The 127526-nt window shown below is 47.7% G+C and overlaps 5 protein-coding genes across 13 annotated transcripts; 2 read left to right on the top strand and 3 right to left on the bottom strand.

Moving 5' to 3' along the window:
* The first annotated feature begins 11991 nt into the window (after positions 1-11991).
* HMGCL (3-hydroxy-3-methylglutaryl-CoA lyase) lies at positions 11992-37211 on the top strand. 3 transcript variants are annotated; one of them, XM_030805871.1, is made up of 10 exons: positions 12059-12130; positions 12765-12824; positions 17238-17321; positions 20615-20722; positions 21423-21518; positions 24176-24324; positions 27696-27759; positions 30467-30655; positions 34275-34400; positions 36524-37211. In XM_030805871.1, exons 3-10 carry the CDS (start codon positions 17253-17255, stop codon positions 36623-36625), a joined length of 903 nt encoding a protein of 300 aa, XP_030661731.1. In that variant the 5' UTR covers positions 12059-12130; positions 12765-12824; positions 17238-17252; the 3' UTR covers positions 36626-37211. The 3 variants fall into 3 exon arrangements, with proteins under 3 accessions (XP_030661732.1, XP_030661730.1, XP_030661731.1); XM_030805872.1 differs by lacking the exon at positions 12765-12824 and having other exon boundaries at positions 11992-12130; positions 30575-30655; XM_030805870.1 differs by lacking the exon at positions 12765-12824 and having other exon boundaries at positions 11992-12130.
* A 776-nt stretch (positions 37212-37987) lies between these two features.
* GALE (UDP-galactose-4-epimerase) lies at positions 37988-43803 on the top strand. 6 transcript variants are annotated; one of them, XM_030805867.1, is made up of 12 exons: positions 37992-38700; positions 39983-40048; positions 40401-40526; positions 40683-40798; positions 41190-41303; positions 41549-41725; positions 42267-42380; positions 42469-42535; positions 42629-42714; positions 42825-42902; positions 43138-43252; positions 43396-43803. In XM_030805867.1, the coding sequence occupies exons 3-12, from the start codon at positions 40406-40408 to the stop codon at positions 43452-43454; spliced, it is 1047 nt and encodes a 348-aa protein (XP_030661727.1). In that variant the 5' UTR covers positions 37992-38700; positions 39983-40048; positions 40401-40405; the 3' UTR covers positions 43455-43803. The 6 variants fall into 6 exon arrangements, with proteins under 6 accessions (XP_030661723.1, XP_030661726.1, XP_030661729.1 ...); XM_030805868.1 differs by lacking the exon at positions 37992-38700 and adding an exon at positions 38840-39025; XM_030805863.1 differs by having other exon boundaries at positions 37988-38700; positions 42629-42902.
* A 60-nt stretch (positions 43804-43863) lies between these two features.
* LYPLA2 (lysophospholipase 2) lies at positions 43864-48249 on the bottom strand. Of its 2 annotated transcripts, XM_030805874.1 has the most exons (10): positions 48147-48249; positions 46655-46758; positions 46367-46398; positions 46189-46254; positions 45653-45700; positions 45475-45545; positions 45268-45341; positions 45079-45180; positions 44804-44977; positions 43864-44722 (listed from the first exon to the last, which is right to left on the bottom strand). In XM_030805874.1, the coding sequence occupies exons 2-10, from the start codon at positions 46730-46732 to the stop codon at positions 44672-44674; spliced, it is 696 nt and encodes a 231-aa protein (XP_030661734.1). In that variant the 5' UTR covers positions 46733-46758; positions 48147-48249; the 3' UTR covers positions 43864-44671. The 2 variants fall into 2 exon arrangements, with proteins under 2 accessions (XP_030661734.1, XP_030661733.1); XM_030805873.1 differs by having other exon boundaries at positions 43864-44977; positions 48147-48245.
* Positions 48250-50828: 2579 nt separating this feature from the next.
* Positions 50829-61427, bottom strand: PITHD1 (PITH domain containing 1). Its single transcript, XM_003271601.2, has 6 exons — positions 61101-61427; positions 60329-60372; positions 59870-59947; positions 53263-53367; positions 52617-52725; positions 50829-51766 (listed from the first exon to the last, which is right to left on the bottom strand). Exons 1-6 carry the CDS (start codon positions 61296-61298, stop codon positions 51665-51667), a joined length of 636 nt encoding a protein of 211 aa, XP_003271649.1. The 5' UTR covers positions 61299-61427; the 3' UTR covers positions 50829-51664.
* Positions 61428-75873: 14446 nt separating this feature from the next.
* On the bottom strand, positions 75874-94948 carry ELOA (elongin A). Its single transcript, XM_030805719.1, has 11 exons — positions 94654-94948; positions 88531-88587; positions 87639-87745; positions 85878-87063; positions 85390-85501; positions 83641-83796; positions 83436-83533; positions 81870-82050; positions 81509-81620; positions 80769-80941; positions 75874-78409 (listed from the first exon to the last, which is right to left on the bottom strand). Exons 1-11 carry the CDS (start codon positions 94804-94806, stop codon positions 78348-78350), a joined length of 2397 nt encoding a protein of 798 aa, XP_030661579.1. The 5' UTR covers positions 94807-94948; the 3' UTR covers positions 75874-78347.
* Between the last annotated feature and the right edge of the window lie 32578 nt (positions 94949-127526).

Raw genomic sequence — 127526 nt, 5'->3', positions numbered from 1 at the left:
GTCCTGATTCTTAAACTTGAACTCCTGGCTTCAAGCCATCCTCCCACCTCCACCTTCCAAAGTGCTGGGATTATAGGTGTGAGCTACCATGCCTGACCCCAATTCTTAAGTTTTCCAGACTGTATCAGATGTTGCTACTAAATCTGTATCCAGTAAATCCATGTTGGAGGATCTTCCACAATGGAAATAATAAATTGAATGCCTTAAAAGATTTGACCTCAACTCAAATTCATTCTGTCTAAAGTCTAAAGTCATTCAGTGTCGAAATGACCAGGCAAGGTCAGGATGGATTGCAATGAAAAGTGGGTTGAACGCCTTACAAAGGCCCACAGTGTGTCTCAACTCTTCGGCTAGGGACCTTGGGAGGCCACTCACTCTCATTTGCCACAAAATCCTAGCGTGACAAACTATTTTTGCACTGTGCTTATCTTAGGAAACTCCGTCTCAAAAAAATCTTATTTTGCACTGTGCTTATCTTCCCAGGCGCCAGAACAGAAGGGAAAACTTGTACATAGTTGCAAATAACTTTACACTCCTCCATCCCTCTACTGCCACAGGATCTACTTTGAGGCACTAAGAAAAAAAAAAGGCAGCAGTTTGAAAAGTGCCCCTATCAGAACAACATGAATTCTGCTAAAATTGAAGCAAGAACAAACATCAACATTTTTTTTTTTTTTTTGAGGTGGTGTCTTCCTCTGTCATCCAGGCTTGAGGGCAGTGGCACAATCATGGCTCACTGCAAACTTCGCCTCCCAGGTTGAAGAGATCCTCCTGCCTCAGCCTCCCAAGTAGCTGGGATTACAGGCACCTGCCACCACGCGCAGCCAATTTTTCGTATTTTTAGTAGAGACGGGGTTTCACCATGTTGGCCAGGCTGGTCTCAAACTCCTGACCTCAGGAGATCCACCTGCCTTGGCCTCCCAAAGTGCTGAGATTACAGGCGTGAGCCACTGTGCCCGGCGTATAATTTCTATTACGATTTTTTTCTTTGACTCATGAGTTAGGGTTTTTTCCCCCATACTTTCCAAGCATAAGGTTATGTCTAACTTAATTGCTCTATTTCTAACTTGAGTTTTCCATCAGAATTGTGTAAACTGAACCAATTGAGATGTCTATTGTGTTGGTTATTGTTTGTGCTGTTAATTGTCGGTTCTCTTCAATTAAGGCACAAACAAGATGAATTTTTTCCTCAAAAATTGATGTGGATGACCTGCTGCTGTGGGCTTCATTTTCAATATAATCTCATCGCTTCTTAAAATGAGTTATCCAGTTGGGTATGGTGGCTCATGCCTGTAATCTCAGCACTTTGGGATGCCAAGGTGAGAGGATCATTTGAGCCCAGGAGTTCAAGACCAGCCTTGGCAACATAGTAAGACCCCCATCTCTACAAAAAATACAAAACAAAAAATTTAGCTGGGCGTGGTGGCATGTGCCTGTCATCCCAGCTACTCAGGAGGCTAAGGTGGGAGAATCGCTTGAACCCAAGGGCTCAAGCCTGCAGTGAGCTATGATTATGCCACTGCACTCCAGCCTGGGTGACAGAGAAAGACCCTGTCTCAAACACACACACACACACACACACACACACTTATCCACTTGTCATTAATTATGGTTAATTAATAGGATATGTATGTCACCAATTTTTTGAAATTTGCTTTATGGCCCAGAATATCATAAACGTTCATAAAAGTTGATACTGACTAAGTTCCACTAATGTGAAAAGTCTGCTATTGCTCTCACAGCGTTTGCAGAAAGGCAGATGTTGGATTTAAACATTATTATTCCCACTTGCAGAAGAGATGTCATCTGCTTTTAAGGAAAAGCTGTAAACAGGAATTTGCTGTTGTGCATTAGAAATGCAATCTGAGGCCAGGCGTGGTGGCTCACGCCTGTAATTTCAGCACTTTGGGAGGCCGAGGTGGGTGGATCACCTGAGGTCAGGAGTTTGAGACCAGCCTGACCAATATGGTGAAACCCCGTCTCTACCAAAAATACAAAAATTAGCCAGGTGTGGTGGTGGGCACCTGTAGTCCCCCCTATTCGGGAGGCTGAGACAGGAGAATTTCTTGAACCCGGGAGGTGGAGGTTGCAGTGAGCCAAGATCACACCACTGCACTCCTGCCTGGAGACAGAGCAAGACTCCGTCTCGTTAAAAAAAATTTTTTAAAGAAAAAAAAAGTCCTGGGAAAAAAACCTATACCATAAAATCTGAAGGTCTGAGAAAGGTGCACAGAATTGTGGTGAATCTTCTTTACTACTGCGGTCTCAGCACCTAGCACCAACTTGTGCCTTAATCACAGCAGCCATCTCTTTTAATAATTTGGAGAAAAAAGAAGAGGAAAGAGGGAATAGTGTTAGCATGTAGCAAATAAAGCATTCTCTAGAGTCAGATTTGGGTCTGAACTTACCCACCATACATGATCTTAGAAAAGTTATTTAATGTCTCTTAAGCCTCCGTTTCCTCATTTCTTAGATGGAAAGAGTAACATTTATGTTGCAGAGTTTGATTACTCATGAAAAGTTACTATGTATCACAACCAATATAGAAAAGATAATAAATGGTAGAGGCTTGTAAGCTTTGTAACTGAGGGTGGGTTACAATGCAAAAAAGGAAACATCTTGGTTAAAATAAGATTCCAACTAAGGGTGACCCTGAGCAAAATCTCTTACAGTTGCTAGTATTACTCTTTCAGTATTTACTTAATGCCACCAAATGTGCCTGGTACTGGAGACACCACATTTAACAACCAGTTAGTCTCTGCCCTTTAGTTTAGACATTTGCCTCAGAGCTTTGCTCGTAAGTTATTTACTTTTGCAGAATTTGCCAACAAGGGCTTTTAGGGGGGCAAACAGGAAGGAGAGAAGCCTCGTGTCTGTGACAATTAGGAGTAGTGGGGACTGGGGAGCTAGCAAGGGTATGCCTTGCCTAAGTATCTTTTTCTTGTGCAGTTTATTTTTTTTATTGTGTAAAATATATATAGCATAAAGTTTACCATTTTAACTCAGTGCCATTAAGTACATTCACATTGTTATACAACCATCTCCACTATACAGAACTCCTTCATATCCCAAACTAAAATTCTGTACCCATTAAACAATAACTCCCAATTTCTTTCCACTCCCAGCCCCTGATAACTGCTGTTCAACTTTCTTTCTCTATGAATTTGACTATTTTAAGTCCTCATTGTAATAGTTAGGATTCTCCAGAGAAACAAAACCAATAAAAGATTATATATAGGCCAGACCCAGTGGCTGACGCCTGTAATCCCAACACTTTTGGAGGCTGCTGGAGCACCTGAAGTCAGGAGTTCGAGACCAGCCTGGCCAACATGGTGAAACCCCGTCTCTATTTAAACAAATGCAAAAATTAGCCAGGCATGGTGTTGGGTGCCTGTAGTCCCAGCTACTCGGGAGGCTGAGGCAGGAGAATCGCTTGACCCGTGGAGGTTGCAGTGAGCCAAGATCACGCCACTGCACTCCAGCCTGGGCAACAAGAGCAAAACTCCATCTCAAAAAAAAAAAAAAAAAAAAGATATGTATATGTATGAAATATCATGATCTGCTGTCAGCAAGCTGGAGACCAAAAAAAGCCAGTGAGGTGTAGCTCCAGTGGAAGCCCAGGGGCATGAGAATGAGGGGAACCAATGGTGTAGTGTAAGTCCCAGTCTGAATGTAGGAGAGAGAGTTCTTCCGTCCACACCTTTTTGTTCTATTCAGGCCTTCGAAGAATTGGATGATGCCCCCCACATTGAGGGAGTAATCTGCTTTACTCCCTCTACTGATTCAAATGCTAACCTCATTCAGAAATGCCCCCACAGACACACCCGGAAATAATGTGTAGTCAAATATTTGGATACCCCGTGGCCTAGTCAAGTTGACACATAAAATTAACCATCACACCCACATAAGTGGAATTATGAAATTTTCCCTTTTGTGTCTGGCTTAGCAGAGTATTTTTAAGGTTTATCCATGTTGTAACATGTATCAGAGTTGTATATCTTTTTAAGAATGAGTAACTATTGTAGGTATACAATATAGCACATTTTGTTCATCCATTTATCTGTTAATGAACGTGTGGGTTCTGTACACCTTTTGGCCATCACAGATAACGTTACTATGAGAAACATTATTGCTCATTGTGTTAGACAGGGTTCTCCAGAGAAACAGAACCAACAGGATATATATATATATATATATACACACACACACACATACATACATATATAATAAGTATATTATATATAAATATATTATATAAAAATATATAATTATAAATAAAAATATATAATATATTTATTATATAATTTGTTATATAATTTATAAATATATATTATATATTAATATATTTAAAATTATATATATAAATTTATATATACATAAAAGCTACTCAGGAGGCTGAGGTGGGAGGGTCACCTGAGCCCAGGGAGGTGGAGGCTGCAGTGAGCTGTGATTGCACCACTGCACTCCAGCCTAGGTGACACAGTGAGACACAGTCTCAAAAAAAAAAAAAAAAAAATAGGCTGGGTGCAGTGGCTCACGCCTGTAATCCCAGCACTTTCGGAGGCCAAGGTGGACAGATCACTTGAGGTCAGCAGTTCGAGACCAGCCTGACCAACATGGTGAAACCCCATTTCTACTAAAAATATAAAAATTAGCCAGGTATTGTGGTGTATGCCTGTAATCCCAGCTTCTCGGGAGGCTGAAGCATGAAAATTGCTGGAAGCCAGGAGGTGGAGGTTGCAGCAAGCTGAGATTGCACCACTGCACTCCAGCCTGGGCGATAGAGTGAGACTCAGTCTGAAAAAAATAAATAAATAAATAAAACAAAAATAAAAACAAACATTACCATATGATCCAGGAATTCCACTTCTAGAAATATACTGAAAATAATTGAAAACAAGGAATTAAACAGATATTCACATACCAATAATGTTACCATGTTTGCTTATAAATATATATTCTTGTATACACAGAATATATATATTTATATTTAAATTGGTATAACAATACCAATAATGTTGCTATGTTGCTCATAAATATATATTCTTGTATATGCAGAATATAAATAAATATATATATTTATAAATAAATTTATATTATATACATTCTATATATAAATATATAAATAAATACATTTATATTCTGTATATACAAGAATATATATTTATGAGCAACATAGCAACACTATTGGTATATGTACATATGTTTAAGTCCCTGTTTTCAATTATTTTGGGTATATTCCTAGAAATGAAATTCCTGGATCATATGGTAATTTTTATTTTTATTTTTTATATTTTTCCAGACAGGGTCTCACTGTCACCTAGGCTGGAGTGCAGTGGTGCAATCACAGCTCACTGTTAGCCTCCACCTCCCCAGGCTCAGGTGATCCTCCCACCTCAGCCTCCTGAGTAGCTTGGACTACAGACGTGTGCCACCACACTGGGGTAATTTTTTTTTTTTTTTTTTGAGACGGAGTCTTGCTCTGTCGCCCAGGCTGGAGTGCAGTGGCGCGATCTCGGCTCACTGCAAGCTCCGCCTCCTGGGTTCACGCCATTCTCCTGCCTCAGCCTCCCGAGTAGCTGGGACTACAGGCGCCCGCCACCATGCCTGGCTAATTTTTTGTATTTTTTAGTAGAGACGGGGTTTCACCATGTTAGCCAGGATGGTCTCGATCTCCTGACCTCATGATCTGCCCTCCTCAGCCTCCCAAAGTGCTGGGATTACAGGCATGAGCCACCATGCCCGGCCCACACTGGGGTAATTTTTGTATTTTTTGTAGAGACGAGGTTTACTATGTTACCCAGGCTGGTCTTGAACTCCTAACCTGAAGCAATCCACCTACTTTGGCCTCCCAAAATGGTAGAATTACAGGTGTGAGCCCCTGCACCTGGCTGTTAATTCTATATTCAATTTTGTGAGGTATACTGTTTTTCACAGTGGTGGCACCATTTTACATTTTCTTTTTTTTCTTTTTTTTTTGTTGAGATGGAGTCTTGCTCTGTCACCCAAGCTGGAGTGCAGTGGTGCAATCTCGGCTCACTGCAAGCTCCACCTCCCGGGTTCACGCCATTCTCCTGCCTCAGCCTCTCTGAGTAGCTGGTACTACAGGCGCCCGCCACCACGCCCAGCTAATTTTTTTTTTGTATTTTTAGTAGAGATGGGATTTCACCGTGGTCTCGATCTCCTGACCTCGTGATCCGCCCGCCTCGGCCTCCCAAAGTGCTGGGATTACAAGCGTGAGCCACCGCGCCCGGCCCATTTTACATTTTCATCAGCAATGCACAAGTGTTCTAATTTCTCTACATCCTTGCTAACAGCTGTTATTTTTCAGGATTTTGTTTAGAAAAGTGTTATAGCCATTGTAGCTGCTATGAAGTGGTATCCCTTTCTAGCTTTGATTTACACTTCCTTAATGATTAGTAATGTTGAGCAGCTTATGTGCTTATCAGCCATTTGTATATCTTGTTTGGAGAAATCTCTGTGCAAGTCCTTGCCCATTTGGGGGTTGGTTTTTTGTTGTTGTTGAGCTTTAAGAGTTCTTTATATATTCTGGATATGAAGCCCTTATCAGAGACCTGATTTGTAAATATTTTCTCCCATTCTGTGGGTTGCCTTTTCACTCTGTGAGTAGTGTCCTTTGATGCACAAAACTTTTTAATTTTGATGAAGTCTCATTTATTAATTTTTTTCTTTTCTTTCTTTCTTTTTTTTGAGACAAAGTCTTGCTCTGTTGCCCAGACTGGAGTGCAGTGGCGTGACCTTGGCTCACTGCAACTTCCCCATCCACGCTCAAGAGATCCTCCCACTTTAGCCTCTGGAGTATCTGGGACCACAGGTGTGCATGCCACCATGCCCAGCTAATTTTTTTGCAGAGATGAGGTTTCATCATACTGCCCAGGCTGGTCTTAACTCGTGGGCTCAAGTGATCCTCTCACCTCAGCCTCCCAAAGTGCTGGGATTACAGGCATAAGCCACCAAGCCTGGCCAATTTTTATTCTTTTGTTGCCTGTGTTTTTGGTGTCATATCTAAGGAATTATTGCCAGATCCAATGCTATGAAGCTCTTTCCCCTACATATTTTTTCTTTAAAAAAATCAACTTTTATTTTAGATACAGGGGGTATCCGTGCAGGTTTGTTACATGGGTCTCTTGCATCCAGGTAGAGAGCACAGTACCCAATAGGTAGTTCTTGAAGCCATTCCCCCTCCCTCCCCCACTCCCAGTAGTCTGCAATGACTATTGTTCCCTTTTTTTTTTTTTTTTTTTTTGAGATGGAGTCTCTATCTGTCACCAGGCTGGAGTGCAGTGGCACGATCTTGGCTCACTGCAACCTCCATGTCCAGGGTTCAAGCGATTCTCCTGCCTCAGCCTCCTGAGTAGCTGGGACTACAAGCACGCATCACCACGCCCAGCTAATTTTTGTATTTTTAGTAGAGACAGGGTTTCACCATGTTGACCAGGATGGTCTCAATCTCTTGATGTCGTGATCCGCCCACCTCGGTTTCCCAAAATGCTGGGATTACAGGCATAAGCCACTGCGCCTGGCCTTGTTTTGTTTTTTGAGACAGAATCTAACTCTGTTGCCCAGGTTGGAGTACAGTGGCATGATCTCAGCTCACTGCAGCCTCCACCTCCTGGGTTCAAGCTATTCTCCTGCCTCAGCCACCCAATTAGCTGGGATTACAGGTGCCTGCTACCACACCCAGCTTATTTTTGTATTATTAGGAGAGATGGGGTTTCACCATGTTGGCCAGGCTGGTCTCAAACTCGTGAGCTGAAGTGATCCACCCATCTCAGCCTCCCAAAATGCTGGGGTTACATGTGTGAGCCACCACGCCTGGCCTATTGTTCCCACGTTTATGTCTATGTGTGCTCAATGTCTAGCTCCCACTTAGAAGTGAGAACATGTGGTATTTGGTTTTCTGTTCCTGAGTTAATTCACTTAGGATTATAGCCTCCAGCTGCATCCTCGTTGCTGCAAAGAACATGATTTCATTCTTTTTTATGGCTGTGCTTTCTCCCCTAAATTTTCTTCCAAGAGTCTTATAGTTTTTGTTCTTATGTTTAGGCCTTTTTCCCATTTCGAGTTAGGTTTTGTATATGGTATCAGGTAAGAGTCCAACTTTATTCTTTCACGTGTGGATATCCAGTTTTCCCAGCATAATTTGTTAAAAAAGGCTGTCTTTTCTCCATGGAATGATTATGGCACCTTTGTCAAAAATCATTTGACCATATAGACAAGAGTTTGTATCTGGGCTCTCTATTCTACTTCATTGGTCTATGTCTATCTTTATTTCAGTACCACACTCTTTTGTTTCCTAAGGTAAGGTTTGAAATCAGGAAGTTTGAGTCCTCCAACTGTCCTTTTTCAAGATTGTTTTGGCTATTCAAGGACCATCGAGATTCCACGTGAATTTTAGGATGAATTTTTGTATTTCTGCAAAAAAAATCCCTGGGAATTTAATAGGGAATGCTTTCAACCTATAGCTCATTTTGGATAGTTCTGACATTTTAACAATATTAAGTCTTCTTGGCTGGGTGCTGGGACTCACATCTTTAATCTCAACACTTTGGGACACCAAGACAAGAAAGATCACTTGAGCCCAGGAGTCCAAGACCAGCCTGGGCAATATGGCAAGACCATTGTCGGCACAAAAAATTTAAAACTTAACTGGTTGGGATGGTGCATGCACCAGTGGTCCCGGCTACTCAGGAGGCTGAGGTGGGAGGATGGCTTGAGCACAGGAGGTTGAGGCTACAGTGAGCTATGATTGCACTGTTACACTCCAGCCTGGGCAAGAGAATGAGTGAGACCCCAGCTAAAAAAAAAAAAAAAAAGAGGCTGGGTGTGGTGGCTCACGCCTGTAATCCCAGCATTTTGGGAGGTGGAGGACAGTGGATGACTTGAGGTCAGGAGTTTGAGACCAGCCTGGCCAACATGGTGAAACCCCATCTGTACTAATAATACAAAAATTAGCTGGGCGTAGTGGCAGGTGCCTGTAATCCCAGCTACTCGGGAGGTTGAGGCAGGAGAATCGCTTGAACCCGGGAGGCAGAGGTTGCAGTGAGTCGAGATTGCACCTCTGCACTACAGCCTGGGTGACAGAGCGAGACTCTGTCTCAAAAATAAATGAATAAATAAACAAACAATAAAATAAAAATAAATTAAAATTTTAAAAATTCAAAGCAAAAGCAAACAAACTAAAAAACAGTATTAAGTCTTCCAATTCATGAACATGGGATGTCCTACCACTATGTCTTCTTTAATTTTTTTCACCAATGGTTTATAATTTTCAGTGTACAAGTCTTGAAAGTCATATTTTAAATAATACCATGCCAGTACGTTTGGGCCGAGGGCAGCCCTCTAACACAGGTTTGTGAATTCTGTGAGTAATGCTTCAAGTGTCATGATAGAGAAAATTTCCAGTGCTGCTAAAGCCTAACAGAATATTTATCATGTCTTGTTTTTTCCCTAGATAAAATCTGAGCTCCTTAAAGTCAAGAAAAGTGCCTTCGCTGCCTTCTCTGAGAATACCAAAGACACACCAATTAACATCCAACCAGTAGCCCCTGTGACTATTTAAAAATGCAAATTTAATCAGATTTCCCTACTCTAAACAATTCAAAATCACTGCTGTTAAGACAGCTGGTATTAGTGTGTTCACCAAAGCCCTGTGAGACAGTTCCTGCCAAAATCTCCAACCTTAGTAGGAAGTCCCCTTCCTACTCCCTCTCCGCTCTCCAATCATTCCAGCCTTCTTTTCATCTTGCTAAAAAGATGTTTTCAAACATTTCCAAGTGCAGCCCACAGTAAGAAATTTATTTTACATTGCAACCTTGTTGATATATATAATGAACAAAAGTTTTGCAAAGCAGTACTTAGCTTTACTACTTTTATACATTGTATTCTAATATTTTTCTTATTTATTATTATTTATTTATTTTTTAGACGGAGACTCCTTCTGTCACCCAGGCTGACGTGCAGTGGCGTGATCTCAGCTCACTGCAACCTCTGCCTCCCAGGTTCAAGTGATTCTCCTGCCTCAGCCTCCTGAGTAGCTGCGATTACAGGCACGCACCACCATGCCTAGCTAATTTTTGTATTTTTAGTAGAGACAGGGTTTCACCATGTTGGTCAGGCTGGTCTCGAACTGACGTCAAGTGATCCGCCCACCTCAGCCTCCCAAAGTATTGGGATTACAGGCGTGAGTCACCACGCCTGGCTATTTTTCTTATTTATTGAATAGACTTGGGGTCTCACTTTATTGGCCAGAGTGGTCTTCAAGTTCTGACCTCAAGTGATCCTCCCGCCTCGACCTCCCAAAGTGCTGGGATTACCGGTGTAAGCCACCGCACCCAGCCTTTTCTCTTTTATTATTATTTTTATTATTTTAGATCACTCTTTTATTATTTTATAGAGCAATATTTTATATTTTGGGCCTGGCACAGTGGCTCACGCCTGTAATCCCAGCACTTTGGGAGGCCGAGGAGGGTGGATTGCTTCAGCCCAGGCCAACATGGTGAAATCCCCCATCTCTACTAAAAATACAAACATTATCTGGGCACAGTGATGGGCACTTGTAATCCCAGCTACTCCAGAGGCTGAGGCAGGAGAATCGCTTGAACCCCGGGGGCAGAGGTTGCAGTGAGCCGAGATCAAGCCGCTGCACTCCAGCCTGGGCAACACAGTGAGACTTCGTCTTAATAAATAAATAAATAAATAGAGATAGATAAAATTCTAGTTCTTTATTTTAAATAAAGTTTGTATCCACTAAATTGATACTGTGACCAGTTAGTGGGGTACAACATACAGCTTGAAAAACAGTTCACTGGCCGGGGGCCAGTGGCTTTTGCCTGTAATCCCAGCATTTTGGGAGGCCAAGGCGGGCGGATCACCTGAGGTCAGGAATTTGAGACCAACATGGTGAAACCTAGTTTCTACTAAAAACACTAAAATTAGCCAGGCGTGGTGGTGCACACCTGTAATCCCAGCTACTCGGGAGCCTGAGGCACGAGAATCTCGAACTCGGGAGGCGGAGGTTGCAGTGAGCCGAAATCGCCCCACTGCACTCCAACCTGGGTGACAGAGTGAGACTCCATCTCAAACAAACAAAACAAAACAAAACAAAACACCAACAAAACAAAAAAGAGAAAAACAGTGCTCTAAGCATTTTCTTTGCGTCAGGGCCATTGCGAATGCTACACCGTCTGGAAAGTTTTTCTTGTATCCTCTTCACCTGGATAGATTTTTTTATTCAGCCCTTCAGAAAGTACACCTAGATAAATCTTAATCATTTTTTTAAGGTATGAAATCTAAGGATACCCCCTCTCTGGAGCTGCCTGCCTGTGTTTGAATCCTGAAGATCGTGATGGCGTGAGTTAATCCGTGCTAAGAATTCGCAACAGTGAGTAGCAAATCGTAAAGCTGCTTCTTATAGTCAAGTTAGAAATGACACGACTGTTTGTGTAACTATTAATATGTGTCTCCTCACACCTCCCACACTCGAAACACAAGAAGCCACAGAATTTGGTTAATTTCTGTTTATGTTTTTGTTTTTTTGTTTTGTTTTTGAGAGGCTTTCACTGTGTCGCCCAGGCTGGAGTGCAGTGGCACGATCTCCGCTCCCTGCAACTTCGCCTCCCGGGTTCAAACAATTCTCCTGCCTTAGCCTCCCAAGTAGCTGGGATTACAGGTGCCCACCACCAGGCCCGGCTTTTTTTTTTTTTTTTTTTGTATTTTTTGTAGAGAACTGGGGGTTTCGCCATGTTAGCCAGGCTGGTCTGGAATTCCTGACCTCAGGTGATCTACCCGCCTCGGTCTCCCAAAGTGCTAGGAGTACATGGTGTCCAGGCTGATTCTGTTCATCTTTATATTCCTAGCGTCTCACTTGGCCTGGGATGGAAGAGGCGCTCGGAATCCAAACGGAGAGAGGCTGGGAGTGGAGCCAGCTTCGGAAGTCACGGCGGAGGGGCGGGGACAGGGGCGGGGGCGGGGGCGGGGCCTCGCCCACCAGACGTGCCGTCGGTCACGCGGGGCCCAGCTGGACTGCCGCGGGGGATTCTGGGCCAAGATGGCAGCAATGAGGAAGGCGCTTCTGCGGCGACTGGTGGGCTTGGCGTCCCTCCGGGCTGTAAGTGCCCCGAGCCGCCGAGGCGGCGGCCCTGCAGGCACTCTGACTGTCAGGGTCGGGGGCTTGGCCTTTGGTGGCTGCTCTCTTAGAGGCGAGGCCGGACAGCTCTCAGGCCAGAGTCGGGAGGGCGTTGGAGTCCTGGACCCTCCCTTATCCCCTCAAATCCTTTGAAGGGGTTGGGAAAACTGAGGTCCGGAGAGGTGGAATGACTTGTCTGGGTCATGGAAACCTGGGACGCCATCCTAGGCGTCCTGATTCCCCGCCCAGGGCCCTTTCCGATGACCCTGGCCTCTTTCTCCCTCTAATTGAACTTCAGACCTCTCCAACTCTTCATTAGTGAAAATTCCATTTCCTTCGTCTCCATTTCCAACTCTTGTTGCTTTTAGAGATGCTTGGGGAACTATCCCAGCCTACCGAGCGGGACTTGCGTTGATTGGAGCCAAGCTGTGATTCCCTTGGAATTGCACTTTGATCCTGTTCGATCCTGATGTTTTCCCCTCTCCCATTCTTAGCGCAGAAAAAGTGTGGGAGACGTAGCTGTATGGAGCAGAAAAAAGCTGAAGCTAGGGTGTCCCAATAGTTTTGCCACTTTATAGACTTAATGAGATAGTTATTTACTTTCTCTAAACCTCAGCTCTTTCATCTGTAAAACGGACAACATTCCCTTGGGGTTGTTTTGGAAATTAGAGAAAATGTAAGTAATACATTTGGCAGTGTTCTGGCTCCTAATAAGTGATGAGTCGGTGGTGGTATTTTTACCTTAGAGAGTTGAGAAGGAGTTATAGCTGTATAGAGGGAAAAATACACTCCTGGTACTGGGTCCCTCTCAGAAAGCCACATTAATATCCTTACTTGGCCTTTCACCTGCACCCCCTGCTCATGTGTAAAATGAAGATGGCAATTCCAACTTGGAAAGTTAAGAAAATTAAACGAAATAGTAGATATTAATAAGCTTTTAAGAGATATTTGGTGTAATGAGATGGCCCTCCATGGGGTTCCAAGCATAGGAACCAGTATTAGTATTAGAACCAGATATGGGTTCAAGTCCAAGCTCTGTCACTTTCTAACTGTGAATTTTGGGTAACCTTTCTGAGGCTTAATTTCTTCACCTACAGAGTTGGGATAATAATAGTCCCTGGCCTGTAGTTTAACACTGGGTTTAGTCAGTATTCGCTGTTGGTGTTGATGTAGGTACCTCAGGACACTGTGGCACAGTACTTGTGTGGTTAGGGGGACCCTCTCTGAGCGGAGCTTTACAGAGGAGGAACGGGATGTTAAACCAGGAGAAGAGAAGACTGTGGACCGAACAGTGGTAAAGAGGCAACAGTGGCCCAGAGGTTAGGAGCTTGCACTCTAGAGCCACACTGCCAGGTTTAGATACTGCCTCAGTGACTAGCTCCCCATGTCATCTCGGGAAGGTTACTTAATCTCTTTGGGCCTCAGATTTCTTTTCTTTTTTTTTTTTTTTTTTTTCCTGAGACGGTGTCTTGCTCTGTCATCTGTCACCCAGACTGGAGTGCAGTGGCGCAGTCTCAGCTCACTACAACCTCTGCCTCCCAGGTTCAAGCGATTCTTCTGCCTCAGCCTCCCAAGTGGGGCCTTAGATTTCTTACAGTAAAATGGGGATGATGATAGTTCCTACCTGATAAGATTGTTGAGAGGACAGTATGGGTTAATATATAAATGGCTCACCAGGCGTGGTGGCTCATGCCTGTAATCCTAGCACTTTGGGAGGCTGAGGTGGGTGGATCACTTGAAGTCGGAAGTTGGAGACCAGCCTGGCCAACCTGGTGAAACCCTGTCTCTACTAAAATACAAAAAATTAGCCAGGCGTGGTGGTGCGCACCTGTAGTCCTAGCTACTCGGGAGGCTGAGGCAGGGGAATCACTTGAACCTGGGAGGTGGAGGTTGCAGTGAGCCAAGATCGCACCACTGCTCTCCAGCCTGGAGACAGAATGAGACTCTATCTCAAATAAACAAATAAATATGTAAATGGCTCTTGTATGTGCCTGGCAAATATTAAGTGTTAAAAACTGTGAATTATGTGAAGAGCTGTTACGGGGAAGGAAGGAAGTGGAATTGAGTTTATAATGTTCTAATAAAAGCAACTTGGAAGCAGGTTTCAGAATCTTTTTTTTTTTTTTTTGAGATGAAGTCTTGCTCTTGTCCCCCAGGCTGGAGTACAATGGCACGATCTCGGCTCACTGCAACCTCCTCCTCCTGGGTTCAAGCAATTCTCCTGCCTCAGCCTCCTGAGTAGCTGGGATTACAGGCGCCTGCCGCCACGCCCAGCTAATCTTTTTTTTTTTTTTTTTTTTTTTTTTTTTTTTTTTTTTGAGACGGAGTCTTGCTCTTTCACCCAGGCTGGAGTGCAGTGGCGCAATCTTGGCTCACTGCAGGCTCCGCCCCCCGGGGTTCACGCCATTCTCCTGCCTCAGCCTCCTGCGTAGCTGGGACTACAGGTGCCCACCACCTTGCCCGGCTGATTTTTTGTATTTTTAGTAGAGACGGGGTTTCATCGTGTTAGCCAGGATGGTCTCGATCTCCTGACCTCGTGATCCGCCCACCTCGGCCTCCCAAAGTGCTGGGATTACAGGCGTGAGCCACCGCGCCCAGCCCTAATTTATGTATTTTTAGTGGAGACAGGGCTTCACCATGTTGGCTAGGCTGGTCTTGAACTGCTGACCTCCTCAGGTGATCCGCCCACCTCGGCCTCCCAAAGTGCTGGGATTACAGGCGTGAGCCACCACGCTCGGCCTGAAGCAGGTTTTAGATTATTTCAGCAACACTCAACTGTTATTTATCAAGCCCCTATTATGTCCCAGGGCCTTAGAAATACAGCATTGAATAAAACAAAGTCCCTGTCTCATGAAACTTATGTTCCAGTGAGATAGTTTTAGGGTGATATACTAGCAGAGGCTGAACATCCTTGTTGGAGGGAGATTCAAGTTGCAGGGACCTTCCAACTTAGCCTGTTGACTTCATGAAATCCAATGGCTCATTGCCTTAGTCTCTAAGAAGCCTTGTTGGCTAAAACGAGGCCAGTCAGGTGAGTTGTACATGTTCCAGCTGCTTCCTAGCAGGGAATTCCTGGGGGGCTTCAGGGGGTTGAGATCCTTAGCAGATCACACAGTGTGCCTCCCGCTTTGCCCTGTTGTAGTATATTTATCCAGATTAAATCTGTAAAACAAAGTTGATTTGAAAAGTTACAGTATCAAGACAGGTAGAGGAAAGAGGAAAAAAAGTATTGTGTTATTTGATAGGGAAGACTAAGATTTTGAGCTGACTTTATATAGAGGAGACTCAGGGCATTTTGTAAAAAATGTCTTCAGCTACTGGGGGTGTCACCTCCCCTTATTCCCATGCTTGTCATTACCCAGCCTATGACTGTAACAGAATAGAGCCCTCCTGCATCTCGTCCATACCCCGAAAAGTCCAGGACTGACTACTCCTCCCCATACTCAGTAATTGCTCTCTTCTGGGACAGCTATGTCCTTCATGGTTTATGTGTTATTTTAATAACTTTAAAGAGTGGCTACTTTGTATCAAACACAGTGCCAAACACTAGGGATGAAGTGGAGTTGAGACAGACAAGGTCCCTCAAAGAGCTTATGTTCTACTGGAACAGACATTGAGTAGGCACTCTTTATCGTGCTTTGAAGGAAATAATTATAGCTCTGCAATAGAAAATAATGGGGGTGGGAGGAATGGCAGCTTTGCAAAGGGTGGTCAGAGGAAGCCTCTCTGCAACTGAAAGATGAGAGAGAGATGTGAGAGAGTTTTTTTTTTTTTTTTTTTTTTTTTTTTGAGAGTTGTGGAGGAGTGAGGCCATGTAGTGCCAGTTTTAAAAAAAAAAAAGCCAGATGAGGAACCCTGGGGTAGAGGGAAGAGAAGGCAGGGAGCTTAGCAACCTGTTGGGTGGAGGTTGGGAGTGGACAGTAGGGGCAAGTGATGATTCCAGGAGGTCAGAGGAGCCAACTCATACAGCCTTCTCCTTTTCTTAATTGGAAAGCATCAAGTGACATATAGAGTCATTTAATTTTTTTTTTTGTGACGGGGTCTCGCTCTGTTGCCCAGGCTGGAGTGTAGTAGCACAGTCGTAGCTCACTGCAGCCTCAACCTTCTGGGCTCAAGCGATTCTCCCACCTCAGACTCTTGAGTAGCTGGGACTACAGGTCCATTCCACCGCGCCTGGCTAATTTTTCTATTTTTAGTAGAGACGGGGTTTCTTCATCATGTTGGCCAGGCTGGTCTCGAACCTCTGACCTCAAGTGATCTGCCTGCCTTGGCCTCCCAAAGTGCTGGGATTACAGGCATGAGCCACCGTGCCTGGCCTTTTTTTTTTTGAAATGGAGTCTTCCTCTGTCACCCAAGATGGAGTACAGTGGCACGATCTTGGCTCATTGCAACTTCCACCTCCCTGGTTCAAGCAATTCTCCTGCCTCAGCCTCTTGAGTAGCTGGAATTACGGGCGTGCACCACCACACCTGGCTATTTTTTGTGTATTTTTAGTAGAAACAGGGTTTCACCATGTTGGTCAGGCTGGTCTCAAACTCCTGACCTCAAGTAATCGCCCACCTCGGCCTCCCAAAGTACTGGGATTACAGGCATGAGCCACTGTCCCCAGCAATACCCGGCCTTTTTAAACTACTTACATACATACAGCAGCATACAGAGTCCTATAGGCCATGGTGAATAGGTGAAAGGGATCAATGAAGTTCTGGCTTATGCAGTAGGGTACATGCGATGCCTTTTACAGAGATGGAAAGGATGGAGTCAGACGGGCTTTAGGAGAAATTAGAGTTCTGTTTCAGGACTGCTAAATTGAAGAGATGCAAATAGAGCTGTCAGGTAGGCAGTGGAAAAGGAGTCTGGACTTCAGGCGAGAACCTCTACTGGAAGGATGAATCTCTTGCTTGTTCCTGTTACTCAGTGAAATTTTCTTTTTGTTCTTAATTCTAAAATAGACCAAATGTGAATTAAATGGTGAGAAATATTTCTTCTTGTCTCATTATTAGTGAAGATAGATCCATTCTTTCATATTGGTCTCCCTGGGAATTGTGGCAATCTCTTCCTCATACTTTTTGTTTCCTCTTTTAAACCAAAGGTCAGCACCTCATCTATGGGCACTTTACCAAAGCGGGTGAAAATTGTGGAAGTTGGTCCCCGAGATGGACTACAAAATGAAAAGGTAAAGTTGGAAATGAGCCAAAAAAAGTTTTTCAAGCATCTGCTTTGAGTACTATGTGTGATAGGTGCAATGGCAGTGGACAGAGCTATGCAAGATGTGATTCCTTTGCACAAGTTAGGGGAGAGTAGAGGAGGCCAAACAGGGACAGGTACCTGTGACAGTTAAATGGTCTAAAATGGTGGGGCAAGCTGGGTGGGTGGCTCATGCCTATCACCTCTAATTACTTGGGGGGCTGAGGTGGGAGGATGGCTTGAGCCCAGGAGTTTGAGACCAGTCTGGGCAATATAGCAAGACTCTGTCTTATTAAAAAATATATGTATATGCATAAATTGAATGGTGGTACAACAGATTTGGTGTCCCCAGGTCCACAGCCCAGTGGGGTAGGGTAGACCCAGCAATTCCATGTAAGGAGATTTATCTTACAGGATAAATTTATAATAAATTTATTATTTAAATTTAAATAAATTTTAATTTAAAAATAAATTAAATTTATAAATTTATAAATTTATTTAAAAATAAATTAAATTATTATTAAAATTAAATTTAAATTTAAATAAATAAATACTTACTGTAAGATTTATCTTACAGCAAGTCATGAAGGCCAAATGTAGAGATTTAGCCTTGGGGGTGTTCCTTACAAACCTGTTGGTAAGTGCAGAACAGTTGGAAACAACTTAAATATTTAGTATGAGGAAAGTTGGGTCAGATACATTATGGACTTTTTATAAAATGAAATATTATGAAGCCATTAATAACATAGGTGTATATAAAGTGACTCAAGCAGGTTATAAAATAGTGCATGTGGCTGGGCATGGTGGTGGCTCATGCCTGTAATCCCAGCACTTCAGGAGGCTGAGGCAGGTAGATCACTTGAAGCTGGGAGTGTGAGACCAGGCTGACCAATATAGTGAAACCCTATCTCTACTGAAAAAAAAAAAAAAAAAAAAAAAAATAGCTGGGTGTGGTGGCACACACCTGTAATCCTAAGGCTCAGGCATGATAATTTCTTGAACCTGGGAGGCAGAGGTTGTAGTGAGTTGAGATCGTGGCATTGTACTCCAGCCTGGGTGATAGAGCACAATTCTATCTCCAAACAAAAACAAATAGTGCATGTGCGTGCGCGTGCGTGTGTGTGTGTGTGTGTGTGTGTGTGTATGTGTGTGTTTTGGGAGATGGCATCTCACTCTGTCGCCCAGGCTGGAGTGCAATAGCGCAATCTCGGGTCACCTCAACCTCCACCTCCCCAGTTCAAGTGATTCTCCTGCCTCAGCCTCCTGAGTAGCTAGGATTACAGGCCCCCGCCAATATGCCCAGCTAATTTGTGCATTTTTAGTAGAGACGGGGTTTCACCAGGTTGGCCAGGCTGGTCTTGAACTCCTGGCCTCAGGTGATCCACCTGCCTCGGCCTCCCAAAGTGCTGGGATTACAGGCATGAGCCACTGCGCCCGGCCATGTATTTTTTAATCTTAAACTTTTATGTAAGAAAAAAGTTTATATACGTATGGGAGCATTTATCTAGACCAGGACCTAGGCCAGCACTTTCTGTGAAGACGGAAGTATTCTGGACCTGAGCTTTTCCGTGTGGCCACTACACCCATGTGGCCCTTGAGAATTTGAGATGTGACTAGTGTGGCCAAGGAATTGTATTTTTATTTTTATACAATTTTTATTAAATGTAAATAACCACATGTGACTAGTGACATATTGGGCTGCACAGATCTAGAAAGTTACACACCAGGATGTTAATAGTGTTATCACTGGGAGGTTAAGGGTAGTTTTCTTTTGTTTTTGGCATGTTTTTCTGAAAGAATCATATATTGATTATTTTTTCAATAAGAAAAGCTTTTTTCTTTTTCTTTTTTTTTTTTTTTTAGCACGTCCATCTTAGCTTTAATAGTGAGTGCTTGTTGGAAACAATAGTGTGTAAGTTCCCGAAGGGCAGAATCCTGTCTGTTCTGCTTCTGCTTATTGCTATATCCCCGGCACCTAGCACAATGCCTGCAACATGGAGGGCTTTCAAAAATTATTTGGCAGGCCGGGCATGGTGGCTCATGCCTGTAATACTGGCACTTTGGGAGGCTGAGGCAGGCAGATCACCTGAGGTCAGGAGTTTGAGACCGGCCTGGCCAGCATAGTGAAACCCCATCTCTACTAAAATAAATGAGCCGGGATGGTGGCATGCTCATGTAATCCCATCTACTCTGGAGGCTGAGGCAGGAGAATCGCTTGAACCCAGGAGGCAGAGGTTGCAGTGAGCTGAGATTGTGCCACTGCACTCCAGTCTGGGCAATAGAGTGAGACTCCATCTCAAAAAAAAAAAAAAAAAAATTGTGGAATAGATTAAGTTAGAGCAGTGGGAGAGAAATTGGAGAAGGCAGGCGAGGGGAGGACCTAGTGAGAAGGACCTGGAGTTTTTTTGTGTGTTCTTTTTGTTTGAGACAGGGTCTTGCTCTGTGTCACTTAGTGCAGTGGCACAATCATTGCTCACTGCAGCCTCGACTTCCCAGGCTCCAGTGATCCACCTCAGCCTCCTGAGTAGCTGGATCACAGACACGTGCCACCACGCCTGGCTAATTTTTGTATTTTTTGTAGAGAGGGGGTTTCACCATGTTGCCCAGGCTGGTCTCAAACTCCTAAGTTTAAACGATCTGCCTGCCTCAGCCTCCCAAAGTGCTGGGATTACAGGCGTGAGCCAATGTGTCCGCCTGGACCGGGAGTTCCTAGAATTTTTTGCCTAATCCTGTAAATATTAGGGAGCCATAGAAAGCTTTTGATGCAAGAGAATGGAAGATTGGAAGCTGCATTTTAGGATTCCTGTGTAGGATGAATTAGTGGCTTGAGACTGCGCCATGTTATATACAGGATAATGATGGTAGATTTGGAAAGAGGAATCCGTAGAATCTGTTGAGCTACTGGACATGGTGGGGAGGAAGATAAGCTATACGCTGAACACATGAGGCTGAAGTCCTATGCCAGTTGGGAGACAGAAGCGAGGAGTGTGTGATACTTTGGGGGCCCTATCCCATACTCCCCAGAGGGTTAGTCATCTCTGCCCTTTCAGGCCATCACACACTGCTCTCAGTTTGTTTATGATGGGATTATGAATTAACACACATTTACTTACGGGAAAGCCTGCATGGCAGAATAATGTTTCCATGTAAATAACTCCTTTTCAGGTGAGAAGCTGCATCCACTGCAAAAAATTATCTATAGTACTTGAACTAACAGGTACTGCATTCTGAGGCTGTTTTATTACTAACTTTGCTGCCTTGGTGTTTCTCTCTCCACTATAGAATATCGTATCTACTCCGGTGAAAATCAGGCTGATAGACATGCTTTCTGAAGCAGGACTCTCTGTTATAGAAGCCACCAGCTTTGTGTCTCCTAAGTGGGTTCCCCAGGTGAGCCCTAGCCCTCAGTGAGAGGCCTTTCTCCAGGGATGAAAAGTTTTGCATTTGCCTTTGAAGCAAGTACAGAACATAGGTTTCCAAGCCCCTGGCTTTGAGAGGTCTCAGGTGATTCATAACACTGTGTTGCAGCAAAAGAACCTGACCCAGGATTCAGGGCCTTGGGTTCAGTCTTGGCTGTGCTCTGACTTGCTCAGTGACATTGCTAAGGCCTTTCGCCTCCTCGATGTTAGAGAGAACCTCTTCTAGCCCTAAAGTCTAAAACCCTGTATGCCTGTCTGTGGTTTCTTTGTTTGTAAAAGAGGAAGACTGACAACTCCTGCTTCACAAAGATAGTTAAGTGGAGAAGAAACATCCTGTTACAGAGGAGTGTTTAACACAGAGCTGAGCTCAGTGCCTGGCCCAGAGTACATTCTCAATAAATGGCTGGTAGTAGTATTCCTGCTGTTTCTGCATATGTAAAGCTGGCAGTATGGGCCATATGGAGAAATTGGGATCTCACCCAGACCAAGGGCCCTTCTGAGCCATCAGCAGTCAAACAAACAGTAAAAGTATTGGAGAGACTCAGCTCTGCAGAAGGAATTACTCGCTAAGAGTTCTGGAGAACAGAGGTTTTGTGATGAAAAGGTTTTCTCTAACTGAACTCTCTGCCCGCTCTTGGTGATGACTTGGCAATGTCTCCCTTGGTTCCTAGATGGGTGACCACACTGAAGTCTTGAAGGGCATTCAGAAGTTTCCCGGCATCAACTACCCAGTCCTGACCCCAAATTTGAAAGGCTTCGAGGCAGCGGTAAGAGGATAGCTAGTTGGTGGGGGCTCCTGAAATGAGATTGATGGCACTGGTCCCTGCCTTGTCTTGGGGCCTCAGTCCCCTGTCCTGGGATGTCCATCTGAACAGCTTGTCTGTCAGCCAGACCCTGGGGCAAACCTGGCCCTGCCAATCACTGCTCTGTGATCCTGACAAGTTGACAAGCCTATAAAATAGGGCTAAATGACAGTACCTGAAGTTGTGAGCATTTCAGAAGATAGGATGCATGTACATTGCTTAGCAAGAGCCAGATAAAGGTAACTGCTTAATAAATGTCAGCTCTTTTGATTATCCACTTCTTTAGAGAAAGGTAACCAAACTCTCCACAAGAGTTTCAACAGTAGTTGCTGGCATCTGCCAACTTTCTTACAATTTTAGACAAGAACATCTTTGGAGATGTTGGTTCTGTATTTAGGCAAAAACCTTTTTTTGGCTGGGCACAGTGGCTAACACCTATAATCCCAGCACTTTGGGAGGTTGAGGCAGGAGAACAGCTTGAGGCCAGAAGCTTGAGATAGCCTGAACAACATAAGGAGACCTTGTCTCTACAAAAAAAAAAAAAAAAAAAATCAATTAGCTGGCTATGATGTCATACACCTGTAGTCCTAGCTACTCGGAAGACTGAGGCACAGGATGGCTTGAGACCAGGAGTTCGAGGCTGCAGTAAGCCATGATAATACTGCTGCACTCGCCGGGCGCGGTGGCTCACGCCTGTAATCCCAGCATTTTGGGAGGCTGAGGTGGGCGGATCACAAGGTCAGGAGATCGAGACCATCCTTGCTAACACGGTGAAACCCCGTCTCTACTAAAAATACGGAAAATTAGCCGGGCGTGGTGGCAGGCGCCTGTAGTCCCAGCTACTCGGGAGGCTGAGGCAGGAGAATGGCATGAACCCGGGAGGTGGAGCTTGCAGTGAGCAGAGATCAGGCCACTGCACTCCAGCCTGGGCAACAGAGCGAGACTCTGTCTCAAAAAAAAAAAAAAAAAATACTGCTGCACTCATCCAGCCTGGGTGACAGAGCAAGAAAAGAAAAAAGCTTTTTCTCAAGAGTGACTTCCAGGGTGGTGATGGCGGTGGTGGTGGTTTCCTTGGGGAAAGTCAAAGTTTTTTTGTTTTTTTTTTTTTTATTAAGAGAAATTACTGTGTTTGTTTCCTAGTGCTACTGTAAGAAAGTACTACAAGCCGGGCGCAGTGGCTCACGCCTGTAATCCCAGCACTTTGGGAGACCAAGGCGGGCGGATCATGAGGTCAGGAGATCGAGACCATCCTGGCTAACACGGTGAAACCCCATCTCTACTAAACATACAAAAAATTAGCCGGGCGTGATGGCAGGCGCCTGTAATCCTAGCTACTTGGGAGCCTGAGGCAGGAGAATCACTTGATCCCGGAAGGCAGAGGTTGCAGTGAGCCAAGATCATGCCACTGCATTCCAGCCTGGGCGACAGAGTGAGACTCCGTCTCAAAAAAAAAAAAAAGAAAAGAAAAAAAGAAAGCACTACAAATTGGGTGGCTTAAAAACAACGGAAATTTATTCTCTCACAGTTCTGGAGGCCAGAAGTCCCAAATCAAGGTGTCAGCAGGATTGGTTCCTTCTGAGGCCTCTGGGAGAATCTGTCCCATGCCTCTCTGCTGGGATCTGGTGGTGGCCAGCAGTCCTTGGCATTGCCTGGCTTGTAGATGCATCTCTCCAGTCTCTGCCTCCCTTTTCCCAGGGCCACGTTTTCTGTGTCTCTGTGTCTTCACATGGCCATCTTTTGTTTTTGTTTTTTTTAGACAGAGTCTTGCTCTGTCGCCCAGGCTGGAGTACAGTGGCATGATCTCGGCTCACTGCAAGCTCCGCCTCCCAGGTTCAAGTGATTCTCCCACCTCAGCCTCCCGAGTAGCTGGGACTACAGGCGTGTGCCACCACACCCAGCTAATTTTTTGTATTTTTAGTAGAGATGGGGTTTCACTGTGTTAGCCAGGATGGTCTCGATCTCCTGACCTCATGATCTGCCTGCCTCGGCCTCCCAAAGTGCTGAGATTACAGGCGTGAGCCACCACGCCCGGCTGGCCATATTTTTTTAAGGTCACCAGTCGTATGGGATTAGGGGCCTACCCTATTCCAGTATGGCTTCATCTTAACTAATGATATCTGCAATGACGCTGTTTCCAAATAAGGTCACATTCTGAGGTGCTGGGTTTTAATCCTTCAACATATCTTTTTAGGAGGACACAATTCAACCCATAACATTCACATAACATAAAATTTACCTTAAGATAAATTTTTTGCCATTCTCTGTCAGTATTCTTTAAAGAGAAAAGTGCTGTCCAGGCGTGATGGCTGACACCTGTAATCTCAGCACTTTAGGAGGCCGAGGCGGGTGGATCACAAGGTCAGGAGTTTGAAACCAGCCTGACCAACATGGTGAAACGCTGTCTCTACTAAAAATACAAAAATTAGCCGGACGTGGTGGTGGGCTCATATAATCCCAGCTACTCAGGAGGCTGAGGCAGGAGAATCGCTTGAACCCAGGAGGTGGAGGTTGCAGTGAGCCGAGATCGGGCCACTGCACTCCAGCCTGGGCGACAAAGCAAGACACCATCTCAAACAAAAAAAGAGAAAAGTGCTGAAAGGAATTCACCTGGATGTTGGCAGGTTGCTGCTGGAGCCAAGGAAGTAGCCATCTTTGGAGCTGCCTCAGAGCTCTTCACCAAGAAGAACATCAATTGTTCCATAGAGGAGAGTTTTCAGAGGTTTGACGCAATCCTGAAGGCAGCGCGGTCAGCCAATATTTCTGTGCGGGGGTGAGTCAGAGCACATTGGTATCCTTTCCTCTGTACCGTTCTGGAATGGGGCTAGGCTCTGACTCAAGTGGTCCTCCTGCCACAAACTTCTTATCCTGGGTGGGGGCAGCCCGAGCTCCACACCTAGACATCTTTTCCCAAATAAGTGTGGTCAGAAGAAATCCTAGCAAGTACCTTCTCTCAAACCTGAATTTTGGGTCAGTTTACCAGCTAGCCATGATAGCATGCACCTGTGGTCCTAGCAACTTGGGAGACTGAGGCAGAGGATGGCTTGAGACCGGGAGTTCGAGGCTGCAGTGAGCCACGATAGCACCACTGCTATCATGCTAAAGGAATCTAGCAGAACAGGACACTAATGGGTTTCTGGAGGTCAGTTGAGTCCTGGCTTTATCACTAGCTCTTCACACATCCCTGGAGAATTACCTAGGTTTCTATGTTTCCAACATCACGTCTCTAATATCAGTGGTTCCAGGCATTGTGTGTGTATTATCTATAATAATTGAAACCTCACAACAGCCCAGCAGGGAGTAGGTTATCCCCACTTTATAAATTACAAAACCAAGGCCCAGGAAGGGTGAATAGTCTACTGTAAGGTCACACTGCTGTGCAAATTGCAGCCAGAGGCCGGGCATGGTGGCTCACACCTGTAATCCCAGCACTTTGGGAGGACAAGGCAGGTGGATCACCTGAGGTCAAGAGTTCAAGACCAGCCTGGCCAACATGGTGAAACCCTGTCTCTACTAAAAATACAAAAATTAGCTGGGCGTGGTAGCGGATAGAAACCCTGTCTTTACTAAAAATACAAAAATTAGCTGTAATTCCAGCTACTTGGGAGGCTGAGGCAGGAGAATCACTTGAACCTGGGAGGTGGAGGTTGTTGTGAGCCGAGATCACACCACTGTACTCCAGCCTGGGTGACAGAGCAAAACTCTGTCTCAAAAAAAAAAAAAATTGTAGCCAGAATGATCGTTTAAAAGTGCACATCTGGGCTGAACATGGTGGCTCATGCCTATAATCCCAGCACTTTGGGAGGCCTAAGGCAGGCAGATCACCTGAGGTATGGAGTTCGAGACCAGCCTGGCCAACATGGGGAAACCCCATCTCTACTAAAAATACAAAAATTAGCTGGGCATGGTGGCACGCATCTGTAATCCCAGTTACTCAGGAGGCTGAGGCAAGAGAATCACTTGAACCCAGGAGGCAAAGGTTGCAGTGAGCCGAGATCACGCCACTGCACTCCAGCCTATGTGACAGAGCAAGACTGTCTCAAAAACAAATACCAAAAAAACCCCACAAAAGTGCACATCTGATCACATCCCTCCTGGTTAAAAAGCTTTCAGTGACTAATCAAGTGCAGACTTTTTAATGAGGTTTACAAACCCTGCATGATTTGGTCCCGGCTCTTTTCTGTAGCCCTGCTGTTCAAGTTCCCTTCTGGCCTCTGTTGCCTCTTCATGGTACACTCCAGCGCAACTGGAACTTCTTTCTGTTTGTCACATGCCTCCACTCTTGCCTCTGGGTCTTTGCACATGCTTTATGTAGACTCAGAACAACCTTCCTTGGGAGGCCAAGGTGGGCGGGTTGCCTCAGCCCAGGAGTTTGTGACCAGCTTGGGCCTGGGCAACATGGTGAAACCCCAGCTCTACAAAAAAAAAAAAAAAAAAGCCAGGTGTGGTTGCATGTGCCTGTAGTCCCAGCTACTCAGGAGGCTAAGGTGGGAAGATTACCTGAGCCTGGGAGGTCCAAGCTGAAGTGAGCCAAAATCATGCCACTGCACACTAGCATGAGTGAAAGAGTAAGACTCTGTCTCCAAAAAATAAAAAAGAACACTTCCTCCACATCATGCTTCTCGGGGATAACTCCTGCTCATCCTGACTCTTGCGGGAGTCAGTTCCTCTGAGAAGCTGCTCCAGTCCTTCAGGTGGAGTTAGCGCCCTTCTCTGGGACCCGGTAGTGTCGGGACATCCTCTAAATGTAGCACTTAGCAGCTTATTAAATTCCCTCCCTGCTCTACCCCACTAGACCGTGCACTCCATGAGGGCAAAGCCCACATCTCTCCCAGTCCCTGGGGTGCTCCACTCTCCCAGCTTGGGGCCTAGCACACAGTGGGCACTCAGTCACTGACGGGCAGGCGGACAAATGGGGAAGCAGGTGCTCCAGTAACATCGGCCCGACTCCCAGATCTGTGTCTTTCTAAGCATCTCTTACCTTTTTCTTGCTCAGCAATGGTTGGAGAGTAAGTGGGAGCATCGAAATGGAAAAGTACACCGAGATCTTTGAGTCTGAAATTATTTATCTGTTGAACATTTATTATGCCTCTTAATATGCAGAATTTGCTTGACTCTAAAGGGTTTTAAAGACAGCTCCAACAGGGCGGGTGGGAATAGAAGTCACCTACATCCCAAATCCACCCTCCTTACCATAGCCCTAAGACCCATGATCAGACCTGTGCCCACCTCGCTGACGTCCTCATCTCATACTTCCTTTCCCCTTGCTCTCTCTGCCTCAGCTATCCTTTGTTCTGTCTGGCTCTTCTGTCTCAGGGCTTTCCCCAGGTCTTCTCTCTGCCAGGAATGCTCTTCTCACAGACTCCCCCGGCTTCTCTCGGCTCCAACATCCTGTCCTCAGAGGGATCTTTCCTGGACCTTCACTACAGTTGGCCTCCTCCACTTGTTCCTGTCATTTCCCATCTTTCCTCTGTAGCACATCAGTTCTGAGATTTTCTCCATTACTTACTTGGTTGCTTTTTTATTGGCCATCTCCCTAACTTGAGATAAGCTCTGAGAGGGCAGGAACCTTATCAGTCTTGCCCACTGCCCTGTGCCAGTGCCTGGCACAGAGCAGGCAATTCAGTAAACATCAGGCAAATAAATGAATGAATGAATCCTCTAGCAACTCACTGGGGCAGCTCATCCCTTGGTCCTCAGGCCAGCCCAGCCTGTTGCTGACTCATATCCAACTCAGCTCTTGTTCTGAATTTGGTTTTACCCAGTCTTTGGTCTCCTTCTGGAGTACTGGCCCCAGCTCCCCTGGCACGTAGTTTTGCTCCGTCTCCCCACCGTACAACCCAGCTGCTTACTCTCCCTGCCCTCTCTGGCTCCTCCTCCGCTTATTGTAAATCCTTGGCTGCCTCTCCTGAGGCCTCTGCAACTTCTGCTTCCTCAACTGTAGGTCTGTTGTCCCCCAGTTCCCTGCCATTGCTCTCTACTGCCTCCTCCTGGCACTGAGTTGTACCATCCCTGCCCTTACTCCGCCCAGCTGCAGGTGTTGATTGCACACTGATCAGAAATGTGTGTTAAACAGCCCTGCCTTAGTTCTGCTAGCCAAAAAGCTCAGGACACTGACCTCATTCCTCCCCTGTCTTCCCACAGGTACGTCTCCTGTGCTCTTGGCTGCCCCTATGAAGGAAAGATCTCCCCAGCTAAAGTAGCTGAGGTGTGTGCATGTGTCAGGGTGGGGGGTTTGGTGAGGGTTGGCCACCTTGTCTGCCCCTGAGCACATAGGTTCCTCTCCCCACCCTTTCCTGCAGGTTTCTGACTTCATTCATTCACCCAGCTCCTTCATTAAGCTCCCTGCTGTGAGCACAGCCCTGCACTTGCTCCTTAGAGGCCCCCCTCCTAGCCGAACATGTAGTCCTTGAAGCCCCTGGCCTCTACCCAGCCTGAAAACCTCCGATTCAGTTTCCAGTCTGGTCATTTAGGTGATTCTCTGAGGAGGGGCTCCTTACCCAGGAATTCCCACAGTTCCTTGTAGTGATTGAAAGGCCACAACCCTGATGTCCTCTGAACAGTCACCAGGTCAACACTGAGAAGAACACAGCACGGGAATTGAGTTTGACCAGCCCAATAACTTATGTCATTTAGTCCTCAAAACCACTGTGCAAATTTGGTATTATTATTCCATTTTACAGTTGAGGAAACTGACACTAAATAACTTGCCACACAGGTTACAAATGGTGAAATCAGGTATCAAACCCCATTTTTTCTCTCTCCAAAGCCCACTTCTTCCCAGGGTACTTTGTGGCATCCAGATAGGTGGAATGGTAACAGTAGCAACTGTTTCTTGAGAGCAGCTGCCCTGCTCCAGGTCTTAGCCTCAGTTGCCACAATCGTTGCCATGTGACCAAAGGGTCATCACCATTTTTCAGAAGCAGAAATTGAAGCTCAGAAAAGTTAAGTTCCTTGCCAAGGCCCACAGCTAGTGAGCAGCAAAACTAGGACTTTAACGCAGCATCTCATGACTTCAAAGGCCTGCTCCTTCCCCTGCACCCTGCTGCCCCCTAAAGGCCAGCCACTGCTGCCCCACACTCTGTGCAGGGCCATTGGGGAAGTGACGTCACCATTTCATTTATTTAGCAGATCATTGGTGTCTTCTGGTCCCCTTTCCCTGCCACATCCCTCTGCACCTTGTCCAGCAGCCCCGTGTGTGCTCTTTGGGTGAGGCCATCTTTTTTTAAGTTCACCAGTCATATGGGATTAGCGGCCCACCCTATTCCAGTATGGCTTATTCCAGTTGGACCCATATTGGACCTATTCCAATATGGACCCATTTTGCAGTGTTTTTAGAGATGTGCAAATGGGCTTCTAAAAATTTAAATAGTGATGTACCTCTATTAAAAAATATAACTATTGGCCGGGCGTGGTGGCTCACACCTGTAATCCCAGCACTTTGGGAGGCTGAGATGGGCGGATCACGAGGTCAGGAGATCGAGACCTTCCTGGCTAACATGGTGAAACCCTGTCTCTATTAAAAATACAAAAAATTAGCCGGGCGTGGTGGCGGGCGCCTGTAGTCTCAGCTACTCGGGAGGCTGAGGCAGGAGAATGGCGTGAACCCGGGAGGCGGAGCTTGCAGTGAGCTGAGATTGCACCACCGCACTCCAGCCTGGGCAACAGAGGGAGACTCCATCTCAAAAAAAAAAAAAAACAAAAAAAAAAAAATATAGTCCCATATAATATATATATATATATATATATATTATATGGGACTATTGGCCGGGTACAGTGGCTCACGACCGTAATCCCAGCACTTTGGGAGCCCAAAGCGGGTGGATCACCTGAGGTCAGGAGTTCAAGATCAGCCTGGCCGACATAGTGAAACTCCGTCTCTACTAAAAATACAAAAAATTAGCGGGGCGTGGTGGTAGGTGCCTATAATCCCAGCTACCTGGGAGACTGAGACAGGAGAATCACTTGAACCCAGGAGGCAGAGGTTGCAGTGAGCCGAGATTGTGCCACTGCACTCCAGCCTGGGCGACAGAGTGAGACTCTGTCTCAAAAAATATATATATAAAATATATATATTATTATACATATATACACATTATATACAATATATAATATATAAAATATACATATATAATATGTAATTATATACATATATACATAATATTATGTATATAATTATACATAATATATACATTATATATAATGTATATATAATATATATACATAATTATATACATAATTATAATTATATACATAATATGTATTATATATTATTATATACATAATATATATTATATATTACATACATTTTATATATATATATATATACTATTAGCTGGGCATGGTGGTACACACCTGTGGTCCAAGCTACTTGGGAGGCTGAGGTGGGAGGATTGCTTGAGTCTGAGAGGCCAAGGTTGCAGTGAGCCGAGATCACACCACTGCACTCCAGCCTGAATGACAGAGTGAGACCCTGTCTCAAAAAAAAAAAAAAGAAAAAAATATAACTAGCATCTCAGACCCATGATTTCATGGATTTTATTGCTGAGGATAAAACAACATGGAAGGAATCGACTTCACTGATTCCAGCACCTGGGTCTGACAGTATGATGTGACGGTGGTAAGTGAAAGACTGAAGTCTGAGGGGCACAGGTAGGGAGGAAAGCACGGGGGTTGGAGCCTCAGGATTGTGGGCTGGCTCCAGCGGCTGGCTCTACCCCTTAAGCCTCAGCCTCCTGATCATAGATTGAGGAACATCATTCCCAGTTGGAGTGGTGAGGAGCATGTAAGCCAGTAAGAATTGAGTGCTTCATACACAGAAGTGTTCTGCCCAGGCAAAGGCCCCGTGCTTCTGAGTGCATGGATCCCCTGGCTGGTGGATTCCGTATCCTCCAAGTGCCTGCTTGCTTCCTTAGGTCACCAAGAAGTTGTACTCAATGGGCTGCTACGAGATCTCCCTGGGGGACACCATTGGTGTGGGCACCCCAGGGATCATGAAAGACATGCTGTCTGCTGTCATGCAGGAAGTGCCTCTGGCTGCCCTGGCTGTCCACTGCCATGACACCTATGGCCAAGCCCTGGCCAACACCTTGATGGCCCTGCAGGTAATCAAAAGCATATGCCCATTCTCTCACAGGTCACGGTGGGCAGGACAGCTTGTTATCATTTATTCTTTCAGCAAACATTTACTGATGCCAGTATGCCAGGTTCTGAGCTGGCAATAGTGGACACCGTCATGGTGACCCTGCCCAGATGTGAAGTGTACACGTCTGTGTTGGGGAGACAGTCAAGGGAGTTACATGGCAATCCTACTGCATTATGACAGATGCCGTGAAGGGAGGAAGCACAGGGCTCAGGAAGCCTAGAGGGGCCCCAGCTGAGGAGATCTAGGAGGATTTGCAAAAGAGGCCTCAGTGAAGCTTGAAGGACATAAAGTAAGCTGCTGTTGAGGGAAGAGGAAAGGTGACTGGGCAGAATTGCACCTCAGGACTGATGTGGGGTTCAGGGAGGACTCATACAATATACAGGGTTTTCAGTGTGCAGGTGTGTAGCAGAAGCAGGTGAAGAGACAGGAGGTAGAGAAGCCAGCAGAGGTCACTCAGAGGGAGAGGCTTTAATGCCGTTCCCCACAGATTGAGCTAAGACCTCAGATTTAGTTTCCCTTGAGGTTTGCTTCTTGTAGGCTGGTCCAGAATGGAGATCCATTGGCTGGCAGCCGGATAGAAGGAGCATTCTTAGTGTCTGACCACAGCTACCTTGCTGTAGCATTGGCCTAACCTTCCGTCTTTAGGATAGTGATGGCAGTCCCAGCCACTTTTTTTTCCTCTCAATTATCCCCTAGAGGTTCGTGTCTAAGCCAGGTGAGTCTGTTGCATTCTGGGCCGGTTTCCTCAGAGTTGTGGCTGTCAAGGTTAAGGTTTGTAGCTCTGTGGTCTCCTCATTTCTCAGCTTACTGTGACACCCTGCCCTGGCTCCTGGGCTTTCCTTCAGCTCATGCGTTTCCCAGCCAGGCAGGCAGGGAGAGTGACTTCCTCTCCTATGCCTTGCCAGGCAGGTAAAGGGGAATTCTGCACAGCTGAGGTGAGTCTGAGGCAAAACTTCATCCTGATCAGGCTGAGGATACTCCTGCTCCTCCGTGCTTCTCTGTTTCATGGCAGTGATATCTCAGAATCCCCTTTTTGAAAATTTATCAGGGAACAGGTTGAGCTGTGTGTTGTCTGGCAGTAGCTTCCTCTGACCTCCCTCTTCCATCAGTTATTTGGGAAATATGGATCGATGTGCCAGGTTAAGTGCTGACTTAGATAATAGTAACAGGACCCAATCCCTGCCCTCTGGGAGCTCATGTCATGCTGGGTGGGGAAGACGGATGGAAGATTATAGGTGTGTAAATAACGCATTGTACGACCATTTGTCCACTATTAAAACCTAACCTAACAGTGTTAGTGTGCTAGGCACTGTTCTCAGCATTAAGGATTCAGCTGTGACCAAAACAGAGTCTCTGACCTCACGAGGCTGACACTCTAGTACGATGAGACAGATAATAAATAAACAAACATACAGCAGGCCAGGTGTTCATAAACACTGTGGAGAAAAATGAAGCAGGTTAAGGCAGTGCCAGGCCTTTCTGTAGAGTGGCCTCACTCAGACGGTAGCATTTGAGAGAGACCTGAGAGAAGCGAGGGAGTGAGCCCTGCAGACCCCTAGCAGGCAGGGGGAGGGAAGGGAGCCCCACCCAGGAAAGCAGGCGCAAAGCCCCTGAGGGAGGAGTGTGCTTGCTGTGTTCAGGGATCATGAGGAGGCATGTGGCGGGAGCAGTGTGACTGAGGAGAGGGGGGCAGAGATGTCAGGGTTAGAGGAAGGCCAGACTGGGGGCCTTGTAGGACTTTGACTCTTTCGGACTGAGCTGGGAAGCTAACAGAGTGTCTTGAGCAGGGGCGGGGAGGGAGATGATCTGAAATGTTCCCTTTGAGAGGCTCCTCGGCCAGGCACGATGGCTCACACCCATAATCCCAGCACTTTGGGAGGCTGAGGCAGGTGGATCACTTGAGGTCAGGAGTTTGAGACCAGCCTGGCCAACATGGTGAAACCCTTTCTCAACTAAAAATATAAAAATTAGCTGGGCGTGGTGGCGTGAGCCTGTTATCCCAGCTATTTGCGAGGCTGAGGCATGAGAATCACTTGAGCCCGGGAGGTGGAGGTTGCAGTGATTTGCAGTGAGCTGAGATGGCGCCAGTTCACTCTAGCCTGGGCAACAGAGTGAGACTTCTTATCAAAAAAAAAAAAAATATAAGAGGCTCCTCTGGCTGCTGTGTAGAGAGTACACTGTAGAGAGACAGAAGAACCAATTTGGAGCCTACAGCAATCCAGGTGAGAGACATGGCAAGGAGGCCTGGAGGCAGAGGTGCGTGACCGGATCTCAGCAGTTCGTGTTCTGATCTGTGAAGCTCGAGACATCTATAGGCAGGTGTGTTAACCTGGGTGCAGTTAACTGGGAGTGAGTGGAGATAGAGAAGCTGTCTGAGGAGTGAGCAGTAAGGGCTCCAACCGAGATCAGGGAGGTGAGGAAGAGCCAGCAAAGACTGGACTGAGGCCTCGGGAGAGGCCAGAGCACTAGGAGGAAAACCAAGGGATGTGGAGCCCTGGAAGCCACATGGAGAAGGTGTCCAAGATGATGCGGCTAGTCAAGTGCAAAGATGAAGAAAGAGACTTGACCTTTGTACTTAGCTACATGGAGGCCAACAGTGGCCTTGACTAGAGCTGTTTCAGTGGAGGAGCTGTGGGGACGCAAACCTGTTTTGAATGGGTTCAAGTAAGAATGGTAGCTGTTAAATGGGAACAGCTCTTTTGAGGGACTTTGCTTTGAATCGGGGGAAAGAAATGGGAGGTTAGAGGGTTCCAAAAAGGTTTATAAAAGATGGGAGAGATTGCAGGCTGCGTGAGGATGACCCAGTGGAGGGGAGTAACAGGTTGCAGGAGAGAGGGAGAGACTTACCGGAGCACATCCTGAAGCAGGTGGGAATGGGCCTCACGCCAAGGTGGAGGGGTTGGCCATGGCTAGGAGCTCAGGGTCCATCTCGGGCAGCATGAGGGACGGCGGGTCTGTAGGCCCAGATGTAGGCAGGTGGGTAGATGTGACGGTGGGAGTCAATGGAGACGTCTCTCTTGATTGTATCTGTTTCCATAAAGCAGCAGATGAGAATGAGGATGGGGAAGGGGGTGATAGCGGTTTAAGAAGAGAGGAGAAAGTGAACTAGCCATTTGGGAGAGTGGGAGGTGACTGACCTGGGAAGACGGGATGTGGCCCTCGTGTGGCAAGGCCCTGACTGAGTGACAGTAGCCTGGAGGTGGTGGTGGGTAAGTGGGGAGGGCGGGTAATAAATGAATCACAGTAAACAACAGGGGTCTGAAATCTCAACATTGGGAGGGGGTTAGGCTGGTGATCAGAAAAGGTCTCCCTGAGCAGGTGGCTTTCAGACTGGAACCTAAAGGGTGAGAGTCCACCATGAAAGGAAAGATACTGCTGGCAGAGGAAACAGTGTAACAGAAACTAAAAGGAGAAACACTGTCTCTTTCTGTGGGATTTTCGTGTCAACAGAATCATAAGCCAAAGCAAAGAATGACTCTAGAATTTCAGGCAACAGACCACTGGGAGGTTTGCAAGGCTCAGCTCTGTGGGCTCTTGTCCCGAGCAACAGCCATATTTCACCATCCTTATGTTTCCAGATGGGAGTGAGCGTCGTGGATTCTTCTGTGGCAGGACTTGGAGGCTGTCCCTACGCACAGGGGGCATCAGGAAACTTGGCCACGGAAGACCTGGTCTACATGCTAGAGGGCTTGGGCATTCACACGGTAAGCCCACCCACCCCCTGGTGGCGACAGCCCTGAACTGACCAGGGGGCCTGAAGCTGAGAACAAAAGCGGATGGGGGTATTTGGGGTTGTTAAGGTGCTGAGGAGTAAAAAGGGAAAGGGTTAGCCAGGCGTGGTGGCTCATGCCTATAATCTCAGCACTTTGGGAGGCTGAGGCAGGGGGGTCACTTGAGCCCAAGAGTTTGAGGCTGCAGTGAGCTATGATCCTGCCAGTGTACTTCCAGCCTGGGTGAAACAGCAAGACCCTGTCTCTTCAAAACGAAAGAGGGGAGGCCAGGCGCGGTGGCTCACGCTTGTAATCCCAGCACTTTGGGAGGCCGAGGCGGGCGGATCACGAGGTCAGGAGATCAAGACCACAGTGAAACCCCGTCTCTACTAAAAAAAAAAAAAATACAAAAAAATTAGCCGGGCGTGGTGGCAGGCGCCTGTAGTCCCAGCTACTCGGAGAGGCTGAGGCAGGAGAATGGCGTGAACCCGGGAGGCGGAGCTTGCAGTGAGCCTAGATTGCGCCACTGCACTCCAGCCTGGGCAACAGAGCGAGACTCCGTCTCAAAAAAAAAAAAAAGGGGAAGGGTGCCGGGGTTTATGGATATTTGATCTCATATTTTAATGTTTGTGAGAGTAGGGTTGAGTGAGGCCACATGCATGGGCACAAGAAGGCTGGAGTGTCAGGGTGACTTTGACAGTTCAGTCCTAAGAGACCCTGGGAAGGGTCAGGTTCATGACCTGAAATGAGTCAGTTCTGTCTTGGCTTTGTTTTGTTCTCTGTAAAATGAGGAGAGTAGCGTTAGACAGCTCACCAGGGATCCGCCAGAGTCCACCAGGGCCCTCAGTGGCGGGACGGAAGCAGAATAGCATCTGTGCTTAAAGATCAGATGGAACTGGGTTTAAAGCCTACTCCTGCCACTCACAGGCTATGAGACCTCAGACAAATTATTTCATCTCTCTCAACCTAAGAAATGGGAATAATAATGCCATCTATCTCATGGAGCCATTGTGAGGATTAAGTAAGAAAACGTATGTAGAGGGCCAGGCGCACACCTGTAATCCCAGCACTTTGGGAAGCCAAGGCGGGTGGATCACCTGAGGTCAAGGGTTCGAGACCAGCCTGGCCAATATGGTGAAACCCTGTCTCCACTAATAATAGAAAAATTGCTGGGCACGGTCGCTCATGCCTGTAATCCCAGCACTTTGGGAGGCCAGGGTGGGCAGATCACCTGAGGTCAGGAGTTCGAGACCAGCTTGGCCAACATGGTGAAACCCCGTCTCTACTAAAAATACAAAAATTAGCTGGGTGTGGTGGCGCGCACCTGTAATCCCAGCTACTCGGGAGGCTGAGGCAGAAGAATCGCTTGAACCCAGGAGTCAGAGGTTGCAGTGAGCTGAGATCATGCCACTGCACTCCAGCCTGGTGACAGAGCGAGACTCCCTCTCAAAAAAAAAAAAAAAAAAGAAAAGAAAAATTAGCTGGGTGTGGTGGCACACACCTGTACCCCAGCTACTTGGGAGGCTGAGGCAGGAGAATCACTTGAACCCGGGAGGCAGAGGTTGCAGTGAGCTGAGAGCGTGCCATTGCACTCCAGCCTGGGCGACAAGAGCAAACTCTGTCTCCAAAAAAAAAAAAGAAAGAAAACTTATGTAGAACGCTTATCACAGAGCTGAGCACAGAGTGCACTTCAGCAAATATGAGCTACTGTATGAACAGAGGGTTTCTGCCTGGCCCTTTCAGTTGGTGTTTTTATCCCTCCCTCTCTGCCTCACAATCCTCACTTGAATATCAGTTTTTTACCTCTGTGGGCCAGGCCCTGTGCTGGGCCCTGAAGAGGGAGTACTGAGCAAGACTGGTAAGATCTGATAAGATCTGTGCCCTGGTAGTGGCACTACAAACCATGATAGAAATTGGGCATCTTACATGAGGGGGGGTCAGAGGAATAACCCAGGTGTCAGACAGACAGGAGCTCACAGGCAGCTGGTGCCCCACTGTCAAGGAAAAAGCCTGTTTATCTTCACCTTTTCAGTATCAGTTGTCTGTCCATGCTGATGTTTTCCCTGGTGTTGAGGGCATACCATGACTTACCGCATCCTCTAACTTGTTTCTCAAAGGGTGTGAATCTCCAGAAGCTTCTGGAAGCTGGAAACTTTATCTGTCAAGCCCTGAACAGAAAAACTAGCTCCAAAGTGGCTCAGGCTACCTGTAAACTCTGAGCCCCTTGCCCACCTGAAGCCCTGGGGATGGTGTGGAAATAGGGGCACACACAGATGATTCATGGATGGGGACATGGAAATAAGAATAGGTTAAATGGTGCAGGTACCTCATAGCCAGCTCTACACAGAGGTCTCTCCTGGCAGAAAGCAGGCGAGGGGCAGGAGGAGCTGCTTGGCAGAAGGACCTCCTGCCCAGACCTGAGTAGGAGTAAGAGGCTTTGAGGGCTGAAGTCTCCCTTCGTTAGGGACCCTGGCCCAGGAGTTGAATGCCTGAGGACATGTGGGAACCCCATTCCCTACTTAGCATGATCCTTGAGTCTCCTCTCTGGATGGAATCCGTAGCTGGCCACTCGCCACCCTCTACACAGCTCCACCCTGCCATGGCCTTGGGGCCCTTGCTGTCTGACTTCTCAGGACACAGGTCATGGAGGTTCTTCCCAAGCTGGCAGAGGCCATTTGTGGAAAGTGGAGAGCTTCGTGGTGGCCATCTGCCAACTCCAGCATCTCTGGAAAATCTCCACGCTGAATGTGATTTTTGAAAACAGCTTATGTAATTAAAGGTTAATGGCACATCATAATTCCAGCATTCGGTTGTGCAGCTGTGTGTATACATGAGCGTGGGGGAGTAAGATACTTTACCATGTTGCACTCTGAGAGGAAAATGGAGACTATGAACTAGTTTATTAATCTTTGGATTTCCTCCCTGTTTCCGCACCTGAGCCCCAAATCCATAGTGACTGGAAATCAGTGGTTTTGGGCTTACTCAGGCTGCTTGCGGCAGTTGCTGGCCAGAACACCCGAGGGGGTTGTTTCTGAGCTTTGCCTCTGTGACTGGGGCTATTGCACAAGCTCCCCTGAGGGCACACTTGCTGCTTTGGGCCTCGGTGGCCCGACTTCTCCCTGGCGCTCCCAGGCCTGGGAGCGCTCACCTGTCGGTTCCCCGGGCTCTGCGGGCAGGCGCCGATTCCCGGCTGCAGGGACACCTGTGCGCTCCTGCATTTAGGGCTGCTTTGCTCTGGTTTCATCACACAGGATGTCACATTTTGTGCATATTATTCTCTAGTTCTACTACTTTTCATTGTAAACAAACAGAATCATTTTCTTTTTCTTTTTTTTTTTTTTTTTGAGATGGAGTCTTGCTCTGTAGCCCAGGCTGGAGTACAGTGGCACAATCTCGGCTCACTGCAAGCTCTGCCTCCTGGGTTCAGGCCATTCTCCTGCCTCAGCCTCCCGAGTAGCTGGGACTACAGGCGCCCGCCACCACGCCCGGCTCATTTTTTGTACTTTTGGTAGAAACGGGGTTTCACCGTGTTAGCCAGGATGGTCTCGATCTCCTGACCTCATGATCCGCCCGCCTCGGCCTCCCAAAGTGCTAGGATTACAGGCGTGAGCCACCGCGCCCAGCCCAGAATCATTTTCTAACCTGCCGTCGTGGCAGGCAGAGTGCAGACCGACCCTTCCCGGCAGGTGGGGGCCGCGGTGAGGGCTGAGAGCCAAGAGCGCTGGAACCGCTAGTGTGGCCTGACAGCTTCCTCCAGCTCTTTGGTTTATTTGCAAACTGGACTTCCAGCACCAGGCCCCCTGCGACCCCCTTCTGCCTTAGTCCCGTGGGATCGAGTAGTTCAAGATTTTGAATTCATGGTTTGGCAGACACCGGCAAATCTGAAAACCTGCGGGTCAGAGTGGGGCGGAGGCGTGGGCCCCCTACCCTCTGCCCCCTGCCCCCTCGGAAGCGCGGCCCTCTTCCAGAGGTTGGGACAAGCTGGCGCGGGGACCCGGGGCACCGGCAAGGACCCACCCGCTCCTGGGACCTGGCGCCGGCGGCGCTTCTCGCGGGGTGGCACCGCCCACTTCCGCCTTCCGCGGGCGCGCGCTGCGCAGTCTTCGTCACAGCGCGGAGGCCTTTTGTCCTCCCGCCGTTCCCGTAGTGGCCGTAACCCGAGTGACACGTTTCCTTGGGGGCGTGGAGGGGCGGGGTCGGGGTCGGTGTGGGCCGTCAGCACTTAAAGGGCCCGCCGGTCGGGCGCAGGAGGCGGTGCCTCTGGAACAAGCGTGGGGCGCGGGAACCGGAGCAGGTTCGGGAGGCAGAATGAAGGGCCGGGTGGGCTCGCGAGGGGCCGGGGCGTCCGCGGGGAGCGAGGGAGTTTCCGAGGGGCGGGTCGCGTTCCTGACAGCGTCCTTCCGGGGCAGGCCCGCCCCCTTTGTCCGAGTTCCCCGCTGCCTGGGCTGGGGCGGCCAGGGTTCATTCATTCCTGGCCTGGGGACTCCTAGCTTGGCCCCGCTCCGCGCTACAGCCCAAAGCCCAGCCTGAGACCCAGCCGCCTTCGAGTGCCCACGGCCTAGCTCTCCTTCCTTCCAGCAGACAGACTGGGAAAACCGAGGGGGCGACGGCTGAGCAAGGTCACTCCGCTGGTCGGGGGCGTAGCCGGCCTCAGACCAGCTTTCCTGCTTCCCAGGGCCTCTCTGCGACCACTTTCGGGGTCCGAGCCAGGCGCGAGGCGGGGGCGGGGGCGGGGGCGGCTTCGGCGCGGCGGGCAGAGTCCAGCGGGGAGTGGTGGGGGAAGGGCGAGCCGCCTGGGGAGGGGGCCGGGCTGCGAGCCTGGTGATCCAGATTCCAGCCCGCTGTCGCCAGCTGTGGGACCGAAGGGCAACTGTTTCACCTCTCTGACCCTAGTATCTGTATCTGTAAAGTGCCAGTGATAACACCTGTCTCACCGAGATGCTGGGGGAATTCAGGAAAATCATGCAAAAGTGCCTGGTACAGAGGCTGGCACGCAGAGGGCTCTTGGTCAAGTGGGTTGGAGCTGCGTGAGCCCAGAAGGGGATAGAGGCAGCGTGGAGGAAGGCGGCAGCGGGCCCGGTCGCTGGGAATGAAAGGCCTCAGTGTCTGGAGCTTCCTCCCCGTTCTACCCGCAGAGTTTGTTCTGGGTGGAGGTGCGCACCTGGCCAAGTCCACGTCTACACGGCCCACCCAGAGTGGCCTAAGTTGGGCGGGATTCCTAACTCCGAGCCAGGAGTGACCGGGCTGGCCCTGGTATGGGCAGAGGCTGAGCGGGGGTTGGGGTGGGGCCCCCTCCAGGACCAACCACGGTGTGGTTGCCCCTGAGCTGGCCTCAGCCTGCCTGGCAAAGGACCTCACCCTTGAGGCCATGTGATCTATTTCCTGCTTCCTCCCAGCTGACCCTTGAGGGAAAGGGGGTGGGGGCCGCCTAGAGCAGGAGGTATTAGTCACTGCGCCCAGGAGCCAGTTTACACCTAGCGAGGGCGGAGGCATTGGACAGGCCTGGGTCTCAGCAGACAGAACCCCTTCCTGGGACCCTGGAGTCCCAATCGTGCTGCCATTTTCCTTCTGCCCAGGACTCTCCTCAGTTACCTTGGAGAAAGAAGTGTGGATCCTCAGATTCCATCTTTTCCAACTCCAAGGCAAGTGGAACTAGAAAATAAGGTGCCTATGTGTCAGTCTCCCCAGCTCTGCTGTGGTGGGCCTTTAAGATCACCTCACTGAACCCTCACGCTGCCTCTTGAAGTTTATATAATTATTAGCTCCGTTTTACAGAGATAGAAACTGAGGCCAAGAGGCTAATTAATTTCCAAAGCCTAAGGCCAGAAAGTGATGGTATCCAGACTTGCCCCAGGGCTGACTTCTGAGCCAGCCTGGTACCTAGGGCACACTGCCGCCTCCTTCCAAAGTGAGCTTAGGGGGCAGGATTCCAGTGGGAAGGAAGCTCTGAGCAGGCAGCCTCAGCCACCTCTGAGACTCTGTATCCTGGGCCAGGTGCCATGGCAGAGAAGGTGCTGGTAACAGGTGGGGCTGGCTACATTGGCAGCCACACGGTGCTGGAGCTGCTGGAGGCCGGCTACTTGCCTGTGGTCATCGACAACTTCCATAATGCCTTCCGTGGTGAGCGGGGCAGTGGGGCTGGGGCTACTTGAGGGGATGGCAGAAGCAAAACCCTGGGTTCCACCTCCACCACCGGGCGGGGAATGTGTGTCTGGCTAGTCCCTGGGAACACAGCACCCCATGTCGTGATGATGTGGCCTACATGTACCCTACCAGGAGGGGGGTCCCTGCCTGAGAGCCTGCGGCGGGTCCAGGAGCTGACAGGCCGCTCTGTGGAGTTTGAGGAGATGGACATTTTGGACCAGGGAGCCCTACAGCGTCTCTTCAAAAAGGTGGGTGCAGGCTGGGCGTGGTGGCTCACGCCTGTAATTCCAGCACTTTGGAAGGCCAAGGTGAGGAGATCACTTGAGCCCAGGTGTTCAAGACCAGCCTGCTCAACACGGTGAAACCCCATCTCTACAGAAAAATACAAAAATTAGCTGGGCGTGGTAGCCCATACCTGTGGTCCCAGCTACTCGGGAGGCTGGCATGGGAGGATGGCTTGAGCCTGGGAGGTGGAGGTTGCGGTGAGCTGAGATGGCACCACTGTACTCCAGCCTGGATAACAGCGAGACTGTCAAAAAAAAAAAAAAAAAAAAAAAAGGTGGGTGCAGGCAGGCAGGCCGGGGGCATTGCCAAGGACTAAGACCAATAGAGCAACCTCTGGCCATGTCCCCCCTGCAGCACAGCTTTATGGCAGTCATCCACTTTGCGGGGCTCAAGGCCGTGGGCGAGTCGGTGCAGAAGCCTCTGGATTATTACAGAGTTAACCTGACCGGGACCATCCAGCTTCTGGAGGTGAGAGGCATGGGGCAGGGCACAGACACTAGGAGGGTGCCCAGCTGGGCCCCAGCCTGGCAGGCAGTGCTAAACACAGAGCCCAAGCTGTATCATCCTGGACTCATGTCTTTACCTCCCAGTCTCAGTCTCCCCATCTGTAAATGAGAGTGCTCATCACCTCAGCCCCATTCTCCTGTGCAGGAGTAACAGGGTGGGAGGAATGTGTGAGGCAGAGGCCACTGATGCCACCTCTCCATGGCCAGATCATGAAGTCCCACGGGGTGAAGAACCTGGTGTTCAGCAGCTCAGCCACTGTGTACGGGAACCCCCAGTACCTGCCCCTGGACGAGGCCCACCCCACGGGTGGTTGTACTAACCCTTATGGCAAGTCCAAGTTCTTCATCGAGGAAATGATCCGGGACCTGTGCCAGGCGGACAAGGTGAGGGCCCCCTTGACAGAGCCCTGGCTCCACTCATTGATGGACTCCTCAGGGCCCACCCTGAGCCCAAGGGTGGGATTCTGAACAGCCCCACTAAGGAGGAAGCTAAGGCTCAGGCAGTTGCAGTGGAGGGCCCCATCCCCTGCTTGTTTCTAAAGATAATAGGCAACTGGCCGGGCGCAGTGGCTCATGCCTGTAATCTCAGCACTTTGGGAGGCCCAGGTGGGCAGATCACCTGAGGTCAGGAGTTCGAGACCAGCCTGGACATGGTAAAACCCCCATCTCTACGAAAAATACAAACATTAGCCGGGCATGGCAGTGTGTGCCTGTGGTCCCAGCTATTCGGGAGGCTGAGGCACAAGAATTGCTTGAACCTGGAAGGCAGAGGTTGCAGCGAGCCAAATCAGGCCACTACACTCCTGCCTGGGCCATAGTGAGACTCCATCTCAAAAAAACAGAATAGGTATGGGGGAGGGCTCTGGGTTCAGCTGGGACACGCTGCCTGTGCCTCTGGCCTCACCACCTGACCCACATCCCACAGACTTGGAACGCAGTGCTGCTGCGCTATTTCAACCCCACAGGTGCCCATGCCTCTGGCTGCATCGGCGAGGATCCCCAGGGCATACCCAACAACCTCATGCCTTATGTCTCCCAGGTAAGGCAAAAGGGAAGGGGCAGAGTGGCCCTGGGGTTATAGCCGGTGCCTGGGATCTGGGATGAACTGACCTGATCTCCACCTCCAGGTGGCGATCGGGCGACGGGAGGCCCTGAATGTCTTTGGCAATGACTATGACACAGAGGATGGCACAGGTGAGCCTAGGACCAGGGGGACCCAGGAGTGGGAGCCAGGAGGGAGAGTCAGGGGGAACAGACTCCCCATCCAACACACTCCCTTCTCTGCAGGTGTCCGGGATTACATCCATGTCGTGGATCTGGCCAAGGGCCACATTGCAGCCTTAAGGAAGCTGAAAGAACAGTGTGGCTGCCGGGTAGGAAGAGAAGGGAGAAGTGAGGGAGGGGAGGGACCAGATTCAGGCAGAGAGGCCCAGAGGGGTGGTCAGTCCAGCCCCTTCCATAAACCCTGTTCTCCGTGGGGCAGATCTACAACCTGGGCACGGGCACAGGCTATTCAGTGCTGCAGATGGTCCAAGCTATGGAGAAGGCCTCTGGGAAGAAGGTAGGCCCCCCCAGCCCCACCCACCTCACCCCACCCAGCTCTCAGCAACAGAGCAGCTTTGGCCCTTCCCACTCACCTCTCCAGAGGGCACCTGGCACTGCCCAGTCTCCTCAGCCTGCCTAGCACCCGGTGCCTGGGGGCGAGCCGCTGCTCTGCACTTCCGCTTCTTAAAGACCTGGCCAGCAGCTGGGCCAGGGCTGGCTCAGCTAAGCTCCAACTACCTCCTGTCTTGCAGATCCCGTACAAGGTGGTGGCACGGCGGGAAGGTGATGTGGCAGCCTGTTACGCCAACCCCAGCCTGGCCCATGAGGAGCTGGGATGGACAGCAGCCTTAGGGCTGGACAGGATGTGTGAGTGCTGGCCTGACCCCTGCAGTTAGGGGCCAGGGAGGGGCTAAATCAGATCTGGGCATTCCCACCCAGGGCGGGCTGTGGGGTGGGGGAGGCTCTGCATTCCACCGTGGGCCCTGAGCGCACACCTCGCCGTGTTGCAGGTGAGGATCTCTGGCGCTGGCAGAAGCAGAATCCTTCAGGCTTTGGCGCGCAAGCCTGAGGACCCTCCCCTACCAAGGACCAGGAAAAGCAGCAGCTGCCTGCTCTCCAGCCTCTGGCAGGAACCCAGGGCCCTGGAGCTGCTGGGGCCAAGCCAAGGCCTCCCCTACCTCAAACCCCAGCTGGGCCCGCTCAGCCCACCAGCCATGAGGCCAAGGGCTCCACTGACCAGGAGGCCGAGGTCTCTAACTCTTATCTTCCACAGGGTCCAAGAGTTCATCAGGCCCACCAAAAGTGAGTGAGGGGCAAGGCTCTGGAACAAAACCTCCTCCTCCCAGGCACTCATTTATACTGCTCTGAAAGAGCTTTCCAAAGTATTTAAAAATAAAAACAAGTTTCCTTACACTGGGGCAGGTTCTCACAGATGGTCACTATCCACCCCTGGAATAGAATCAGCCAGGCCTGAGCGCTGAGGAAGCAATTTCTTTAATTTTATCGGAATCCAGGACACAACAAGAAAAACACCCAAAAACCACATGGAGACAGAAGACGAGACACAACTCCTCCCCCACCGCCTCCCTGCTCTAGAGTGGGGACAAAGTGGGGGTGAGACAGCTGGGAGGAGACCTGAACCTCAGTCCAGCCCTACAGGCTCCAGGCCTGCAGGGAAGGAGGGTTACAGGGAGGCAGGGCCCAGCCCCCCAGTGTGGGAAACAGCTGAGGGAAGGCCCCCCTCAAAAGGCTCCACCTCCTCACCAGCACTCCTGCCCAGGGACAGGGAGCCCACAGCAGCAAGGGGACCCCGGGGCCATGCCCACATTCATGACTGAGAAGCAGCTGAGTGGAGGCAGGAGACACACGATTATCTGGGCAGAATCAGTTGGGGCAGGGGCCTGGGAGGGCCCCATGGGCCAAACCCTGAGGTCACAGGAGGGGGCCCAAAGCGGGGCTAGTGAGTGAGGTCCTGAGTGAGTGGGTCAGCGGCTGGGCCCCTTTCTCCAGCTGCCTGTAGCCCCTCCAATACTGCTGCCAGGGGGGCCCGCCTCCAGGGAAATGGGGTAAGAAAGCAGCCTGCCCCTGCTGCAGACAGAGCCACGTGGCTGAGGCCAGGAAGGAAGGCCCGGCCAGGCCTTGCCACCTGCCCCCAGAGGCCTGTGGGAAAAGGACAGGTCAGGAAGGGTGGGGACAGGGGCTCGACCGGCTCAGATCCAAGATGGTGCCACGCTTGCTTGCTGAGTCCCCCATGAGCTGGGGTACTGCACTGGGGCCAGCGACTAGTTAGACAGGAGGCAGCAGCTTCTCAAGAAATTCCTTCACAGCTGCCATCTCCTGAGGGGATTAAGAGGGGATCACGAGAGGCTCCTTGCTGGAGGCAGAGAAGTGGGAGTGGGAAATGGTCCCCCCACTGACCTGAGGACAGGAGCTGTGCATGACACCCGGGTATGTCTTGAACTGGACTCTGGCAGGTGTGACAACAGACCGGAGCTTCTCAGCCGTCAGGGCCCCAAACCGTACGGGCACCATGGGGTCCAGCTCCCCATGGCACTGGAGGATGGCCAGGTCCTTGGCACTGCCATTAGCTGCCTGGGGGCCGGACAGGACTCAGGGCAAAGCTAGTGCTGCAGCAGTCCCCAAGCCACAAGGATGCAGACACAAAGGGCGGGGGGGTCAGTGGGGACATTCACCTGGGGGAAGGCCCGGTGCAGAGGCAGCCAGCAGCTCAACGCCACGATGCCAGCCAGAGGGTGGGGGCAGGTGAGGGCCGTGTAGAGGGACAGGGCCCCGCCCTGGAGGGAGGAGAGAGAGGGGTCATGAGGGCACAGCTCACTCACTGGCCACCCCTACCCCCTACCCCCACACCCCTCTCCCCTCACCTGTGAAAAGCCTCCCAGGACGATTCGATTGGCAGGGATCCCGTTCTTCATTTCATGCTCAATCAAGGCCTTGACTGGGGGGAGGGGGCGTGAGTGGGTGGGGGAAGCTGCCAAGGGGCCCAAGAAGGGAGCCAGGCTGAGGAACCGCCCAGCGCTTTCCTGGGGGGGCAGGGGAAGGAGGATGCGGAGGAGGGGCTGGGGTCTTACTGTTCTCTGCTGCCTTCTTGATGCCAGCCTCGTCCTCTGGGGCATCTGGACTCAGCCCCATCAGGTCAAACCTGGGGAGTAGAGGCACTGGCAGCTATAGAAAACCCCAGCCAGCCCCCTGTAGCTCCCTCAGCCCAAGTGTCCTCGTCCCCCTGCCCACCCCCATTCCCAAACTCACCAGGAGGGCATCACCATCTTCATGTTGAGGGTCACAGGGATCCTAGGCCTGGGGAAAGAGAGCCAGAGGGCCCACCATGCTCAGGAGGAATGAGGAGGCCAGAGCCCAGAGCCCGGAGTGCGGCCGCGCCACCCCTGGCGGCCCCTCCCAGCAGGCAGGGCCTGTGTTTAAGGTGTTGCCAGGCAACCTGCCACGTGGGACTGGAGGCTGTGGTTGGGGCAAAGCGCCAGCGATGGAGAAGCAGAGCCCAGCGCTTGGTGTGACGGGGTCCCAAGTAGTCGGTGAGTACTTGGGGAAGGGGCAAAGGGAGGTGTGGGTTCTAGGAGAGCTCAGGTCTAGGAGGCCCTAGGGCTGGGGGCTGGTGCTGGACCCCACTCCTGGGGGCTCCACAGGAGCTAAGGCTGAAAATGCCACTTCTGACTGCCCTGAGCCCAAGCCCCAGGATGCAACTGACAGGAGAGAACAGGCCTGGGATGACAGGACCACCCCCAGATGATCCCCAGCCTCAGCCCCTCCCTTGCTGGGGTGACACTCACGCATGGGGACAGATGTACTTGACGTGAGGGAGCCGGATGGTGGAGAGGGCGTCAGCCCAGCTGTGCCTGTAGGAGGGACGGGAGAAAAGGCTCCGATGTGGTAGGAAGAGAAGGCCTCTCCAGTCCGCTGCTGGGCCCAGGCCCCCTCCTTAAGGAGCACCCCTCCTCAGTGACTTACCCTGTGTCTCCAAGTCCATGTAAAAAAATAACCTGGAAAAGGATGGGAAATGAGACGGGAAAGTTCCCCCTGGGTCCTCCAACTTCTGCCCACCCCTCCCCCACCCCCACCCCCACCCCCAAGGACCTGGGGGAACCCAGGTAGCAGCCAAACACATTACTACCCAGAGCCTCCTGGCCTCAGGATACTCCCTGCTCATCACTGCCACCTCCATTTTCCCACACCCCCTCCAGCCGGTCCTCCAGCTGTTCCCACAGTGTCTGGCCATGGGTGAAAGGGGACCCTTACCGCGGCCGTTTCCCGCTCAGCTCCAGACACGGTGGCAGCATCGGTGAGCAGGGGCACAGACATGGTGTTACCACACATACACCACACGGCTCCACGGCGGGGGCCTGCACACATCGGGGCAGCGGTCAAGAGCGAAACCAGGCACAGGACACACTCCTGGCCCAAGAGGCCACCAGGCCATCAGCCCCACACAGCACCCAGGTTCTGTCCTGGGCACAAAGAATAGTCAAGCAAGAAGTCCCAGGGCACAGGAGAAGGAAGTCTGCCTCAGTTCCAGGGCTGAAAGGCAGAGACAGCCTCCCTAGTGGCCCAGAACGTGTGTCTCTGGTTCTGGCCCAACCACAGGACCTGAGCTTGCTGGAGACAGGCAGAGGCAGGGCACAGGGACTGTAGGGCAGGGGGCAGAGGGGAGGCAGCGGCACGCCTGCTTCATTCCCCCTCTAACTCCTCGGGGGTGAGTGCCTTCCCCCTCCTCTCCAATCATCCCTGGGTCCCTGCCTCCCCAACTCCCAGCCCTATGGGAAATGGAGAGAAAAATGCCAGGGAAAGGAGCTTCCATCCCCTACTCAGTGCCGCCTCCAACCCCCATCTCAACCTCCCCCCACCCAGCCCCCATCCAGCCTTCACAGCAGTTTCTGGCCCATCCATTCCCAGACCCCCAGGGGGCTGCCCATGTCCCCAGAAAGCGTAAGAACTCCATCCACCCCCAAACTGGTGCTCCACGCCCCTCTAAACGGAGCTACCTGCTGCTGCTGCCACTGACTGCAAACGAGCCCCGGCTTGACCACGCTCTGGGACTCCCGAACACACAAAAGAATGTCAGGCTGGCTGGCCCCTCCCCATCCTCGGCGTCCTCCAAACTCGCCGGAAGCTTCCACTACCTGCCTCCAAGTGCCTGCCCACCCCTCCCAACTGGCCTCACCTTCCATTTCTGACCCCTGAGGGCAGCTCCCCACAATGGGATTGTTAACCTGTGACCCGGGGTTCCTCTTCCCATGGGGAATGCACCTCCTGCCCTGAGCTGAGATTCCCTTCCTTCTCCACCGTGGGGACTTGCACCTCCTGCCCAGGCTCCCTCCTCGGAGGGGTGCCTTCCCCCTGACCTGTCTCTCTCCACACCTTGAGAACTTCCACCCTGACCCACGATCTCCCGCTCCCCACAATGAGAACTTCTGTTCTGATCAAGGGTCACCCTCCCCAGTGACAGGACTCCCACCTGCCCACAATAGGGCTTTGTACCTTTGACTCTGGGGAAGCCCCCGCCCCACAATGGGCTCTTCTACTTCCGACCCCGAAGTCTGTCTCATTATACCCAGACACCCCCTTGCCTAGCCCCGCTCCACTCCCGAAGTCCCCAAGACTGGACAGCGCCTTCGCACCTCACTCCCCACCCCCATTCCCCCCATCGCGGTTCCCCCTCCTCGCTCTCCGGGACCCTCCCGAGGCCGACCTCCCCCCACACGCCCATCCTCCGCAGCCGCCGGCTGGGTACCTCCACTCCCTGGGACTTCCGAGGCCGCTTGGGCGATTCTCCTCTTTCTCCCGCAGACACACACTCTTCCCCCTCGGCCGCCCCCGCCGGAACTTCCGTTCGAGTCCCGGGAACCCAGCCATCGCGCTGCCGGAAGTAGCCTGGCCGACAGTACGGAACCCGGAAGCGGGGACCCGGCTTCGCTGGATAGAAGCTGCCATGTTGGAGGCGGCGGAGATACTCCCTGTCATTCAGCCGCGCAGTCGCTGGGTTCTCACCCGCTCCCACCTTGTAGATTCGAGACAGGGCACCCAAGACTCCCACTTGCTACCACCACCCATGCGCCTCCTGGAGGAGGACTGACCGGAAGGAGAGGCATCCCTCACACTATTGTTTGCATAAACTTTATCACCTTGCCATCCTCATGGGACACACCTCTTAAGGCCTCGGGTGTCTGCCACTGGCTTTCATGCCCTATTCCAGGATCATGAATGGAATGACACACTCTGAACCAGAGACCTTACAGATCATCTAGTTCTCCAGCCTTAAAGATGGGGAAATTGAGTCTCAAGGAAAGCATGTAAACAGCAACCTTGGGGATTCCATTGAAATTCTGCCTCTCTGGATCTGCTTCCTGAGATATAAAATGGTAATAACCACCCTGCCTCCTTCACAGCTTTGTTGGTAGGCTTAAATGAGGTTGTGTGAACATGCTTTATACAGTAAAATCACAGCGTGAGGCGTTAATCACGCAAAAAAGGACCTAGGAAAAATACAAAGACCGTATCAGGAGAGCTGGACAGGCACTGGCGGTGTTAGCGCTGCCCTTCACAAGCAATGTCATGCAGACAGTGCACAAAACGCTGCCATCAAGCTGAAGTGGAAATAGGTATCAGGGACCACAGAAAAGTCAGAAGGGAGGCAAACTGAGTTGAAGGAGCATGTCCCTGAGAATGTGTGGGGATCTGCAAATAGGAAATGAGTCACACTTGCCCCTCAGCAGCTTAGGACTCACTCTCCCAGCTTAACCCATACTAGTGTTTTCTTTGAATAGAAAACAGTACAAAGTTGGAAGCTCAACAAAGCACTTTCCCCCAGGCCCAGAGGCAATTTGGTCCTAAGTACTCAACAGGTCAGGGAGCCTACAATACCAGGATTCAGGGCAGGAAACCTTTGGGCCTAGGGGACCACCGCAAGCCAAGGACCCAGGACTGAATGTCAAAAGAAAATGGAGGGTAATGTCCCCACTTATGGAAGAACGAACAGTTCCTCCTGCAACCTCGATCACCTGAGACACCATGACACTTACAACAAATTCTTCAGAGTGAAGCTTCAAATTCAGAGGCTCAGTCCCAGGAGCTGTGATTAATGCTTTAATTAGTGGACTTAGTGAAGGGCTAGTCTGCTCTTGGATTTTTAACTTTATTTTTCCCCCTACTCCAAATTTAAACATAGCCCTTCTTTTAACTCCAAAAAATGATCCAACTGAAATAAAGAGGCTGTGCCTGAGTGAATAGGACCCTTCATGCTTTTCAAGAACAGCATTTGCATTCTGGTTTATTTCAGGCTGCATTTTAGAAATTTTGAGGGCCAACAAGGTTTGGTGGTAGCAGACTTTTCCTAGGACAGGCTGGAGAAACAGTGGCTATATCCTCCAAACAACAGCATGGGCCAATCCCTCAGAGGAATTCTCCCAAAAGGATCAGATTCAACACTAATTCCCTTTATCACCTGTTCCTGTTTTCTGCAAAAGGGAGAGAAGACTGACCATATCAAATCCCCTTTTTAGATACTTACATTCTCTTCAATTGCTAAACTGACTTTCAAAATTTAAGTCCAAAGTCTTTGGTCCACCTGGAGACCACATGAGCTGCTCAATTACTTTCCTCACCCTCATTTCTTCTGATGAGCTCCAGAATCTGTTCTCCCTTATTTTTGTAAATGTCATTCTACAAATTACTTCCTTTTGTGCAAAATGAAATATCGGGTTTTTTGTTGTTGTTGTTTTGTGACAAGGTCTCACTCTGTTGCCTCAGGCTGGGGTGCAGTCGTGCAATCATGGCTTACTGTAGCCTCAACCTCCTGGGCTCCAGTGATCCTCCCACCTCAGCCTCCCAAGTGGCTGGGACTATAGGTGCACGCCACCATGCCCAGCTAATTTTTGTGAAATACAGGTTTTCAACCCCACCTTCTTCTTTACTATATATGGGTGTAGGAGTGTTTCTGGCCTACTGTACAAAATTAAGCTTGACCATTCCTGGAGAAATTGATCCAGTCTTGATTCAATCGTGGCACTTCCTATAATCTACCTAGTTTTTTCAAAGTAGGCTGGGCACGCTGGCTCACGCTTGTAATCCCAGCACTTTGGGAGGCCAAGGCAGGCGGATCACGAGGTCAGGAGATCGAGACCATGGTGAAACCCTGTCTCTACTAAAAATACAAAAAAAAAATTAGCCGGGCGTGGTGGCGGGCACCTGTAGTCCCAGCTACTCGGAGAGGCTGAGGCAAGAGAATGGCGTGAACCTAGGAGGCGGAGCTTGCAGTGAGCCGAGATTGCGCCACTGCACTCCAGCCTGGGCGACAGAGCAAGACTCCGTCTCAAAAAAAAAAAAAAAAAAAAATTTTTTTTCAAAGTTCAGTACAGTTCCCCATGAAATGAAAGTTGCATCGGTGCTGTCAAGAACTCAAAAGAAAATACAAACATTAAGTCTGGCAAGGATTTATTAGGAAGCTTATTAGTCACAGTGAATAAAAGCCATGAAAAGAAGAACTCAAATCTCCAAATTCTGACATTGGACTTACAACACTAGTCAGAAGCTAATAAACATTAAGGAAGTTCCAAGGGGAATCTTAACTAGTCTCAATCTTACCAACCAGATTACCCACACACACAGAAATGATCCCCACGCTCTCCCCAGACTGCTTAGCTAGGCAGTGGAAAAGACCTTCTCCCCAAGCTTAAGCTATCACGCATCAGCAGGAGACTCCTGCCCTTCTAGCTATAACCACAGGACACATGTGCGTGACAGACAACTCCAAGCTGGGCAACTTGACAAGAATGCTGAACAATGAGAGGGGAAAGGAGCAAGCAGGAACAAGTGTTTTAGTTGGAGACCCTCCTGATGGCTACTACTAACACAATCCTGAGGCATCAGAAAGTTTCCTATAGCCCACAAATAGTTTCCTTTAAAAAAAAAAACAAGTCACACAATCCTGCCACAAAGCAACATGACACTTGGAATCACATGGCCACATTAACTGGAAAAGCAAGCATTATCCATGACTGCCAGATGCCACCCAGCCCAAGACCCAATTTCTGCAGCGCCCTAGAGAACCACAATGGTCCCCTGGCACCTACACAACCCTCCCAGTGGTGTCGTATCTTCCGTAGGCCAGGTTTCTGCAGCAAGCCCCAAAGACAAAGCTTGGCAGAGGCTGTGGCAGCCAACTCTCTCTGGAGCCTCACCCCTTTGTCCTTCCCAACAGGTAGTCGTACATCTTCACTGACACAGCGCCTCTATGGGAGCCTTGGCCAGCCCTTAGGAAATAAAGTGCGTCTGTGGGGTAACCTGATGGACCCTATGGTCTGCTGGGTTGGCAGATGCTTCGTAATTGCAGATGGTCACCTCGTGTCGGCGAAGCTGCGAGAAATTTGAGGCTGGGTCAGCCAGCCATTAAAAGAACTGTCCTTTCCCACACCACACACATTGCAGTAGTCCTTATTCAGGTTCATTTCTAGGAGTCGCCATTTAATATCTCCTTATTTTAATACTTAGAAGTCATCATCTAATATCTCCCAATTTTGATACTTTTTAACTCCAGAAAGCTGCAAAGATCATTATCAACGATTCACCCTGTAACTCTGAAGATTCAGTCTCCCTACTATAATGGGGGTACCATGAGAACAGGAACTTGTCTATGGTATTATCTTATCCCTGGTTCATGAATAGAAAAGATCATAAAAAATACTCAGTGAAAGCATTTGAAAGTAAAAAACTGTGAATTAATATAAATGACAATTTCAGGCTGGGCAAGGTGGCTCACACACCTGTAATGCCAACACTTTGGGAGGCTGAGATGGGCAGATCACCTGAGGTCAGGAGTTCGAGACCAGCCTGGCCAACATGGCAAAACCCTGTCTCTACTAAAAATACGAAAAAATTAGCTGGGCGTGGGAGTGGGCACACCTGTAATCCCAGCTACTCGGGGGGCTGAGGCAGGAGAATCACTTGAACCTGGGAGGCGGAGGTCACAGTGAGCTGATATATATATATATATATATATTATATATATATAAAAATAAGTTTCAACCCCCTTAAAAATACCTGTAGTTTCTCAAATGAGACGAAAAGTTTATACTGATAAAACCAAGAAAAATAATAAACTGGGAGTAATTGTGACACTTGCTCTTTTCCCTTCCCTGGAAGCTCCCATCACCACAGTGTGCAGATATGTAGACATGAGGGGAAAACCTTTCCAATCCCATCTTACCTCAGTCCACTCTCCTCTCAGGCCAATATAAAAGACCTTTGTCGTATCTGCTCCGAAGTTTTTTGAAATATGAATTGAGAGATGATAGACATTTGAAAAACGAGAAATTCTAGAGAATGACAGGAATAGGGAAAGAAGGTATGAATTATAGGTCAATGAGTATCTCACCACCATGTAAAACAACAACAATTCAGCTCCAGCTTGTAAAAGCCAGGCAAAGTCAGAGTTCCTGAGTTCTTCCTTCTCCTTTGGACAGGCAATTAATTCAATGACCACTTACTGAGCACCTGCCAGATCCTGTCCAAGGCAGTAGGGATAAACACTGCTCCTGCCTTCAAGGAACAGGAATGAGAAATGCTGCATAACCCAGCAGGAATTCTAAAGCACATTTAGTGTTAACCTAAACTAATGGGAGACACATCTTTCCTAAAACCACCCTAGGAGTTCATTCAGATTTGCCAATTGCTTACAAGTTAATAAGTCTGTGGCTTGCACTGAATCTCTGCCAAAATTGACCAAGCCAAAGATCAAGTCTCCTCCACTGTTTTAACTCATTTCCAATGCTAAGAGAGCAGCAGAGTGGCCAAAAATAAATGGCAAGCCCTATAAGAAGCCACAGAGAATGGAAGACAGGCCCAGTGCTTACTTTGTAGCATACTCTAATTCTCCTGTAAGATCCCGGTTCAGACTAAAGGTCTGATCTGGCTCCCTTTCTGTATCATCAAAGGACATCTGTGGAATATTCTTGTACCTGAGAAAAGAAAGGAAAGAAAAGTCAAGAAATGTGCATTATCACGTTTCAGGTTTTCAAAATTTTCTACTGGCTGCTTAAATGGCTTTGGTTTTATCAATAGGAGACTGAATTTGGGGGTCAAATTTTAGAAATGACATTTTATACAAATATCTCCAAATATTTTTTTTTTTTGAGACAGAGTCTCACTGTGTCACCCAGGCTGGAATGCAGTGGTGCAATCTCAGCTCACTGCAACCTCCACCTCCTGGGTTCAAGTGACTCTCATGCCTCAGCCTCCTGAGTAGCTGGGACTACAGGTGTACGCCACCATGCCCGGCTAATTTTGGTACTTTTAATAAAGACAGGGTTTCACCATGTTGGCAATGCTGGTCTCTAACTCCCAACCTCAGGTGATCCGCCTACGTCGGTCTCCCAAAGTGCTGGAATTACAGGCATGAACCACCGCACCCAGCCTACAAATATCTTTAATCCAACAAAAAAAGAGCTGAGATCTGCAACATAACCCCATGGCATCTTTGAGTGGGTTAATATCACATGAGAAGCAATACACAAAGAGACGGCTCAAACTAGGTCACATGCAGCAAATGCACGGAGAAAATAAACAACTCAGCACATTCAGACCAAACTGAGGATGTTATTAAATAAAACAGCTTACTCATGGGAAAAATACATACTTTGGCAGAAACATATTACACACAGTTAAGAGATAAAAGATCAGGTAACCCAATGCTCAAGCATTTTTTTGTGTCCAAAAACTACACCATACACTCAGTCACCTTACAGTTCTTAAAACATTTATAACATGGGGATTTCCATTTTGAAAGAGCACAAAAGGCTACGATCTCACATCCAAACCGCTAGAGAGGGTGCAATGAGCCAAGATCATGCCACTGTACTCCAGCCTGGGTGACAGAGTGAGACTCTGTCTCAGAATAAATAAAAAGTAAACTGCTAGAGAAGAAAATGTTTTTCAAAGAGTAATCTAAAAAGCAGCTGTCTCTATAACCCCCAAATTCCCAAAGACTAAGCCACATGTCCTCACCAATTCCAGGGTGTTTTATTAACACACCCATACAGAAGAGAGGCCTCGATATTAGCTGGGGCAAAATGCATGTAATTTAAGAAAGCCACCCGGCGCGGTGGCTGACGCCTGTAATCCCAGCACTTTGGGAGGCCGAGGCAGGCGGATCACGAGGTCAGGAGATCAAGACCATCCTGGCTAACACGGTGAAACCCTGTCTCTACTAAAAATACAAATTAGCCGGGCGTGGTGGTGGGTGCCTGTAGTCTCAGCTACTCGGGAGGCTGAGGCAGGAGAATGGCATGAACCTGGGAGGCGGAACTTGGAGTGAGCCGATATCGTGCCACTGCACTCCAGCCTGGGTGACAGAGCAAGACTCCGTCTCAAAAAAAAAAAAAAAAAAGAAAGCAAATGTTTACTTCAAAGTGTTTCTAAGAATGATGCACCACAGAATAATAATAATAGAAAACATTTATGAGCAGCATAATGAGAAGCAGTATAGCGCTGTAGTTAAAATCTAGAGCTAGACTTTCTAGGATTCAAGCCTGGCTCTGTCACTTACCAGCTGAGTAAATTTGGGCACCTGATTTAACCTGTTTCCTCATCTGTAAAATGGGAATAATAATAGTACATATTCCACACAGTTGGTATGGAGATGAAATTGAATCGATTCTAAGTAATGCATATATTGAAAAAAATTTACTATGGAAAAGTTCAAACTTACACAAAAGCAGAGATTACATAATGAATCTCCACATACTTTTCACTCATCTTCAATGATCAACATTTTGTTGATTTTGCCTATCAGCCCAATTTTGTTTAAGCTCAATATTTTAAAGCAATCCCAGACACACCATTTCACCTATAAATATTCCAGTATGGGCCAGGTGCGGTGGCTCACGCCTGTAATCCCAGCACTTTGGGAGGCGGAGGCAGGCGGATCACTTGAGGTCAGGAGTTCGAGAGCTGCCTGGTCAACATGGCGAAACCCTGTCTCTACTAAAAATAAAAAAACATTAGCCAGGCCTGGGGGTGTGTGCCTGTAATCCCAGCTACTCAGGAGGCTGAGGCAAGAGAATCACTTGACCCCAGGAGGTGGAGGTTGCAGTGAGCCAAGATTGGGCCACTGCGCTCAAGCCTAGGCAACAGAGCAGAACGCCATCTTAAAAAATATATATATATATACACACAAACACACACACGTATATATACACATATATACGTGTGTGTATATATATGCATATATACATACATGTGCCTGTAATCCCAGCACTTCGGGAGGCTGAGGCGGGCGGATCACGAGGTCAGGAGATCGAGACTATCCTTGCTAACACAGTGAAACCCTCTCTCTACTAAAAAATACAAAAAATTAGCCAGGCATAGTGGCGGGCGCCTGTAGTCCCAGCTACTCAGGAGGCTTGAGGTGGGAGAATGGCGTGAACCCAGGAGGCGGAGCTTGCAGTGAGCCGAGATCGCGCCACTGCACTCCAGCCACTCTCCAGAGTAAGACTCTGTCTCAAAATAAAATAAAATAAAATACATATATGTAATACCGTTTTACAATAATTGACAGTATCAACAGATAACAAAATTTAACTTTTTTTTTTTTTTGAGATGGAGTCTCGCTGTCCCCAGGCTGGAATGCAGTCGCACAATCTTGGCTCACTGCAAGCTCCGCCTCCCGGGTTCACGCCATTCTCCTGCCTCAGCCTCCTGAGTAGCTGGGACTACAGGCGCCTGCCACCATGCCCGGCTAATTTTTTTTTTGTATTTTTAGTAGAGACGGGGTTTCACCGTGTTAGCCAGGATGATCTCATGATCTGCCCGCCTCGGCCTCCCAAAGTGCTGGGATTACAGGCGTGAGCCACCATGCCTGGCCTTACAGGTTTTTTTTTTTTTTTTTTAATTTTTTTTTGGCTGGGTGCAGTGGCTCACTCCTGTAATCTCAGCACACTGGGAGGCTGAGGTGGGCAGACTGCTTGATCCCAGGAGTTCAAGACCAGCCTGAGCAACACAGTAAAACCCCATCTCTGCAAAAATATACATAAATTAGCTGGGCGTGGTGGCACACGTCCGTATTCCCAGCTGCTTGGGAGGCTGCGGTGGGAGGGTTGCTTGAGCTGAGGAGGTCGAGGCTGCAGTGAGCTATGATCACACCACTGCATTCCAGCCTAGGTGACAAAGTGAGGCCCTATCTCAAAATATATAAATAAACAATTTTTTTTTAAGCCTTGCTTTGTTGCCCAGGCTGGTGTCCAGTATATGATCTTACGATCTTAATTCACCATAACCTTTAATTCCTAGGCTCAAGTGATCCTTTGGCCTTGGCCTCCCCAAAGTGCTAGGACTGAGGCATGAGCCACTGTGCCCAGCCCAGTGGTAATTCTTTTTTTTTTTCTTTTGAGACAGAGTCTTGCACTGTTGCACATGCTGGAGTGCAGTGGCATGATCTTGGCTCACTGCAACCTCCGCCTCCCAGGTTCAAGTGATTCTCCTGCCTCAGCCTCCCGAATAGCTGGGATTGCAGGCGCCTGCCACCATGACTGGCTCTTTTTTTTTTTTTTTTTTTTTTTTTGAGACAGAGTCTCGCTCTCTCACCCAGGCTGGAGTGCAGTGGCGCGATCTCGGCTCGCTGCAAGCTCCGCCTCCCGGGTTCACACCATTCTCCTGCCTCAGACTCTCCGAACAGCTGGGACTACAGGTGCCTGCCACCACGCCCGGCTAATTTTTTTGTACTTTTAGTACAGATGGGGTTTCACCATGGTCTTGATCTCCTGACCTTGTGATCAGCCCACCTCAGCCTCCCAAAGTGCTGGGATTACAAGCGTAAGCCACCGTGCCCGGCCGACTGGCTAATTTTTGTGTTTTTAGTAGAGACATGTTGGCCAGGCTGGTCTTGAACTCCTGACCTCAGGTGATCTGCCTGCCTCGGCCTCCCAAAGTGCTGGGATTATAGGTGTGAGCCACTGCGCCTGGCTGAATGGTAACTCTTTAGTAACACATAACACCTCATCTGTGTTCAAACTTCCCTGATTTAATACTCTCAATCTAATTTTTCTGGATGTGTCAATGGCATGTCATAGACAGCATTTTTTCTGTATTAATTGTATATAATGGTACATTTTACAATCAATGACATCTTACATTTGATAAAGTATAATATATGTAGTGTGCTTAGAACTGAGGGCTATGTATTTGTATCTGTTCACCCAAAATTGGACACTTACTGTGTTCCAGACCTAATCTAACCTCTTTACATGTTTTATCTCATTTAAACCTCTCCACAATCTTATGAGGTATGTATGCACTGTTACCATTCCCATGTTAGATAAGGTCTCAAAGTCATGAAGCTAGCAAATGGTACTGCCATTATTTGAACCCAGTTTACTCCAGATCCCACACTCTAAATCACAATGCAGCATGGATGCCTAATATTCTCAGGTCAGTCCATCATCTTCCAAGTAAATGAGTCTTCAAAAGCATCAAAGGTATTATTTCCTTAAAATGATTAAATACGGCCGGGTGCGGTGGCTCACGCTTGTAATCCCAGCACTTTGGGAGGCCGAGGCAGGCGGATCATGAGGTCAAGAGATCGAGACCACGGTGAAACCCCGTCTGTACTAAAAATACAAAAAATAAATAAATAAAAATAAAAATTAGCCGGGCGTGGTGGCGGGCTCCTGTAGTCCCAGCTACTCGGAGAGGCTGAGGCAGGAGAATGGCGTGAACCTGGGAGGCGGAGCTTGCAGTGAGCCGAAGACTGCGCCACTGCACTCCAGCCTGGGCGACAGAGCAAGACTCCATCTCAAAAAAAAAGATTAAATACATGGATTTGCTTTCAAATTCATGTTTCTAATACTCAACTATAATATATCTTAAATCTCTCCAAAGTCCTTTAATCAATTTTTCAGATGAATTTTTTTTTTTTTTGAGACAGAGAGTCTCACTCTGTTGCCCAGGCTGGAATGCAGTGGTGCAATCTTGGCTCACTGCAACCTGCACCTCCCCGGTTCAAGTGATTCTCATGCTTCAGCCTCTCGAGTAGCTAGGATTACAGGCCTGTGCCACCGCACCCAGCTAATTTTTGTATTTTTAGTAGATACAGGGTTTTGCCATGTTGACCAGGCTGATCTTGAACTCTTGGCCTCAAGTGATCCACCCGCCTTAGCCTCCCAAAGTGCTGGGATTTGAATTTTTTTTTTCTTTTTTTTTTTTTTTGAGATGGAGTCTTGCTCTGTCACCCAGACTGGAGTGCAGTGGCACGATCTTGGCTCACTGCAACCTCTGCCAACTGGGTTCAAGCAATTCTCCTGCCTCAGCCTCCCGAGTAGCTGGGATTACAGGCGTGTGCCACCACGCCTGGCTAATTTTTGTATTTTTAGTAGAGACGGGGTTTCAGCATCTTGGTCAGGCTGGTCTTGAACTCCTGACCTCGTGATTCACCAGTCTCGACCTCCCAAAGTGCTGGGATTACAGGTGTGAACCACCATGCTCAGCCTTTAGGATTTGAATTTTTTATTTATTTGTTTTTATTATTACTTTTGAGATGGGGTCTCATTCTGTCATCCAGGCTAGAGTGCAGTGGCGAGATCTCGGCTCACTGCAACCTCTGCCTCCCAGGTTCAAGCAATTCTCCTGCCTCACCCTCCCTAGTAGCTGGGATTACAGGCACGCACCACCAGGCCCGGATAATTTTTGTATTTTTAGTAGAGACGGGGTTTTACCAGGTTGGCCAGGCTGGTCTAGAACCTCAGGTGATCCGCCCGCCTCAGCCTCCCAAAGTGCTGGGATTACAAGTGTAAGCCACCGTGCCCAGCCTATATATCATCTTTTATTGGTTTTGTGAGATAAGCTACTGCACCTGGCCTGAATTTTTTAAATGTAAAGTTCTTCTTACATGTTTCTCCAGCACTCAGAAAGCAGTTTTCCCTTTCTTTTAGGAAGGCTGTTCTGGAATAAGGTAAGTTGTCAAAAAGGGTACTAGCTCTGGTGGCAAAGGTCCAGTGTTGCAAGAGGTATACACAACTTTGCTAACTAAATGCTACACAAACTCAGGTGGAGTAATTCCATGTCAACAAAACACATAAGATCATTACTGTATGAAATAGCAAGGAAAAATGTTGAAGCTAACCCCAAGAATAGAATCCATAAAGATCATGAGATCTGCAGCTAGTTATTAAGAAAACTGCAGAGTCATCAACAAGTGACATTTACACAATGCTCTCTGAATGAATCATGTCACAGTAAGCACTTTGAAATATGAGACAAGCTGTTGGGCCTAAAGATGCTTAATCTAAAAAAGTCATTAATTCAGGAAGAAATATATGTATTCCAGTGCAGAATGAGAACAGGACCAAGATATTTTAAAAGGGGAAATATTAAAGCCGGTAAGAAGAAAAATGATACCATTCTGGAATAAAATGTTACCAGAAAAAGAGAATTAGGAGCTCCTTGAGGGCCTAAGCCTTTGCCACTTACAGTCTCATCTCAGAGGGGTGTGAGTCATCATCCTCTCCCATTATAATGATGCCTTTGAGCTTGACATTGCCCGTAAATCTGCCAGAATGCAAAAGAGAAGGTTGTCAACCAGGGTTTGAATACCTGTTTAGTTGTGTGACCCTGGGCAAGGCCCTTCCCCTGTATGGGCTTCAGTTTACTCATCTGTCAACTTGTACTAGATAATTTCTAAGATCCTGTCTACCTCTAGCATTCTACAATTCTAAGAAATTTACTTCAATTTCTCAGTTATTGTTCTACAAATACATCTGTTTCCAGTCTGCACCAAGAAAGCGATGATGCTTTCCTCCTCAAACCCACCAAAGTAATTTATCCCATTTCTAGAAGCAAATGTGCGCTCTTGACACCAGTGAATGAATCCATCTGAGGCAACTGGGTACAGCCTATTTAGCCTGAGGTAGGCACCAAGGAGATACTTACGGAATATTAAACAGAAGCTCTTCATCTGCATCACTTTCAACAAACTGGAGGGGATGGGGAGGGGGGAGGAGAAAGCAACAAATATTTGCTGAGAGCCTACAATTTCAGGCATCTCCCACCCTGTTCTACAACTGGGGTGCAATGGGAATAGTCACTCTCCCTTGGTTTTCCAAGACTTATTAACTTGAAGCTAATCAGTCTTATCCAGTGTCCTAACAGAGCCACAGGGCATCCAACTGGAAGGTTCTTAACAAAAAGCCCATGAATGAATTTCCAGGGTCGAAGAGCCTTCTGAAGTGTGAACTGAAAGGCAGGTGTTTATGTGCATTTTTCTGAGGAGAAGGTCCATTGCTTTCAAATAGATAGCAAAGGCGCCTGCGACCCCACAATGCAAAGAACCTTTGCTCTATATGGGAAACACCTTTCATCTCCCTAAGCTCGTCTTCACCAGGTAATATGATGAGGCAGCCATTAGCACCAATGGTCCAACGGCCCTCACGGCCATCCTCTCTAACCCGCACAGCCCTGGAATAGAGCGTTAGGCTGTGTAGCTTGACAAAACTGTCCCCGTTCCCTCTCGGCCTCAGTTTCCCTATATGCAAAATGGGGACACTCAACGCTGCTCGCCTCCCAAAGAGCTGGCAGGAGACAGACACGGAAAAGCGCTTGGCAACCACGCTGTCGTTATTTTTAACATCAAAAATGAGTAGACCGACGGCCAGAGGCCCCACGCGCACCCTGCCCCGCCCGCCCCAAGCCCCAGGCGGCCCACCTTGGAGCGGTCGGTCCGCTCCTCCCACGGCTTGAAGACGCCGCGGCCGCTGCCCTCGCGGCTCTCGTTAAGGCACTGCAGCCGCTCCAGGTCGATGCGCAGGTACAGGCCATAGGCCAGGCCGCGCTGCTCGGGCGGCTCCTCCCGTTCGGCGGCGCAGCGGCAGCCGCCCCCGCCGTGGCTGTGACCGTGCGACATGACGACGGCGCCACCTGCGCGTCCTCTCGGCCCCACCGCTGCGCTCGCTCGGTTAGGCTCAGACCAGCTCCGCGCCGCCTAGCTCCGGCCACTAAGCGCGCCGCGCCTGCCGCGTCGTAAAAGGCGCCGCTGCGCGGCGCATGCGCGCGGGGAGAACGCGGGAGTGGGGTGGGGGGGGGCGGGTGGGGTCGAGCGGAACTGACGTAGGACGCGCGCCTCCCCAGGTGACAGAGTTCGTGTTGACTCCAGTCCTGACGCTGGATGCTGCTACTGTTCCAGCTTCCCAGGTGTGGAAACTGAAGGACCAAGAGATTAAACGGGTGTGCTGAGTAAACTCACAGGCTGGGATTCGAATTCTCCTCCCCCCACGAGGCTGGAGCCTGTGCTCTCTTCCTTGATCGCCACGTTTCTTTGCGAGCTGATGAAGGAAAGCGTGAGGAATGATAAGGCCCTGGAGACTGGAGAACGCGAGCTTATCGCTGTCTCACGTGCGCACGGCTTAGACGTTGAGAGCTCACAGGCCCACCTGCATAACCACTTTCTTGATAGCGGAGTTACAGCTTGAGAGCACGGGGCTTTGTGCATGGCCAGACCTAGAGACTAGTCCTGGGTCTGCTACTGGCCATTGTGACACCTTAAGTCATTTCCCCTATTCCGAGACTCCGTTTCCCCGTCTGTAAGGTGGAAAGAATAGTGTCTGTTTCATAGGATCACAGTGAGTATTAACTGAAATAATGCAATTAAAGAACTCAGCAGGCCGGGCGCGGTGGCTCACGCCTGTAATCCCAGCACTTTGGGAGGCCGAGGCGGGCGGATCACGAGGTCAAAAGATCGAGCCCATCCTAGCCAACGTGGTGAAACCCCGTCTCTACTAAAAATACAAAAATTAGCTAGGCGTGGTGGCGCGAGCCTGTAGTCCCAGCTACTCGGGAGGCTGAAGCAGGAGAATCGCTTGAACCAGGGAGGCAGAGGTTGCAGTGAGCCGAGATCGCGCCACTGCACTCCAGCCTGGGCGACAGCGAGACTCTATCTCAAAAAAAAAAAAAAAAAGAGTGAGAGAGCTAGGTGCTATTACCTACTGTTATCTCCAATTTGAAGATGAGGAAAACTGAGGCTGAAAGAGGTAAATTAACTTGCCCGAGACCAGGTAAAGTTAGGAGGTAACCAGGCTTTGAACACATCCTGTAGTGTTCTGGTAACACGTCAGTAGTTTCCTGGTTAGGGTGGGGAGGTTGAGGCGGGAGGTGCACGCAAAGTAAATATGCTGTATCAATTAGCTTATGCTGTGTAACAAATTACCCTAAAACTTTGATAGCTTTAAACAACAAACATTGATTAATTCGCATGATCCTGTGGATTAGCTTTTCTGGGCCAGTTCAGCTTGGGCTGGAAAGTTTGGGATGGTCTCACTCTCGTCTGCTTGATGCTGGCTGTTAGCTGGGATGATAGGACCACATGTCTCCAGCAGACAAGCCTAGCTAAATTACATGGTGATAATTGCAGAGTTCCCAGGAGCAAGAGAGGGCAAGACTCAATTGCACAAGCACCTTTTTTTTTTTTTTTGAGATGGAGTCTTGCTCTGTCACCCAGGCTGGAGTGCAATGGTGTGATCTCAGCTCACTGCAACCTCCGCCTCCCAGGTTCAAGCGATTCTCCTGCCTCAGCCTTCCGAGTAGCTGGGATTACAGGCACCTGCCACCATGCCTGGCTAATTTTTGTATTTTTAGTAGGGACGGGGTTTCACCATGTCGGGCAGGCTGATCTCGAACTCCTGACCTCAGGTGATCCGCCCACTTCGGCCTCCCAAAGTGCTAGGATTACAGGCATGAGCCACCGCGCCCTGCCAGCACAAGCACTTTTTAAGTCTTACATCTATAATCTTTCTATAATGACCCACCAGCCAAATCCAAATTCTAGAGTGGAGAGCTAGACTGTAGACTTCACCTCCTGATTGGAAGAACTACAAAATACTGTGGCTCCTCCCCTCCCAATAGGTCTGTATTAGTTGTCTTTTGTTGTGTAACAAATTATTCCCAAACTTAATGGCTTAAAACTGTAGCAGGACAAGCTGCAGACAAAACCTGTCAGATACCGGGTTAAAGAAGGAAGAGACTTTTTCGGCCAGGAGCGTCGGCAGAGTTGTGTCTCAAGAACCAAGCTCTCCAAAGAAAAAGTTCCTGGCCCTTTTAAGGGCTTACGACTCTAAGGGGGTCCACGTGAAAGGGTTGTGATAGATTGAGCAAGTGATTTATAGGTAACACATGTGGTTAGAGTGGGGGCGTTAATCTTTAACCTCAGGCCTGGTCAGTGGCATCAGTTGGTCTTGCCACTGACATTTCATTCCTGTTGTTTTTCAGCTTTTACTTCTTCCTTCTCTTCAGAGACAGTAAGAGAAATGGCCTCTCTCCTCAAAACAACAATTAACATTTATCATCTCACAGTTTCTGTGAGTTAGGAATTTGAGAGTGTCCTAGCTGGGTGGTTCTGGCTTGGGGTCTCTCATGAGCCTGAAATCATATGAAGGCTTGGCCAGGGCTGGAGAAGCCCCGGCTGGCAAGTTTGTGCAGGCTGTTGGCAGGAGGCCCCTGTTCCTTACCACATGGACCTCTCAATAGTACTGTTTGAGTGTCCTCATGATACAGCAGCTGGTTTTTAGCAGAGCAAGTGATCTAAGGGCAAGGTAGAAACCACCAATGTCTTTTATGACCTGGCCACAGAAGTCCCGTATTGTCAATGTTGCAGCATCCCATGGTTTCACAGGTCAGCCATATTCAGTGTGTGCGGGAGCTTCGTAAGAGTGCAGATACCAGGAGGTAGAAATCATTAGAGGCCACCTTAGTGGCTGGCTACCGTGCTGCTATACATGTTAAGTGGCACTGAAAATGGCTTTATTCTACTGTATTTAATTAGTAGTTTGGCTGTGGATAGAATTCTTTCATAATTGTGAAGATATTGCTCTGTTTTTTTTTCTGACTTTGATAAATACAATTCTGACTCCTGATTCTTTGTATGGGTTTTCCCCCCACCCCCACCCCATTTTCTGGAAGCTTTTAAGATCTCCTCTTGGTATTCTAGAATGTGATGATTTTTGTTGTGCTTTGGTCTCTTTTGTCATTCATTGTGCTGGATACCTGAGGGACCTTTTCAATTTAGAACCCCTAGAACAAAGTGTGAGCACACAGGTTAGGACCTCTGCATGCGTGGACACAAGGCCCTGCCAGGCAAACAGATTTAGAGATATGGAGAAAACGGGGCAGGGCTGGGGTCCTGTTCTCTGCCTCCCACCGCCTTCTAGTACAGAACTCTGAGAGGCCCAAAAATGTGAATGTGGTCTTCCAGGTCATGGTGAAGGTTTATTTATTGACATAGCAGAATAGATTGTCTTTAATAGTTCATTAGGGTCATTTATAACTTTTTAAGTATGCATTCAGCTGTATTCTTGCCCCTGTCCTGCAAATATTAGGTTTGGCCTGCTAGGCAAATTGCTTAACCTCTCCAGGTCTCAGATTTTTTTCTTTTTTCTTTTTCTTTTTATTTTTCTAGGCCTCAGATTTGTCTTACATAAAATGGGAATAATAAGAGTACCTATGTTGTGGAGTGTTATGACAGTAATGTGAAATAACACATGAAAGTGTTTGGTATAACATCTGGTCCACAGGGAAAGGCTGTTACTGTAGCCGCCCCCCTTCCCTGCCCCCAACTCTGTTTTGCTTTCTGTGGTTTCAGTTACATGCAGTCAACCACTGTCCAAAAATATTAAATGGAAATTTTCAGAAATAAACCATCTGCAAGTTTTAAATTGCATGCTGTCCTGAGTAGCGTGATGAAGTCTTGTGCTGTCCCGCTCTGTCCACCTGGGGAACCTGAATCGTCCCTTTGTCTAGTGCCTCCACGCTGTATACGCTCCCTGTTCGTTAGTCACTTACTAAGTAAGTGCCCTGTTCGTTATCGGATCGACTGCCGTGGTATTGCAATGCTTGTGTTCAAGTCATCCTTATTTGACTTAATAATGGCCCCAAAGTGCAAGAGTAGTGATGCTAGCAATTTGGATATGCCAAAGAGAAACCATAAAGTTCTTTCTTTAAGTGAAAAAGGTAAAAGTTATCATAAGGAAAGAAAAAATAAAGTATGCTGAGGTCGCTAAGGTCTGTAGTAAGAATGAATCTTCTATCTTTGAAGTTACGAAGAAGGAAGAAGAAATACCTGCTAGTTTTGCTGCCACACGTGAAACTGCAAAAGTTATGACCACAGTGCCTGATAACTGTATTACATCATATTGCTATAATTATCCTATTTTATTATTAGTTGTTAATCTCTTATCGTGCCTAATTTATAAATTAAATGTAATCATAGGTATGTATGTATAGAAAAAAACATCGTACTGTATATATAGGGTTCAGTACTATTCAGTCATCCCCTGAGGGTCTTGGAACATATCGCCCACAGATAAGGGGGGACTGCGGATAATCCCCAGTTTATGGTGGTTCGACTTATGACTTTGTGACTTTACAATGCTGCAAAAGTGATAAGAATTCACCATGCTCCTCGACAAGTGGACGAGCATCTACTCTGCTTTCACAGCGGCTATCACTATTGCCAGCAGCAAGACTGTCAGCTCAGCGCCCTCGTCTGGTTGGATGGGAAACTGCAGTTACTAAGGGAGCTGGGTTTGGAAGGAACTGGCCATGGTTGCAGGGTGGTTTAGCTGTGATTTGGAAGTAATGCCTTGTGCCTCTGCTTACTGTCTCCTCTCTTGCACTCCTATGTTGCAGGAATCTCTGAGGACAAATGGGAATTCTCACTGATTTCTAGGACTACCCTGGGGCAGGTAAGAAAAGCATCCAAGATTTTCCCATTACTCCATTTATAAACTTTTTTTTTTTTTTGAGATAGGGTCTCACTCTGCCACCCAGGCTGGAGTGTAGTGGCACAATCTTGGCTCACTGCAACCTCTGCCTCCTGGGCTCAACCAGTCCTCCCACTTCAGCCTCCTGAGTAGCTGGGACTACAGGTGCATGCCACCATGCCCAGGTAATTTTTGTATTTTTTGTAGAGATGGGGTTTCATCATATTGCCTAGGCTGGTCTCGAAATCCTGGACTCAAGTGATCTGCTGGCCTCAGCCTCCCAAACTGCTGGGACTACAGGCCTGAGCGACCACCCCTGGCTGTAAACATTTTCTTAGCTCAAGGATTGCTGAATTTGTATCCATTTTCTTCTCTCCTATCTCAATTGGGTTGGGTGAAATGATACTGTTAACTGTTTTCTGTTACTTTCGAATTCTTCTTTGTGGCCAACTGAGGGCATAGTAATACTGTAGCAGCTAACAACCATATGGGTCCCCAGGGCTTTACTAATGTTATTTTTTAGTCTTCCTAATTGCAGGTGTTTTATTATTAGCTGCATTTTATAGATGAGAAAACTGGGCACAGAGAGGCTGAGTTACTTGCTTAAGTTCATACAGGTGGTCAGTAGTAGAGCTAGGATTTGAACCTGGCGGTCAGCCTCCAGAGTTCATGTTATTTTTATTTATTTATTTTTTGAGACAAGGTCTTGCTCAGCCACCCAGACTAGAGTGCAGTGTCGTGATCTCAGCTCACTGCAGCCTTGACACCCCTGGGCTTAAGTGATCCTCCTGCCTCAGCCTCTTTAGTAGCTGGGACTACAGGCACACATCACCATGCCTGGCTAATTTTTATATATTTTGTAGAGACGGAGTTTTGCCATGTTGCCAAGGCTGGTCTCAAACTCCTGGGATCAAAGGATGCGCCCATGTTAGCGTCCCAAAATGCTGGGATTATAGGTGTGAGCTGCCGAGTCCATGTTCTTAACCACACTAAACCTCCTCCAAATATTATTTAATATTTATGATTTACGATGTGCCAGAGCTTAGGCTCTTCTCCACCATGCTTCACTTACCAGCTGTGTTACCTTGGACAAGTCATTTTCCTCAGAGCTTAGGTTATAACAACAACTGTGTACTAAACGCCCACTCTGTGATTGGCGCCTGGCCTAATCCATCATCACCATCATCCTGGCTGACATGTCCTGGCTCTTTCTGTGTGCTAGGCACTGTTCTAAGCATTTTAACACTGCAAGGTTGATTTATTTTCCCTTTTTTTTTTTGAGATGGAGCCTCGCTCTGTCCCCAGACTGGAGTGCAGTGGCACAATCTCAGCTCACTGCAACCTCCACCTCCTGGGTTCAGGTGATTCTTCTGCCTCAGCCTCCTGAGTAGCTGGGATTACAGGCGCACAGCACCATACCCGGCTAATTGTTGTGGTTTTTTTTTTTTTTTTTTTTTTTTTTGAGACGGAGTCTCACCCTGTGGCCTAGGCTGGAGTGCAGTGGCGTGATCTCAGCTCACTGCAAGCTCCGCCTCCTGGGTTCACGCCATTCTCCTGCCTCAGCCTCCCGAGTAGCTGGGACCACAGGCGCCCACCACCATGCCCGGGTAATTTTTTGTATTTTTAGTAGAGACGGGGTTTCACCATGTTAGCCAGGATGGTCTCGAAATCCTGACCTCGTGATCTGCCCGCCTCGGCCTCCCAAAGTGCTGGGATTACAGGCGTGAGCCACCGTGCCCGACCTTTTTTTTTTTTTTTTTTTTTTTTTGAGACAGAGTCTCACTCTGTCACCTAGGCTGGAGTGCAGTGGCATAATCTACCTCCCAGGTTCAAGCAATTCTCCTGCCTCATCCTCCTGAGTAGCTGGGATTACAGGCTCACACCAGCACGCCTGGCTAATTTTTGTATTTTTAATAAAGACAGGGTTTCACCATGATGGTCAGGCTGGTCTGGAACTCCTGACCTCGTGATCCGCCTTCCTTGGCCTCCCAAAGTGCTGGGATTACAGGCGTGAGCCACCGCATCCGGCCTAATTTTTGTATTTTTAGTAGAGACGGGGTTTCGCCATATTGGCCAGGCTGGTCTCAAGCTCCTGACCTTGTAATCCACCTGCCTGGGCCTCCCAAAGTGCTGGGATTACAGGTGTGAGCCACCACGCCCAGCCTATTTTCCTCATTTTTAGAGAAAGAAACTGAGTAAGAGATTAAGTGACATGCTCAAGGCCACATGGCTAGAAAGTGTGGAAGCCAAGTCTGATGTCTGACTCCACAGCCTGTACCCTTAACTGCCCTTCTTCTCCGAGCCTTGTGGATTACCTAGAGCCCAGGCTGTCATGATTACCTTTGGAGGTTGTGTTTTTTTTTTTTTTTGGACAGCATACATTTTTTTCTGGATTTTTATTTTTTTCCAATAAGTTTTGGGGGAACAGGTGGTGTTTGGTTACATGAATAAGTTTCTTTAGTGGTGATCTCTGAGGTTTTGGTACACCCAACCTTTGGAGTCTTTAATGCTATTAGCAAATATTCCCAATTCTCTGCATCCAGGAATATGGATGGATTGTGCTTCCTTGACCCCATGAATTAAGGTGCAGCCAATGCAATATGATGGCAATGATACATGTCACTTCTAGACATAACTTACAGTTATATCAATATTATAATTAACATATTTTTATTATTATAATTAATGTTAATAATATATTAATATTCTCCACTTGCCTCGAAAATCTTACAAGCATGGAGATGGCACCTCCCTTAGCCTGGGCCCCTGAGTGAGGATGACATAAAGCAGATCCCTGTCAGACCCACAGTGGACAGGTGGTGAGACCTCTGTTGTTACAAGCCACTGAGATTTGGGGGTTGTTGCTGCAACAGAACCGTGTCCAAGGCTTCTCAACCTTGGCTCTATTTACGTTTTCGGCCAGAAAATTCTTTGTTGGGGGAGGGGTGCTGTCTTGCGCGTTGTAGCATGGATAGCAGTATCCCTGGCCTCTGCCCACTAGGTGTCCATAGCTCCCCCACAACAGCGACAACCAAAATGTCTCCAGACGTTGCCAAGTGTCATACTGGGAACAGAGTCACCTCTAGTTGAGAACTACTGCTGAGCTTATTCCTTTTTTTCTTTTTTTTTTTTTTTTTTTGAGACAGGGTCTCACTTTGTCACCCAGGCTGGAGCTTTGTCACTCACTGCAACCTTTGCTTCCCAGGTTCAAGCGATTTTCCCACCTCAGCCTCCCAAGTAGCTGGGACTGCAGGCACACGTCACCACACCTGGCTAATTTTTGTCTATTTTGGTAGAGACGGGGTTTCACCATGTTGGCAGGCTGGTCTCAAACTCCTGACCTCAAGTGATCCACCTGCCTTGGCCTCCAAAGTTCTGAGATTACAGGCATGAGCCACCGCACCTGGCCAGCCGTTTTCTTTAAATCCAGAAGAGGTGGCAACACTGAGCCCTGTCTCCTACCTGGAAGCAATAAAGTGGAGCTGTGTGAATAGCTCCATTTTCTTTCTGTTCCCATCACAGCCTGCTGTCACATACCAAACCCCTGGTATTTGAGTTTGTGGCCCTAATAAGAAATTAGGTGGTCTTCCTTTTTAGTGGTTGTTAGAAGCTACAGTTTAAGGGACCTGAAAAAATTAGAGTGGGGCCCCAAAACAGAAAAGTCAAACTAACTGTCTGGGGAAGCAGGCACTAAGATTTCAGTTATCAGGAAGGACTTGTTGACCTCAAAATAGTTCTTAGCTTGTGACCCTAAAATTTGAATTCCCATCAGTAAAAAGCAAAACCTTTTTCTTTCATTCCACATTTAGAGGGAAAGAAGGAAGGACACTAAAATGTGGCTCCCCTTCTGTCATTGAATCCTTATAAGAATTCCTGCGGAGTGTCATAATTCCCATTTTACCAATGAGGAAACTGAGGTTCAGAGGTGTGGGAGTGGTGGAGGCAGGATTTGAACCTCGGTCTCATTCCGAAGGTCATGCATGCTTTTTCCACACTAGGCATTCCCAAACCAGGCCGCTCATTGAGTTCATTGGGGGAGGCCTACAAAAGAGTACCTGTTTCCAGATCCTACTTTTGATCTATTCAACCATATTTCTTCAGTAGGGCCCAGAAACCTGTACTTTAAAGAATTATTTGTGGCCGGGTGCCGTGGCTTACGCCTGTAATCCCAGCACTTTTGGAGGCCGAGGCGGGTGGATCACGAGGTCAGGAGATCGAGACCATCCTGGCTAACACGGTGAAACCCTGTCTCTACTAAAAATACAAAAAATTAGCCAAGCATGATGGCGGGCGCCTGTAGTCCCAGCTACTTGGGAGGCTGAGGTAGGAGAATGGCCTGAACCCAGGAGGCGGAGCTTGCAGTGAGTGGAGATCGCGCCACTACACTCCAGCCTGGGCGACAGAGCAAGACTTCGTCTCAAAAAAAAAAAGCTGGGCGCGGTGGCTCACGCCTGTAATCCCAGCACTTTGGGAGGCCGAGGCAGGCGGATCACGAGGTCAAGAGTGCGAGACCATCCTGGCCAACATGATGAAACCCCGTGTCTACCAAAAATACAGAAATTAGCTGGGCATGGTGGTACACACTCGTAGTCCCAGATTCTTGGGAGCCTGAGGCAGGAGAATTGCTTGAATCCAGGAGGTGGAGGTTGCAGTGAGCCAAGATCGTGTCACTGCACTCCAACCTGCCAATAGAGCAAGACTCCGTCTCAAAAAAAAAAAAAAAAAAAGAATTATTTGTGCAGTTATTTGATAACTGTCTCCCTACTAGATGAAAGCTTCGTGGGCAATGTTTTTTTTTTTTTTTTTTTGAAATGGAGTTTCGCTCTTGTTGTCCAGACGGGAGTGCAGTGGCGCAATCTCAGCTCACCGCAACCTCCACCTCCTGGGTTCAAGCAATTCTCCTGCCTCAGCCTACTAAGTAGCTGGGATTACAGGCATGCACCACCATGCCCGGCTAATTTTGTATTTTTAGTAGAGATGGAGTTTCTCCATGTTGGTCAGGCTGGTCTTGAACTCCCGGCCTCAGGTGATTCATCTGCCTTGACCTCCCAAAGTTGGGATTACAGGCATGAGCCACCATGCCCGGCCTTTTTTTCCTTTTTCTTTTTTGAGACAGGGTCTTGCTCTTTCACCCAGGCTGGTGCGCAGTGGGATGATCCTGGCTCACTGCAGCCTCAACCTCCCCGAGTTCAAGCAATCCTCCCAGGGGCCTCCTGAGTAGCTGGAACTACAGGTTCATGCCACCATGCCCAACTAATATTTTATTTTGTTTTGTTTTATTTTATTTTATTTCAAGATGGAGTTTCACTCTTGTTGCCCAGGCTGGAATGCAATGGCATGATCTTGGCTCACTGCAACCTCCACCTCCCAGGTTCAAGCTATTCTCCTGCTTCAGCCTCCTGAGTAGCTGGGATTACAGGCATGTGCCACCATGCCCGGCTAATTTTGTATTTTTAGTAGAGACAGGGTTTCTCCATGTTGGTCAGGCTGGTCTTGATCTCCTGACCTCAGGTGATCCGCCCGCCTCAGCCTCCCAAAGTGCTGGGATTACAGGCATGAGCCACCACACCTGGCCTAATATTTTATTTTTTTAGAGACGAGATCTCACTATGTTGCCCAGGCTAGTTTCGACCTCCTGGACTCAAGCAATCTCTCACTTCGGTCCCCCAAAGTGCTGGGATTACAGCTGTGAGCCACTGTCCCCAGCCTGCCATGTCTGACTTAGTGACACAGAGTGGGAGGCAATGCAAGTATTTGCTTAGTACTAAATCAACAAGCTTCCTAGTCCTGACCTAGGGACCTGCTGTGAAGAGCTATTCCACTGTGGCAAATTCTCTGGAGCAGTTCTCAAACTTCAGTGTACATTTTAAGAATTGCTTAGTGTCGGCCGGGTGTGGTAGCTCATGACTGTAATCCCAGCACGTTGGGAGGCAGAGGCAGGTGGATCATTTGAGGTCAGAAGTTCAAGACTAGCCTGGCCAACATGGTGAAACCCCGTCTCTACTAAAAATACAAAAACTAGCTGGGTCGTAGTGACGCATGCCTATGATCCCAGCTACTTGGGAGGCTGAGGCAGGAGAATTGCTTGAGCCTGGGAGGCAGAGGTTGCAGTGAGCTGAGATCACGCCACTGCACTCCAGTCTGGCAGTCTGGGGAACAGAGCAAGACTCCATCTCAAAAAAAAAAAAAAAAAAAAGTGCTTAGTGTCAGGCCAGGCACAATGGCTCATGCCTGTAATCCCAGCACTTCGGGAGGTCGAGGCAGGTGGATCTCACCTGATCTCACCTGAGGTCAGGAGTTCAAGACCAGCCTAGCCAACATGGTGAAACCCATCTCTACTAAAAATACAAAAGTTGGTGGTGCACACCTGTAGTCCCAGCTACTAGGGAGGCTGAAGCAGGAGAATCACATGAACCTGGGAGGCGGAGGTTGCAGTGAGCTGAGAGTGATCCAGCTACTGCATTCCAGCCTGGGTGACAGAGTGAGACTTCACCAAAAAAAAAAAAAAAATTGCTTAGTGTCTCAGTCAGTTCAGGCTGCTTTAACAACTTACCATAAACTGGCTTAGGCAACAAACATTTACTTCTCACAGTTCCAGAGGCTGGAAGTCCAAGATCAAGGTGCTGGCCAATTCTGTGTCTGGTGAGGGCCCTCTTCCTGGTTTGCAGACTGCCGTCTTCTCATTTCCTCACATGGTGGAGAACAAGGAGCAAGAGCAAACTCTCATTTCTCTTATGAGGGAGAATCCTATTCATGAAGCCTCTACCCATGTGACCTGATTACCTCCAAAGGCCCATCTAATACTGTCACATTGGGTCTTAGGATTTCAGCATAGGAATTTTGGGGGGACACAAACTTTTAGTCCATAACACTTGAGTTGCGTCTTTTTAAATGCATATTCTGAGGCCCCAACCCAAGACTCTGTGCTTGAGAAACAGATACAGTGATAGTAAAATTTTGATGGCTGGAACTTTCCTTAGTCTTTGAAAAGAGTTGAGACAATAGACATCATAGAGAAGTTCAGGGGGCTGGGTGAAGTGCCCCATGCCTGTAATCCCTGCACTTTGATGAGAGGCCAAGGTAGACTGATTGAGCTCGAGTTCGAGACCAGCCTGGGCAACACAGCAAAACTCCATCTCTTCCAAAAAAAAATACCAAAAAATTAGCTGGGAGTGGTGGTGCACATCTGTAGTCACAGCTACTTGGGAGGCTGAGGGGGGAGGAACACTTGAGCCTGGGAGGTTGAGGCTGCAGTGAGCCAAGATCCCACCACTGCACTCCAGCCTGGGTGACAGAGTGAGACGGTCTCAAAAAGAAAAAAGGAGTGAGAGAAAGAAGTCCAGGGGCCTCTGAAGACAAACTGTTTCACCATTTAGCAAATAACCAGAAAGAGATGAAAGTGGATGAGAAACCCTGTGATGGGGGCATCTGTCAAGTTGATAAGCCAGGTAGGCTTCTGCTGGGCATCAGTTACATGAAGCAGACAAAAGATATCATTCTTAGAAATGACTGTTGAACTTCAGGGTAAAGAATTTTTAGGCTGGGCACCGTGGCTCACACCTGTAATCCCAGCACTTTGGGAGGCCAAAGCGGGCAGATGGCTTGAGGTTGGGAGTTCGAGACCAGCCTGGCCAACATGGTGAAACCCTGTCTCTACTAAAAATATAAAAATTAGCTGGGCGTGGTGGCACGTCTGTAATCCCAGCTACTCGGGAGGCTGAGGCTGCAGTGAGCCGAGATCGTGCCACTGCACACCAGCCTGGGCAACAGAGCAAGACTCCGTCACAAAAAAAGAATTAAAAAAAAAAAAAAAGAAAGAAAAGAAACGACTGTGGCCTTGGCTCAGGCATCTTTTGTTTTGGAGGTCGGCTTTGCTTCAGAGGCCAAATTGGGTATGTGTGTCAGTGTATGAGATGGTAAATGTGACTGAGCGCATGTGTTTTGGAGTCAGGCCAATACATAGCACCACTGCTCACTGATTCTGTGACCTTAGGCAAGTTCTTCATCTCTCTGTGCTTCGGTTTTCTCATTTTCATTAAAACAATTTTTAAAAATTTATTTCTACAGACACTATGGTGACTTAAGTTCTCATTTTTATTTTTTAATCCCCTGGATTTACCAAGATTAAGTTGTCATTTTTAAACTGGGGCCATGACTGTTTACCTCACAGGATCATTGTGATAACAGAGGCAGTGTACACACGAAGGAATGGTGGCACCTAGTAGGTGCACAAGCAATAAAGTCAGTTACTCCTCCCCAACCGTAAGTGTCAGAGTCTATTACTCCATATCCTAAGGTCTAATACAGGTCCTGGCTCAGCAAATGTTTAATTAATCGATAAAGGACAGATTTGTGTTTGATGGAAGGTCCAATCCACTGGCTGTATGCAGGGTTGAAGCCAGATCTGTGGCTCCATTAGCAAGTGCTAAAGCTCCTGCAGCTCAGCCAGAGCCACCACAGCAGGTTCTCATTAAGTCCTTGCTGGCACGACTTTCCTGTACTCATGTTCCTTCTGTTCTCATTAGAACGCCCGTGTAAGCTGAGACCTACTGGTCCCTCACAGCCCGTGGAAACTGAAAGGCAGAGTGGCACAAACCTTGCAGTTAGAGAATCATGGTGTCAAATCCTTCCTTTTGCCACTCTATTAGCTACGCAACTTGGCCATGTTAATTTCACTCCTTCCCCCCCACCCCCCATTTGTTTTTTGCTTTTTTTTTTTTTTGGAGACAGGGTCTTGCTCTGTCGTCCATGCTGGAGTGCAGTGTCAATAATGGCTTATTGCAGCCTCAACCTCCTGGGCTCAAGCCATCCTCCCACCTCAGCCTCCTGAGTGGCTGGGACTAAAGGTGTGTGCCACCATACCCAGCTAGTTTTTTTTGTATCTTTTGTAGAGACAGAGTTTCGCCATGTTGCCAAGGGTGGTCTCGAACTCTTGAACTCCAGCAATCCACCCACCTTGGCCTCCCAAAGTGCTGGGATTACAGGTATGAGCCACAGTCCCTCCTAACCCCCTACCTGGTTTTGAGACAAAAAAAGAGATGGGGTTTTGCCATGTTGCCCAGGCTGGTCTTGCTCTGTAACCTAGACTGGAGTGCAGTGGCATAATCACAGCTCACTGTAGCCTCGACCTCCCGAGCTCAAGTGATCCTCCCACCTCATCCTCCCACGTGGCTGGGACTATAGGTGCACCATCACACCTGGCTAAATTTTAATCTTTTTCTAGAGACAGGGTCTCAATATGTTGCTCAGGCTGGTCTTAAACTCTTAGGCCCAAGCAATCCTCCTGCCTCCGCCCTTCAGAGTGTTGGGATTACAGGTATGAACCACCATGCCTGGCCCCATTTCACCCCTTTGAACCAGTTTCTAATTTTAAGATGGGGTTACCAGGGTTCCAAGTATAATAAGAGACAGTGCCTGTTCCCTGCAAATGCCGAGTTCCCTCCCTTTGCTCACAGAATTCTTTCCCCCTGAAATTCCTCTTTCCTCTTCCTACTGTGTTACCAACAGAAATTCGGCATCGTTTAAGGCCCAGCCCAAGGATGCTGATTAAGATCTCTGCCTTAGGAGGTTGCGGTGAGCCGAGATCACCTCCTCCAGACGTCAGCCTAGGCAACAAGAGCGAAACTCCATCTCAAAAAAAAAAAAAAATTATCTGCCTTCAACAGTCCAAGAATCAGGCATTTTCTAACTTCTTTCCACTGACACTGTAAGTAAGGAAGACACAGTATATGGAGTTTGTTTTTTATTTAGACATGGAATTTTCCTTTTCATATAACTTATCTAATTAAAATATTCATCTCGGTAGTTACCACAAAAAAGTAACATAGAAAATTGTATTTACATTTTGGGACCAAAATACAAATGAAGAGCAGGAAGACACCTTGCTCCTTTCCCTCCCGCTTCCCAGAAAGAAAAAGCCCCAAAGGAACTGCTCAGTACACCAAGGATCACAAAGGGGTAATTTGTAATTTGGTGATTTGTATGTAGTGTAGCACAGAAAAAAAATTGCACAAGTTTTTCCATAAATGAGACCAAAGGTTCAAATTCATCCTGTGTCAGGTTCAAATTCATCCTGTGTCTGTTCTGCAGCCATTTTAGTAAGCTGGGCAAGGAGGTCATTTAGAAATTGGGTTTTTCCTCTTTCCCCTGACTCTTCACACCAAGTCACATCCCTGATGTAGATACTCTTGGGGGAGGGGAAAACATCTGGCTCTATGCAAACAGCATTCATCAAAAATCTTTATGTGCCAAAATGGACACTGACATTGCTATGAACAAATCTGTCTTTTCTTCCCTCCCTGCCTAAAGACTCCTAATAAGGGAAATTAAATCATACACAACTGAATCTAAGATAATGAAAAACTAGTTTCAATGACAAAGACTTGAACACACAGTTAAGAGACAAATTCAAGGTGGTAGACACCTAGAAAAAGCTATTCTAGGCAGCAGACATCTGGCACCTGACCCAAATGTTCATTTGGTTTCAGGTAAGAGGCTTCCTAATATTAGATTTGTGGGGCAGGCTAGGGATAGGGGTGGAATGGTGGTACAAATGACCAAGAGAAGTAATGCTTTACCCATTCAAAAATACAGCAAGTTAAAACAGTAACGTTTGTGTCTTGTCACAATAGGCACCCTGCACAGCAATACACACTGAATGATGTCGAGTTTCTGCTGAATAGACTTCCTAGGTTGCTCTGGAATTCAAAGTTGGCCTAACTGAGGTCTCCAGTTACAGAAAACACTGGCTCTGTATCTTGGGCTTTGAGAAAACTTGTCAGGCTGTCACACTTACCATCCCCTCAGTCTGCTTTTCAGGTTCCTTAAGGACGCATATCTCAAATGTATGGCATCTACCTCTACCTCGGTCACAACCAAGTGGGTTTCTACTAGATTGGTGTTCCCTGACAGCCAACAAGGGAGCTGACACTGCCCTCCTAAGTTCTGATCTTGCTCCTGTTCAACTGGAACTTGATGGATCCCATGTGGTTTCCCCCATCCTGACGCTGTGGCTCAGACACTCTCCCTAAGCTGGTCCTTCCCTCCAAATCTTGCCTTAAACACTCAGAAGGTAGAAAACACTTCAACAGCAAAGTTCTCTTCCCAAGCCAACAGCTGTGTTCTTCCAATCACATGATCTTACCTTTTCAATAAAAGGCAAAACAAACCAATTTCCAACATAGCATTACAGCTTTTAAAACCATTCACTTCTCATAGTGATTCACAGAGAACAAGAGATTAAAGTGCTGGCTTTTAAATGTCTAAAGTTGCATTCAGGGCTACAAACAGCCCTGCCATGTGTGTGTTTTTCCTTCATGCTGTTGAGGGGAAGGAAAGATAGGGAAGGGCAGTGGGGGGAAACCCTAAAATTTTCAATCAGAAACTGGAAATTGTAAAAGTGGGAGGTGGGGAGTTCTGTGCAAATCAGTCTCCCAAGGTTCTGTGTCCTCTAGTGAGCTTCAAAGAAAAAAAAAAAAAAAAGGTGGACACTCGCAAAAAGGATGAGGGAAAGGCTCCAGACCTACAGAGCACCTCCCTTAATAAATACCAGTTAGTGAGTAAGAAAGAGATGCACCTGCACAGGAATACGCAGTGACACTGGGGAGGGCCTGAGGTGGAGTCCGCCGAGCACCCTGTTGCCCCACTGAGGCTCCCTTGGGGATGGGCGGTCTAGTGCTCATTCCTTGCCCTATGTGCAGCAGGTACTGTGCAGGCTCTGGAGATGCCCAGTCCTCTGTCTGGACCAGAGTCCACTCAGAGCTGAGCTGGGGCAGGAGAATGGCTTTCACTAGGCTTTCATCTGATTTTAATAAGGACCTGGAAGATAAAAGGCTAAATGTGTGGTAGAGGACAAAAAACAAAAAACAAAAACAAACCTGGGGGATAATATAAATACAATCTGGGGGCAATATTTATTAATTAAAACTATGTCTTATAGTTTACAAAGATGCTAATGAACAACAAAAGTATAATTGACCTTTAAAATCCTCAGTGAGACAGAGGCTTCACATCTTCTTCAGAATTCTGAAGTGTGCTCCAGGCAGGAAGGCGGGGCTGCGGCACGCAGGTTCCCAGGGGCAGCACCTGCAGACTGCAGGATCCACAAAGCAAGACTCCAGTCTCCTGTAGAATTCCATTCCCCAACCCCCACTGTCCTTGTACTCCTGCCTCCCCAGATTCCATTTCCAAGGCAAGTCCTCAGTTTATCGTCGGGAGAATCTGTTCTTGAAGGCTTTAATCGTCTTGGCCATCATTGGGGCAATTTCTGTGAAAAGAGAAACAAGGCAGCTGTCTCAGAGCTGTGGAGGCTCAGACACACCCCCAGTGGTTTACAGTCAAAGCCAGCTCTGCTATTCTTGGCTGTGCACCACCAGGCAGAGATACAAGTAGTAACTATCTCCTCTGTTCACAATGCAATAAAAGCAACAGCACAGAGCAGACACTTTTGGAGGACCTGCCAGGGGCATAACAACCACTCTCTCTAACCACCTGCACCAAGGCTCAGAGAGCCCGGCCAACTTGCCCATGGTTGTACAGTAAGGTACAGAATTACAATTCAATCTTTGTCAGACTTTCTTGTTTTTATTTTTGTAAAGAAAGTGTCTCACTCTGTCACCCTGGCTAGGGTGCAGTGGCACAATCACAGCACACTGTAGCCTCTACCTCCTAGGCTCCAGAGTAGCTGAGACTACAGGAGTGTGCCACCATGCCTGGATAATTTTATTTTCTGTAGAGTCAGGGTCTCACCATGTTGCTACGGCTGGTCTCAATCTCCTAGGCTCAAGCACCCTCCTACCCCAGCCTCCCAAAGTGCTGGGATTACAGGTGTGTGTGAACCACTGCGCCCGGGCCCTTGCCAGACTCTAAAGGCCATACTCAGTCATAACTTTGCCTCACAAATAGCCAAACCAGTAAACAGCACGTCTACCCCCAATCTGTCCAGTGTAGAAACAGGTCTAAGGTGGCTATGCAAGTACTGCCTAAGGAAGGCCAGCCTGCCTCCTGAATGGTTAATCTGAGCATAGCTGCAGCTCAAGCCAGGACTCCCACCCTCCCATGGGCCCTGCAATTAATACAGAATAAGACTTAAGTTAGGACATCCCCTTAGGATACTGGGGATAGTCTATGGTAATAAAGTTAACAAAATACAAAATAGACGCAACTAGATATAAAGAATAAATATTTGGAAGACGGCCGGGCATGGTGGCTCACGCTTGTAATCCCAGCACTTTGGGAGGCTGAGGCAGGCGAAACACAAGGTCAGGAGTTCGAGACCAGTCTGGCCAACATGGTGAAACCCCGTCTCTACTAAAAATACAAAAAATTAGCTGGGCGTAGTGGCGGGCAACTGTAATCCCAGCTACTTGGGAGGCTGAGGCAGGAGAATCGCTTGAATCCGGGAGGTGGAAGTTGCAGTGAGCCGAGATCACGCCACTGTACTCCAGCCCAGGCGACAGAGTGAGACTCTGTCTCAAACAAACAAACAAAAAAAAATGGAAGACCCAATTAGATATAAAGAATAAATATTTGGAAGCTAGAGTTATAAGATTATAGAAAAACAGTAAGAGGGCCTGTCATTTAGCTGTTAATATTAGTAATTATGAACACTGTGGTACTGCCTAGAGAAGTAAGTTTACATTTAGGTGAAAAAAGAAGAGTGCCAAAATGGTCATTCACAATGATATTTATTGATTTATTTAGAGACAGTGTCTCACTCTGTCATCCAGGCTGGAGGGCAGTGGCACAATCCTGGCTCACCGCAACCTCTGCCTCCCGGGTTCAAGCAATTCTCCTGTCTCAGCCACCCAAGTAGCTGAGATTATAGGCACGTGCCACCGTGGTGGGCTAATTTTTCTATTTTTAATAGAGACGGGGACCATGCCTGGCTAGATACTATTTTCTACTTTCACTTTTTTTTTTTTTCCAGAGACAGGGTCGGCCGGGCGCGGTGGCTCACACCTGTAATCCCAGCACTTGGGAGGCTAAGGCGGGCAGATCATGAGGTCAGGAGATCAAGACCATCCTGGCTAACATGGTGAAACCCCATCTCTACTAAAAAATGAAAAAATTAGGTGGGCGTGGTGTTGGGCGCCTGTATTCCTGGCTACTTGGGAGGCTGAGGCAGGAGAATGGCATGAACCCAGGAGGCGGAGCATGCAGTGAGCCGAGATCGTGCCATGCACTCCAGCCTGGGTGACAGAGCGAGCTGGAGTGACAGAGCGAGACTCCATCTCAAAAAATCCTCCCACCTCAGTCTCCTGAGTAGCTGGGACTACAGGTATGTACCACTAAGCCCAATTTTTTAATTTTTTGTAGAGGGTCTCATTATGTTGTCCAGGCTGGTCTTGAACTCCTGGATTCAAGGGATCCTCCTGCCTCAGCCTGCCAAAGTGCTGAGATTACAGGCATGAGCCACTGCACCCAGACTCACTGTAATTATTTAAGAGATATAGTGCACTGTGGACAAAGCAGGGGAAGGAGGGACTGACATTCAGACCAGCTATGTGCAAGGCATCATGCACATGCAATATGCAGTCCACAAAATGTAATACAGTGAATAATGACATTGAGAGTTAAAAACCAGTTCTGAAGTAATATTTGAGCAGGAACTCCAAGTTACTTACTCTTCACAGTGGGTTTCCTAGGATCATAGGAAACAGTGCTGCTGACCACTGGTGCCAAGTGGGCACTGCTGGTGCTTGGGCCATCATAGGCCGGCTCCTCAGGGCTGGGGTTAAAGCTGTTGCTACTGGCGGAAGCATGGCTGCTTCCCGTGGGGTACGGGGCTGGCTTAATCCTGCAACACAGGACAACACTAGTTAGCCATAAGCACAAGAAATCTGCCCTGACCATGAACAGCCTGAAGCAGGCCTGTGTGAGGATGACTCACCCTGTTTGTGGCTTTGACCAGTGGACCCTATCACCCTGGATTCTGGTGGTGGCTCAGAGATGTTTGCATTATCCTTTCAGAATAAATGATAATCTCAACTAACTTTTCACTGTTTTGGTATAAATCTGTATTTTGAAAAGGCTAATGTGGCTTAGACAAAATAACAGTCATTGCAGAAATGTGTTTTTTGTTTAGATGGGAAAAGGGAAAGCATAAGGGAATGTTTCCCATAAGCCAGGCTTTGCTCTCCACTTAATCTTGACTACCCTAAGGCAGGGGTAATTATCACCTTGCACTGCAGTCCAAGAAGCGGAGGCTGAGGGAGGTGAGGGAAGTGCTGAGCTGATGAGGTCTGCCTCCAGAGCCCACAGTCTGCACTGCCTCACTTTCACCAAAAGCAATTTGCTTCCTGCCGCCATGGCTACCTCTAAGGGTTGATAGCACACAAAAGCCAGGTAAAAACCCAGATCTTACTTGATTTTCTCAGGGACAGCTGCTCCTCCCGTTCCAAACTTTTCCTGCCTCCTCCGGACGTCACGAGGTGGCTTGGCCACAGAGTTGACAAAGGCCATCTTTGCTTGTCGGCCTGTGGAATTATGGAGATGAACATCTGCCTTCTTGAGCAGAGATGCTCCTGTTATTTAAACAATCCACGGGCTTTTCGAGTGCCCTGAAACCCCACTGTAGGGTAGAATGGGCGGTGGCAGAAGAAATACCCACCCTGCTACCTGATGTAGGGGCGAGCAGTCCTACACCAGCCAAGCCCACCAACACCCTGCTATTGACCAGAACACTCATCCTGCCAGTTCTCCCCCAGCTCTCCCGTCTCCATTACCTTTGGGCTTATTGGCATGTGCGAACTGGATATTCTTTGTTAGTACTCGTAGCCGCTGCTCTCGGGCGTCCTGAAGCCGCAGGTACATCTCTCGCCACGACTCATACTCTTCGGGTCTTTCTTCCTTAAAGTCTCGGTGACAATGAACTTTCCATAATTGATCTGTTTCTTCAATTAATACCTTAAACCAGAACCAGGACATCATTTGTGTACAAGTACTTTTCCATATTTCTTTTTTTTTTTTTTTTTTTTTTTTTTGAGACAGAGTCTTGCTCTGTCGCATAGACTTGCAGTGCAGTGGTGCAATTTCAGCTCACTGCAACCCTTGCCTCCTGGGTTCAAGCGATTCTCGTGCCTCAGCCTCCCAAGTAGCCAGGACTACAGGTGCTTACCACCACGCCCAGCTAATTTTTTATATTTTTAGTAGAGATGGGGTTTTGCCATGTTGTCCAGGCTGGTCTCGAACTCCTGACCTCAGGTGATCTGCCTGCCTTGGCCTCCCAGAGTGCTGGGATTACAGGCGTGTGTCACCATGCCCAGCCCCATATCTTTTTCTGATTATTTAATTACCTAGGAGTGACCAGTTTCCCAATAATTTTTTGGTCTTCATCTTAGTAGTACGTTAAAATACCCCAATTCTGGGAAAAAAAAATAACTTACTAAATTTTAAAAATGCTAAGTGCGAGGCACTATGCTAGTTGCTTTTGGTGGCTATGACAGGATATCACAAAAATTAGTGTAAGATCAGTCTTTTCCTTTAGAAAATCAGCAAAGGGTAGAACTGTGATCAAGTCAAATCAGGTACTTCCCAACACTACGCTGAACTGCGATGGCAAAGGGGCAACCTAAGAAGGATGTTAAGTTATTGGCCAGGCGCGTTGGCTCATGCCTGTAATCCCGGCACTTCCAGAAGCCAAGAGTCTGAGAATCCATCTCTCCAAAAAATATTAGCCAGGTGTGGTGTTATGTGCCTGTAGTCTCAGCTACTGGGAGGATCACTTAAGCCCAGGAGTTCAAGGATGCAGTGAGCCATGACTAGGCCACTGTACTGCAGAGTCTAAGCAACAGAGGTAGACCCTGTCTCCAAAAAAAAAAAAGGTGTTAGGTCATAGAACTTTCAGAATTAAAGAGAGACAGCTGATGCAATCAAATGTGTATACCCTACATCCTAAGGAGGATTTCTGGATAAATCTTGATGTCTCTTAAAGAGACATCCAGCCAATCACCAGATGTCACAAAGTGCTTTCCCCGCCCTGGGTCCCAGCTACTCTGCTGCCAGAATTCTCCCTTTACCTTCATGACTAGGCAAGCTCAAGGGAGGTGTTAAAAGTGTTTTTCTTCTCCCTTTGAATCCCACCCTGCCTAGCCCAAGAGGCCCACTTAAGGTGCCAGGAGCAAGTGCTAATAACATGCTTGTTTAAAGGCCCAGTGGCAAACCAAATATACCCAGAACAATGTTCTGCGCACCGATCTGCCCTTCAGCCACAGCGGAGTCACAGGGACAAAGCTATTTCTGGAGGTACAAGCCAGAAAACTGCCCTCTTCCCACCCAAACAGAATACTCACATGATTGCATTCCTCTATGCGATACAGCTGATCAGGTGTACACCTCTCCAAAACAGGCTCAAGAACAGAGTATGGGACTCCTCCCACTTCAAAGATTGCTGCAGAGAAACCAAAGGTGAAGACACTGAGTAGCAGCCAAGCCACCCAGTGATAAGGTCCAAGTGCTACAATGTGCTTGAGAGCTACAGAGAAGCACGTGACTTACAATCGATGTTGTTTTTAAGTACTCGGATGCATTGCTGGTGCAAGGTCATCATTTTAGGGAGATAGGCACACTTGGAACCAGAATACACCTGCATCTTGGAATTCATTCTGCGCCCAGTAAATCCAGCTTCTTCTTCTTCCTGGGGTGAAGAGAACGCTACAGGGCAAGAAAAACCCAAAAGGGAATTACAAAAGGCCCTAAGTGCTCCAGTGAAAACTCTCCTTCTACCCCCTTCGGCCTCCCACTTCCCTTTCCCAGTGGCAATCCACGCTACAGATTTTTGTAGATCCTTCCAGAGAATTTAAAAATAAGCTCCTGTAATCCCAGCACTTTAGGAGGCCAAGGCAGACGAATCATCTAAGGTCAAGAGTCTGAGATCAGCCTGCCCAACATGTACCTGTAGTCCCAGCTACTCAGGAGGCTGAGGCAGAGAAATTGCTTGAACCTAGGAGGTGAAGGCTGCAGTGAGCCAAGATGGAGCTACTGCACTCCAGCCTGAGCAACACAGCAAGACTCTCAACAGCAACAACAACAAAAAAAAGCAAATGTATCTTATTCCTTTTAAGCCAATTATTCAATTAATAACATACTACATACATTGCTTTTTTTCATTTGCCACATCTGAGAGATCATTCCATGTCAGTGCATAGACTTTCCACGTTTTTTTTTTTACTGTGGCATAGGATGCCACTGTGTAGATGAACCATGATTTATCTGTTAGTCTCCTGCTGATGGACCCTTATGTGGCTTCTACTTCTTTTGCTATGAAAATTAGACATTTTTTTCTTTCAGACAAAAATCCTATGTAACACATAGGATAAAGGGCTGCTAATAACAGCAGCAGCAATTTACTGAACAATTACTATGTGATAAACCCAGAGCAAAAAGGCATCACTTCTGAATTCATAAACTGAGCCCTATGGGGCAGATACCATTATAACTCCCATTTACACAATATATATAACTAAGGTCCAAAGAAATTAAGATATTTCTCAAGGTCATATAACTTGCAGAAACCAGAGTTGGGATTCAAACCCAAGCCATCAAACTTCAGAGTCTATGCACTTAGGAAATGCATCACAAATCTGATGTTATGGTGATAGAAGTTTGTTTGTTTTTGAAACAGTCTTGCTCTGTCACCCAAGCTAGAGTGCAGTGATGCAATCATAGCTCACTGCAGCCTTGAACTCCTGGGCTCAAGTGATCCTCCCACTTCAGCCTACCGAGTACCTGGGATGTGCCACCACGCCTGGCTATTTTTTTTCTCTTGTAGAGACAGCATCTTGCTGTGTTGACCAGGGTGGCTTAGAACTCTTTTTTTTTTCAAATGGAGTTTCGCTCTTGTCGCCCAGGCTTCAGTGCAATGGTGTAATCTCGGCCCACTGCAACCTCCACCTCCCAGGTTCAAGCAATTCTCCTGCCTCAGCCTCTGGAGTAGCTGGGATTACAGGCACGCGCCACCATGCCTGGCTAATTTTTGTATTTTTAGTAGAGACAGGGTTTCACCATGTTGGCCAGGCTGATCTCAAACTTCTTACCTAAGGTGATCTGCCCGCCTCAGCCTCCCAAAGTGCTGGGATTACAGGAGTGAGCCACCACGCCTGGTTGGTTTAGAACTCTTGGCCGCAAGCAATCCTCTTGCCTCAGCCTCCCAAAGTGCTGGAATTATAGGTGTGAGCCACTGCACCCTGCCTTAAATGAATTTTTAAATCTTTTTCCCATTAAGAAAAAGAAGATATAGAAAATTACCTTTTCGCTTTGGCTGGAAGGAGGATATCAGCTCAAGGGAAGGCAGTGGACGGTAATTGGCCTGTATCGTGGGTAACGGGAGGTCTGGCAACACCGGCAACACATCAGGCACCTGCAGGGGACAGACCCATGGGTGGAGAGTCAGTAAGTACGAGCACAGCTCTCTTTCCTACAGCCTATTCCCGGGAGCATTAACTGGACATCTTGCACAGGAAGATCCAGGTTGGAGGGGGCCACAGTCACGTCTGACACCACCTCAGTCAGGAAATAAATACAGATGGGCCCATCACAAGAGAATAATGCAGAAAATTCTTATTTAGGGTACAATATACCCTGACAACCAGTGAAGCCCAGAGGAAATTACTGCACACTGAAATTCAACAGGCCCCCAAAAAGCAAGCTAAAGACAACAGTGGTAGGGCAATCCTCTGAACTCTGCAGGGCCAGGTGCTGTGAGTGGGAAGCCACCAAGGGGCTGAAGGGGTTACCTTTCTCAGCTTGGCTGAATCAGCTCCAGCCGGCTTCTCTGACTTGGTTTTGTTCACCTTGGGTAATTTCTGAACTGAGTCCAAGTTTTTACTAGTGCTTTTAGAGTCATTTTTTTTAAGTCCTTTATCTCCAAGTGCTGTGGCCGAAGTTTTCACAATCTTTTTCTTTTTCTTCCGGGGCTGGTCATAGCTGAGGTAGGATTCGAAAGACATGGTTGGCTGCTCGAATTCATCCTCCATATCTGTCTCCTCAACTTTAGGGAGGGAGCCCAGTGACTTTCTGTCTGAATTAGTTTTGACTTTCCCTTCTGGAGTCTTTAGGTTGTTAGAACCCTTCTCTTTTACTTTGGGCAACAGGTCTCCTGCTCCTTTTCCTGTGTCAAAGCTGTCCAGACCTTGCTTGCTTTTGTCCAATTTGGCTTTCTCTGGGTCTCTGTGCTTTGGCTTTTTCAGGTGGTTGTCTGAAGCTGCCTCTGAGGGAGGCAAACACTTCTTCTTCAGGCTGCTGCCCTCTCTGTCCTTCTCTTTCTTTACGCCACTAGAGGGCGGTTTCTCCCTTGCACTGTCCCCTGAGGGTGGCCTTCGGTTCTCCTCTTTGGAGAGGGCCTTGTGTGATTTCTCTCTGCTCACCACAGAGGCCTTCTCATCACTCTTGGCATCCACGGGGCGTTTGTCCTTGTGGGAAGATTTGTGCTCCTTGTTTTGACTCACAACCCCTTTCCCATGGGGTTCACCTAGGTGTCGTTCTTGGCTGGCCCCCAGTCTGTCCTGAAAGGCATTGCTGTGGCCTTTCCCAGGCTTCTGGTGTGAAACAATGGGCTCCTGGTCCTCCTCCAGGGATCTGTAGTGGTCGACATACATCTGATGAGGACTGGTACAAGATGGAGGGGATTGAACATGGCCATAATCAGAAGACTCAGGGTCTGAAGAGTAAGTTGGTGACATTCTGTGACACCTCTTTCTCTCGTCTCTCCTCTCATGACCATGAGACACTTTGTGAGGTCTCTCGAGCTCCGAGAGTTTCCTATGTTTCTTCTGCCTGTGGTCAGGGCTATAGGATCGGCTCCCCGTGGCTTTCCAGGTTTCTTGGTAGTCCCCCTCCATCTCCTCCTCCTTCTGCAGGGCATCCCGAGGGCGCTTTCGGGAATTGCTCTTCTCAAAGTCCTGTTCATCAGGCTCAGCATTTCTAAAACAAAAGAAAAAGCAGACAAAGTAGGTCTAAGTCTTGCTTCTTGAGGGACAAAGTCACAGAACCTGAACTCACCAAAGAAGTGAAGATGCAGAGTTAGAAACAACAAGGTCTTAAGAAGAAGATAAGTGGGTTATGCTTAAAGATACTCAAGTCTTAAAACTGGGAAAACCCAAATGAGAAATGGTGAGTTTAACTACAAGATGCAAAAATCAAATATCTCATATACATGAAAATGTGAAGATTTATTAAAACATGAGGACATGTTTAATTTGTTATATAAAATGGGGGCTGTTCGTTATTTATCTAGTTCACAACTAAAAAAAATGCCATTTAAGGAGCGGTTAGAAAGAAACATACCAAAATGTTCATAACGTTTGTCTTTGCATGATAGAAATATGAAATTTTGATTTCTATTTTCAATATTTTCTAATATTCTACAATGATCATGGATTATTTTTATAATTGAGGCAAAACAGTTTCAGAAGGCAAAAGAGAAATAATAAAGAAAATATTTTCTATCTGTAAATTTAACCATGAAATTGAACAAACCTAAAGAGAAATGTTCTTACCGTTCCACAGGAACCAGCTTCTTCCACTGGGCCACTAGGTCCCTGGCAAAGCTTCCAACATGCTCGTGTTTTCGCAAGCTATTTACTGTTTTCCCAACCCCAGTCTCCTAAAATTTGACAAAGTAATTGTTAGAGGGGTCTGGAACTAGGCCAATTTTTTTTCTAAAGAAATAAGGCCTTCTACTTTGAGAAACTCAACAAGCAATACTTCCTTCCTACAACATACCCTGCAAATCTTAACACTCAATTACTTTGTGTCTATGCCCCAAATCTCTAATGACACAGTAGCAAACCTCTTGGTACATAGTAGCAAAGCGTACCAAGTTCAGAACTTTCATAACAAGAGTGATTAGGGCAGGTGTTAGGCACTAAGATAAGAGCTTTGCATACAGTTCTGAATCAGTCTTTACAATAACTCTGTGAAGCAGGATTCAGACCCATTTTACATAGGAACAGCCTAAAGTCATAGAACTCAGATTTGAATCTGGGACTAGGTGATGCCAAAGTCAATGTTCTTTTAATTCTAATTTTGAAATAAAGTCACATGACAATATTCACCATTTTAACTAAAGTACATAACTCAGTGGTTTCCAGAACATTCACAATATTGTATAACCATTATAACCATCTAATTCCAGAACATTTACATTACCCTAAAAAGAAATCCTGTTCCTCCCAATTCTCCTAGCCCCTGGCAACCACTAATCTACTTTCTGTCTATGGATTTGCCTATTCTGGACATTTCATATAAATGGAATCAGACAATATATGGCCCTTTGTGTCTGGTTTCTTTCACTTCCAAAGCCCATACTTGTAACCTTATTCTACACACTCTCTAATGAGAAGGGAATGGGATATCATTATATAATATTTAAAGTCACACACTTCTTACCGCAAGAATGTCTACTGTAATAGGCAGGGTGGAGAGTTTCTTCAAATATTTCAATAGCTGCAGAGAAGAAAACATTAATTTCAATAGTCATATTCACTTTAACAAGAATATCTGATTAAGTGCTTAGTGCTAACCATTTACAGTAAAGAGTATAAGTATTATGCCTATTTACAGTAATAAGTAATATCCCTATTTTACAAGTATGAAAATAGGCTCATAAAAGTTATGTTTCTTGTCCCAAGATGCAAGTGGGGCAAGATTCACTCAGGTCTGTGGCTTTAGACTCCCTGCTTTCAACCACTGTGCTACACCAAGGGGAAATAAGATGTAGAGAAGAGAATCAAAACTTACCAACTCTGATAAAAACCATCAACAACTATCATTTTTGCCCTAGTTTTGATAGAATTTATGAGAAAGGTACCAATTTTAGGAGAATTACCCACGGACCTGGCACAGAGGAAGTAAAAGGAAGAAAAGGCCTCTACAGGAAAAGACCATCATGTTTCCAGAAGGGCCACAGTGTTTAACAGAATTGTTTTCTTCTATATAAGTGTAAAGCCAAGAGCAATTTCGAGTTGTCAGAATCAGAGCTTTGATGATAATGGTGGACACAAAATGCCTGGGTAGATTAGAAAAGTGATCTGGGTTTGACCACATTTCCTTCCTATAGTTCCTAAAACTAGGTCAAAATCAGTACAGCAGAGCTGTTAAGATGGAGTTCTGGAGTCAGAGACAGGCTTCACAGTCTGGCTGTCACTCCTTGATGGGTGATCTTGAATAAGTCAAAAACCTCCCCAAACTTCAGTTACTTCATCTGCAAAATAGGAACTTGGTCCTGTCTCTACTTCACAAACTATGAGGATTCACTGAGACAAACCATGTGCAGTCCTTAGTCATAGTGTCTAGAACACTATGAAAGCTCACTAAATACTTATCATTTCATTCATCGACTGACAGCTTTTAGCGTTCTGCCCTTGATCTTCAACCAGATATTCCTCAGCCAATTCCTACTTGCTCTAACAAAAGTTATGACTGGCCATACCTTTCTCTAGGAAATGTCTATGTGTATCTAAACATACTTACCATACAAGGAGTGCTTCAAAATACAAGTAGTTTAAAATAGATAACTGTAGTTACCTTTGCATTTAAATATTATATAACAAGATCTGCTCTTTTACCATGTGTGGCCCAGATATAATTGGTATGCCATATTGCTATTAGGTGGAGTAACAAGTCTGTTTTTCTGGTCATTCCACTTCAATCATTACTTAACATGGTCACCAGACACAGCAATTGGATTACAAGTGATAATCTTGAGACCAAGTAAGAGGCCAAGTGGCATATCTAGGGAGTTTCACCTTCATAGTTGAGTGAAAATTATCCCCCACTTCAAATGCTGTCACCACCACCATCCAACTCAGGAAAAATTTTGTGTTTCTTGCCACCCAAGCTATGGGTGCAAAGACTAATACCAATTCCTTCACTTAAAGGAAAATTTTAAATCACTGAAAAGGTCAAAACCAAGTGGTTCTCTCATAATGCCATTCCTTGGAAGGGGTAGGTTGGGAACATTCACATACCATCTACTGTATGTCAGCTACTGCACTAAGTTCTTATGTGTGTTACCTCATTTCATCCCCACTAACCAACTCTATAAAGTGGATGTTATTCTCCCCATTTTACAGATATTGCAACTGAACCCAATCAGGTTAGGTAACTTGCTTAACAAGCTGGAAAGTCAAATGTGTCTACTACAGTAAGTAAAGCCAGGAGAAGCATCCAACATCAGAACACTGTCCTTAGGAAAAGAAAATAGAGCGGCAGCACATATACTTCTTAGCATACTTGCAAGAAAGCAGAAAAACTCCTCCTGTGATGTGATTAGACAGTTCAGAACCCACATAGTAAAAGAGGTCACCAAGGGGACAAAGGTGTCCCAGGACCTCTACAAAGCCAACATTTAAGGATGAGGCTGGAAGTCACTGTGGGTGTGTTTATCTCAAAGCCTAGCACTGACTGGAAGAACAAATGCTGTCTTTCTGCTTTACTTTGGGTTATTAGGGGTGATTTAAAAGGAGATAGAACTAAAACCCTCAAGATTTTCAGACTCATTTAGTCTAACACAAGAGAAAAAAGGACTTCACAACCCCTCTATTTTCAGTAAATTTCAAGAAAGAACAAAGCAATAACAAGGCAAAGGCACACTGGGCATCCTCAGGTGGATCGAAACTTGCTGTTATCAAACGAGGTACCAACTGTAGAGCTTGTAAGAACTGATAACAGGCAATTGAGAAATATCAAACATTTGCGGGGTACATGTTGAGGCATCTTAGTTGTCCCCTGCACAATCCTTCAACCCAAAAAAGCAAAAAATATTTTTAATGTCACCTGCCATCAAAATGTTCTTGGTAGCTTTCACAGGCAAAATGTAACACAAGACAAGTAACTTTTTTTTTTTGGAGATGGAGTTTTGCTCTTGTTTTCCAGGCTGGAGTGCAATGGTGCCATCTCGGCTCACTGCAACCTCCGCCTCCTGGGTTCAAGAGATTCTCCTGGCTCAGCCTCCCGAGTAGCTGGGATTACAGGCACCACCACCATGACCAACTAATTTTTGTATTTCTTTATTTTTGTGTGTGTGTTTTGTTTTTTTTTTTTTTTTGAGACGGAGTCTCGCTCTGTCACCCAGGCTGGAGTGCAGTGGCGCGATCTCGGCTCACTGCAAGCTCCGCCTCCCAGGTTCACGCCATTCTCCTGCCTCAGCCTCTCCGAGTAGCTGGGACTACAGGCACCCGCCACCACGCCCGGCTAATTTTTTGTATTTTTAGTAGAGACAGGGTTTCACCGTGGTCTCAATCTCCTGACCTTGTGATCCGCCCGCCTCGGCCTCCCAAAGTGCTGGGATTACAAGCGTGAGCCACCGCGCCCGGCCTGTAATTTTTGTATTTTTAGTAGAGACAGGGTTTCATCATGTTGGCCAGGCTGGTCTCGAACTCTTGACCTCAGATGATCCACCCGCCTTGGCCTCCCAAAGTGCTGTGATTACAAGCGTGAGCCACTGCGCCTGGCCAACTGTGTGGTTTTTTTTTTTTTTTTTTTTTTTTTTTGAGACGGAGTTTCGCTCTTGCCCAGGCTGGAGTGCAATGGCGCAATCTCGGCTCGCTGCAACCTCTGCCTCCTGGGTTCGAGTGTTCTCCTGCCTCAGCCTCCCGAGCAGCTGGGATTACAGGTGCCTGCCACCACACCCGGCTAATTTTCGTACTTTTAGTAGAGAAGGGGTTTCACCATGTTGGCCAGGCTGGTCTCGAACTCCTGATCTCAGGTGATCCACTCTCCTCGGCCTCCCAAAGTGCTGGGATTACAGGCGTGAGCCACTGCACTCGGCCTAAGGACAGGTAACTTACCAGCCATGAACTATGAAACATAAAAACAGAAACCAAGTGGCCCGCCGGGCATGGTGGCTCAAGCCTGTAATCCCAGCACTTTGGGAGGCCGAGGCGGGCGGATCACGAGGTCAGGAGATCGAGACCATCCTGGCTAACATGGTGAAACCCCGTCTCTACTAAAAATACAAAAAATTAGCCGGGCGTGTTGGCGGGCGCCTGTAGTCCCAGCTACTCGGGAGGCTGAGGCAGGAGAATGGCGTGAACCCGGGAGGCGGAGCTTGCAGTGAGCCGAGATCGCGCCACTGCACTCCAGCCTGGGGGACAGAGCAAGACTCCGTCTCAAAAAAAAAAAAAAAAAAAAAAAAAAAAAAGAAAGAAAGAAACCAAGTGGCCCTAGACTGCTGATACCTTCTCCCTCAAGTGAGCCAAGATAATAGATGAAAAAGTGAAAACAGAGTTACAGCAATGTCTAATACCAAAAAATCCATGAACATAGGTGTGGAATCAAACCCTTGGCTAATAATGGTTTGAAAGCAAGATCTGGTTGTAAATTCAACAGTGCTATATAATCATCTTGCAATTTCACATACAACCTGTAGGAGCTTGTTAGGTTACCAGAAGGTTGAGAGGAACAAGGCCAACATGACAGCTTGCAATCTTCCCTCTGCAGTTAACTCATTTCTGAATGCCGACTATTATGCCCTTGGCAAAAATTATCTCCCAACATTTTCTCATCTTCATGATGCTCACTTCACAATGCAAAGCTAGAAGTTCAGGGTGATTTTCTATCTAGAAAGAGCCCAAATCCTCAAAAAAAAAAAAAAAAATCACTAATAGTTCAACTAGGTTGAGGTGGAATAAGCCTTTTCCTAATTTTGTATTTCATGCAAATCAACTAATAGAAAAACTACTTCCAAATCTAAATTCTAGTTAAAAAAAAAATGACTGTAGACACTACATAGAACATTTGTATCTGACAGAAATAGTGGGTAGTTATTATATGGCATTGCTTTAAGGTACCAAACGTCAGTCACAGATCTTACAGTGTTCAGGAAAACAAACTAGTACTAAAAAATAATGACCATTTATTAGATGTCCACAAGGGGTTACTGTAAAAAGAAACTTGTAGGTATGCCTGACCACTAGGTACGGTACTGAAGCTGCAACAGAAAACATGGCACAATGAAAGCATTTTAAGTTTTCCCAGATTTGTAACTAAAATGGCTTCCTGAAGAAGTGAATCTTCGAGCTAGGTATGAACGAGGAGCCTTAAAAAGTGGTCTGATGGTAAGAGGCTGTGTACGGCCTTTGGAATTGGAGAAACCCTATCTCCAACAGGCTAGAACAAGGTAAAGAGAAAGTGGCTCTTCAAGGAAAAAAACCCCAAAGAACGACGATTGGTTTTCTGAGCACTGACTTTCAGCCTAGTACCTTAGCCTTTCAGGTTAGTCCTAGGAAGCAGCAAGTGAGGAAGAGGCTCAGCAGAGCAGTTCCCCCACGGCCCTAGCGCTCCCTCCACGACTTCCTTTTCCACCAGGACTGAGCTCCAACTCCTAGAACTGCCCGCCCCGGCCAGAATGATGACGGAGAATGCCAAACACATAAGTGCTTTCATCGTTGTGTTTCCACTTAAAAAATCCTGACAACTGAGTTCAAGACCAGCCTGGCCAAGATGGTGAAACCCTGTCTCTACTAAAATTACAAAAATTAGCCAGGCATGGTGGCGGGCGCCTATAATCCCAACTACTCGAGAGGCTGAGGCAGAGAACTGCTTGAACCCGGGAGGCGGAGGTTGCAGTGAGCCGAGATCGCGCCACTGCACTCCAGCCTGGGCGACCAGAGCAAGACTCGTCTCAAAAACAAAAAAAAAATCCTGACAACCACCAGACTGTCTCCTGGAGACTAGAGAAGTGAGTGACAGAAAGATGGAAAGGTACAAGAACGCGTTTAACTTAATGTTCAGTTTGTACAATAAACAACAAAAACTACTTAACTACAATTAAAAATGGTTGCCCATCACTCGAACAACGAGAAACGGTAGCTCTTACCTTCCTATTAATGGCCAAAAGGAAACCTAGCTGCGACTTCCAACCCCGGGCCCCCGCCTCTTTTTCAATTCCAACCTAAGTTTTCAGCAGTATGCCTAGGTGACGTGAGGCTTTATTCTGCTTTGAAAGGGATTCACCGAGAAAGCGAAAGGTCCACGCTCTGATATCCAGCCGGAGAGTGGTAACCGCGTCTCCGAGAGGCGCGGACCACACCGCGAGCCCAGGCTCCGCAGCGTTCGGGCGCCCCGTCTCCTCTTCCCAGGAACACGCACCCGCTGGGAAGTCCGCGCCGCCACGCGGGGAGCCGGGCACCAGCGCAGGCACCGAGAGGCCAGAGAGACGGCGGCCAGCGCCCTCCCGCCCCGGGCACGCTCTCCCGCAGGAAACAGCTGGCTCGGGACGCCACGGAGCGCCTCTGGGAGGAAGCGCTGGGCACGCGGTGTCCGCACCGGGCGCGCCCCCGTCCCGGGCGCGTGAGGGAGGGGGAGCGGCCGGGGCCCCGCGTCCCGACGCCCGACGCACGGGGTCCCAACGCGCGGGCAGCGGTCAATGGCCGCGAACTTCACGACCCCAGCCCCGCGGGGCCTGGCTCAGGGTCCCAGCCCCCGAACCCCGCTGCGCTCGGGCCGCGACCGTTACGGGGCCCTCACCGACCCAACGCCCACCCCGCTACGCGCCGCCGCCTTGCTCACCTTCTTAGGGTCCGGGTTCGCGGCCAGGCGCGCCTGTAGCTTTTCCACAACTTGGAGCGCCGACTCCGCCGCCATCGCTGTCACTGGCGCGGCCTCCTCGCCGGAACTGGACTCGCGTCGCGTCCTCGGGCCGCAGCTCCGCCCTCCGTGCATCCCCGGCGGAGACGGAAGCGCGCCTGGCCCCTTCCGGGCCTCGGCTCGGGTGTGTGGGGGGCGGCAGGCTGCAGGCTCCGCCCCCTGGGCTCGGTACCCAGCGCCCACCCGGCGGCCGCGCACGCCTCGCGCCCCGGGCCCAAGTGTGCGCGCTGGGGGCTGGGGGCTGCTCGGGCCGTACGCGCCTCCGACGCCGGCACCCTCGCTCCCGGTGCTCGCGTGCTGAGCCCAAGCCTGGAAGACCTCTGCAGGCTCTAGTTCAAGACGGAATGAGGCCACCGCGCCAGACCCTGGCCTTATAAATCCCAACGCTTTCTCCCGCCCGGGGCTTAGCCACGCCCTAATCAACACCCTGTCTGGGGTCCCGGGCTGGTGCCCGTCCTAGGAGCCCGCAGGTACACGCGGTAGCAGCCACCCTAGGCTGAGCACACGATGCGTCAGTAGTTAGACTATCTTTTCCAGCCTCAGTACAACCTGATGAAACGAGTTGTATGATCTTAATTTTACAGATGAGGAAACTGAGGTTCAGGGAGACCAAATTAACTTGCAGGTGGCCGCAGGACAGGAAAGAACTGAAAATGGAACCTGAATCTAAGATGTCTAGGACCATTGTGAGCGCACATTTCTTAACAGGTCGAGGAACTGAGGCCCAGAGAAAGGGATTTTTCAAAATCCAAACAGCTTAGTTCCTTCCATGAGGCAATAATAGCCCATGTGTCTTGTTTTCCCCACAAACAGTGTCTGGCACATAGGCACTAAATAAATACTTCTTGAATGAATGTATAGATAGATAGATGTTTCCTCTGATGACCTGCCAATGAGCCGTAGGGCTTGAATCAGAAGAGCCCAAGATGCTATTCTTCAGGCCGTCTACTCTCATCCTAAAAGCACTAAGTTTTACCATTACTAATATTACTACTAAAAAGAGCAACTAAATAGTTGCAAACTCACTTAAAGTACCAGCATTGATTACATTTCATTTGATCAGATCAAAGTAGAACCTAATCAGATCTTCAGCAGCAAATGGGCAATGCACCTAGCCTGATCTCTCCCTCAAAGCAGGAAAGCCCAGAGATTCTTCCAGATTCCAGCTCTGGAAGAAACAAACCTTAAACACAAGTTGTTTCTTCAAACGAGCATTCATTCACTCACTATGCTGAAAAGCCCTCCCTACCATGTCCCCACTTCTCCATTTGGCGCCCCTCCCCCAGTTCCCTGAGCAACTGACCACCTTTTCAGGGTGTAAATGGTCAGTTTATTTATCTGTCTTGCCATTGGGCTGTTTATTTATCAAATACAGTAACCGACCTGTCCAACTTTGAATCTCTGCCACCTAGCATCATCTAGACCTTATAATCAGCATTGGATGTAAAGCCCATACAAGACTAATGACCATCCACTTGGTGCCCTAAGGCTCAAATGAGGTATGTTGTAGAAAAGGCATTGAACTGGGTGTGAGAAAACTTCGATTCTAGTCCCAGCAGTAGCGTCTCCCTCCTCTGCATAGCAAATACTTTTACATTTTATATTCCTCCCATTTTGAAAATGTAGCACTGTTGTAATGGAATACAGACTGATTCTTGAAGCAGAATTGCTGAGTAATTGGCCTGGCACATACTCGGGACACATGGAACATTCTGCAGATGTTACCCAGAGAGAGCTCAATAACCAAAATGAAAAGAAACAATGAGGCTGGGCACAGTGGCTCACGCCTGTAATCCCAGCACTTTGGGGGTCAAGACGGGGGACTGCTTGAGCCCAGGAGTTTGAGACCAGCCTGGGTAACGTAGTAAGACCCAGCCTCTACAAAAAATACAAAAATTTTAAAATTAGCCAGGCATGGTGGTGCGTGCCTGTGGTCCCAGCTACTTGGGAGGCTGAATTAGGAGAAACACTTGAGCCCAGGAGATCAAGACTGCAGTGAGCCATGATCGCACCACTGCTCCAGCCTGGCAACAGAAAAAAATAAAAAAACAGAAAGAAAGAAAAAATGAATGCTTCTGGGGGATCCTGGAGTGGGTGCGCTGCTCCCACACAGCCACCCCTATGTCAGCCTGAGTCAGGCTTACCTGCAAAGTACTCTTACATTTGGATATATGACTTTTTTTTTTTTTTTTTTTTGAGACAGAGTCTCACTCTGTCACCCAGGCTGGAGTGCAATGGCGAGATCTGGGCTCACTGCAACCTCTGCCTCCCAGGTTCAAGCAATTCTCCTGCCTCAGCCTCCCAAGTAGCTGAGAATACAGGCATGCGCCACTACACTCGGCTAATTTTTGTATTTCTAGTAAAGACAGGGTTTCACCATGTTGGCCAGGCTGGTCTCGAACTGCTGACCTCAAGTGATCCACCCGCCTCAGCCTCCCAAAGTGCTGTGATTACAGGCATGAGCCACCACGCCCGGTCTGGATATATGACTTCTAGGACGAGCAGCTAATTATACATGTGTAATTCTCTGTTTTTTTTTGTTTTTGAGACGGAGTCTCGCTCTGTCGCCCAGGCTGGAGTGCAGTGGCGCAATCTCGGCTCACTGCAAGCTCCGCCTCCCGGGTTCACGCCATTCTCCTGCCTCAGCCACTCCGAGTAGCTGGGACTACAGGCGCCCGCCACCACGCCCGGCTAATTTTTTGTATTTTCAGTAGAGACGGGGTTTCACCGTGGTCTCGATCTCCTGACCTCAGGATCCGCCCACCTCAGCCTCCCAAAGTGCTGGGATTACAAGCGTGAGCCACCACGCCCGGCCAATTCTCTGATTTTTTAAAAAAACTTTTCAACCACTTCTAAAATTCGTACTCTGTATGTATTCACTGGGGGATTACCATTGAAATCCTTGGTTTACACATGGGTGATCAACACAGGAATGAGATTCCTAAGGTCAGAGGCTGTTTACCCATCTTCGATTAGCAACATTTAGCACATAGGTGAGATTCAGTAAGTTTCTTGAAAACTGAAATAATTATTATTAAATTTAAATTATTAAATTTAAGGCTAGCCTGACGTGTCATCTGAAAACCTAAGAGGGCCTCCTCAGCTCTCTTATCAGCACCACAGAGCCCTCTGTGAGAGTAACTAAAAGACCCATCCTATTCTGTTCAGGAGATGAGTTCAAGGCTATACTAGGGGAAAAGGATGGGCAAGGAGGCTCTCATCTGCTCCATACACTTTTTTGAATTTTTGCAGCAAGTATAGTCTACTCAGTATAGTCTCACTCAGTCGCCCAGGCTGGAGTGCAGTGGCACGATCTCGGCTCACTGCAAGCTCTGCCTCCTGGGTTCACGCCATTCTCCTGCCTCAGCCTCCCGAGTAGCTGGGACTACAGACTCCCGCCACTACACCCGGCTAATTTTTTTGAATTTTTAGTAGAGACGGGGTTTCACTATGTTAGCCAGGCTGGTCTCGATCTCCTGACCTCGTGATCCACCTGTCTCGGACTCCCAAAGTGCTGGGATTACAGGCATGAGCCACCGCACCTGGCCCTTTTTTTTTTTTCTTTTTTGAGACAGGGTCTCACTCTGTTGCCCGGGCTGGAGTGCCCTGACACATTCACGGCTCACTGTCAGTCTTGACCTCCTGGCCTCAAGTAATCCTCTTGCCTCAGCCTGGGACTACAGGTGTATGCCACCATGCCCTGCTAATTTTTTTATTTTTATTTTTTGTAGAGAAAAGGTCTCACTAGGTTGCCCACACTGGTCTTGAACTCCTGGACTCAAGTGATCCTCCTGCCTTAGCCTCCCGAAGTGTTGAGATTACAGGCATGAGCAACTGCACCCAGTCTGGTCTATTTTTATAATGAAAATAACTTAAAGGTATTTTAATTTTGGAAAAGAGTAATCCTAGGCTGGCTAGCATTAGAGAGATTTAAAACACCGAAAGACAAGTTAAAAAAATTTTCAGGCCAGGCGCAGTGGTTCATGCCTGTAATCTCAGCACTTTGGGAGGCCGAGGCGGGCGGATCACCTGAGGTTCAGAGTTCGAGACCAGCCTGGCCAACATGGTGAAACCCCGTCTCTACTAAAAACACGAAAATTAGCCCGATGTGATGGCACCTATCTGTAATCATAGCTACTCAGGAGGCAGAGGCAGGAGAACTGCTTGAACCCAGGAGGTGGAGGTTGCAGTGAGCCAAGATTGCGCCATTGTACTCCAGCCTGGGCAACAACTATCTCAAAAAAAAAAAAAAAAAAAATTGGCCGGGTGTGGTGGCGGGTGCCTGTAATCCCAGCTACTTGGGAGGCTGAGGCAGGAAAATCACTTGAACCCGGGAGGCGGAGGTTGCAGTGAGCTGAGACTGCGCCATTGCACTCCAGCCTGGGCAACAACCGTCTCAAAAAAAAAAAAAAAAAAAAAAAATTGGCCGGGTGTGGTGGCAGGTGCCTGTAATCCCAGCTACTTGGGAGGCTGAGGCAGGAAAATCACTTGAACCCGGGAGATGGAGGTTGCAGTGAGCTGAGACTGCACCACCATTACACTCCAGCCAGAGCAACAAGAGCAAAACTGTCTCAAAAAAAAAAAAAAAAAAAATTCAACCATCTTGTCCTCATAGCAGAGAGGAGCCCTTTCATAAAATAGTCTAAGATTCTGCGGGCCTGACAGTGTGCTAAGTGAGGCATACTGGCTCAAGCGGGCTTCCTCCTTGGACCTCTTCTGCCGAGAGGTCTGCCACTCTATCTTAGCAAGTAGGCAGCATCTGAAGTTGCTTGGATGGTGGTGTAAAGAACAAAGGTTGGAGCTTAGTGACAACCTGGGCTCCAATCTCAATTCCACCAATGCTAGCCATGGCTCCTGAACAAGTTACTTAAACTTGCTGAAATTTTTTCCTCCTACTGTATAGATATACTGAAGCTTATTAATATGTCAAGTAATTGGCATATAATAGGTCTTTTTGAAAAGGCAGCAATTATTAGGGAAAATGCATTGCCTTGGTGAAGAAAATATAGTGTGCTGCTGTAAAGCAAGATATAAAATCCTCCATCTGGCAAGTTTGTTTTTTTTGAGACAGACTCTTGCTCTGTCAGCCAGACTAGAGTGCATTGGCATGATCTCGGTTCACTACAACCTCTGCCTCCTGGGCTCAAGCAATTCTCCTGCCTCAGCCTCCCCAGTAGCTGGGATTACAGGTGTGTGCCACCACGCCTGGCTAATTTTTGTATTTTTAGTAGAGACAGGGTTTCACCATGTTGGCCAGGCTAGTCTCGAACTCCTGACCTCAGGTGATCTACCCGCCTTGGCCTCCCAAAGTGCTGGGATTATAGGTGTGAGCCACCGTGCCTGGCCCATCTGGCCAGTTTTGTTCTGCACAGCTGTGGCCACTGTTCTCTTCCCCCATGGGTTCATGTTTCTGAATTGACTACACTCATCTTTGTTTCACATCCTTCAACCAACATTCAGTTGGTTATTTACTTACAGATGGCATCTTTTTGGGTTTCACAAACTGAATTCACCCTCTTCAAATATAGTAATGGCATGTGGAGACTGCCAGCTCCAGGGTGTAGTGTTTGAGATTCAAAGTCCACAACTTTCACAGAATGTCTTGAAAGGTGGATGAAACTTTCCACTAACAATTTAAAGATATCAGACCTAGATAACCCTCTGAAGCCTTTTGTCAAAAGAGGGTAGAACACAGCCTTCTCTCTGCTCATGAAGAGCAGTCTACTGAGAATCTGTATTTACTATATTTACTAGGGGGAAAAAAGCTAACATTAAAATTAAAAAGTAGGTCGGGCACTGTAGTTCACGCCCATAATCCCAGCACTTTGGAAGGCGGGTGGATCACTTGGGGTCAGTAGTTCGAGATCAGTCTGGTGAAACCTCATTTCTATTAAAAATAACAAAAATTAGCCCGGCTTGGTGGTACACGCCTGTAGTCCCAGCCAGTCGGGAGGCTGAGGCAGGAGAATCGCTTGAGCCCGGGAGGCGGAGGTTGTAGTGAGCCGAGATAGTGCCACTGTACTCCAGCCTGGGCGACAGAGCAAGTACTCTGTCTCGAAAAAAAAAAAAAAAAAAAAAAATTAAAAAGTAACAAGTATACTTTGATACTGTTAAACTTTATGGATTTATATAAATTGTATCCAGGTGGAAGCCTGTCTGCAGGCCTTCCCTTAGCTCTTTATCTTGTTTTATTTTTGTTACAGCACTTAGACAATTTGAAATTACCTTACTTAAGTGGCACATAGTGCACTTAAGAGGCACTTTTTACAGTCTGTTCCCAATATGTAAGCTCCACGAGACATCACTGTAGCTAAAACAGTGCCTGGTTACCTAATAGGCACACCATATTTTTTTTTTTGAGACAGGAGTTTCACTCTTGTCATCCAGGCTGGAGTGTAATGGCACAATCTTGGCTCACTGCAACCTCCACCTCCCGGATTCAAGCTATCCTCCTGCTTCAGCCTCCGGAGTAGCTGGGATTACAGGCGCCTGCCACCACACCCAGCTAATTTTTGTACTTTTAGTAGAGATGGGATTTCACCATGTTGGCCAGGCTGGTCTTGAACTCCTGACCTCAGGAGATCCGCCCACCTCAGCCTCCCAAAGTGCTGGGATTACAGGCATGAGCCACCACGCCTGGCCAGCACTCCATAAATATTGACTGAGTTGAATGAAAACTTTGCCTTCCAGCGTTGTACAGATCACATGAGAAAACACTTGGCAAAGTGCTATAAACAATGCTCATTTTACTGATGAGTAAACTGATACTTAGAGAAACAAGTGGCACCGTGCCCTCAGCCCCAGAAACTGAGAATGTGGTTGTGGTCTTTGCTGCGAGTGCCCTTCTTGGAACAAAGTTGTTAGACAAAGTGTGAGCTGCTAGGCATGGTGGCATGCACCTGTAGTCCCAGCTATCCTGGAGGCTGAGGCAGGAGGATCGCCTGAGCCTAGGAGTTCTGGGCTGTAGTGCACTATACCAATCAGGTGTCCGCACTAAGTTTAGCATCAATAAGGTATACCCCCAGGGAGCTGGGGACCACCAGGTTGCCTAAGAATGGGTGCATCGGGCCGAGTCGGAAGTGGAGCAAGTCAAAGTTCCCATGCGGATCAGCAGTGGGATCATGCCTGTGTGCAGCCACTGCACTCCAGCCTGGGCAACATAGCGAGACCCTGTCTCAAAACAAAACAGATGTGTGAGCTAAAGGCAACTAGCCTAGAAATGATGGGGATAACAGGAAAAAGCAAAAAAGGAGAGTGGGGAGAGAGAGGAAGAAGGAGCAACTGACTGATTTGATTGATTAAGTTTTCATCCCCAATATTGGCAGATGTCTCTGAACTCTGTGAATTTGAGTGTCCACAGATCACAAATTCTCAAAGGGGTCTATGTCTCTCTCCTGTCTTAAAAAAATAAAAGATTGGGCTGGGCATGGTGGCTCACACCTGTAATCTCAGCACTGTGGGAGGCCGAGGTGGGCAGATCACGAGGTCAGGAGATCGAGACCATCCCGGCTAACACGGTGAAACCCCATCTCTACTAAAAAACAAAAAATTATCCAGGTGTGGTGGTGGGCGCCTGTAGTCCCAGCTATTCGGGAGGCTGAGGCAGGAGAATGGTGTGAACCTGGGAGGTGGGGCTTGAGGTGAGCCAAGATTGCGCCACTGCACTCCAGCCTGGGCGACAGAGCGAGACTCCTTCTCAAAAAAATAAAAATAAAAATAAAAGATTAAAGACTACTGAGTTAAGCAGGGAAGAAGAAAGCAACAGCACAAAAGGGGTTGGGAACGCCTGCCATCTGTGAGGCTCCTCTCAGTGGCTCAGCTCTGTGCTACCTTTATATACTTTTTTTTTTTTTTTTGAGATGAAGTCTTGCTCTGTCACCCAGGCTGGAGTACAATGGCATGATCTTGGCTCACTGCAACCTCTGCCTCCTGGGTTCAAGCGATTCTCCTGCCTCAGCCTCCTGAGTAGCTAGGATTACAGGCGCATGCCACCACACCTGGCTAATTTTTGCATTTTTAGTAGAAATGGGGTTTCACCATGTTGGCCAGGCTGGGCTCGAACTCCTGACCTCGTGATCCACCCACTTTGGCCTCCCAAAGTGCTGGGATTACAGGCGTGAGCCACTGCGCGAGGCCTACATACATCATTTTAAGAACAGAGCACTCGAAGTTCAGATAGGTTAAGTAACTCGCCTCAAATTTGGGAAATGACTAACTCAAAATGCGAGCCAAGTCTGCTCAGCTCCAAAGCCCACACTAGCCTGTACCCTGTGTCTGAACACCTGGGTGCAGGTCACCCCTCCTCCATCCCTAACTCACTGTATGACTCTGGCCATCTGTTAACAGAAGAGGATTGATTGGTCAAAGTAATGATAACGACAACAATGATGATGCTAACACTACTAATTCTTGAGTGCTTATAATGTGCCAGGCACTGTGCTAAGAAATTTGCAGTAATTCTCAACTTTATCCTTAAAATAATCCTCAGTATAGACATATAGTCTCCATTGCACATTTGAGGAAGCTGAGACTCGCTGAGGCTCACTGAGGCTATATGACCTACACAAGGTCAAAGAGCTTGTAAGCAGCACAGCCAGGACCCAAGCCAGATTTGTCTGGCATAAACACGCAAGCTCTTTGACCGTAAGCTGTCTTGCTTCCTGTTGCCCAAGAAGCCACCTGGGAAGATACTTCCAACACTTCATTCGTTCATTCAATCCAGCTTTGGTGCATGTGGCTGGAGTGGAATAAGAAAGGGGAAGGGTGGTATCAGATGAACTTGGCAAGAAAGGCAGAGGTAGATTACAGGGTCTCGGAACCTTATGTAGGATCCATGATAAGGAATTTGTATTTTATTGTAAAGTTCTGTGGATTCTAAGTAGAGGAGTAGCAAAATGTACAATTATCTTAACACTGAAGACAGTATATCAAGAATTATGAGCTGAGCACAGTGGCTCATGCCTGTAATCAAAGTGCTGCCTGTAATCCCAGCACTTTGGGAGGCCAAGGCCGGCAGATCACTTGAGGTCAGGAGTTCAAGACCAGCCTGGCCAACATGGCAAAACTCCGTCTCTACTGAAAATACAAAAATTAGCCAAGTGTGGTAGCGCATACCTGTAATCCCAGCTACTAGGGAGGCTGAGGCAGGAGAACTGCTTGAACCAGGGGGCAGAGGTTGCAGGGAGCCGAGATTGTGCCAATGCACTTCAGCCAGGGAGACAGAGAAAAGACTCTGTCTCAAAAAAAAAAAAGAATTAAGGACTACAGTCTATCTGATACTGTACTTTAAAACAAACTCAACAATCCCTTGTAAAAGTCACCTGCTCACAGAGACCTTTCCTAATCACCCTATGCAAAATAGCTTTTCTTCAAAGTACTTAACACTAACTTGTATATTTTGTATAGTTTCTCTCTCCACCCCTAGAATATAAGCTCTGTGAAAGCAGGAACGTTAGTTTTGGTGTTTAAATTTTTTTTTTTTTTTAAGAGTTTTACTCTTGCTGCCCAGGCTGGAGTGCAGTGGCACGATCTCAGCTCACCACAACCTCCGCCTCCTAGGTTCAAGCGACTGTCCTGCCTCAGCCTCCTGAGTAGCTGGGATTACAGGTATGTGTCACCACACCTGACTAATTTTGTATTTTTAGCAGAGACGGGGTTTCTCCATGTTGGTCAGGCTAGTCTTGAACTCCCGACCTCAGGTGATCCGCCCACCTTGGCCTCCCAAAGTGCTGGGATTACAGGCGTGAGTCACAGTGCCCAGCCAAAAAATTTTTTATTTTTTAATAGAGATGGGGTCTAGATGTTGCCCAGCCTGGTCTCAAACCTCTGAGCTCAGGCAATCCACCTGCCTCAGCCTTCCAAAATGCTGGAATTAACATGAGCCATGGTGCCTGGCTGGACTTTGTTTCTGTTCATTGCTTTGTTCATCATCACCTAGTACAGGGCCAGATAGGCCATCAATAATTTTTTTTTTTTTTTTTGAGACAGTCTCACTCTGTCACCCAGGCTGGAGTGCAATGGCACAATCTCAGCTCATTGTAACCTCTGCCTCCCAGTTTCAAGTGATTCTCATGCCTCAGCCTCTCAAGCAGCTGGGATTACAGGCATGTGCCACCGCATCTGGCTAATTTTTGTAATTTTAGTAGAGACAAGGTTTTCACCATATTGGCCAGGCTGGTTTTGAACTCCCGACCTCAGGTGATCCACCCACCTCAGCCTCCCAGAGTGCTCCGATCACAGGCATAAGCCACCACACCTGGCCAATAAATCTTTATTGAATGAATAAACAAAGGTATATTATACTTCCCCCAAATAACAGTCTATGCTCACTGTCTATGCTTGTCTCTCAGCCATCCCTCAGTGCAATCTGAATTTTGGTTTCCATTCTCACCACTCTACTGGAAAAAACTTTTCTAAGGTCACCAGTGAAATCCCAATGACAACACGTGAAGGTGTTTTTGTTGTGGCAGATCTCTGCTATATCTGACATTTGTGATGACTCCACTCCATGAAATTCCATTCTGTTGGCTTCCATGACACTTTACTCTCCTGAACAACTTCCAAAGTTTCTGACTATTGGCTGGGTGCAGTGTCTCACGCCTGTAATCCCAGCCCTTTGAGAGACCAAGGTGGGCGGATCACCTGAGTTCAGGAGTTTGAGACCAGCCTGGTCAACATGGTGCAACCCCATCTCTACTAAAAATACAAAAATTAGCTAGGCATGGTGGCGTGAGCCTGTAGTCCCAGCTACTTGGGAGGCTGAAGCATGAGAATCACTTGAGCCCGGGAGGTGGAGGTTGCAGTGATTTGCAGTGAGCTGAGATGGTGCCAGTGCACTCCAGCCTGGGCGACAGAGCGAGACTCCGTCTCAAAAAAAAAAAAAGTTTCTGACTATTCCCTCTGTCACCTTTATGCTCTCCTTTTTTGCTACTTCTCTACCTTGAATGCTGTAGTTCTTCAGGATGTAGTCCTGGGTGCATGACTTTTATGATAATACACACTCTTTTTGGGCATTCTCATCTACTCTCATGGTTGCTACCACCATCTATAGGCTGGTACTACCCAAATCTATAGGTCTAGTCCCAGGCTTTCAGTTGTCCAGATAGAGTTCAGAATCCATCTGAATGGACACTTCCCCATTGGTACTCCCCCGTCTCTATGACTCAGCAGGTTAGAGATGGAATGTGTCATCTTCTTAAATTTCCTCTCTTCTGGTGAGCTAGAAGCTGTTGAGACAGAGAGGACTAAGCACCTTGCTGCCCTCAAGACCTCCATCTACCCCATAAGGGAAGGCAAAAATCTACTCTTAGGCTGGGAGGATTTGCAGCAAAACACTCATCAAAATGGCTGCTTCCTTAGCTCCTCTGTTGGAGGGCTGATACCCCAGTCTTGAGGACTATCTACATTTCTTGTTTCCATTTTCTCTTCTATATTCTTATTGCCATGAACCTTCTTAGCCTCTTAACTGATATTTGTGCTCTCAAAATGTCCAATTACATGCTGCTTCTTTTTTTTTTTTTTTTTTTTTTTGACACAGAGTTTCGCCCTTGTTGCCCAGGCTGGAGTGCAATGGCATGATCTCGGCTCACTGCAACCCCTGCCTCCTGGATTCAAGCAATTCTCCTGCCTCAACATCCCGAGTCACTGGGATTAAAGGCACCTGCCACCACGCCCAGCTAATTTTTATTATTTTTAGTAGAGATGGGGTTTCGCCATGTTGGCCAGGCTCGTCTCGAACTCCTGACCTCAGGTGATCCACCTGCCTTGGCCTCCCGAAGTGCTAGGATTACAGGCGTGAGCCACTGCACCCGGCTGACATGCTTCTTCTTGAAACGGAGTCTCACTGTGTCACCCAGGCTGGAGTGCAGTGGCTCTATCTCTGCTCACTGCAACCTCCACCTCCCAGGTTCAAGCGATTCTCCTGCCTCGGCCTCTCGAGTAGCTGGGACTGCAGGCACACGCCACTATACCCAGCTAATTTTTGTATTTTTAGTAGAGACAGGGTTTCACCATGTTGGCCAGGATGGGTCTCCATCTCCTGACCTTGTGATCCCCCCGCCTCAGCCTCCCAAAGTGCTGAGATTACAGGTGTGCCTCACCACGCCCAGCCAACATGCCTCTTTAATAATTTCTTAGACTTCTATTGTTTGTGGAAGGGGAAATTTATAGGCAGAGGTTGGTGGGCAACAGAATCTAGCAAGAGATTTGTTTTTATTGAATTTCTTTTTACAATTACCTTCTTTATATGGCAGGTGATAATGCTTTTTAAATTTTTGACCTAAACTTTCTTTCCAAAATAAATTTAAGTTAGAAAAGTGAGTCTTGGCTGGGCGCAGTGGCTCATGCCTGTAATCCCAGCACTTTGGGAGGCCAAGGCAGGTGGATCATGAGGTCAGAAGTGTGAGACCAGCCTGGCCAACACGGTGAAACCCCATCTCTACTAAAAATACAAAAATTAGCTGGGCATGGTGGCATATGCCTGTAATCTGAGCTACTCAGGAGGCTGAGGCAGGAGAATTGCTTGAACCCAGGAGGTGGAGGTTACAGTGAGCCGAGATTGCACCATGGCACTCCACCCTGGAGGACAGAGCAAGACTCTGTCTCAGAAAAAAAAAAAAAAAAAAAAGAAGAAGAAGAAGAAGAAAAGGAAGTGAGTTTCTCTGAATAAAAATTAAGTGGATCATAGTAGGTAGGTAGGAACTCAGAGAAGGTAAAAATCATGAGGATGGATAAAAAATGACAGAAGTTAGCTGGGCATGATGGTGGCGCCTGAAGGCTCAGCTACTCAGGAGGCTGAAGCAGGAAGATCACTTGAGCCCAGGAGTTTGAGGCTGCAGTGAGCCTTGATTGCACCACTGCACTCCACCCTGGGAGACAGAGTGAGATCCTATCTCAAATAATAATAATAATAATAATTAATAATAATAATAATAATAATAACAGAAGTTTGGGAAACAATATAAAGTCCAAAACTCTTAGGGTGACATATTAGCTTGAAACCCCATGAAATTGATGATATCTATTTTGATATACAAAAAATGGTCATGGCTGGGCATGATGGCTCACGCCTGTAATCCCAGCACTTTGGGAAGCTAAGGCAGGCGGATCACCTGAGGACAAGAATTCGAGACCAGCCTGGCCAACATGGTGAAACCCTGTCTCTACTAAAAATACAAAATTAGCCAGGTGTAGTGGGTGCCTGTAATCCCAGCTACTTGGGAGGCTGAGGCAGGAGAATCGCTTGAATCTGGGAGGTAGAGGTTGCAGTGAGCTGAGATCATGCCACTGCACTCCAGCCTGGGCAACAAAAGTGAAAACACCATCTCCGGGAAAAAAAAAATGACAGTTTTAGGTCCGGCGCGGTGGCTCACACCTGTAATCCCAGCACTTTGGGAGGCTGAGGCAGGTGGGTCATCTGAGGTCAGGAGTTCATGACCAGCCTGGCCAACATAGTGAAACTCCGTCTCCATAAAAATAAAAATACAAAAATTAGCTAGGCATGATGGTGCATGCCTGTAGTCCCAGCTAGACGGGAGGCTGAGGCAGGAAAATCGCTGGAACCTGGGAGGCAGAGGTTGCAGTGAGCTGAGATCATGCCACTGCACTCCAGCCTGGGTGACAGAGTGAGACTCGATCTCAAAAAAAAAAAAAAAAAAGCAGTTTCATATGGGTCAATATAATAGACAGTCCTACATTTTCAGGCCCCTATGTTCCAGCAAAACCAACTGCTTGTCATTGTTGTGCACCTGCAACATTATTTGTTTCCTCTGTGCCTTTGCCCAAGCCAGTTCCTTATCTGGATACCCACACACTCTTAGGATTCAGGTGTCCCCACCTTCTGGAACCTTCCCTGTCATCTGTCCCCCAAGGCAGGTGAAGTGCTCCTCCTCAGTGCTTCCCTAATGCAGTCAGCATGGCTGTCTAAATGTTTAGGTTTGTCTACCCCACTAGCCTATGAACTCCTCTAGGGCAAGGACAATTTTTTGGTAGCTAACCAAGTATGTGAGTTAATGAATATCTACAAAGAAGGGAGGCCTAACTCTGCCGGGAGAGCCACAGAAGGTTTCAGAAAGGGACCATCTGACCTAGATCTTGAAGGAGGACGAGGAAGGAATTTGCCAGATGATAAGTGAGTGGAAGGATACTCCCGGTGAGGTGACAGCAGGTGTAAAGGGGCTGGAGTTCCGATGGAGTCTGCAGTGTTAGAGGAAATGTAAGCATGGCTTGAGAAGGGTGCATGAAGGAGAGCCAAGAGAAAAAGGCCATCTTCACAGGGGATACCCTCCCTCCTGAATCTTGGTCAAGACATCCTGAAACTGACAAACACATCCACAAATACTCCCCAGTGGGCACTGATTAAAGGGGCTGTGGGACTGGAGTGTTCTTCTACCTTGAAGACAAAAACAAAAAACAAAAACAAAAAAAAAAACATCTGAGCACAGATGTAAAACCAGCCACATGGAACCACTATGCTCAAACTAGCATGACCTTCTGCAGCCCTCAAGGAACTACTCTCTAGAGAAGTCACTGTAGGCCGGGTGCGGTGACTCACGCCTGTAATCCCAGCACTTTGGGAAGCTGAGGTGGGTGGATCACCTGAGGTCAGAAGTTCCAGGCTAGCCTGGCCAACATGGTGAAACCCCATCTCTACTAAAAATACAAAAATTAGCCGGGCATGGTAACGGGCACCTCTAATTCCAGCTACTTTGGGAAGCTGAGGCAGGATAATTACTTGAACCTGGGAGGCAGAGATTGCAGTGAGCTGAGATTGTCCCACTGCACTCCAGCCTAGGCGACAGAGCAAGACTCCATCTCAAAAAAAAAAAAAGAAAAGAAAAAGAAAAGAAAAAAGAATCATTGTTCCTTTAAGGCCAGCAGGTTCCCCTTTCACTTCCTGGTTTGAATGGGGCAGGACACAGGCAAACCTCTAGAAGTGTGTTTCCTCACCAAAGTGGGGAGTTGTGATTGTTGAATACGCTGATAACTAAATCAATAATACTTGTGCCAAGAACTAGAGAATAAAGAAGAAATATGCTCTTGAAATAGGAATAAAGATTCATTCAAATATTTATTGAACCCCTCCTCTGTGGCGGTACTGGGCTTGATGCTTGGCGTCCTGAGATGTGCAGACAGCCCCAAACCTAAACAAGAGTCCAGGCTAGTGGATGTGATGTTATTCAAAAGAAATGTTTCACTAGGGAAGCCCTAAATCTCTCCATACCTGAAGGATGATCTGAAGACATAAAACAAAAATTCTACTGAGGGAGAAGAAAGTTCTATAGATGTATTTTTTTGAAATGTTCAATCTCAGCAGTAACCAGGAAATGCAAATTGCATTTTAATTTGAATTGAAACACCATTTCAAGCCCACTAAACTGATTTGGTACCTGATAGGATGACTGAGCCAGAGGTGGCAGAACAGTAAACATGACCAGGCACTGAGGAGCTACGGGTACAGCAGGCGCTTAGTAAATATTTTGCTAAGTCAAGCGCAGAAAGCCTAGAACATAGATAGCAAACTGGCAGCTTGTGGGCTAAATACAGCCTACCGACACGTTTTGTTTGCTCTCCCAATGTTTACAAAAATGAAATAATTGCCGAGAGTTTAAAATGAGGAGATTTCACAACTTCTCTTGAGAAACAGTAAGATCTAGCAGCTCCTGGCCCAGTCTCCATGGGGCACCACATGGCTGCAGCTGAGAGCAACAGAGAGAATCCTACGTCTTTCACCACATCCCCACTACAGCCCCGGCCTCCCACGCTGGGGCTGCCGCACCATCTTCCGTTCTGTCTAGCCCTAGAAGCACAGAAGTGTGCTCCTCCTTGGCTAGAGATTTAATGGGATCCACTCTCAGGGAGAAAATTCAGAGACTGGTATTACCAACTCTGCAATGGAGCCAGGAACTACGGCCAGGGACAGTTTCTTCAGTGAGATACTGACATCCTATTATCCCAAATCCTTAAAACCCTACAGGGTTGATGCTATCATCAGCATTGTTCATTCACAATTGGAAATGGAGGCTCAAAGAAGTTAAGAAATTTGCCCAATGGGTGGCAAAACTGGAATGGAAACTCAAGAATTTCTGACTTAGCTAATATTAATTAAGCATATTCATATGCTAAGCACCTAAATATATCACGTGAGCTAAATAATTTGATTCTCACTTCAACCCTGTGGGATAGAAACAATTACTAAACCCATTTTACTTGTGAGGAAACTATGGCACGGAAGGTTAATGACTAGTCAAAGGCCACACAGCTAATTGGAGGCAGAACTGAGATTTGAATCCAGCAGTGTTACAACACAGCTTGAATCTCAGCAAGGCAGGTGGCTGCCTGCCTCTAGTAGCTTCTGCAGTCCCCACTTCACCAACCCCACCAATTCCCTCTTCATGCTCACCACTGTTAACAGTTCAGTGCCTTTTTTTCAAGACAGAAGCACTGTCTATGGTGGCTTTTAATACCCCAATGGGATGCCACACACCATCCTGCAATGTGCTTATACCCTTCTCTTTTTTTTTTTTTTTTGAGATGGAGTTTCGCTCTCATTGCCCAGGCTGGAGTGCAATGGCATGATCTCGGCTCACTGCAACCCCTGCCTCCTGGATTCAAGCGATTCTCCTGCCTCAGCATCCCGAGTAGCTGGGATTACAGGCATGCGCCACCACGCCCAGCTAATTTTTTTATTTTTAGTAGAGACGGGGTTTCTCCATATTGGTCAGGCTGGTCTTGAACTCCCGACCTCAGGCGATCCACCCACCTTGGCCACCCAAAGTGCTGGGATTACAGGTGTGAGCCAGTGCACCCGGCCCGCTTATCCTCCTCTTAACAGTACACTGTGGAGCACCTTCCATATCAGCATGCTATTCCACTCTGTAGACTTACTGTAATTTATTTAACTTATAAATATTTAAGGCAGGGTAAGGTGGATCATGCGTATTATCCCAACACTTTGGGAGGCCAAGGCGGGAGGAACACTTGAGCCCAGGAGTTTGAGACCAACCCAGGTAACAGCGAGCAAGACCCAGTCTCTACAAAAAAAAATTTTTAGGCCGGGTGCGGTGGCTCACGCCTCTAATCCCAGCACTTTGGGAGGCGAAGGCAGGCGGATCATCTGAGATCAGGAGTTTAAGTCCAGCCAGGCCAACATGGGGAAACCCCATCTCTACTAAAAATACAAAAATCAGCCAGGCGTGGTGGCGGGTGCCTGTAATCCCAGCTACTCGGGAGGCTGAGGCGGGAGAATTGCTTGAACCTGGGAGGTGGAGGTTGCAGTGAGCAGAGATCGTGCCATTCCAGCCTGGGCGACAGAGCAAGATTCCATCTCAAAAAAAAAAAAAAAAAAAAAAAGAATAAAAATAAATAAATAAATATGGCCAGGTGTGGTGGCTCACCCCTATAATCCCAGCACTTTGGGAGGCTGAGGCGGGTAGATCATGAGGTCAGGAGATGGAGATCAGCCTGGCAAACATGGTGAAACCCTGTCTCTACTAAAAATATAAAAATTAGCCAGGTGTGGTGGCACATGCCTGTAGTCCCAACTACTCAGGAGGCCGAGGCAGGAGAATTGCTTGAACTCAGGAGGCGGAGGCTGCAGTGAGCCGAGATCATGCCACTGCACTCCAGCCTGGGCGACATAGTGAGACTCCATCTCAAAATAAATAAATAAATATATATATATATTTATGTTGTCCTCTGTTTTTTTCTTTTTCTGTTTTTTTTGAGACGGAGTCTTGCTCTGTCGCCCAGGCTGGAGTGCAGTGGCGCAATCTCGGCTCACTGCAAGCTCTGCCTCCTGGGTTCACGCCATTTTCCTGCTTCAGCCTCCTGAGTAGCTGGGACTACAGGTGCCTGCCACCACACCTGGCTAATTTTTTTTTTTTTTTTTTTTGTATTTTTAGTAGAGACGGGGTTTCATCATGTTAGCCAGGATGGTCTCGATCTCCTGACCTTGTGATCCGCCCGCCTCGGCCTCCCAAAGTGCTGGGATTACAGGCATGAGCCACCGTGCCCAGCCTTTTTTTTTTTTTTTTTTTTGAGATAGAGTATTGCTCTGTCACCCAGGCTAGAGTACAGTGGTGCAGTCTTGGCTCACTGCAACCTCTATCTCCTGGGTTCAAGCAGTTCTCCTGCCTCAGCCTCCCAAGTAGCTGGGATTACAGGCCCACGTCACCATGCCCGGCTAATTTTTTTTTTTTTTTTTTGAGACGGAGTCTTTCTCTGTCCCCCAGCTGGAGTGCAGTGGCGCAATCTCGGCTCACTGCAAGCTCCGCCTCCTGGGTACACGCCATTCTCCTGCCTCAGCCTCCCGAGTAGCTGGGACTACAGGCACCCGCCAACATGCCTGGCTAATTTTTTGTATTTTTAGTAGAGACGGGGTTTCACCATGTTGGCCAGGCTGGTGTCGAACTCCTGACCTCAAGTGAGTCCGCCCGCCTCAGACTCCCAAAGTGCTGGGATTACAGGCGTGAGCCACTGTGCCCGGCCTAGTTTTTCCTTCTTTAAAAAACAACTGATGCATTCACCTAAATTTCTGCAGTTGGACACTGTAGGATAATTCTAAGTAGAATTCTGGAGTCAAAGTCATGCATCTATAAGATTTTGATAGATACTGTAAAATTCTCCTCCAGAAAGGCTCTGCCAATGTACATTTCCACCAACACTGTAAGAAGTGCCTGTTTTCCATGCCCTTGCCTATGATGGGTATATTTTTCTGTACCACACATAAACTGCCTCCCTTAAGCTGCCTTCTTGTTTTTATAATCTGTTCAGTTTCACCAGCATGATTACAACTATAAAAGGAACAAAACAAAATAATCTACGTCTAGGAAACACACCAAAATGATGGCAGTGATTGGATTTATTTATTTATTTATTTATTTATTTATTTTTTGAGACGGGGTCTCGCTCTTTCGCCCAGCCCGGAGTGCAGTGGCGCAATCTCGGCTCACTGCAAGCTCCGCCTCCCGGGTTCACGCCATTCTCCTGCCTCAGCCCCCCGAGTAGCTGGGACTACAGGCGCCCGCCACTGCGCCCGGCTAATTTTTTGTATTTTTAGTAGAGACGGGGTTTCACCGTGTTAACCAGGATGGTCTCGATCTCCTGACCTCGTGATCCACCCGCCTCGGCCTCCCAAAGTGCTGGGATTACAGGCGTGAGCCACCGCGCCCGACCCAGTGATTGGATTTATATGGGCATGACATAAGTGGTTTTTTTTTTTGAGATGGAGTTTCGGTCTTGTTGCCCAGGCTGGAGTGCAATGATGCAATCTTGGCTCACTGCAATCTCCACCTCCCAGGTTCAAGCAATTCTCCTGTCTCAGCCTCCCAAGTAGCTGGGAATACAGGCATGTGCCACCATGCCTGGCTAATTTTGTATTTTTAGTAGAGATGGGGGTTTCTCCATGTTGGTCAGGCTGGTCTCGAACTCCTGACCTCAGGTGATCTGCCTGCCTCGGCCTCCCAAAGTGCTGGGATTACAGGTGTGAGCCACGGAGCCCAGCCTATAAGTGATTTTTTTTTTTTTTCAGTATTTTCCAAATGTTCTTAAGTGAGTATTGCAGAAATTTTCTCCCTATTCCCCCACCCATCCTTTTATTTTTTATTTAAAAGAAGAAAAAGGGCCAGAGTGTTAATCTTCAGGGCAACACGGAGGAGAGTGGCTAAAGAGACTGTTGCCCTGTAGTGCAGTCTGGTTTTGTAGGAAAACTGATGCCTCCCCTGCTGCCCTCCACAACTCTCACAAGTGGATGGACTGAATAGGGAAGGTGGTAAAGAAGAAATGAAAGTAGCTGGAACTACTCAGGGCCTGAGGCAAGGTGAAAAAGAGTAAGAAGCCCAAAAAGGGGCCAGGTGCAGTGGCTCATGCCTGTAATCCCAGCACTTTGGGAGGCTGAGGCAGGGCGGATCATGAGGTCAGGAGTTAGAGCCCAGCCTGACTAGCATGGTGAAACCCTGTCTCTACTAAAAATACAAAAATTAGCTGGGCATGGTGGTGGGCAGCTGTAATCCCAGCTACTCAGGAGGCTGAGGCAGGGGAATAGCTTGAACCCAGGAGGCAGAGGTTGCAGTGAGCCGAGATCACACCACTGCACTCCAGCCTGGGTGACAGAGCGAGACTCCGTCTAAAAAAAAAAAAACCAAAAAAGCCCAAAAAGAGATCAGACAGCTGTTTATAGAGGCCAGTTAGAACTTTACTCAGCAAGAGGCAGGGCACGGTGGCTCACGCCTGTAATCCCAGCACTTTGGTAGGCCGAAGCAGGTGGATCAAGAGGTCAGGAGATGGAGACCATCCTGGCTAACGTGGTGAAACCCTGTCTCTACTAAAAATACAAAAAAAATTAGCTGGGCATGGTGGTGGGTGCCTGTAGTCCCAGCTATTCGGGAGGCTGAGGCAGGAGACTGGCGTGAATCTGGGAGGCAGAGCTTACAGTGAGCCGAGATCACGCCACTGCACTCCAGCCTGGGCGACAGAGCAAGACTCCGTCTCAAAAAAAAAAAAAAAAAAGAACTTTACTCAGCAAGGAAACCCTCCCTAAACCTGTTTCTGCCCCTACTTCCCACTCCAGGAAAGGGAACCATTATTTGCCAAGTGGCTCAAGTCTGAAGTCAAGGGGCTATCCTGGACTCTGACATACCTACCCACCCACCTCCATTCACCAGATCCTGTTGATGGTATCTTCCTGAACTCCCTCAAAACCTATTTGCTTCTTCCATCTCATTCTCTCTCACTTGGTTTAAGCTGCAACTGGGGCTGGGCGCGGTGGCTCACGCTTGTAATCCCAGCACTTTGGGAGGCTGAGGTGGGCGGAACACGAGGTCAGGAGCTCGAGACCACGGTGAAACCCCGTCTCTACTAAAAATACAAAAAAAAAAAAAAATTAGCCGGGCGTGGTGGCGGGCGCCTGTAGTCCCAGCTACTTGGGAGGCTGAGGCAGGAGAATGGCGTGAAGCCAGGAGGTGGAGCTTGCGGTGAGCCGAGATTGCGCCACTGCACTCCAGCCTGGGCGACAGAGCAAGACTCCGTCTCAAAAAAAAAAAAAAAAAAGCTGCAACTGCCTCTCCACAACTGCTCTCTGCACCCTGCCCCACTCATCTCCTGCAGAGCTGTCAATTCAAATTGACACTGATATGCAAATCTGATTTCGAGTAAAACCCTTCTGCTCCCCTGTGGCCTGCAGTCCTGGTACTCAACCCTGGCTACACATTAGAGTCACTTGGGGAGCTTTAAAACTGATCCCAACACCAAGTCCCCATATGTTAAGAGACTCAGACCAAATGTTAGTTTTTTGTTTTTTTTTTGAGATGGAGTTTTGCTCTTGTTGCCCAGGCTGGAGTGCAATGGCGCCATCTCAGCTCACTGCAACCTCCACCTCCCGGGTCCAAGCAATTCTCCTGCCTCAGCCTCCCGAGTAGCTGGGATTACAGGCACGTGCCACCATGCTCGGCTAATTTTGTATTTTCAGTAGAGACAGGATTTCTCCATATTGGTCAGGCTGGTCTCGAACTCCTTACCTCAGGTGATCTGCTCACCTTGGCCTCCTAAAGTGTATTACAGGCATGAGCCACTGCACCCAGCATTTTTTTTTTTTAAGACAGAGTCTTGTTCTGTCACCCAGGCTAGAGTGTAGTGGCACAATCTCAGCTCACTGCAACCTCCACATCCCAGGTTCAAGTGATTCTCATGCCTCAGCCTCTTGAGTAGCTAGGATTACAGGCGCCCACCACCGTGCCCAGCTAATTTTTGTATTTTTAGTAGAGACGGGGTTTCACCATCTTGGCCAGGCTGGCCTCGAACCCCTGACCTCGTGATCCACCCGCCTCAGCCTCCCAAAGTGCTGGGATTACAGGCGTGAGCCACCGTGCCCAGCCCATGTCATTCCTTTTCTTTTTTGAGACAAGGTCTTGCTGCCACTTAGGCTGCAGTGCAGTGGTGTGATCACAGCTCACTGCAGCCTCAACCTCCCATCTACCTCTCAAGTAGCTGGGACTACAGGTGCACGCCACCATGCCCACCTTATTTTTTTATTTTTTGTAGAGATGGGGTTTCGCTATGTTGCTCAGGCTGGTCTCGAACTCCTGGGCTCAAGCAATCGGCCTGCCTCAGCCTCCCAAAGTGCTGGGATTACAGGCATGAGCCACAGTGCCTAGCCTGTCATTCATCATTCTTTTTTTTTTTTTTTTTTTGAGATGGAGTCTTGCTCTTCCACCCAGGCTGGATAGCAGTGGTACAATCTCAGCTCACAGCAACCTCTGCCTCCTGGGTTCAAGCGTTTCCCCTGCCTCAGCCTCCCGAGTAGCTGGGATTATAGGCACACACCACCACGCCCAGCTAATTTTTGTATTTTTAGTAGAGACATCGTTTCACCATGTTGGCCAGGCTGGTCTTGAACTCCTGAACTCAAGTGATCTGCCCGCCTCGGCTTCCCAAAGTGCTGAGATTACAGGTGTGAGCCACTGTGCCTGGCCCTGTCATTCATTCTTTCAGCAAAAATTTACTAAGCACCGGCCGGGCGCGGTGGCTCACGCTTGTAATCCCAGCACTTTGGGAGGCCGAGGCGGGCGGATCACAAGGTCAGGAGATCGAGACCACGGTGAAACCCCGTCTCTACTAAAAATACAAAAAAAATTAGCTGGGCGTGGTGGCGGGCGCCTGTAGTCCCAGCTACTCGGAGAGGCTGAGGCAGGAGAATGGCGTGAACCCAGGAGGCGGAGCTTGCAGTGAGCCGAGATTGCGCCACTGCACTCCAGCCTGGGTGAAAAAGCGAGACTCCGTCTCAAAAAAAAAAAAAAAAAAAAAATTTACTAAGCACCTACTATGTGCCAGGTGCCTTGCTTGCACTGATGTGCCGGTACATAGGCGCAGTATGAACAGTAACATTTAGGGCCCTCACAAAGCCTACAGCCTGTTAGGGTCAATGAGGCTCTTAGTGTTTTTTGGGTTTTTTTTTTTTTTTTTTTGAGACAGAGCCTCGCTCTGTCGCCCAGGCTGGAGTGCAGTGGCACGATCTCGGCTCACTGCAAGCTCCGCCTCCCGGGTTCACGCCATTCTCCTGCCTCAGCCTCTCCGAGCAGCTGGGACTACAGGCGCCCACCACTACGCCAGCTAATTTTCTGTATTTTTAGTAGAGACGGGGTTTCACCGTGGTCTCGATCTCCTGACCTCGTGATCCGCCCACCTCGGCCTCCCGAAGTGCTGGGATTACAGGCGTGAGCCACCGTACCCAGCCTTTTTTTTTTTTTTTTTTTTTTGAGACAGAGTCTGTCGCCCAGGCTGGAGTGCAATGGCACAATCTCAGCTCACTGCAACTTCTGCCTCCCAGGTTCAAGCGATTCTCCTGTCTCAGCCTCCCTAGTAGCTGGAATTACAGATGTGTGCCACCATGCCTGCCTAATTTTTTTTGTATTTTTAGGAGAGACGGGGTTTCACCATGTTGGCCAGGCTGGTCTCGAACTCCTGACCTCAGGTGATCCACCTGCCTCGGCCTCCCAAAGTGCTGGGATTACAGGCGTGAGCCACCATTCCTGGGCTGAGGCTCTTAAGTGTTTTTTGTTTGTTTGCTTTTTTTTTTTTTTCGGCTCAGTGTTTTTAAGCCTTACTTCTGGCCCCTCTCACCTCTTGCTCTTTGTTCTAGTCATCCTGACAGACTTGGGATTTCTCAAACTTGCCCCATTGCAGCCTCAGGGTCTATAAATATGCCAACCCAAAATTCCAGCCCTCAGCCTCCTGGCCTCATTAAGACTCAGTTTGAGAATCACTTCCTCTGAGCAGCCTGTACCTAACCCCACCCCAGATCTGCCCCAGATTATCACGCACCCATCACTGGAAGAGTCTCTCGTGTGGTCGTCACTGTCCATTTCATTGCGAGGTGTCCTCACTAGACTGTGAGCTCCTTGCAAGCAGGGACTGTGACTAAACCATCTCTGTATCCCTGCTGGGGGCACTAACTAGCTGGTGAACCCACAAGTACGTGGACTTGAACGGCCCAGTGTAGGGTCTGTATGAGAGGTATCCGCATAGAACAATACACGGTATGAGAGAAGAACTGCAGCTTCAGAAGGGCTAGGAGGCCAGGTTCTCAGCAGGAGTTTCCAGAGCACATAGCCGGTAACCACCAGGAAACAGGCAGAGATACAGAGCCTTGAAGCCGAGAAAGACAGTGCCTTACTTCTCCTTGAAGAGGGGCCTTGTGTGGTGAAAGTAACACATCTGTGTTCTAATTTGAATCCTCACCAGCTATGTGACTTTGGGTTAGACAGACCTCTAGTATTTGCATGGCTGATGGCAAAAGTGTATACAGAGGCCCACATACCATTTATCTAAATATTTAAAAGTTAAAAACTATCAAACCATTAAATACAGTTTCTACTCTATCCTATCCTATTCTGTTCTCTTACTTTGATGAATATACCTTCATAATGACCTGGGGCTAGGTTTAAATTTAACATTCTCAGATTCCTAAAAGTTCTTGGGGATGTGGTGGCACAAGGAGAACTAGCCCCTGACCTACATGCTGTTCTTCCCACCTGCATTAGGCAGAATAATGTCCCCTCCCCATCCCAGATGTCCACACCCTGATCCCAGGAACCTGTGAATATGTTATCTTACACGGCAAGGGGGAATTAAAATTGCTAATCAGGCCAAGCATGGTGGCTCACACCTGTAATCCCAGCACTTTGGGAGGCCGAGGCAGGAGGATCACTTGAGCTTAGGGGTTTGATACCAGCCTGGGCAACATTGCAAGACCTCATTTCAATTTATATTACAAATTTATTTATTTTAATACAATAAAAATTGCTAATCAACTGACCTTAAGATAGGGAGATTATCCTGGATTATTGGGGTGGCCCAAAGTAATCACAAGGGTGCTTCTAAGTGAAAGTGAGAGGCATGATTCAGAGTCAGAGAGGATGTGATGACAGAGGCAAAAGCTGGAGTGATGGGATTGCTGGCTTTGAAGGTGGCCACCAGCCAAGGAACACAGGTGGCCTCTAGAAGCTGGAAAAGGCAAGCAAACAGATTCTCCCCGGAGCCTCCAGGAAGGACACAGCCATGGCTATACCTTGATTATAGCCCAGTGAGACCCATTTTGGACTTCTGGCCTCCATAAATGTCAGATAGTAAGTTTGCGGTAATTTTTTTACAGCAGAATTAGGAAATGAATACACTGCCCTGGTCTCTGTCCTGCACCACAGGGCCTCACATTCAGCCCAGGGGTCACACCAGCTCCTAAGTGCAAAGTCACACTCACAAACAGATGCCCCTTGGCCACCCCTTGGGCCTAGGGGTACACACACCAGTGTTCTGGGGAGGAGGCACCGAGGGAAGAGGCTCTGGAAAACAGCAGGGAAATCTGGGGTTGTGACATGTGTAGCATGGTCTAGAAGGGGGTATGGGCTCAGGGTTGGCACAGCTCCTAGGCTGCAAGGCCTCCTCACCTGCTCACTTGGGTCAAATGGCTTCACCTCCCTGAGCCTCATCTGTAAAATCAACCATGTGGATCATTATTGAGCACGTCATCTGTGCCAAGTGTCCTACTTAGTATCAGAGATTTGAGAATGCTGGATCCTTGTCCTCAAGGAACTCATCTCCTAGTAATTCTGATCTCACAGGGTTTCTACCCAAGAAGGGAATGGTAGGTAAAGCAGCTGACACATAGAAACCCCTCAATAAACTTTGTTTTCCATCCCTTTCTACTTAACCAAATCAAGGGGCTTACCAATTAAAAATAAAAATCCCTTGCCCAAACTCTTTGATGGATTCCATTTGCTCTTAGGAGGAGCCTAAAATCCTTTGCAAGCCCAACCTCCACTCCCCCTCTGTGTTCCACATTCAAACCTTGTAATTCCTCAACTCCACCAAAGGGGCGCTCCTGCTTCTGTTCCTTGCTGTTCCTGCTGCCTGGAATGTCTTGTCTTCCACAAACACCCACCCCTTCTCACCAAGCTTTCTCTTTCAGGGCTTAGTTGAAATGCCATTCTCCTGATGAAGCCCTTCTCAGTTTCAGAACCCCACTAACCTGTGCAAGTTTACCTGCCATCTTCTCTCCCAACACCAGGTAGGACTCTCTGTAGCACTGACCACGATGGCTATTATACGACTACTATTTGTATTACCTTTTGTTGGTTAAATATAAAACGAATTTATTTTCATAATTTTTCATTTCATTTTCTTCAAGACAAAGTCTCAAATGTATTACTTTTTTGTGTTGTAAAATAAATATATATATCTAACATTTAGGCATGCTATTCAGTCAGTGGCATTATGTAGATCCACAACGCAACCATCACCAGTATCCATCTTATCTATCTCCAGGACTTTTTCCATCCCATGCTCAAACTCTGCACCCATTAAACAATAACTCCCTATTTTTTCCTCCCGCAGCCCCTGGCAACAATAGTTCTATTTTTATCTCTGTGACTGTGACTACTCTAGGCACCTCACATAAGTGGAATCGTAGAATATTTGTCCTGTTCTGATTGGCCTATTTCACTTAGTGTAGTGTTTTCGAGGTTCACCCAAATGGTAGCACGTATCAGGATTTCATTCCTTTTTTTTTTTTAAGGTTGAGTAATATTTCATTGTACGGACAGACCATGTTTTGTTCATCTATTCATTTGCTGATGGATATTTGGGTTGTTTCCCACCTTTGGCTATTATGAATGGGGTGCTATGAACGTCAGTGTACACATATTGGTTCCTGGGCTTTCCATTCTTTTGGGAATATGCCCAGAAGTGGAATTGCTGGATCAAATGGTAATTCTATACTTAATATGTATTACTTTTTGTCCACTTTTTATTGGTTTATGCTCCCTCCCCACTTCCTCCACTGCAGTCCAGCACCATGAGGGTAGAAGCCACGTCTGTCTTCCTCTGTGTTTCATTGTGTGGTACCCTCACTAGACTGTGAGCTCACTGCCGGCACGGATTGTGACTAAACCATTTCTGTATCCCTGGTGGGGGCACTAAATAGCTGGTGAACCCATAAGTAAGTGAACTAGAACAAAGCGCCTAGAATAAAGGCGAGATACATCGCTGGGTCCAGCATGGGCTTGGCCCTTCAATCAACATTTGTTAAATTAATGAAACAATGGCAATTTAGCTGACTTGGGTGAAGGCTGGAAGCCTGAAGCAGATGTCACAGAAGAAAAGTGACAGCAATTCCTGACAGGGATTTTCACTCCCAGAGGTCCCAAAGAGACTGACTGCCCATAGATCTGCCTGGTTTTCTCCCTTTCTTTTTCTTTCATTTTTTTTTTTTTTCCGAGACGGAGTCTCAGTCTGTCGCCCAGGCTGGAGAGCCATGGCGCGATCTTGGCTCACTGCAACCTCCACCTCCTGGATTCAAGAGATTCACCTGCCTCAGCCTCCTGACTGAGTAGCTGGGATTACAGGTGCACACCACTATACCCGGCTGATTTTTGTATTTTCAGTAGAGATAGGGTTTCACCATGTTGGTCAGGCTGGTCTCGAACTCCCTCGTGATCCGCCTGCCTCGGCCTCCCAAAGTGCTGGTATTACAGGCGCGAGCCACTGCGCCCAGAGATGAGCTCTTGCCATGCTGCCCGGCTGAAATGCAGTGGATTCACAGGTTCCATCACAGCATGCTATGGTCTTCAACTCCTGGGCTCAGCCTCCCATGTAGCTGGGACTACAGATGCAAGCCATGCTTTTGTTTCCTTAAGTTTTCTGACATTCATGCCTTTACATGGGGTTTCATCGTCCCTATGTTCTTATCTGAAGCTATTTGGTAGAATCATATAAAACTGAGCCAGGCACTGTGGCACATGCCTGCAATACCAGCTACTTGGGAGAATGAGTGGGAGGATTGCTTGAGCCCAGGAGTTTGAGAATAGCCTGGGCAACATAGCAAGACCCCGTCTCAAAAACCAAACCAAACAAAATTGAGCCCATGGATCTATGCTTCGTATCTCCTCTTGGGGCAACAGAGCACAGTGTGAGGGGTCACTGTGAATCAGAAGGATCAAGGTTAAAATTCAAGTTCCACCACTTCCTGGTGGTGACTCTGAGGCTCTCTTTTCTCTTGTAAAATAGGAATGTTATATATAATTCATAGGACAACTGTAAATATGATCTCAAATATGTCAAACACCTAGAATAAAGGAGATACATACTGGCCATAAGTGTGAGTTCTCCCTTACCTCCTCCTCCTCCTGTCTTTCTCCATTCCTCTCAATCCCCCTGTGTGTGCTCAGCTGATAGACATGATAATATCTTTTTTTCACATCAGCAGGAGGGAAATTTCTAAAACAAGGACCGAAGGAATATATCCTAGAGCACAGAGGAATTCATTATACACACATTCTCTCCATAGAGGTTCAGTCCACAATTAAAGCTGAGAGATTCTGGCCCGGCACAGTGGCTCATGCCTGTAATCCCAGTACTTTGGGAGGCTGAGATGGGCAGATCACCTGAGGTCAGGAGTTCGAGACCAGCCTGGCCAACATGGCAAAACCCCATTTCTACTAAAAATACAAAAATTAGCCGGGCGTGGTAGTGGGCGCCTGTAGTCCCAGCTACTCGGGAGGCTGAGGCAGGCGAATCACTTGAACCTGGGAGGCGGAGGTTGCAGTGAGCCGAGATCGTGCCATTCACTTCAGCCTGGGCAACAGAGCAAGACTCTGTCTTAAAAACAAAACAAAACAAAAAAAAAACTGAGAGATTCTTTACTATTCCCAGATAAGAAATGTTAGACACATTGACAAACACTGACCACATGACCACATGTATGATGGCAGCAACTCACAGGTTTACACTGTGGTGGGGTTTGCCTGGCACTCTCACATACATGATCTCTCTTGAACCAGGCAGGAAACAGATGGAAAGCATAAAGATTTACCTAAGGTTACACGGCCTGCATAAGGCAGTAGGGTATAATGCAAAGCATTCGGGAGATTTGGGTTCAAATTCTGACTCTGTCATTCCCTCATTCTGTGACTTAAGGCGATATAAAGTAAATGAGACTCCGGTTATCTGTTTAAAAAAAGATAATTACTTGAGGCATCTGATTTTTAGACACTTGTCCTCTACAGTATGATACTGTACCTTCTTTGAGAGACAGAAAGGACAAATTGAATGCAGAGGGGGAAAGGCCAGCATCAAGTTCCACCCAAAGGATGCTTGGGGAGAGGTACTGGGAGGGTGGTGTGTCGAGGGAAGGCATGGAATCTGTGTCCTCTCCCCCATACCTTGCCTTTGCATCTCTTCATCTGGCTGTTCAGAAATATAAGTGTCTCCCTGTGTTCTGTGAGCCATTCTAGGCAAATTAATTGAACCCAAGGAGGGGTAGTGGGAAACATGATTTATAGTCTGTTGGTCAGAAGTATAAGTGATAACCAAATTGTGATTGGCATCTGAAGTGGGGGCAGTCTTATGGGACTGAGCCCTCCATGGAAAAGAGCAGGACACCAGGCAGAACGGCGCCTAGAGACCTTTAAAAGTAAGCCAACATCATAGTAACCACACAAGGGTTGATCCCTACAGGAGACTTGGTGCTCACCACATAAGCCCAAGCAAGCCTAAGCCTTAGCATCTTGATGCAACTATGACCAAAGCTTCCACCTGGTTTCTCTGCTTCTGCCATACCCACCCCTGCAACCCATTCTCCACACTGCCACTACAGTCACCTTTTCAAAATTGAAAATGGGGGCTGGGCACTGTGGTCCATGCCTGTAGGTAGTCCCAGCTACTGGAGAGGCCCAGGAAGGAGGATCGCTTGAGGTCAGGGGTTCAAAACCAGGCTAAGCAATATAGCAAGATCTCATATTTAAAACTTAAATAAAAGAAAATGCAGTCATATGCCTTCCACAGCTGAAAACTCTCTAACAGCTCCTGATCTCACTTCATAAACAAACAAACAAACGAATACATAAATAATGCTTAGAACACCAGTGGCATCAGCATCACCTGGGAACTTGTTAGAAATGCAAATTTTTTTTTTTTTTTTTTTTTTGAGACAGAGTTTTGCTCTTGTTGCCCAGGCTGGAGTGCAATGGCGCGATCTCGGCTCACTGCAACCTCCACCTCCCGGGTTCAAGTGATTCTCCTGCCTCAGCCTCCCAAGTAACTGGGATTACAGGCATGCACCACCACGCCTGGCTTATTTTGTATTTTTAGTAGAGACAGGGTTTCACCATGTTGGTCAGGCTGATCTCGAACTGCTGACCTCAGGTGATCCACCTGCCTTGGCCTCCCAAAGTGCTAGGATTACAGGCGTGAGCCAGCACGCCAGGCCTAGAAATGCAAATTTTCATCCCCATTTGAGATCTACTGAATCAGAATCCCTAGGGGGCCACCAGGAGTCTACATTTTTTTTTTTTTTTTTTTTTTTGAGACAGAGTCTCACTCTGTTGCCCAGGCTGGAGTGCAGTGGCGTGATCTCGGCTCACCGCAAGCTCTGCCTCCCAGTTCAAGCGTTTCTCCTGCCTCAGACTCCTGAGTAGCTGGGGGGGACTACAGACACCTGCCACCACACCCGGCTAATTTTTGTATTTTGGGTAGATACAGGGTTTCACCAAGTTGGCCAGGTTGGTCTTGAACTCCTGGCCTCAAGTGATCCACCCACCTCGGCCTCCCAAAGAGCTGAGATTACAAGTGTGAGCCACTGCACCCGGCCTGGACCTTGCTTTAATATGTCAACTTCCCTCTTAAAATAAAAAACCTCCGAACTGACCATAGTCTTCTAGATATGCTCTGATCAGTGGCAGGTACTTTGAAAGATTGGACCAGGATGCTAGATTAAGATTAACGTATCTCAAGCCAAGCTCCTTATTCTGTAATTGCTTTACAGAATCTACACTAGATAACTTCAAATTTGTTGTTACCATCTTCAAAAACATGAGAAAAGTATTGACTTGAAAATTATAGACCAACGCTTGTCAATTCTACTGAAAACACTTGATATTCTAGAGGATAAAAGACTTTTGAGAATTCCCAAGTATATGCCTCCATATAACTGTCTCTAGAATATGAAATAAAATATAACTAGAAAAAGACCCTTGGATACCCACTGATCATATAAATCCAGGACTACAGTGCTTTATAGAGTTAATTAAATTATCTTTCCAACTTTTGCCTGACCTTTTCTTCTTTGATAAGTAATTTTTATACTGGATGAAAATGATGAGAACAAATGGCTTTTCCTTTGCTGCAGAATAAACAGTACTGTCTATACAGCGGCTGCCTCCCATCATGGATCCAAGTCTCTGATGAATCTGACCTCTATCTCCAGCTGGTTTCCATCTCAGAAATCGTTTTCTTTAGATTGCCTCATTTTCTCTCTTCCATCACCTTCACTAGCAGATGACTTTCACACAGACATCGGTTAGGGTATCTCAGCAAAATTATAAATTAAAATTCGCTATGGACTTTCAGGGTTGCATGTAACCAGCAGTAATTAACACCAGATGTCACTCAACTATCTTTACTTGCCACCCCCTCTCCAACTGCCTCAATTAGGCCAAATCATCTCTCATCAGGAATATGGCAAAATGTTCCTGCTTCTTCTGCCTCTGCCCTGTACACTGCCCTTGTCCCCTGTACAGTTGCTAGGATGAGCTTTCTAAACATATAGGTAACTGATAATAGTTATGACCATTTGTGTCATAGTTATATGCCAGGTACTTACATTATTTTTGCTCCCCATAATAACCAAGTCAGATAGAAATATTTATTTCTATTTGCCCAAGAAACTGAATTCAGATAAATTAAGAAAGTCATGATGATCACAAGGTTATTAAGAGCCAGAACTAGGATTCCATCCCAGATCTCTATGGCTGCAGAGCCCATGCCCTTCCCATTGCAGCTGACTGGTTCAAGATCAGGCTCAGGCTCTTTAGGTTGATGTTCAAGGCCCTTCAAAAATCTAGTCAATTCAGTCCCATTTCCTGTGAGGCCCCCAACACTCTCTCAACTCCAGGCATACCAAATACTTAATATCCTTCTTGCTTCCATAACTTAGTGATCCCTATTGCCTTGCCTGAGATGACTTTTCTCCAAACTCTTTTCTTTGCCTGGTTTGCTCATGATAATAGATTTAAATCAAATGGGTTTTTTGTAATCCGCCCCCCCCCCCCCCCGCCCCACCACTCCTTCACACAGTGCTCACAGAACTACTTAAGCAAACTCCTGCCACACCATATGTCACCCTGTGTTCTAACCTGCTGTATCCTACAGTGTGGGGTGGCACTACTGGCAGCACAAATGATTTTAGATGGCACATGGATACCACATCACTTAACAGTGAATCACAAAGTGAGAAAGTCATTCTCTTTCCAGTTCTCTTTCAATCTCTCTGACGACAATGAGGAAGGGTCAGTATGGTGCTGGTGTATTAAGGTGGTGATTAACAGCATGGCCTCTGGAGCCAGACTGCCTGGGTTCAATCTCTGCTATACCACTTAACAGCTGAATGGATTCTCTGTGCTGTATCCCCCAGATCCCAACACACAGCCAGGCACACAATAAAAATTTGCCGAATGAATGAGCTCAGCAAACATTCTTAGAACAGAATCAATGGGAGGCACTCCTAAGGCTTGACAGAGGACAGATGCCTTCCGAGTTCATGAACCTGAATCCAAGAGAGATGTATATAGTCTACCACAGTTCCTTCACGAACCTGAATCCAAGAGGGATGTATATAGTCCAACACAGTTCCTTCACGACCTGAATCCAAGAGGGATGTATATAGTCCAACACAGTTCCTTCACGAACCTGAATCCAAGAGGGATGTATACAGTCCAACACAGTTCCTTCACAAACCTGAATCCAAGAGAGAT

This window comes from Nomascus leucogenys, chromosome 24, assembly GCF_006542625.1.
Source record: "Nomascus leucogenys isolate Asia chromosome 24, Asia_NLE_v1, whole genome shotgun sequence".
Taxonomy (NCBI): domain Eukaryota; kingdom Metazoa; phylum Chordata; class Mammalia; order Primates; family Hylobatidae; genus Nomascus; species Nomascus leucogenys.
This window is presented reverse-complemented; position numbering and strand designations above follow the sequence as displayed.

What these genes read in the sequence shown, in the direction of transcription:
- PITHD1 (XM_003271601.2), bottom strand. Translation starts at nt 61,298, where the DNA reads ATGTCGCACGGTCACAGCCACGGCGGGGGCGGCTGCCGCTGCGCCGCC. An exon ending in CACCCCTCTGAGATGAGACT is followed by an intron (nt 53,368 to 59,869) that starts GTAAGTGGCAAA and finishes TTCTTTTCTCAG; the next exon opens with GTACAAGAATATTCCACAGA. An exon ending in TGAGAGGAGAGTGGACTGAG is followed by an intron (nt 51,767 to 52,616) that starts GTAAGATGGGAT and finishes AATTTCTCGCAG; the next exon opens with CTTCGCCGACACGAGGTGAC.
- HMGCL (XM_030805870.1), top strand. Translation starts at nt 12,071, where the DNA reads ATGGCAGCAATGAGGAAGGCGCTTCTGCGGCGACTGGTGGGCTTGGCG. An exon ending in ATGGACTACAAAATGAAAAG is followed by an intron (nt 17,322 to 20,614) that starts GTAAAGTTGGAA and finishes TCTCCACTATAG; the next exon opens with AATATCGTATCTACTCCGGT. An exon ending in ACACCTTGATGGCCCTGCAG is followed by an intron (nt 30,656 to 34,274) that starts GTAATCAAAAGC and finishes TTATGTTTCCAG; the next exon opens with ATGGGAGTGAGCGTCGTGGA.
- LYPLA2 (XM_030805873.1), bottom strand. Translation starts at nt 46,732, where the DNA reads ATGTGTGGTAACACCATGTCTGTGCCCCTGCTCACCGATGCTGCCACC. An exon ending in CTGAGCGGGAAACGGCCGCG is followed by an intron (nt 46,399 to 46,654) that starts GTAAGGGTCCCC and finishes ATCCTTTTCCAG; the next exon opens with GTTATTTTTTTACATGGACT. An exon ending in TCCTGGGAGGCTTTTCACAG is followed by an intron (nt 45,181 to 45,267) that starts GTGAGGGGAGAG and finishes TCCTCCCTCCAG; the next exon opens with GGCGGGGCCCTGTCCCTCTA.
- GALE (XM_030805866.1), top strand. Translation starts at nt 40,406, where the DNA reads ATGGCAGAGAAGGTGCTGGTAACAGGTGGGGCTGGCTACATTGGCAGC. An exon ending in GGACCATCCAGCTTCTGGAG is followed by an intron (nt 41,304 to 41,548) that starts GTGAGAGGCATG and finishes CTCCATGGCCAG; the next exon opens with ATCATGAAGTCCCACGGGGT. An exon ending in AGAAGGCCTCTGGGAAGAAG is followed by an intron (nt 42,903 to 43,137) that starts GTAGGCCCCCCC and finishes CCTGTCTTGCAG; the next exon opens with ATCCCGTACAAGGTGGTGGC.
- ELOA (XM_030805719.1), bottom strand. Translation starts at nt 94,806, where the DNA reads ATGCACGGAGGGCGGAGCTGCGGCCCGAGGACGCGACGCGAGTCCAGT. An exon ending in AAGCTGGTTCCTGTGGAACG is followed by an intron (nt 87,064 to 87,638) that starts GTAAGAACATTT and finishes CTTTTGTTTTAG; the next exon opens with AAATGCTGAGCCTGATGAAC. An exon ending in ACTTAAAAACAACATCGATT is followed by an intron (nt 83,534 to 83,640) that starts GTAAGTCACGTG and finishes GTTTCTCTGCAG; the next exon opens with CAATCTTTGAAGTGGGAGGA.